Raw genomic sequence first — 144179 nt, forward strand, 5'->3', positions numbered from 1 at the left:
AAGAAAAAAAATATTAGCTACTGAACTTTATTTAAAGTTAAAAAACATGAAGAAAAAAATATTAACTAAGCTACTGAACTTTATTTAAAGTTAAAAAACTCATGAATGGCAGCCTCAATCTTTCCATAGGGCTTGGACTTGTTATTCAGGGATTCCTAATACCTTTTCTTATAGATGTTTGAGGCTTTGATTCAGAAGACTGAGTGAACTGAAATATTAATCCCTGCATAAATAAGATGTTATTCACCTCTGCATAGTAGGTTACAAGGTCCATAAATATTTGCCTTGGATGAATCAGAAAACAAGAATGGAAGCAGATAAATGAGCTGAGAAGCAACTGTAACACTACAGCAAGAAAGGAATGTGAGGCTAAAACCATAATAGCAAAATGGGATGGACTTTTGAAAAAGAAGCATTGGTGCATGCATGTGCATGTGTATTTGTGTGGGTGAGAGAGAGAAAGAGACAGAGACAGAGAAACCAACAAACTGGTTGAGTTGGGAAAATAGGAACTGAAAAAAAAACTCCTTAAGATTATGCCAAGGTTCTTAGCTTGAGCATCTTGATAAACAGAATCAAGAGACCGTAGTAAGAGAAACAACATCAAGCATAGATAATTTTGGAAAAATCAATTTGGCTTTGAGATATTCATGGACCATATGCATGAACAATATAGTGTTTTGATTTGTAGTCAGATAAATCTATGTTCTAGGTTCAAATCCTATTTGTGCAATTTGATTAACTATGTGATCTTAGAAAAGTAAGTTTTGAAATATCATCTATAGATTTTAAAAATAGATAAGCTTATTAATGAAATTGATACAACATATACTTAGTACCAGATCAATACCAGCCATGATAGTAAAGGAAATTTTCAATCCTAGTCCTTCTCTAAGCAATTTACATTAACATACACAATTGGATAATGAATAGAGTGACATTTTATTTCTAAAGGTTCTTTCAGAGAAATACCTTTATTTGCAAAGGATTGAAATAGTTCATGATCAAAGGAAAATTTTACATAACAGAAGTAACTATTTGAAAAAAAATATTTTCTTTACATAACATGAAATATTTATTTACTAAAACAGGAGCTCTCTAAGTGCCCTGCTCTGAGCCAGACATAGGCCTGATTTCACTAGAAGCTTTTTGGGCAGATCTGAATGAACCTGCAGAGTAAAGAAGCAAAAGAACTATCCATTTCTGAGTATCCCCTGCCAATTGTCTTTTAATAGAAGAGAGTTCCAGACTGCCCTTTTTCTGATCGCAAGAAAAACCCTTGCTTTAGCACATACCTGTTTCTCTAGAGATGGGCCATACCATCAAGGGTTAAACCAGAGAGACGCTCTTTCTGGACAGAGTTCCCTGGCTCCAGAATTTGAAATCTGCATGTGCCCCACCCAAAGGTTTATTTTTGTTGTTTTGTTTTGTTGGGGTTTTTTGGGGGGGTTGTATTTTGTTTGAGTGCACTCTTTAACTCCCAGAGATCATAAGGGTAATAAATAAAGACAGCGTTTATTGCTTATAGCAATGTAATGCAGATTACTGACCTCATTCACTAGTGCTTAAATAGTTGGGCACCACCGCCAAAACACAAAGAGGTGAAGGTTGCCCTTATGGGGTTTGTTTTTTAAACAGTTTAAATACAGAAAACTACCCTGATAAATTGCTTAAATTTGAAAAGGAAAGTTAGAGTAGAAATTTCCTGTGGCCTATTACAGTAATTACACAGATAGGGGCGGCAGCGAGGGAAGGAAGTGCAAGGCATGAAGAAAGTATGTGGCTTCTGGAGATTTTATGTTCTTTCTCTATGAGTTGAAAGAGCTCAATTTTGGCAAGAATTTTGAAGTTAGATAAGGAAACGTAGCACTGACTCTATGACTTGGATAAACCACCTCACTAGTTAGTGCTTTCGTTTATTAACGTGAAAAGTAGCAAAAATCTGCTTCACGGACATCTGTGAGGATTATTCAGATCTCCTGAGTACTGTACTTCCTTAGCTAAATGTTGGTTGCAGTTAAAGCTCCTTCCAGGAATGAGTGGTTTCTCTAAAATTTCAGAAACTTTGTTGATGTCCTTGCTGTAAAAGGTTGATGAGCAAGTAAGCAATACCTTTCTACTTGGGGATCACATATTTGAACAAAAACAACAACAAACCCTTTAATTTTAGCCAGGCAAAACATTTAACTGGTGGCGGGACGGGCTTTGAAAGCATCCCCCACCCAGTATTCGCCCCAATGTATTGTGGGAAGTGTAGTCTCGAACTGCAGTTGCGTGAGTACAGAAAATCGAGCAGAAAACTACAACTCCCAAAGGGATAAAGGAGCAGGGATATTTCCCAGTCGGGCTGTAGCGCTGTGGGAGGGAATTGGCAACCTCTCTGCCTACGTGGGAGAGAAAAGAGGGCTGGGGGAAGTGTAGAAAATCTAAACCCTAGCCGCTGCAGCCTGAGGAAGATTTATCAGAAAGAGAAATAGAGGGGGGAAAACCGGTTGGAGGTGAGGTGAGGAGGGCAAATAAGTCGTTGCTATCCGGCGACACAAAGTTCTTCACGATGTGGCTGAAGCCTGAGGAAGTGCTTCTGAAAAATGCGCTGAAGCTGTGGCTAATGGAAAGGTCCAACGACTACTTCGTGCTGCAACGGCGTCGAGGCTACGGGGAGGAAGGCGGAGGTGGGCTCACAGGTAAGTCGTGGCCAGCTCCTGTTTCCTTGAGATTGTGTTTACTGTTACTTAAAAGGTAGCAAGAAAAACAGTTACACATCGCCACCCACCGCCAATCCTAAAACCTGGTTAGAGACTGAGGTTCTGCTCCTGCCACCACCTTTTTGAATTCACTGAGTCCTGGGAAAGCCGCACAGGACTAGCAGTTGCTTTTAGGTGGGACAGAGGATGGGAGGAGGGATTCCTTCTAAGGTGGAAATAGAATCAGATAGGGACCCCGATGTTTCGCTTGGGGCGGGGGAGGCTGATGGCGAGTGGTCCAGCTAGACTGACTGGTCATAGGCGACCAGTTCTCCTCTGTTGTGAACTTAACTTTTTTTTCCTAACAAAATCTGTCCCAATAATCACCACCCTGGGGAGTGTTAAGTGTAGGGATAGCGGCACATTAATGTTAAAGAGGCGCCCCATTCAGGTCCTGATAGGCTTTAAATGAGAAATTGAGACAGGGAATACATGGTATCAGGTAAAATCAAAGAGTAGGGCTCTGAATTGCTGACCTCTCCTAATTTAGCATCTTTACTCTGTGTCCAAGTTTTCAATCCCATGGTTCGCCTCTCAGACTACATATAACAGCGTCCTGATATATTTCTCCTTGTTTGGCGTTGCCTCCTCTTTTAAAGCCAATTAAACAAATGGAAATCCAACTTTTCCTGTATAACCCACTCTGCCCCATACTTAGATTTAAAAATTAAAAGCTGTTTTTGTCCAAGTGTCTAAACTTTCCAAAGAATGTAATTTTCAAATCGCCCTCCATAGGGACAATTCAAAATTTTAAAGGTTAGGGAGACAAAAGTTCTATTTCGTGATAATTTCTGGTGTGGTATTCTGTTCTTGAATTGGTGGACCAGGCTTCCTTTAGCTCTTGTAATGTAAGGGAAAAGGGAAGAGTCCAAAAACCCACATTTCAGTCCTCTTATCTATCTGTTACATACTTTATGTTATTTGTCAAATTCTTTCATTTACTCAACCTTATGTGACTACTCGGTGCTACAGAAATGTTTGGACAGTAACGAAATGAAGATTATGTTTCCTGCTGTTAAAGTGCCCAAAATCTGGCTAGGGAGAGAGGAGTGTTAGAGGAAGAGGAAGACCCACTAGTAAACCAGGCAGATTATAATTGGTACTAAACTATGGAGTCCGGTTAAGATTCATGGAAGAGCTGACATTGATTTTTCCTAGTCAAAACCGGTGACCATCTCAGAGAGTTGAGAGAATACATAAAAGATAATAGGCATGAATCAGTGTATGTTAAGGTGGTGATAAACATATGCTATTACTCTTTTTAAACCACCTCCAAGGTGGGAAAAAAAATCTGAGGTTCTACAGGATTTCTTTTTAATCTTACAAGACCTAGGTATCTCATTCAGCCTCTAACAGGATTTTTTGAAAATATGCCAACAAAATTTCCCCTAAAAGCTTCACATTTTTGTTATTTTCTGATTCTTAAAAACTACAAATGTTATTTTGCTGAGTGATTTACATTTAACAAATGCAAATATTTATTAGGTTAAAATTAGAAAATCAATGTTCACAGTCACCTAAATTATCCATTTCAGTCCACTGAGAATAGAACAGGATATATGAACTGTTTGAAATAGATCTTCTAGCCAGCCCTGTGTTACAGCATCAGAAGTAGTCTTCTAATACGTTTTAGTTCCCTATAATTTTACTTGACCAGAATTTTTACTGACCAGATTTTGGTAAATGCCTACATTTACCAAAGAAGTGCATTTTAGTTCATCCAACTGTGTTCTTGAAAATAGTAGGTAAATCAATGAGAATCAAATCACCATAATCGCCATTAATGGTATTCTTGTTGTAAGCTTCCTTTACTCAATCAGTCAATCATTTTCTGGGCTTACTTTTTTTCATTCGGTGCTTTCTTAAATCATGAACCAGTTATACCAACTTCTTTTCTCCATTCCGCCCACCATTTTGTTAGTTTCCTATCTCTATAATGACAAAATTTGAAGAACTAAATCAAAATTCCTGCCACACATATATGTTGTGACTAGTGAGGGGCCTGTTGATGTAGTGGTCATTTTGTATCTCCATGATTGTACTACCTAATGTATGAACAAGATGCATGAAATTACCAAATGGGAGCTACCATTATCATACTGTGTAAATTAAACCAAATGGATCAGCAAGTAGCAAAGAGATATTTTAAAGTTTGATTGGTTTTGGTCCAGAGCAAGAGAGTGTGCTCATTTTTACAACTGCTTAACTGATGTATTTTTACTTAAAATTGTGACACCGAGAGCTTTGCTGTGTTTTAAATAAGTCCGCATTTGGATTAGTTCTTAAAAGAACTTGACTGTGTGCCAGCATAAACTTTCCTTTGTATATTTTGTTTGCTAAAACACGTGTTGTGTGCAATGCTTTTATAAGGTTATTGTATACGGTTTGTTTAATGAAAAAGATAATGACAATGGGAATGTTAATGTTTGTACTTTTATAATTTCATTTCTTTGCCATGCAATAATTGGCAATAACCACCATCAATGTAATGACATTAGGTATGAACTTGGTGAAGAAGTTAGTTGACTGCATTTCTTTTTCTACAGTCAAATAAAAACAGCAGAGAATTCTGGGATGATTACAAGAGACTGGTTTGAAAGTCAGAATTCTGCAATCACTTTTTTAAATTTTTGAAACACTTGAAGTGAGTGGATTACTGACCATTTACTTAACTTTATCTTACTTAATTGTCCTGGCTCACAGCAGAATGGAAATTTTTGTTGAAATTTTTGTTACATAGAAGGTAGATTGCAGATAAAATGATTTTTCTTCATTTAGAAAAGTAATTTACCCTTTTTTATTTTTATAGTTACCTTACATTAGCCCTTGCTTCTAGTTGACAAAGGTAATGGCTTTTCTATGGGGCCTAAATATAGCACCTGATTGTATATAATTAAAAATAATTTATGCATATTTGACTTATTCAACAAAAATCAACAATTTGCTCTACTTGGCAGATGGCAACCACTACGTGAGCTACATTCTATTAAAGTACTCTAGTGGGTAGGATTTGGAAAGGCCTGTCAATAAGGAAGCTTTCATTTAGTTGTCTGAATTTTACTTTTAGAATTTTCCATGTCTGAATAGTGTTAACAGATTCTTGGATGGGGGATTGATAATCATCCTCATCAGACCTTTTTTGTAGTGTAGAACAAAACTAGGAAATAAAACTTAATAAATTGGGGAATTTTTAGATATTCTGTTTCCTTGTCTCCTCTTTCATCTTGGTGTCATTTGAAATAAGCTATTCATTTTGTAATATTTATATAGACTTTACAAACTGTGTAGATGATTTATCATAAATACTTCTATATTAAGCAATAAGATAGTCCTTTAAAAAGAAAAAAAAAAAAAAACCTCTTTAATAGTGGGCGGGCTAGCACACACCTTTAATCCTAGCACTTTCAAGGTGAGGCTGGAGTATTACCAAGAGTTCAAAGTCAGCCTGGGTAACATAATGAGTTAGTTCAAGGAGAGATCCTGTTTCAAAACAAAAGTGAACTACAAAGCAAGATTTTGTCTCAAAAAATACCAATAAGTAAATAATAGCTCTCAGTTACCATCCCTTGAAAATATAAACCTTTTTTCCCTCTTTCTGTCCACCCCCAGCTCAAGGAGTCCAACTCAGAAAATGTTTGCAACATGTATTTATTAGCAAAATATTCTAAATACTATGCTCACAAAAGAACTATCTGATAAAACATTTGATTCCGAAAGCTGAGGATATAGCTCAGTAGTAGAACATTAGTCTAGTATGTTGAAAGCCCTCCTCAGTTCAACCCCTAGCACCAAAAAAAAAAGGAACAGGAAACTATTTGGTGCACTTTTTTTTGTTTAATTCTGGGTGACCATCATAAAATAATATTATAAATTCTGTGTCCTGATTCTAATTGTTCTCCTCACAACCCCTGACTACAGTAACTATCAACAGACATAATTGTAGGTAGGCGAGCAATCCTTCCACTACCTGGAAAAAAAAAGATAGCCACCTTGATTTTCCTTCATTTCTCAAAGCCTCCTGCAAGGCTGCCACTTCTCATTTAAATGACATCTTTAGGAGCATAAGACTGGTTCCAGTGAACCTATCCCATACTTTTCTACAGCAAATTTGTATTTTAGCACTATAATTGTTAGGTGTGCATTTTAGTAAATTTTCCTAGGGAATACAGAAGCAAGCTATGTGTTTACCTACTTGGTATGATGAGCAGCGAGGTATTTGCAAAAGTGCCAAAATGGGCTTTGTACCCAGCTTTATGCTGAGTAGAATAGTTTTTGCATATGTTTACTCAAGCATCATGGAGGGTCCAGTAGACCCACACCATTCTAGGATTTGTTAAAAAAAAGTTTTCCTTTCATTTTTCTGGTAAAAGTAGCCCAGTTCAATACAATGGCACATGAAAAACCAGATTTGCAAGTTTTGGAAGTCAAACATGTATCATCAGCTTACTAGTACATATATGATGAAGATGATTCATTATGGTAAAGTACATGCATTCATAACAGAAAAGTGGGGTGGATTGATGATGATGATGATGATGAGTTTGATGTTGGTCATGTTCCTGTGACAGTGAAATGAAGTAACAATCATCTGATACAGACATAGGGAGAGAATGCAGACCTCCTTATTTCAGACGATAAAGAAAAAAACAATATGAGTTCAAATGTTCACTAGTTGAAATGTTGCAGAATGTTCATGCAACCAAATGGAATAATCCAATGTTAGAACTAGGTCCGAAAATATAGTGAGGCTTTGGTAAGGGTGAAAAGTATTGGACAGAATGCTAGCACTGCCATTCAGTGTTGGAAATTATAACAGACAAAATGCTGGAAGATGCTGTGAAATACACAAAGGCTGAAATGCAAGTAAAATGCTTTATATGTACCAATAGCCATATTCAAATATATATTTATTATGATACTTCACTAGCTGAAAAGAAAGCATTCATAGGTCTGCTGTATTTAGCAAGGATTCTCATGGCAATCATAGGAATATGAAAGATTCATTGAAAAATGATGAGTCAAAACATGGCATAAAGATTTATACCTTTGTAGATGTAGACTTTTTTATATTTTCGGTTTAGACATTCATTGGGAGTTCAGCCATCAGGTCCTTATACATTTAGTAATAAATCAAATGATGTTGTGAACAGACTTGTTGCTCCTATCTTCCAAATCAGAATGTGGCATTCAACAATTGGTCTACCAGTGTCCAACTGATACTACATTTGCCAGCAGAGCACAAGTTGACCAGCACAGAAACTATATGCAGGAACAAAGCAGACATTACAAATGAAATGTTGAAATTTCAAGACAGAGAATTATGTACTATGACCTTTGGATTTCAGAAAGATATAACGTTGTTCTTGCATATAGCAAAGAAAAACAAACTGATACTGCTGATGTCAGCATTTTACCATGATGGAAATATTGATAGGGAAACCTTAACAAAATGGAAAACTAAAATGGGAACTTTCTACAACAAACCCAGGCATGAAGTAAATTTTGATATATTATCCACCAACTATGATGTCTCTTGAAACACAAAGCATTGACTGATGATTGTGTTTTACTCAATCTTACTGAATGTATGCCATAAATAGTTTGATACTTTACAAAGAAAATAACAAGTGCAAAATGTTATGGAGAAATTTTCTTAGAGGATTGGGATTGGAGCTCGTAAGAGATCATTTGTAGCAGAACAAAGACAAAATGCTTCTGCCCAGGGAAATACACAAAAAATATTGTGGAGAACACTGGTGAGCTGACAGGTGAACAGAGAGGCTCAGCATCATGAAGACCTGCTACAATAGGAAAACAGAAAAGATATCACCTATGCACTACAAGAAAGTACAGGAAACCAAAACATACGTGTGATCATTGTAAGCAACAGTTGTATATGGCATATGTTGTAGTGTGTGAAGACTGCCTTAGGTGTGACAGCTGAAGCAGAGCTTATTTCTATGATAGACTTTCATTTGTACTGCACATAGGTTTTTATTTTTGATGTTATGTTTTAGGTTTTGTAAGTAAGTAAACAGCTGATGTGAAACTGTTCATATCTATTCTAAACATTCATTACATATTTGATATTTTATTTTATTTCATTAATATGTTAGTTCCCTGTTAAGTACATGCTGTATAATTTAGTAAGAAGATCCTGACAAAACAGAGAAGAAAGGTGACAAGACTGCCACATAGGAAAGAAAAACTAAGCACACATATTACCAGTGTAAGTGAAACATGTGCATGGAACATGCAGTTGTGTGTGAAGACTGCCTTGGGTGTGACAGTAGAAGCAAAACTTACTTTTGTGGTAGAATTCTATTAGTATTTCTGTTGTAATTCATATGGGATTTTATTTCTTTTTTATTTTTTTATTTTGAAGATAGTAAAACACTACAAAACAAGACAGAACAAAGCCAGTTGAGACAATGCAGTGAAATTAGTTCAAAACTTCAGAGCAGGATACTGGGATAACAGTAATAGGTACCATAGTATATCTTGTTATCTTCACAATAGTTGTCCATTCAATCAGGAATAGCCAAATCAAACCAAAAACAGAATATTATAAAACCTGTCAAAACAGAATACTGAATAGAGCAAAACAAGTAATCAGAACAAAGCAAAACCGTGAAAACATTATTTGCCTTCAAAGAGAAGATACAATGAAATCCCGCATACTTGCTACATTACATAAGGTCATCCTCCCAAGAGATGTTCAGACCTCTGGCCTCAGGTCAGCATAATCAACCCAACAATATAAGCAGTTAGTTGTTTTGTGTGCCTTAGTTGCTATCAACTTGAGCTGTCCTTGATACTATCCAGTTGCTAACCAGAGAAGGGGGATGGGACATTTGATTCTCAGCCTGTGCATCAATAGGCTCATGGGAGATGCTGACTTGTTCTCTCCCTGGTGCACCCACTGCTCACTCATGCCGCCGCATACCAGGAAGGAGGGCTTCTTGCTTTCTGGCTCAGCGCCCCCAAGTTCCAACATGGCTGGATCTCAGGACACACTGACTTGTCTCCCTGGCGAGCCCTGTGCTCGCTCATGCTGCCTCTTACCAGGAAGGAGGGTTCGTTCCTTTCTTAGACTCTCCCCCCCCCCCCCGCCCAAGTTTGGGGTTTCATTTCTGATGTTTTAGGTTTTCAAAGCAAGTATAATGCTGCAGGTGTGAAAATATCAATGTCTGTTCTAATGCACAATACATAATAAGAATTTTATACTTTATTTTATTGATATGTTGTGTTCCTGTTAACTGCACACTACATAATATAGTAAGAACCTCTTGACAAACAGCAGGACCACTGAGAGGTCAAATATGCTCTACTAAAAGACCAGGAAACAAAAATACATGTGCTGCAAGTGTAGTGATATGTGTGTATGAAACACGCTATTGTCATGTGTTTAAACTGTTTTACGTATGATAATTGAAGTAAAGGGTTTTTTTTCAATAGAGTACTATTGGCATTTTCATTGTAGTTCATGTAAAAATTTTTATTTGTGTTGTTATTTTTAGACTTTGTACACCACAGAACAGTCGATGTTTAAAATTTTGATGCTTTTTTATAAACAATAAACACTAAAATTTCAATACTTTTGTGATTTTTTTCCTATTAAATACTCATTGTTTAATATAATGCAACTCACAAAACTAAAATTACTAGTTCACCAGTAGATATATTCTAAAGAATAAACATGGGTCCGAAAGATCCATGTCTCTATACCTTGATGATAAAATTAGTCTTATGCTGGGTTAGAGGCATTTTTTTTTACTTGATTTTGCAAGGACGAAAATTTCCAGAGTGGAAAAGGAACACAATGTGATTTGCTTCCTTACATGTTGCCTCATGGAATTTTTTTTAATAATCCAAATGTATGACAACATACAGAGATGTATAAATGTAACACCAAATTTAGTGATTCCACTAAACAATAACTCTGCTTCTTTTATGTTCCTTGATTCTTTAATATTTTATGGTTTCTTTTTAGGTGTAATTGATTTTTTATTTTAAAGTGGAAAACAAAAATAACAAAACAGTTTCAAAACATGTTAGTAGGAAAGTTGCAATAATTAATACATTGTGCATTGTTATCTTCATAGTATTCAGAGTACAAGATATAGGCATGATATGTTGTCCAAACAATATTAGCACAAACCTTTGTTTTCAGTGAACTAGGAGAAACTAGCTGTATAACTATTGTGACCATCTTATGTATTTTTTTCTTTAGCCTTTTCTTTCTTTTCCCTATCACAATTTCTTTTCCTTTGAATAGCTTCTTATTTCACAGTATGTATTGTACTTTTTGGATCTTGTTTACTTTTTCAGATTGTCACACTATTGAGGCAATACAGTGTTTAGACATATGGGTCCTATTTCAGTTATAAGTATGGTCTCAAGCTACATCCATTTACCTATAAAAGTCTCCAGGTTATCTTTCTTTATGGCTGAGTAATATTCCATTATATTTTTTAAAAACATCTTTTTTTAAATCCATTTTCAGTTGATGGGCACCTGGGTTGTTTTCCAAAATTAAACTATTCCAAGATTGTACTGCTATAAACATGGGCACACATTTATCACTGTGGTATGATGTTTTTAATTCTGGAAAGATACCCAGAAGGGGAATAGCTGGGTTGAATGGGACTTCTAATTCTAGTTTTTAAAGAAATTTCTATATTGATTTGCACAGTGATTACACTAGTCTACACTCTTACCAGAAATGGAGAAGGGTTTCTTTTCCCCCACAGCCCCACCAGCATGTTATTGGTTGATTTTTTTTTTTTTGATGATAACCATTGTTTCTTGGATGAGGTGAAATCTTAGTGTCGTTATATTTTATGGCCTCTTTTTAGCTGTAATTGTTTCATAAAGGCTATTTTTTCAACTGTTAAATAGTGCTAACACTTGTCTTCCCTATCTTAGATTATTGTTATGTGGGTTTAATGAGTTTTGAAGCCTGTAAACAACTATAAAATATTTACATTCATTTATATATTATAAAAGCATAAGATGTTAAGTGCCATTTTCTGGGCTGGAAGATCAAAGGGCAGAGTGTGTATTTGTGTGTGTACATGCACTATTTTCCCAAGTAATCACTTTTTCCTTGTTCTGTTAGAACTTGATTTTGATTTGGAATGGTAACAGTGGTTATATTCAAGATACAAAAGCAAAACAGTGATGGCTAATCAGGAAGAATTTTAGTGTGATGCTGATTGTGCATTTATAGTTTGTAATCATGATAATATAGAAGAATCAGAATAATTTATCATAACAGCATTTCCTTTTAGTTTATGATTACTCAAAACCTAGATGTTATCACATATTACTTCTGTAGATACAAGCATCGCTTGTCTTGCTGTATGGTATTGAACAACACAGATAGATGGATAGGTAGATAGATAGATACAACTTTGATTTCTCTTGTATTTTTCAAAACATAATGCTTGAAGAAGAAATAACTATTTAACTGGTGTGAAAGCTCACTGCTTATTGAGAGTTGTGAAAGTACTATGATATAAAGTTAAAAATGATAATAAAAGGCATTATAGTATTTACCATGTTGCTGTACAGCCATGACAGTATTTATATTGACTTTGTGTTAGAAAGTTTGCCCAGTTTTCTGCCTTTGCCCTTGCTATATAAGTACAAAAGACAATAGAAATTCTCAAATGTAGTGGGATATTATACATTCATTTGGCAAGTATTTAGTAAGTGCTTTCTGAAAAGCAAGCACTGTTTTACATGCTGGTGATAATGTAATGAAGGAAAAGTCCCTTCTCCCATGGAGCTACCGTTCTAGTTGAGGGAGTAAATAAATATTATAAGATGACTGGTGATGATAAGTAGTATGAAGAAGAGTGCAGGAGGGTAACATGATTGAAAAGACAGGGAGTTGACATTTCAAGTAAATCGCTCTGAGAAAGTGTCTTATGAGCAGAGATGAGAGGGACTAGAGTATATGAGCTAAGTGCATATTGGGAACAAATAGAGATAATTCTAGGTAGACAATATTGTCAGCCTAGTTTTGTTGGTATATATATCTCCATTAAAAAGAAGGTATTACAAAGCACCAATGCAGTTTTCCTAGGCCAGCTGTGGTGTGATGTATGCCTGATAAATGATGCAGATATTTTCTAAAAGGAGTGATTAATAACAACAGATTGTATATTGGTGACAGAATTCTGGTGTGGCAATTTTAGAGCATCTTGTCAAAAACCAGTTTGGATTGTTTTTAAATTAAATGAGCATAACAATATTTGGGCCAGGCATGGTGGCTCACGCCTGTAAACCCAGCACTCTGGAGGCTGAGGCAGGAGGATGTTGCGAGTTCGAGACCAGCCAGGAGTACACAGTGAGCTCAAGGCCAGCCTGAACTGCATAGCGAGACCCTGTCTCAAAAAGACCAAAAAAAAAAAAAAAAAAAAAAAAAAAAAACAATATCTGAGAGATGGCTTGGTAGGGGGAAGTGGGAAAGAAATTCTCAGTGGGAGGAATAATGTGATACTGCAAAAGCAAAAGAAGACAGTTGTTGGGGATACAGTAGATATTACAGTTTCATTTACTTGTTTGGAGTTGAAAATATGAGGCTCAAGATATAATGTCCTTAGCAATTGGAAAAAAATCGTTGTTGGGATAACAATGCCCTCATTTATACCAGAGGAAACCCTGAGATGCAGATTTAAAAGGATATAACAATTAAACCATTTTAACCTCTACTGCTGTTTTGAGTCTTGGGGCCTAGGGTATAATTTTTTAAATTTCTTAGTCCAGTGTAAACAAATGAGGGGTTTTTCGCCTTTGTTTTGATTTGCTTTTTTCAGTTTAAGGAATTGAACCTAGGGCTTTTACACTGAGCTCCCTACTGTACCCTTTTGTTTTTGAGACGGGGTTTCAGTGAGGCACTAAATTGCCCGGACTGGGCTTGAATTTATGATGCTCCTACTTCAAACTCCCAAAGTGCTGGGATACACATGTGTCACATATAGATTAATGTGAAATTTTAAAGAAAGAAACAATTGTATTTCCTGATATTTATTATCTTAATTGACCTCTTATTTTGAGCTAACCAGAACAGTAATCTGGCTTAGTTTTTCTAAATAATGTTGCAAAGTAGTATACTGCATATGAGTTTATTCATTTGCAATCATACTTTTTGCCTTGCACTGGAATTGTGTGTGTGTTTTTTAAATAATTTTCTGAAAGTCTCTCTTTTTGTGCATTAGTGTGTAAGTTTGAAGAGTAAGAGGTGACTGTAAATAACAGACTGGTAACTATTCTGTTTTTCTATATTTTAACCTTTAGGAATGTAGCTAAGTTAGATTGATCATTCATTCTTTTCCCCCTGCAAGACATTTAAGTCTGCAATTTGTGGCATAAATTGTCTTGGTCAAAATTTTCTAAATCTTTTTTTTTTTTTTTTTTGCTGGTGTTTTGTTCTATTTGGGGGTTCTTTGGGATTTTTGATGTTTGTTTTGTTTGGGTGTTTTTTGAGACAGGATCTTGCTATGTAGTTCAGACTGTCCTTGAACTCACTATGTAGTTTAGGCTGACCTTGAATTCACAGCAATCCTCCAGCCTCCTTTTGCCAAATGCTGGGATTACCAGCATGCACCACCATGCACCACTTACCAGCATGCACCACTTTTTAAAGGATTCAAAGGACTCCTTTTTAAAGGATTTAAAGGACTCTGAATCCTTTAAAAAGCAAAGATCTCTATCTATAGGATTTCCAGTTTTCTGAGATTTCTGTTTCTGTCTCTGTCTCTGTCTCTGTCTCTTTCTCTGTATAGGATTTCCAGTTTTCAAAGATCCCTGTCTCTGTAAGTCTCTCTCTCTCTCTCTCTCTCTCTCTCTCTCTCTCTCTCTGAGTTCCAGTTTTCACATAAGTGCTTTTTAAAAAATATAGAAGGAAAATAACACAAAAATTATTTTTATTACTTGTTTTCCAAAGTTCTTAGGGTAAAATTGGAAGCTTCCAAAATGCCAATAGTGACTATTGAATTATTCTAAAATAACTTTTAACAGTCCTGTTTTAAGAACTTAAATCTGGTAGCAAAGGTAATACAACCAGAAAACTGTCAACTTTTATTGAACACAACACTTCTATTTTTAATATATTTCCTACTAAGTATATTGGCAACTTTCTAATTAGTCTATTTATTAGAACTTAATGAATTTGTGAAATTGTAGGAAATTCAATAAAGATGATTTCATAAGCATGACATCTTAGGACAAAATATGTAAAGTTCTAGCAATCATTATTGTAGTCAAAATATATAATCAAAAGTTTTAGTTAGAATGGAAATAAATCTTGTTTGTAATTTAAGAAGTTCATTTATGACTTTTCTGCAGCTAGAGCAGAGTTTCCTTAAATAGTGCTCTCAATCTAGTTTACAAACAAAAGGAGCCACTTGTCAAACTAAAGTACACTTTAATTTGTGTGCTACACTAGCCCATTGATAATGAGCATTGATAATGATATTCTTTTAATATTCAGCCCATGGTCCTCCTTGTTCATCATTATTAATGTAATACTCAAAAGAAATATTTATTAAATTTTCAAGTATATAAAAGTTGGAAGGAAATTAATCCCATAGGTCAGTGTTCTTAAAATTGACTGCATGTTAGATTCAAATACAGAATACTTGAATTATTTGGAAAAGAGATATGTCTGGGATTTACTTTAAAATACTTCAGGAAGGATAAATGCAAGTTTTGATGATTATTGAAATTAGGTAATGGATATTTAGAAAGTCCATATTATCTACATTTTTATAAGTTTAGAAATTTTGTACTGCAAAGTTAAGGAAAAAGTATCTTCCCAGATGCCATACCAGAGCAATTAAATCAGAATCTCTGGGCTTTAATAGTTTCAAAACTTAAGTCTCAAAAATTCCTCCAGAAGGTTTAAATTTGTACTTTGTATTGATAGTCATTATGATCAGAGATAAAAAAAATTAAGATTCAAAAAGATGTGTATCAACTGGTGATACAAAATTTAAATGGCTAACTATAAACTGAATTTAAGTTTTAAAAATTATCTGCACAAGACAGAAAATACTCAGGCTGGTGCTTATGCTTATGAAAAAAATCACAAGCTTAGTATGTAGTGATCTAAAAAGCTAATAATTTTAAACTACATTTAAAAAGCAATGGAGAGGGGCATGATGGCATATGCCTATAGTCCCAGCACTTGAAAAGCAGAAGCAAAAAGATCCTTTTTGAGCTGACAATGAGCATTTTGGTTACTTAGCAAGACATTATCACAAGATAAACAATGTTTTTAAAATGGCTGGCAATGTAGCTTGGTATTCAATCCCCAGTACTGAAAAAAAAAGGAGGAGGAGGAGGAGGAAGAAAAGGAGGAGAACATAAAGAGCCTATGTTTGTTCAGACTGTACAGTACCTGGTATTCAGGTTTCAATGACGTATTTTAAAAGAACGTTTGACAAATAAGTTTATTAAGAGAATAGTAAAACAAATAATATATTCAGATTATCTCATTTAACAAACAATTGAAAGAACAAGGTACATAGTAAGCTACCAGTAAATTGTAAGGAAAAACAAAATACCTGTATTCCTATTGGAAAACCCATTATATTTAGCATAGTTTTTGTTGAATATGTTTTATATTTTGTTGCAAGCAAGTAGCATTTTATTTATCCTAAAATCTCCTTTGTCTTTTTGTTGAGTAAAAAAAATCTCTTTTTTTCCCATCTTAACTATTGAAACATGTTTAATGTAAAAAATAATTATACATATGTGTGTATAAAAACAATCTCTACCAAATTTATGGAGCTCATTACAAAATAAAAATGAAAGACTCTAGTTCAGGCCGGTGTAATGGCGCATGCCTGTAATCCAAGCACTGATGAGGCTGAGGCAAAAAGATCACTGTGAGTTTGAGGCCAGTCTGGGCTACATAAGAGTTTAAGGCTAGCCTGGCTATATAGTGAAACCCTGTCTCAAAAAAGCAAGAGAGGGAGGGAGGGAAGGAGAAAGAGAGACAGACAGACTTTGACTTGGTCAAAAATTAAGAATTTTAAGACCAACAATAAAACATTAAACCAAGTCCCAAGTTGGAGCCCTATTCATAGTTTGGAAACTCTAGAAGCTGGCTCTGGCTATAATATTTGAATATATAAATTCTTTCATATTTTAGAAAAGACTTTCTTAATTAATTAGAAAATCCCACCTATGTATGTTAGAAGTAAACTCAAGTTACTCAGAGACAGACTTAGGATTTCTGACAGGGGTACCAGAGAAGAGTTAAGTGCACTGAAGGTTGGATTACCTGACTTTCATCTAAATTTGCTTGTTCTTTATCCAGCCAAAGAGTATTGATTCACATGCAATAATCATTATCTACAAAAAGCACTTTTTTGAAAGTCGCTGCACCTTGTATTTTTGTAATCTTGCTATGGAATTTAATATAAAGTGTCTCACATCAAGTATGATGGTGAATTTCCTAAAGCTGGGTCCATTCGTATTGCAGAATGCTACCAAAACCCCCATAGACTTACTAGGATGTATAACATTGGTTGATTCTATACTTAGAATTGATTTGTGTGTACTAGTTTTCTTGTTGCAGAGGCAAAATACCTGACAATTTAGAGGAGAGATTTAATTTGGTTTTTGGTTTAGACTACAGTAGTTAATTACAGGGCAGTAAGAAGGAAGAGGACAAGTGGTGGGGAAGAACAGTGACGCACTTCCAACCAAGCATTACCTTCTAACACCACATTCAGCTATGAACTTACCAATGAACAAATCTACTGATAAGTATAGCACCCCCCATGTTCATATTTCCAAAAACATGAGACTTCAGGGGACACTTTGGATCTAAAGAGTAGCACAGAGGATGGTTTGAATTTCTTAATATTCTTAAAATATTTGTTCTGTTATGTAGCTGATAGTATCTGTTCTTTTCCCAATTTAGTATAGCTATAGTATTTCCCATGTATAGGCTGTTCCATGATCTAGAATGTCCAGGCTGTCAGATAATAAACCTCTTGGTATATGGGAAAGAAAAATGACCCAAAATATTCAGACTGTCAGATGATAAACCTTTGGGTATACAAGAAAGAACCCAAAGTTGTTTTTATTATTTCATGTACTTTTTAGAACCTAGACATTAGCACATATTAACTCCTGAATAACTTGCAGGAATATTATGAAGATTATGAAGTATAATGAGCTGCAAGAGTTCCCAAGTGACTAGAAATATATTCTAATCAGAGCTTCTAAGTTATTTGTTGCATAGTTTTATATTAACTTGCTAATTTCTTAGACTTACAAAAACTGGTCACTTTCATTTTTACATAGTATAAGGCATTTATACTCCTCTGAATATTTCTGATGCAGCAAAAAATATGACCTTTCTTGCCAGCAGTTTTCACCATTTTGTCTGCAATCTCAAATCTTACCAAAGAAATGTTACATAATTTAGAAATAGTTCTGTGACCTCCTCTTGCCCCTGCTTCCTCATGCATCCACACTGGCATTATTATCCAAACTCCTTTTAGCTCTTTTGTTTTCTTCCATTCTTATATTAATTTTATAGGATTTTCAAGTAAAGAAATTGAATTTAAGCTAGTGTTATTAAAAATCCAACAATAAGATGGGCATGGTGGTACACACCTGTAATGCCAACTGTCTTGGAATGTGAAGCAGGAGGATTGTAAATTCAAGCCCTGAGCATCTTTGGCAACTTGGTGAGACCCTGTCTAAAATTTAAAAATATAAAAGGACTGACTGAGGATTAATCTCAGCTCAAGGGTACTCATCTCAGTGACCTTGGGTTCAATATTCTGTACTACAGAAACAAAATCCAAAAAATAAATACATTTTCTTGAAAATGTAAAACTTCCTTTTCTTGACAACATTTTTAGAATTTAAATTTTTCAAAGAAAAAGGTTATCAAATGTAGCAGATAAAACTGTTTTTAACAAATACTTTCATTTGAAGTTGTAAATTTATTTTGACAATTTTGTCAATTTATTAAATGTTTATATATGCTCATTTATACACTTGATTCTGTTTTTTTTTTTTTTTTTTTCCTTTTTCGGCTTTTTTCGGTTGTCTTTTGTTATCACTGTTTTATCCTTTGAATATTTTCACTCTCTTGCTTTGAAATTGAGAACATTCTCCTTTTCTCCATTTCCTGAGTAATTTTAATCACATTGCTCTTAGGACACTCTTCAAATATGTTTAGTTCCTCATTCTCTTTCTTTATCCTTTATGAAAACTTTAGTTTCTCACATTCACTATTTCAATGCTGACAGTGGTAGAACTATATTTTTCTTTTATCTTCAAATCCTCCGGTAATTCCGTCATTATTAATTGGAGTATCCTCTGTGTTTCCTCTTTCTATTCCTACATCCATTACCGTGTTTTCAGTTGAGCCAATTTCGCTTGATCTTCTACTCATGTAATTTAGTTTACTCTGTGCTTATAATATTATCCTACCTCACATCTGCCACCCTATCTATCTATATTCTCATTCAAAGATTACTTAAAATCTTAACTTTTTTTCAGTGGGTAGACATGGCAAAGAGCCAAAAGCTTTATTTATAATTGATTTAAGTATTTTTCAAAAATCTGTATGTTATGTTAAAGGGAAGTGCTATTATATAGAATAAAATGAACTCTCAGTGAATTAAAGCTCCCAGAAAAGGAGATTTATGTATCCTAGACATCACGTTGATATAGTTAACTCAGTGAACCATGCTTTTATGGTACCCAGGATATGTCAAAAGTTAAAGTTACAAACTTTGTGGTAGAAAATACAGTTATTGTCCTTAGAGATATATTAATATAGATAAAAATATTATTGTAATGAGAATAAAAATATGATACATAAAGCACTTAAAAACTAATTTTAATAAGCACCCTAGTAATCAAATGCTGGGTTATAGAGTATAGAACTTGTGTGGTATAAGCACTTAGCATAAAGGAAAGAATCCTTACCTGGTGTTGCCAGTGAAGGTTTCATGGGAGAAGTGGGTCTTGAAAAAATACAGAATTTAGATTAGCGGGACATGCTTAGAAGAATTTCGTTGCCATTTCGCTATAAAAAAAGGTAATTGCTTAGGAAAGACCCTGAGGGAAAGTTTGGTTGGTTAAGACAACAGGAAACTTTATTCTTAAAAGTAATAGAAATATAATCAGATAATTAAAGTGGAATTAATTGAGCAAGAACCTTGAATTCTAAATCAAAACATTAAGAATTGTTGAACTGTAAATCCGTTTACCAAAGCATTCTTACCAAGGTTTTATTTTGTTTGACTACCTAAGATTTTCAATGTAGTAATAGAATTAACTAATGTTGAACGTTTTATATGTAATAATTCAGTGTTCACAACACTCGTTTGTCATATTATTTTAACTTCTTTATTTTACAAATGACAGTGTAGAAATGAGAAGTAATTTAACTCGTTCAGATTGAATCAAGTAAGTGACAGAGCCAGTATTCGGGCCCAGATAGTCTTGTACCAGATTTTATATTCTCATCTGTTATACAAATAAACTTTTGTATTTGGAGAATTGAACTCGACTTCTCTGTTGAAAGATAATTTTTCGCAAACATTGCTCACATTATCACATGATAATCTCTTCATGCCTTATATATTTTTTCTTCAAGAAAAATATCTAAAGTTCTCTTTAGGCTATAATATTTTAGATTTTGTTTTTGTAGTGCTTGGGATGGAACCTGGGGCCTTTCACATGGCAGCTGCTCGACCACTGAGCTATATATTCCTAACTGCCAGAGTAGAAATTTTTTTTAAATAAAACTATTAGATTGCTACATAAAATGATATATTGGGGTTTCTTTTGTCCTTGATATTAGTTTTATTATATTTTTATTGGTACATGTTTATAGTACATACTGATTGCATTTGTCATGGGAAGTTAGTACATATATGTAAGACATCTTTTTTTCATCCCCTTTCCTGCCCCTCTCTTCACCTTCCATTTCTTGTCTCCTTCTATTTTATAAAATACCTATTTCCTACAATCTTATATTGTTTTTATATTTTAACTTTCTCATATATGGGAAAACATGTAATCTTGAGGCTTGTCTCATTTATTTCACTTTACATAGTCTCCAAGTGCATCCATTTTTCTATAAATGATGAAAGTTATCTATCTTTATATATGCCACAATTTTTTTAGCCATTTATCTGTTGATGGACATACAAGCTGATTCCAAGATTTAGCTTTATTAGTTTGGGTGCTGTAAACATGAATAAGCACGTGTCACTGCAGTATAATGACTTTTAACTCTTTTGGATGATAACTATAAGGGGAATAGCTGGATCAAATGAAATTTCTGATTTTAATTTTTGAGGAATCTCCACACTGATTCTCATAATGGTCATACTAGTTTACTTTACAACCAACAATGCAGGAGTGTTCCTTTTTCCCTTCTGCCTTGCTAACAGTTGTTATTATTTTATTTTATTTGGTGATAACTATTCCTTCTGGAATAAAGTAGAATCTTATTGTTGTTTTAATTTGCACTTCTTTAATGGCAAGACATGTTGAATATTTTTTCATGCATTTTATGGCCATTTATAATTCTTTCTCTGAGAAGTTGCTATTCATTTCAGTTGCCCCTTTTTTGATTAGATCTTTTATTTTGAGGGGGTCTAATCTGAGTTCTTTGTATATTGTATGTATTAGTTCTCTGTCCAAGGAATAGTTTACAAAATATTTTTCTATTCCATAGGTTGTCTCTCCACTCTGGTTGCTTCCATTTGCTGGGCAGAAATGTTTTAATTTGATGTGATCCTGTTTGTTGATTCTTAATGTTATTTCTTATACAATTGAGGTTCTGTTCAGAAAAAAAACTTGCCTGTGTCTTAAAGAATTTTACCTAGTTATCCTTCAATGACTTGTTTCTGTTTTAACATTTAGATCTTTGATCTGTTAATGATTTTAGTTTTTACCTACTGAGAGCTATTGATCTACATTCAGTCTTATACATATAGATAGCCAGTTTTCCCAGCAGCTTTCAGTTAAGGGACAGTGTTTCCTCTAGTGTATTTTTTGGCTCCTTTGTTAAAATCATTTAGCTGAATGTTCCTGGAGTTGTTTGTGCATCCTCTGCTCTGGCCCATCCATCTATAAGTCTGTTTTGTGTCAGAACTATGCTGTTTTAATCTCTTGTCTTATTATATTAAACAGAAGTAGTGATTGTGGATATCCTTGTCTTGGTTCTGATTTTCAAGGGAAAGCTTTATGATTTTCCCCATATAATATGATGTTGGCAATAGGTTTGTCATAAATGAATTTTATAAGTTTAACATATGGTCCTTCTATACCTATTTTCTTCAAAGTCTTTATAATGAATAGATATTCCATTTTGCCAGTTTTTTCTGCATCTATTGAGATAATCATATGAATTTTGTCCTTGCTTCCATTTATGTGATGCATTATATTTATTGATTTGCATCTGTGGTACTTCCCAGAATCCCAAGAGTGAACCCTACTTGATCATGATATATGATCTTTTTGCATACTTCGTTGTATACTCTTTGGAAGTCTTGTTGAAGATTTTTGTGTCTATGTTCATTAAAGAGATTGACCTATAATTTTCTTTTTTGGTTGGGTCTTTTTCTGCTTTGGAAATAAGTGTATTGCTGGCTTCTAAGAATGACTTTGGGAATACTTCTTTCAGTTTTATTAAAGAGTTTGACAATTATTTATGTTACATATCCTATTAATGATTATATTAGTAAAGATAGATGAATGGGAGAATAAAAACAGAAAAAATTTGAAAAAAATAAGCAGTGTAACATAAAGAGAGAGGGGAGGAGAAAAGATGGTGGATAGATAACAGCAGCTACAGAGGCTCTCTGAGATAGCCAGCTTAAATTCCAGGAATGGGGCAGCGTGGGGAGTCCTAAGCAGAGGGAGATAGATATACCCTGCCGACCCAGCAACAAACTAAGCTGAGAGAAACCAACTGAAAATGCAGTCGTGGTGCTATGGTTGGAACAGCTAAAGTCTCGGTGCTACCACTTGAACTCGTGGATTGAACTCGCTGCCACTGCTGCGCCTGAATTGGCACAGCCGGGATAGCCCACTAGTTTCAACTCACTGGAAAAGTGAACGCTGTGAGAGCAGGAATCAGCAAACCAAATTGAGAGCAGAGCTGGCAGGGAACCCTGCATCAACCTGCGGTGAGTGAAAGGAATAAAGACCCTTCCATAGACAAAGAGGCTCCAACAGAGGACATTCTGGGACTGGTCAGACTGGCCAGAACAGGGCACTGCAGTGACTTCAGGCACATATTCCCTTCTCAAGCGAGACTGGGGGGGAAGTGCTTGACCTGGGTGACGCCACGGACAGAGGACCAATAAGCTAGCCCAAAGCAAGTCCCTGCACCTGGCAGTGCACCCTAACGCAGTGAAGCCTTGAGTAGGTTGACCTGGAATGGAGGGCCCAACATAGGCTGCCCTGGTCTGTACCTCCTAGTACACCTCAGTAGGTGGGACCACCTTGTCAGTGTGCTTTAGACAAATTGAAACTGGCAAAGAAAGAAACTGGGCCTCCCATATATGCCTATATGGAAGGAATAAAAAATATGAGAAGAGGAGGCAACAAGAAAGGGTCATCAGTCCCCATCCTGAGAAAACTGATCCAGGAAAGGTAAATGGAAAAGAGAATGAGGACAGAAAACATGCGATAGACATAAAGCAATATCTTCGGGACCTCATACACGAGTTCAAAATTGAAGTATTTAACCAAGTAAAGCAAGATATAAATAGAATAATTAAGGAAATGGTAAACACCTCCTGTCTTAGTTACTTTATGCTCATCACTGAGACAAAATACCTGAAGCCCAAAGTTGGGAAAGAAAAGGTTTATTTCTTACAGTTTTTGGAGGTTTCAGTCCACACTCAGTTGTCTCCAAGACAGGCAGGCATGGCTGGGCTGCAGTTCATGGCAGCCGCCAGCAGCAAACTCGAACCAGCAAAGAGAAAGACACACCTTCTTCCTGCCATTACATCACATCCTGGCTCCACCCCTATGTGGGTGGAGCACGAACACCATCAATCCAAGCATTATACAATGAACCATCACATATGAACAATGCAAACTCATGAGGCCTGGGGGACACAAACATAAACCATGACACCTCCCAAGAAAAAACAGATGGTAGAATGGAAGAACAAAAAAGGGGAGAATTGTTTGATGGAGAAAATAGAGAAAACATAGAATACGTGAAGCAAGTTCAAAGAGATTGCCAGGAAACTAAAAGCTCTATTGAAAGCTGGCATAACAGCTTGGAAGAAACTAAGGGTAAATTATCTGAACTGGAGGACAGGTTTGTAATGTGGGAACATGAAAGGAAAAACTTCTTAAAAATAACAGGGAAACAAGCAGTTAACAATACAAAAGCTAGAAGATGACAAGTGGATCTATAACTTAAGAATAAAGAATGAATAAAGAAGCAGGGGTACAAACAAAGGAACTGCAAAGGCTATTCACAGAAATAATTAAGGAAAACTTCCCAAATATAGGAAAAAGAAAAGATGCTCAGATGTATGAGGCATACAAAACTCCAGCCACCTACAATCAAAACAGAACTACACCCAGGTATATAATAATCAAGATCCCAGAAATCCAATATAAGAATAGAATATTAAAAGCTGTCAGAGAAAAGAAACAGATCGCTTACAAGGGAATACCCATCAGAATTACAGCAGACTTCTTGGCACAAACCATCAAATCTAGAAGAGCGTGGGGCCAAATAATCCAAGCCTTGAAAGACAATAACCTCCAGCCAAGATTGATATATCCTGCACAATTGTCCCTAGAAATTAATGGAGAAACAAGGTGCTTCCAAGATAAAAAGGAACTGGGGGAATTCACAACCACCAGTCCAACTCTACAGAGAATACTGAAGGACATTCTAAAGACAGAGAAAAGTACAGGATTCCAGAAACAGTGGCAGAGAGGCTACAATGAATGGAGCAAAAAGATAAATGAAGAAGACAAACAGACAACTATTGACAGAAAAATAGCACAACAGAAATGAGGCAAAGAAGGTTAGATATAATTTTAAATATAGATGGCCTAGATACACTAACTTAAGGGAAAAAAGAGAATTGAAGGCAGAGTGGATCAAGAGGGTCCACCAAGAGACTCTTTATGGGAAATATAATTAGCCTGAATAAGGTTATATAGACCAAAATCAAATATGAGAAAATGGAACTCATAGGGAACCAGAGAGTAATCGGGGTAATTGGGCCAGTATTTATGGATAGGTTGAACAGACGGGCTTTAATAAATGAAGAAATATAACTAGAAATCCAGTCCAGAAGTGAGAAAATTTGGAAACACTTAGGTAACTAGCTGGTTGCCCCCCCAGTACAAAACTGTGAGTGTTAGGGGGACCAAAAAATACACAGTTCATTCTGGGGAAGTAAAGGGGAGGAATAGTCTTCAAAAAAACCAGCAGAAGATACAGCTAATAGTGTATCAGGAATTAAAACCCTCATTACTCACACCATTCTTCTTGGTTGGAATTTGTTCCGTCCTAGTTTGTATACAAGCACTGGATCTAAGAGCACAGACAGCTGTCCCGAAGATATCAGGACATAGCACAGTGGTCATCTTTAATTTCCTATTAACTCAATCCAGATCCCTGTATGACTTATACTGTTGTATCATGACTGATCTTAGTTAAATCTGACTTGTTTGATTGCTGCTTATTATTGACAGATTTTATTCAAAACTGTTAGGTTGCTCGTATCAAGTTGAGGAGTATAGACAACTATACTGAAAATGACAATGATTCACCATGCTATCTATTCCGATTTGATTACTACCTATTTTTGTAGCTCTACACTATCTACAAAGTTGTATTTCTATGCTGTTATGTATGGATATGTTCAATTATACTTTAACTGATGATATAGCCAATTCTGTTGATGATAATAAGAAACAGCACAGTGACCATGGTAGAACTCCTTATACAGCAGTTTTATATGTCTTTTTAGTTTTATGTTTCTATAGGAATATGTTTAGTTCTATCCTGCTTTGTTCTGTTTCTCCTTCTAATGAAGAAAGGATAGAAATACATGTTAAGACTCATGGTTGCGTAAAACCTATAAACAGTTTATGAGAACTGATCTTATGACACATGATGAAATGAACAAATGGTTTGAAAGAAAGAAAAGGGCACTGCAGTACCCAATGCTGATTCCGGAGTGTAGGGAGCCGCACGACAGCCCCATTGCTGCCTGCCTGCCTCTCTCTCTCCTATGGGTACAATGCGTCTGCCTACATTAACCATAATCCTCTCCTGCTTACATCACATACCCGGACGTGACGATAACTCTGTTGTATTCACCCCTGTAACCTCTTCCTGTCCCATCTCCCGCCCTTGGCCTATAAAAGATGTAATCGCTTCCGGAGTAAAACGGGGCTTGATTGGACTCTCTCAACTTAACCTCAGTCTCTCTCTGTCTTCCCCATGTTTTTATTTTAATCCCTATTCCTCCTCCAGGTACACCCCATGGATTGATCTGCAGGCCGGATCACCAGAGTGTTATGATGTGAAATCCAGCAACATTATTAATCTTTGTTGAGAAGGATTTTAATCTAATAAGTTTTGTTAGGTCTCAGCATAAATGAAGATATGGATAAATACATACATGTCTAAGTGTATAGGATTGATAGCCGTATTACTTAGTTTTTGTTGGATAGTTGAACAGAAGAACTGTTTGCAGTCTCCCTGGTTGAATTCCCATTTAGATGTTCCACTTTTGTATCTTGAACACCTATTTGTGGGGGGACAATATGTGTATATCATCTAGTTATTTATTACTGTTTAATTCTTTTCTTTGAAAGTATGTACTATTTCTACCCATTTTCTATTTTGTTTTGTCTTTCTTTAAATAAGAAAGGTATGAAGGAGAGAAGTGTAAAATAAAGGATCCTACTAAGGAATAAAGTGATGTTGATAGATACAGGTAGCAGAAAAAAACAAACAAGAAAACAAAAAGAAAGCAAGAATGAAAACATAAAAGTCTTCAAGTAAAAAAGTTATAGGAAAATAAAAGGAAAAAAATAAGTCCTCAAGCCCCCAAGTATTCATTGAGAAGAAAGAAAAATAAATGAGTCTGACAAAATAATTTTCTGTATATTTCTGAATGAGCAAGTTTTTTTAGGATCTGCAGTTTTAAAATCCAGCAATTCACATTTTTCTACACCTAGCTCTATAGTATATAGCCTGTGGATTTGTGAGATATCCCTCTATTTGATTTGTGAAGTTCTATTTCTTTTTTTACTTTTCACCAAGTTACTATTTTCCAAATGTCTGTAGTCTGAGTCTCAGAGAGGCTGCATTTTGCTACTGATTGCTACTGACATTTTGTTTCTTCTTATAATTGATTTTTGTTATGCTTTATAGCTAGATATCTCCAGAAGACTCATGTGCTCATAGGTAGAGATTTCAATATGTGATTGGTTTATGGAAGTTTATAGCTGGCTTGCTGTTAGAAGGTAAGGTCTGGTCAGAAGAGGTAGATCACTGGGGTTATGGCCTAGAAAAATTTATCTCTCTCTCTGGCTCCTTCAGCCCTCTCTGCTTCCTTGCTGAATGATGTGAGCAGCCATCCTCTACCATGCCCTACTACCATGCTACTCTGCCTTGGAGCCAGGGGACAATGAACTGAAACATAAGCCAAAGTAAACTTCTCCTCCCTTTACGTTTCCAGTGTTGGGTATTTTGTTCCAGCAATAGGGAAGTAATTAAGGCTATTTCTACTTACCTCTTATAAAATCCTTATTGCAACAGTCTTTTTATTATAATAGGTCTTCTGGTTGGAACACTTGACTCAGTTTTGGACTCTACTGCTAAAGTGGCTCCATTTCGTATCCTACACCAGACACCAGATTCTCAAGTTTACTTGTCAATTGCATGTGGTGAGTATGATTTTTTAAATATACTATTCAAATTGAATAAGGATGTTTAGAAACTGAACATTCAAATTTATACTTCCTAATTGTTTTGAGATCTAGAAATGAGTTAAATGTGCAAGTCTACTTTGAGAGAATTAACAAGACCACTGTTTATTTAAGAATTACTGATTATTGGGAATTTAAAAATCCATTATACATTTTGGTTTTTATTTACAGTTTCAGTTCCTCATATGAAAGAGACAATGTGATACTTACACATATGTGTCCGATTTATTTCACTAAAGAATGTGGTCTCAAGGTCCATCCATTTAGCTATAAAATGTATAATAGAAATCTAGGAGCTGGGGATTTAGCTCAGCGACATAAGCGCCTGCCTTGCAAGCAGGCAGTCATGAGTTCGATCCCCGGTACCGATAAAAAGGAAAAAGACCAAAAAAAAAAAAAATGTATAATAGAAATCGTGAAATATGAAGAAATTGTTCAAAAGGAAAAGGGAACTAGAGTAGGGGGAGTAAGGAATGGAAAAGAAAAGAATGAGAAAAGAAGGGTAAAACAGAAACAAAGATTTATAAATGAGAGGGAGAGGAATTGAAGGGAGAAGGCAGTGGGGGAAAAAGAAAAATCAAGATAAAGCATGTACAGGAACAAATCCCCTGTGATGAATGTGATCATTACATATGTCTAAATTGTACCAATAAACTTAATTTTAAAAAATCAGTTGACTGGAAAAAGAACCAAGAAATCAGCCGGCTTTACCGTGAGCCAGCGGAGGCCATGGACTGGGAAAAAAACCAGGAAATCAACCTGCCTTTCTGGTGAGCCAACAGAGGCCGTGGGCTGGGAGAAGAACCAGAAAGTCAGCCTGCCTTTCCTGTGAGCCAGTCAGTGTACAGGCTGGGAGACAAGAAGAGAGCTTCCCACTCCACGACTCTGTAAGCAACCAGCTGAATGGAAGAACACAGGCTGGGATGATAGCAGCTGAGGTGTAAAAACAAATTAATGCTTGTATTGATTGACTGACTTTGCAGGCCTGGCACTGATAGTCTGATCATCTGTTCAGAGGATAACAATATGTATTATAGCAACTATGGGGGATTTTCTTCTGTCTTGTTTTTGAAATTCTATATTGTTCTCACTGTTTTGTTTTGTTCTGTTTTATTGTTTTGTTTTCTTCCCTTCACAATAAAAAAAAAATCAATTGATGTTAGTAACCTGAAGCACATGCTCCATAAGTGTGGATTCTGAGCAGATTTTTGTCAGTGCTACTGCTGCCTGACTTTGTTCAACTTCTGCTTCACACAACTGCTGAGAAGTTGAGACTGTCCTCATGAAATATATTGTTTCATTTCTAATAACTTGGATGAGGGAAATCTGAATTTAAATGTGAGTTCAAAATTTAAAGGATTTCCCCAAAGGACAATAATCCAGAAAAAGATATTTTTAAAAATTTATATGCCTATTTTCTCACAAAAGGGATCATATCCTTAAAATATAAAGGAATATCCTACCGGTAACAGTACATATTCATTTATACCAGAGTGATTCAGATATTTCCACATTTTTATTATGAGTAAGAAGGAATCTATGATAATTCTTCCTACTCAGGTCACAATAATTTTTTTTAATCCAGAGTGACACTTACTTTTTTAATACCTTTGTAATATTTCTGGCCTTTTAAATGTTGAATGACTGCCTTTTTCTCTTTCTTCTCCCCTTCTCAAGTTGATAACTTTTATTTAAAAATATTAGTCCACATTTGCAGTACATATTAATTACATTCATTGTGGTAAGTTGGTACATGCATATATATTTTTAAAAAAGAACAAAAACAAATTTCTAGACATTTCCTATATGTGAACCTGCAACATACAATTCATGTTTTAGGATATGTGCCTTGTTCTTTATATTTCCCTCTAAATTTCCTTTAGTGTTGCTGGTGACTATTTTTCCCTTGATTGGCTTAAATTGAATGCCATTTAAACCAGATGAAGATGACATGAGAATTTTGTATTCTTGATGCTAAATCTGGTTGATCTAAATTATTTAGAAAATAGTATCCTTTCTAGGGTAATGTTGTAGCTTAGTAAAAGAACACTTGCTTAACACATGCAAAGCACTACTAAGTTCAATAACCTGTATCACTTGAGTTAGTAAATGAAGGTCTTTTCTAGGTAAAAAAGCATTACTATATAACTTATTGTCCATAATTAAGCTGATACATAAACATAGTAGTTACCTGCAGATGAGCTTCCCTGTAAGTCTCTGACTTAGAAACATTTAAGTTTCAAACTTTCAGAGATATAAATGGACTTCACATTACAAACATTCACAGTTCTGAAGAAATTGAAGAAGTAGCTCATGTGACTGCTGGATAGTGTCCCAGTTGTACAGTTTACAAACACTTTTTTACAACTATTTTTTGTTTACAAACTCTGCATCAGGTAATGAACAAGACTACAGCCATTTTTCAAAGTGCAAGTGGTAATGAAGGTGAAAGAACCTGAAGAGCGATAAGGAAGTTAACAAGAAAGTGAAGAGAAAGAATGATAAGAATTTTTTTAAAAATAACCATTGAATTAAAGAAGAAAATTCTAGAAAAGCATGAACATGTTATTCATATGACTTATCTGGTCTTAGAGTATAAGGTGGTAAAGTCAACAATCCCAACTGTTTTGAAGAATAAACATGTCATCAAGGGAGATGATGTGAGCCATCTGAAGACACTGCCTACAGGTAACCCGCTCATTGAGAAGGCAACAGTTGGCCCAGACCCTGCACGCACTCCAACAGCCATCAGAAGACACTGCCTGCAGGTAACAAGCTCAGTGGGTGACAGCAGCTGGCCCTGCCCCTGCATGTACTCCAGCAGCCATCAGAAGACACTGCCCACCAGTAACCAACTCGGTGAGGAAGCAAGGACAGACCCTGCCCCTGCATGCACTCCATCAGCCCTCTGAATGCTTCTGCAGCAGGTAGCCAGCATGAGTGGGAAAACCAGCAGCCAGCCCAGCGCCAGCATACCCATTAGCCAGCACTGGATACACATAGCCAGCACTGGCCACAAGAACCCAGGAGAACCAAACAGTCATGCTCCAGAAAAATTGTAGCCAATGCAGGAAGTGCCTGGGATCTGACTGCCTGATTGTTTAGAAGAACCCAAGAAAATGTTAAGAAGAAAAAGGAAAAGGCAGCCCCTGGATTCCAACCCAAGCAGAGTAAGTCCAGGAGATAAAAACATGGAAGAGATTGGGAGTCGCATACCTAAAGTTTCTGAAGTGATGACAACTGAAGTAAAAAGACAACTTAATGAGGCTATAAAAGAAATTAGATCAGAAATACTATCCCAGGTAAAAGAAGAAATGAAAAACATAATAAAAGAATTACTAAGCATTTCTAAAGAAGACACAGATAAAAAATAGAGGCATGTAGGAAAACGAAGGAAACTGTGAATGAACATTGTAAGGGAGATTTGAATGCATAATACAGATTCAAAGACATATCCAGGATATTAAAAACTCCACTGAATCTTGGCAAAACCTCTTGAAAGAAACTGAAGACAGACTTTCAGACCTTGGATACAGGTGTGCAGCTTTCAATCATGAAAGAAGAAATCTCTTCAAGATAACAAGAAACCAGAAAACAAAATTCAACAACTGTAAGACGATGATGTAAAGCAAAATAACTTAAGAATAATAAATGTCAGTTAAAAATCAGGGGTCAAAACAAATGACATTAAAATCCTATTTACAGAAGTAATAATAGAAAACTTCCCAAGCATGAGAAAAGGATGAGATATACAGATAAGTGAGGCATATAAAAATCCAGCTAGCCAAACCAAAATAAATCTATACCCAGACATATAATAATCAAGAGCCCAGAAACTCAACACGAGAACAGAATATTAAAAGCTGTTAGAGAGAAAAAAAAAAAACAAAACAGGAAAACCCATCTGAATTACGACAGACTTGTCAACACAAACCATCATGTCAAGAAGAACTTAGAGTGAAGTATTTCAAATCTAAAAGAAATCAACTTCCAACCCAGACTGTTGTACCCTGCAAAACTATCTTTCAAATTTAATGGAGAAACAAGATACTTCCATGACAAAGAACAACTGAAGGAATTCATGACCACCAACCATCGCCACAAAGAATACTGAAGGACATTTTAGAGAGAGATAAAAAAAGACCACGGTTCCAGGAACAGTGGCAGAGGAGGATCACCGAGTGGGAGCGGGGAAAATTAGGCAGCCAGCAGCAGGAAAATAGCATGGCAGAGACAAGCCAGTGCATGTTGACCATAATCATTAATGTAGATGGCCTCAATTCACCATTAAAAAGAAACAGGGAGAGTGGATCAGGAGACAAGATCCATCAATATGGTTTATTCAAGAAACACATTTAACTCAAAAGGGAATCACAGACTAAAAATCAAAGGAGAGAAAACAGTGTTGCATGTGACAGGGAATCAGAAAAAATGTAGGGGTAGCTTGCCCTGCAGAATGAATAAAAAAGATACGGAATTTCTTTACAGTGGAAAGCTATGCAGTTATAAAGAAAGATAATCTCAAGGGTCTTGTAGATAAATGAGTTGAGGTCATGCTCATGGGTGAAATGATTCAGAGTCATGTTGATGAGTATCATGTTGTCTCTAGTATAAAAAAAAAACTAAAGGAATTAGTGGATCCAAAATGCACAATAGAGGGGCTGGGGATTTAGCTCAGCAGCATAAGCCCCTGCCTTGCAAGCAGGCAGTCGTGAGTTCGATCACAGGTACTGATAAAAAAGGAAAAAGACAACAAAACAAAACAAAATGCACAATAGAATTTGTGACAGTGAAAGGAGAGGAGATATGTAGAGGGAGAAGGCAGTGGCCATTGTTAAATTATATCCTGTTTTGAAACCCTGTGTTTTCATTGTCCTTTTTAGCCTGGCTTTATTCTGTTCTGTTTTGTTTGATTTTACCATATTTGATGGCATGGACAGCTATCTCAAAAATAACAAAATGTGGGGGCTGGGGATTTAGCTCAGCGGCATAAGTGCCTGCCTTACAAGCAGGCAGTCATGAGTTCAATCCCCGGTACCTATAAAAAGGAAAAAGACAAAAAAAAAAAAAAAAAAAAAAAAGAAAGAAAGAAAGAAAGAAAAATAACAAAATGTATTGTAGCCATTATTGATTTCCAGTTATCTTTTTTGAAGCCCTGTATTGCTTTACTTATTTTCTTGTGATTGTTTTCATTCCATTTTGTTTTGTTTGATTTTATTATGCCTGATGGTATAAGCAGCTACTTTGAAGATAACACGATACATTATGGTAGTCACTGTTGTATTTCTGTTGTCTTGTTTTGAAGTCCTGTATTACTTTCATTGTTTTGTTTTGATTGGTTTTAATCTCTTCTCTTTTGTTTGATTTTATTATGCCTGATGGTATGGGCAGTTATTTTGAAGATAACAAGAGGCATTATGGTAGCCATTATTGATTTCCTATTATCTTGTTTTGAAGCCTTGTTTCATGTTCATTATTTTGTTTTGATTAAGTATTCTATTTTGTTTTGTTTGATTGTATTATGTTTGATGGTATAAGTAACTGCTTTGAAGATAACAAGATGCATTATGGTAGCCAATGTTCTATTCCTGCTGTCTTGTTTTTTAGTCTTGTATTGCTTTCATTGTTTCATTTTGATTGGTTTTATTCTTTTCTGTTTTGATTTTATTGTGCCTGATGGTATAGGAAGTTATTCTGAAGATAACAAGAGGCATCGTTGTAGCTATTGTTGGTTTCCTTTTATCTTGTTTTGAAGTCTTGTATCACATTCATTGTTTTGTTTTGATTGTCTCTGTTCTGTTTTATTTCTTCTGGTTTTATTCTCTTCAGAATCAAAAAAAATTAAAAATTTAAAAATGAAAATTAAAAAAAAAAAAACAAAGGAGCTGATGTGGCAAAAGGAGTAAAAATGTTAACCAAGCAGTAGCCATAATTACTGGAAGAAGTGAAAAAAAAACTTGTTAGTGTGGTCAAATGAGAAACAGCTGGCAGGAGATAGCATTAGTGAAGCTGTGATCTTTGAAAAAGCTAGGAAATTATCAGTGATTTACTGCAAGAAAATCCTTCTATAAGTGCAACAAATAATTGATTTAAAGGCAATAGAGGGTGGTTTGATAAATTCCACCAGAAAAGTGGCAGCTACAATGGTGAGACATGGGGAGGCTTCCAGTTCTGAGAAGGCGAGTACAGAAGCCGATAAGAAAGAATTCATGGAATTTATGAAGGCAGAAGGACATAAGGCTCAAAAGTGTTCAACTGTGATGAAACAGGACACTTCTGGAACAAGATACTGAACAGAACCTATATCATACAGGAAGAAAATGTGCTGCTGGGGTACAAGCCCATGGACAGACTGACCCTTTTTCTGGGTTCAAAACCAAATGCCAATCTAAAGATTAAGCCAGTACTGGTGTACTATTCCCAGACCCCTTGAGCATTCAAGGAATAGAACGTGAACAAGGCCAGACTACCTGTCATGTAGAGGGAAAATGTGAAACCTTGGATTACAAGGCAGTTGTTCATGGAATGGCTACACAAGGTGTTGATACCCACTGTTAAGAAATATCGGTTGGATAAGCAACCATTGTTCTTCTGATGAGCAGTACCCCAGCACTTTGGTGGATAATGTGGACACTGAGTATGACTTTATAAAGGTCGAGTTCCTTTCCCACAATAAGAAGCATCTTCTGTAGCCCATAGACCAGCAAATGATATAGAACTGCATAAAGCTGTACACAAAGAGATTCTTCACCCAGTGTTTTAACTTCACTGAACATATGTCCTTGACATTTAAATATGGAACAAAAATTGCAATGTCCTCTACTACACTGATCCTCATTAAGAAAGCCTGGGAAGATGTCACATACCAGACCTTAAACTCAGCCTGTTGAGAACTATTGCTGGAATGTGTCCCTGAACATGACTTTGAAGGGCCTGATGCACACATAGTGGAGAAAATTGTGTCCATGGACAAAAGTAATCCCAGTACTTAGGAGGCAGAAGCAGGGGGAATGCTGTGAATTTGAGGTCAGCCTGCACTACATAGTGAGACCCTTTCTCAAAAAAGATTTAAAAAAAAATTATGGGTCTGGACACAGTGTTTCAGATGTAAAGGAGCTTGTTGAAGACTCGAAGAAGGAGCTGGTCAAGCCATGTGGGACCCAGGAAGAGAAAAGTCAGCATCTCCCAAGAATTGGTCATGCTGGAACTAGGAAGAGACCACCAAGAAGCCAAATAGCCTTTCTGGAAAGCTATGCAAGCCATGTAGGGCCCAGGAATAGAGGTCAGTGCCTCCTGAGAATTGGTCATGCTGGGACTAGGAGGAACCCACCAAGAAGCCAAATAGCCAACCTTTCTGAAAAGCCACACAAGCCTTGTGGGGCCCAGGAAGAGAGAAGTCAGATTGCACCTCACATGAGCCTACTGGTGCGCAGGCTAAGAGCCAAGAACTCATCCCACATAAGCAACCAGCTGGTTTAGAGGACAGGCTGAGTTGATAGCAACTGAGATACAAAAAGCAGCTGAATGCTTGCATTGTTTGTTTGACTTTGCAGGTCTGGGGCTGGCAGTGTGAGCATCTGTTGGGAAGGTGACAGTGTGCAGTGTAGCAAATACGGGGGATTTCCTACTGTCATGTTTTTTAGGTCCAATATTGTTCTCACTGTTTTGTTTCAATTAGTTGCTTGGCTTTATGCAGTGTTCTGTTTTGATTGGTTTTATTCAGTTTTGTTTTGATTTTGTTACATCTGATGGAATGGACAATTATTGTGAGAGAACAAGATATACTATGCTGGTCATTGTTTTCCTGTTATCCTGCTTAGAAGTTCTATACCAATTTCATTGCTTTGTTTTGACTGGCTTTATTCTGTTTTGTTTTGTTGGATTTTATTATCATTAATATTAAAAAAAATTTTTAAAAAGAAGGAACTGACAATGGAAGACCATGCTGAACTCCAGAGTGAGCAGCAGCAGGTGCTTTTTGAGGAGCATTCCATGGAGGAAGACAGGTTAGCAATGATGCAGTAAAAACCATTGTAGAAAAATGGAATGAGTGTCAGGGTTTCTTTGAGAAGCAACACCCGAAATATAGATATAGTGAACTGAGTATTAAATCTGATGAGCAATAACAGGGCTTCTCATTTCTGGAGGTTTATGAAGCACAGGAAAAAACAAATAACATTAGACAGATTTTATTTGTCAAAATACACCCTATACCTAAGAAACAAGAGGGAAAACCCCAGAAGGAGAGCTCCCTAGTCTTTGTAGAGGGGAACTCTCCCTCCAAAAACTACCTCCCCACCCACCTTCCTGTCCTCCTTGCCAAAAGTCACCTTAAGCAAGGCTAGTTTTTTTCTTTAGACTATGCTGTACTTTGTTTCATATGTTTGTGATTAATAAATGCACATGGTAAAAAAATATGATTCAGAATGTATTGACCTCATTTACATTGAACTTTATGGAGAAATTTGCAAGTTTTACTAGGTCTTTTAACAAATGGGGTGACTAAACAAAGATTTGTTTCATAGGTCTGCTGGGAAAAGTTTAAATCCACGTTCATGCAGCATGCATAGACTTGTCACATATGTGCTGTTTTTAGCCACACAGATTGTAGGCACAATGCTAATTGTATTTCAAGAGCAAGAGTTGAAATATTTGTGTGTATTTTTGTACTCTGTATATTGTTTTATAATTTATTTGTTATTTATTTATTTATTTGTTGGTACCGGGGATCAAAGTCATGACCTCATACTTGCCAGGCAGGCACTGTGCCACTGTGATATATCTTTGGCCCATATATTCTTTTAATAAAAGGTAATTCTTTAAAAAAAAAGGCAATTCTTATTCTCTAGATACCATTTACTGTTATTTTGTTTATAGAATTTTAGGTCTTTTCTCATGAGCAATAATTACTTTTCTTTTTCATTAAATGTTTTTTACTTTCTATTTACAATGATACTGTTCATGTTTGTGAGTTTAAGTAGAGAATAAATTTTAATTTATTTGTTTCTTTGTTTCTTTATGACCATTAATTCTGAAAGTGAGTCAATATTTTATTTCTTTTTAAAGTAATTTGGTAAATGGCAAGACCAGTTTTGTTGTGAAGTTTTCCTTAAGTCTTTTATTTTATTATTATCAGGAGCCAACAGAGAAGAAATAACCAAGCATTGGGATTGGTTGGAACAAAATATCATGAAGACCTTATCTGTGTTTGACTCAAATGAAGATATTACTAATTTTGTACAAGGAAAGATAAGAGTAAGTGACATGGGTATAATTTTTAAATGGAATACTAAAGTCTTTGACCATATTATATAAGGATCAGAGCTCACATGAAAGATCTTTTGTTTACTGGCAAGTTTTAAGACTATAGCAGCATACATAGAAACACTAGATTAGTGCCTAACAAAATTTTAAGGCCAATGCTTTGTCTTTCGTGCCCTTGTACATGTTCTTAGAAATATTTTCACTTCAATATTTCTTGATTTGGAGTTTGAAAAAGCTGTTTGTTCATTTAAAATAATAGATTTAACATCTTTATTTGGGGTAGCCCCTTATGAGGCATTAGAAAAAAACTGAAGAATGAAATAATAAAACTAAAGAATAAAATAATAATAAAACGTAATAAAAACTGAAGGAATACTACTTACTTCTCTTCTAGGAGAAGTATGTAGGTGTACATATAATATATGTACTATAGATATATACAATTGTATTCAAACAAGTGTAAAATTAAATATATTAAATATATATTTGTTGGAAGGTATACAATTGTATTCAAACAATGATTTAAAATTAAATACATTTTTATTGGTAGGTGATAATGAATTTTCAGAAAATATTTTGTCTTCCCTAGGGATTAATTGCCGAAGAGGGGAAACATTCTTTTGCAAAAGAAGATGATCCTGAGAAATTTCGAGAAGCCCTTTTGAAATTTGAAAAATCATTTGGTTTACCAGAGCAGGAAAAATTAGTGACTTATTATTCATGCAGTTATTGGAAAGGACGGGTTCCTTGTCAGGGTTGGCTCTATCTTAGTACCAACTTTCTGAGCTTCTATTCTTTTTTGTTGGGATCGGAAAGTAAGTGGTTTCTATTGATTACCATGTTTTGAATTTGCTGACTTGACAGATCAACTGTGTGCTGGAGTTAGATTGTATATTAAGTACTTGGATTTGTGTTAACGGTAATTAAACCATACATCAAGAAATTCATTTCAAAAAAAAGTAGTTTTATCTAGAGTAAATCCATTAGTTTTATCTAGAGTAAATCCTTTTAGGACTGTTTGCTTAACTAGGAAATTATTAGACATGTATGGAAAACTTTGCATAGTGTGATAAGTAAATGACTATTAATGACAGTCTGACTTATAACTACTTTCTTTCCGTGTTATAAACTACCTACTTGATTTAGTTCATATTTTAATCCTTGTTGTAAATATGAGTCTATAAATCTAGTAGTCCAGTGACCCACATTTCCCTTTGCAGCCATAAAGAGGAACCAAACAGTACTGTATATAGCATATATATATCTTTTACTCAGTAGTTATATAATTAGGTAATTACTATATAAAGAAATAGATTTAAACATTAAATCAAAATCTTATTTTAATTCTTTAAAATCATACCTGTTCCTAGAATCACTGATTATTGTGTATTTGTGGTGATGCTTCCCAATTTTAACTAATCTCAAACTCTGAAGTATTTTTGCTCTTCATAGCATTTCTCAAATTGTTATTTCAAAAGACTTGATTCACACATAAATCAATATAAGAATATTTAATCATGTCTACTTACAACTTTTGTTTGCAGTAAAACTCATTATCTCCTGGGATGCTGTGTCAAAACTTGAAAAGACTTCAAATGTCATACTGACAGAGAGTATTCATGTGTGTTCCCAAGGGGAAGATTACTACTTTTCAATGTTTTTGCACATTAACCAAACATACCTTCTTATGGAACAATTGGCAAACTATGCCATAAGGAGAATTTTTGATAAGGAAACATTTGATAATGACCCAATCCTTGATGATCCTCTACAAATTACTAAAAGGTATTCAAAGCTTAATATTCTTGTGATAAGAACAGTAGTGTTAATAAGCATTCAGTATTAAGGAACAGTGTTTCTGTGGAGTTAATCATCAACATCATCTGTTAATCATGACAACATCTGTGTTTCTTTAGTTCACTCATACATATTTCATATTGCTTAATCCTGTCCATGAAAATTTAACCATGAGAAACAATAGAAATTGCATCTGAAAACTATTTTTTTGTGATTTAAGTAGGTTTTATCCTGGCATGCTTTTTGGAAATATAGAGATATTTTTATGTGTGTGGTAAATTTAACTCTCAATTTCTCTATAAATAGTCTAGATAATTTCAGTTATGCAATTGTTAGACATGTTTACTTTTTAAAATAGTTTACATATAGCATAATTTTTATGAGACATCAAGGTAATAGAGCTAGTGGTACATGGGCTTTAAAATTTAAAAAAAACAGCAATATAGTCATACTGTCTCAGCGCCTGTTTTCTAATCTGCCATTTCTGCCTTAGAGGGCACTTATGTGGAGTGAGTGAAACATATAAAAGCAGTACTAAAAGTATAAACTGCTAAGTAAATACAAATCATTGTTAGTACCTACATTAGAAGTATCTGATTGTATTAATTATTTCTCTATTCAGTTTGCTAAAACTTACTAGAGCTTTTTCAGCCTACACAACACTGAGTCAACTAAACAGAGCTTGCCAAAGAGGAAGAAGATAGTGGAGAATCCAGAACCACTAATGAAAGTAGTTTTGGCAAGGAAGATGAGGGTATAGACTGTATGAGAAAACTTAAGAAGAATCTAAACAAGAGTTCTATAGATAGACCAGGACAAATGACTTAGAGCATTATATAACTACTTCATAGCCCTAACAAGGTACTTTTATTTGTCCTGCCTATTTCTAAACCATTCCTAAAATCCATACGAATAAGGATTTCTGGAAATTATATTTAGAGGGTGGATATTTCCATACTTTATTACCAAATTTAAGTCTCAACATGCATGATTTAGAGAAATCTGTAGGACTAAGTCTTATTCATAATATATTATAGTTGCACATTTGCTTTTATGGCGTATTTGATTGGTTGCCATAAACAATCATTTTAGCCACTTTATTTTCCTTAATATATCTTATAAAAGGTCACCTATCAGTGAATTATTCAATGCCAACTCTACATTTACATTAGATGTAGAAAATTCATTTTATCCATGCGTATTATTATTATTATTATTTGGTACTGGGACTCAGACTCAGGACCTTGCACTTGCCAGGCAGGCACTGTGCCACTGAGCTATATCCCTGGCCTTCCCATTTGTATTATTAACAGAGCCTATTGAATGTCTTCTGCTTATTGTGTTCACAAGTATGTGTTACTTATATAATTTAAATCATACAGCCAGACGTGATGGTGCACATTTGTAATTCCAGCACTCAGGAGACTGAGGCAGGAGGATCCAGTCTGGGCTACAATGTGAGCTCATGGCCAGCATAAACTGCATAGTGAGACCCTGTCTCAAACATCCAAAAAAATTAAAATAAGTAATACAGAAGCATGATAGACATAGTTTAGTATTCATCCAGGCTTTTTAATATATTAGTAAAAATTATTTACAAAAATCATGAATGCAACTGAATATAACATACTTTTTGTCACAAAATATATCCTGAACATCATCTCATTCATATAAATGAACTACGATCATCCTTTAAAAATGATAATGAAGTAACTCACCAAACTACAACTTAAGTCAGGTAAAAATTAACATGGTTATCTAGTCATATTTATAAGAATTATTTTGAAAAATGTGATGAAGTACCACGTACTCAAACAGTAGGTTCAAGAGGATGAATTTATTTTTAACTTTGTTAGATTTAAATTACAACTTGCACAATTCATTTACTATGGCATTGCAGCTTGGCACAAGTGTTTAGTGCTCCTAGAAAAACTGTACTCTTTAAAATGATTGCTTTTTATTTATATATTTATGTTTCAGCTTGCAAGTCTTTTCTATTTACCAGCTTTTATCCTATGGCCAACCCAGTGCAAACATAATGTTGTATTATTTCTCTAATTTGGATATCTTTTTTAAATAATCATATTAGTATACTGTAGATATACTTAATGATCACATTTATAGTAGGAAATTCGTACCTGCACATAATATGGATTCTTTATTTCCCAATCCTCTCCCCTCTCTTCAAGCCCTTTTATCCTGCTTATTTACAAAAGCTTTGTTTCTGTTTTTTCCTTCTGTTTGTCTTTTCTTTTTCCATCCTTCCTCCCAACTCTCTTTTATCCCTTTCCATTTGACCATTTTCTCCAAATTTCCCAATGTCTAATATAATTTAAGTCCTTATTTACCCATTTTTTCTCACACCACAGAAACAGTATGATATTTACATTTGAGTCTGATTTATGTAACACTATGGTCTCAATGTACATTCATTTACCTGGATATTTCTCAACTTTATCTTTCTTTATGGCAGAGTAGTACTCCATTATGTAAAGAAATCTGTATCTTCTTCATTCATCTGTTGATATGCATTTGGGCTGTTTCCAGGACAGAACTAAAACAAATTGTGCTGCTGTAAACATATTTGGGATGTTTTAAAATATTAAGTTTTCTTTCATTTAATTTTAATTTTCTTAAGTCAAATACACCTTTGTGTACCTGCCACCACTGAGGAAGTCTCAGTGGAGCCATGCAGACTGAGAGAAAAAGCTGCCCCATCACCATGCACTCATGGCCCTCAGAAAAGCTTCAATGTAGCTGCATGTGTCTGGTGAAGCTGTCCCCATGCCCACTGTATCCCTGGAAACCTGGGTACAGAGAAACCCAAGGGTGTGACCCATTGCTATACACCATGGAAGGGCAGCAAACATGGGAAACACCTGAGACTCCACAACTGGCTTGTTCGAAGGAACCCAGGAAAATGGAAGACAGGAGCAAAAGGCAATCTCAGGTCTCCAGCCCACACAAAACAACTCTGGGAGATATAAATGTGGAATAAAAAGGAAGTCACACACCTGAAATCTATGAGAACATAGCAACTGAAGTAAAGAAAGAACTTCATGAGGCTGCGAAAGAAATCACATCAGAAATAATATCTCAGGTAAAAGAAGAAACCACAAAAATAATAAAGAATTGCTGAGCATATCTAAAGAAGACATATATTTTAAAAAGTGTAAGAAAATAACGGAAACCCTTAATGAACAATATAGGAAGGAATTACAATGCGTGAAACAGATTCAAAGAGATATCCAGCAAATGAAAAGATCCACCAAAAGCTGGCAAGACTGCTTGAAAGAGGTTTAACTTCAACTCTCAGACCCTGAAGACAGCATTGCAGCTAGTGATTGTGAAAGGAAAGATCTCTTTAAAATGCCAAAGAACTAGGAAATAACAATTCAAGACAATAACAATTGCAAGACAATGCAAAGAAAAATAATTTAAGCATAATGGATATCAACAAAAAAAGCAGAGGCTAATACAAATGACATTAAAAGACTAGTTACCGAAATAATAGCAGAAAACTTCCCAAACATGGGGAAAAAACTGGTATACAGATAAGTGAGGCATACAGAACTCCACATAGCCATAACCAAAATAACTCTACACCCAGACATAGTAATCAGGATCCCAGAAATTCAGCACAGGAACAGAATAGTAAAGACTATCAGAGAAAAGAAACAGATCACCTATAAAGGAAAGCCCATCAGAATCACAGCAGACTTCTCAACACAAACCATCAAATCAAGAAGAGTTTGGAATAAAGTGTTTCAAGTCCTGAAAGAAAACAACTTCCAACCCAGATTGATCTATCCTGAAAAACTGTCTTTCAAAATAGATGGAAAAATAAGACACTTCCATTATAGAGAACAACTGAAGGAATTCATAACCAAAAAATAAACCCTACAAAGAGCAACAAAGGATATTCTACAAAAGATAAAGATAACCATGGTTCCAGGAACAGCTGCAGAGGGGGATCAACAAACAGGGCAAGCAACTGAATGAAGGAGAAAAGTGGGGGAGAGGGGCAACAGCAGGAGAATAGCTTGTCACAGACAAGCCAATTCATGCCAGTTGTAACCATTAATGTAGATGGCTTCAATTCACCAATAAAATGAAACAGGGTCTGGGGCTTTAGCTCTGTGGCATAAGCACCTACCTGGCAAGCATGAGATCCTGAGTTCAATCCTCGTTACTGAAAAAGAAAGAGAGAGAGGTGTTCAAGAAATATGCTATATACAAGAAATATATTTAACTCAAAAAGAAATTCAAAGAGCAAAGTGAAAGGAGAGAAAACAATTGTCCCATGTGACAGGAAACCAGAAAAAAGCAGAGGTAACTTTCCCATCAACCACAGAATGGATAATAAAGATGCGTTATTTTCATACAATAGAAAGCTACTCAGCTATAAAAGATAATCTTGAGGCTCCTGTAGTTGAATGGATGCAACTTGAGATCATTCTCATGGGTGAAATGGCTTGGACTCATGGGTGAACACTGAGGTATCTCTCTAGTATAAAAACCTGATAGATATTGTGAAATTGATAGGGGAGGAAATGTCTAAAAAGGGAAAGTGGTGACCATTGTTAATTTCCTATTATCTTGTTTTGAGTTCCTGCATTGTTTTCATAGTTTTGTTAGGTTTGGTTTTATTCTGTCTTGTGTCATTTGATTTTGCTATGTCTAGTGGTATGGCCAGCTGTTTTGAAGATAATGGGATGTATTATGGTAGCCATTGTTGATTTCCTATTCTCTGGTTTTTGAAGTCCTGTAATGCTGTTTATTTTTGTTTTAATTGGTTTTATTGTTTGATTTTATTATATCTGATGGTATAGGGATCTATTTTGAGTAAAACAAGGGACATTATGGTTGTGATCATTGATTTCCTATTATCTTGCTTTGAAGTCCTGTATCACTTTCATTGTTCTGTTCTGATTAGCTTTATTCTGTTTTCTTTCGTTTGGTTTTTATTCTCTTTAAAATAAAGAAGAAAAAAATTTATTGGCTGCTCCTTCTCTAAATGTATATTTAGAGAAAGCATAAATTTTCATTTATTTTGTTTGACCTGGATAACTCACTTCATTTTTTGATTATTGAATGTGTAACTTCAGTAGTCTTCCAGAATATCACCCCTTAACAGGTGGTTTGAGGACTTATGTCATCTCTGACATTGGTGTATTTTAACCTAGCAATATAATTAAATTGGAAAAAATGAAAACCAAAATCAATTTGTTAGAAATAATTGTATTTTTCCATTTCAGAATTCATTTAAGAACATAGCGTTTAGAAGTTAATCTGTCTGCTTTGTAGGTTTTTTAAGTTAATCAATATAAGCATGTGTACACTTTAGAATTAATCATTTGAACACCGCTCTCCCCCCTTTTTTTTCTTTTCTACAGAGGTTTGGAAAATAGAGCCCACAGTGAGCAATTTAATGCCTTTTTTCGGCTACCAAAAGAAGAAACATTGAAAGAAGTACATGAATGTTTCTTATGGGTACCATTCAGCCACTTCAATACCCATGGAAAAATGTGCATCTCAGAAAACTATATCTGCTTTGCTAGCCAGGATGGCAATCTGTGTAGTGTAATCATTCCATTACGAGAGGTGATGTAAATTTGGTTACATACCAGTTTTAATTCGTAAATTTTCTCTAGTTATCTAAATTAATAAAAATTCAATATGCAGTAGCCTTTTAAGTTCAGCATTAATCTTCAGAATATAAGTTCAAGCTTTTTGAGATATTCTTACCTCCTTTTAGTACAGCCTTACATCTCTTACTGAAAGTAAAAATAGAAAAAAATTAAAAGCCAAATAAGGGTATTCAGAGTGACACAAAATAGGCTTGATCCTTTAAGAAATGAATACCAAAATTTAGGCTTTCACATTATATGTCCTTTGTCAGAAGGAACAAAATTCATAGCTTTTGTGTTAGAAATAAATTGTCAGCAATTAGCACTGATTTTATCTTTGTATTATCAGCTTTAAAGGTTGCACATTAAATCATTTCCTTGAGAAATGAAATAGCTTACACTGACATTACTTGTATTATTAGTGCAACTAATAGCTAAATTCTATTTTTTAATAAGTTGTGCCATGGACCAAAACTTTTGCCACAAAAGTATAAGCTAAGCATATTTTACCTGAAGGTGTCAGACATAAGAGAAAATGTAATTCACTTATGTATCTTTTCAATCTCCAGGTCTTAGCTGTAGATAAGACAAATGATTCCAGCAAATCTGTCATCATTGGCATCAAAGGAAAAACAGCTTTCCGCTTTAGTGAAGTTAGAGAATCTGAGCAATTGGTGTCAAGACTCAGGCTCAAGTGTGGCACAGCTTCAACTCAGTGTGATACTAGCACAGAGGTAATTACATATCAGTCAAATCATTTGGAAAAATACATTTGTGTTTTGAAGGTCTAGTCTCTCAAAAGGATTTCATAGTACCTTTCATGTTAATACCAATATTTTTCTTAAAAGAGTGAATCTAAATAAATTCTGTAAGTCACCATATAAAGTAGAAGAGTTAAAGACATTATCTTCTCATACTTTTAACAATATTATTATTTGGGCCTTATATATTTGCTGACTTTTGCATAAACATGTCCTGTATTTTCATATAACTTGGCTTTTAACAACTCAAATTATATTTGAGAATTCAACAAGGCTTTTCAAAATGACTTTCTTCTTATTACTGCAGAGATAACAATTTTAAAGTAATCTGAGTATCTTTTACTTCATATTTAGTGGGTCACTCCAGTGATCCAAAGCAAAATGTGGCATATTCTTTCACTAGCAAAATATTAGGGAGCACCCATATTCTTTTTTTTTTAATTTTATTTAAGGAGAAAAAGAAAAAAAAACAGAAAAAGAGTACAAGTTATACAGAACTTCAGAAAAAATAAACAGTAGGAAATCACTAGTTAATTACATATTGTCATCTTAGAAATAGTTGTTGAAGTTACAAAATTAAAGTATATAGAGGGGACTTTCAAACAGACTGCAAACAGTTTTGATCAATGATCCAACAAAACTCAGTAATATAGTTTTCTACCTTATACACTTAAATATATATGCAGTTATATCTTTTAGAGAACTTTCTTTTCCTTTCTTTTGTACAATGACAATTACATATTTTGGGTTTTATTACTCCCACAGTCCTTATTATTTGTTTTTTTGAAGAAAGTAAAACCAAATGTGACATACCAGGACAGAGTGTATCAAATCAAGAGGATGGACATAAAACCATATTCTTGATAAAGACTGGTTAATTCTTTGGAGACTTTGGTGCTTAATGTGTCTTTCATCGAAATGTAACAAATGTAATTCAAAGGAATTTTTTTCAGTGTCCAGGAACTCCATGTTTTAATAAGTTGATAAAACTTACCAAATTAAAACTACTTACATTTTAATTAAAATTTCAAAGAAAAATCAATACCAGATTTTCTGGAGATATATATGTATATATCAAGAGAGTGAGAGAGAGAGAGAGACAGAAAGAGAGAAAGAGAAAGAATCTGCCAAAAATTGTATACATCAGGAAAAGAAAAAACTTGTATAAATATTTTAATACTATATTTATTGAGACATCATGAGATTAATGTGAGTTACCTTTGTCCTCTGCAATTACAAAAGTTGGTCAAAGGGGTAGACATTTATTAGTACCGCAAGCTGCTGAAGTCTGTACACATTTTTCTGGTTGTACATGTACATACACACACACACTTATGGCTCCAGTCTTTTTTATTAGTTTATGTTTGTGAAACAGAAAAATGAGTTCATCTTGGGGAATTGGTGCATATATATACACTGCATCTTGATCATTTCTATTTTCCATTCTCCTCCTTTTTCTTCCAGAAATCCCCTTCCCATACCAGTAGCAACCACCGTCCATTTCTGTGACTCACTTAGTTGTAGATCTCTCAATATCTGGTTCTGGCTCCCTATCCAGGACAATATAGTCTTGTTCCTTTCTTTCCCAAGGGCCTGATGATCCTAACTCAGTCACTGCCTTCCAAAGGATTTTTGGGCTTTCAGTTTGTCTGGCACCCTCATCTGTATATACAGTATCTCACTCACTGGGCTCCCCCACCCTAGGAAGTAGGGACTAAGAACGGATGTGCACTACATGCTGGTTACTAGGTTGGGCAACAATGCATTGGCTCTGCCACCTCAGCAGATCTTGGCTTCTTGCCTCATGGAGTTAGATCTTTTTCCATCATAGTGTTTGCTTTGCTTAGGGTATAAACTGTGCCATGATCTAGGGGCAACCCTGCTTGTTTTTCTAAATACTAAATATTGTATTTCATCTTGTAGGCTTCTTCAAGTACCTTCCCATCTGAGTCTTGGTTCACAATTTATTTTCAGGTAGCTGAATTGTTTTTCCCAGTGCTTCTCTTCTGAGTGCCCATCAAATACCCTTGTCTCTTGTAAGGCACAATGGCAATCCTCTGACTATATCATTTATTTGGACTGAAATATAGGGCCTTTTATGACTTTTCAGCATACAGACTGAAAATAATGTGCTAATTCAATTGTTTTATTCATGAAACCAACTTTCCCTTTAATAAACCACTGAAGATTTTTTACTTAGCAGTGAAGAACAATACTGGAGTATTTTAATATGATCTACAGATGTATCTCACTTTCTTGATAGTACATTTTATTTTTTTATTTTATGGAAAAAGGTGAAGCAAATTTCAAAATAAAACAATAGGAAAATGGCAATAGTTAATATATTACATCTTGTTATCATTAAAGATTTCTCTGGGTAAAAGATATGGGCATAAAAATTTCTCCAGTAGATATTAGCACAAACCTTCATTTTTAATAAACTAAGAGACATTAATAGTATAACTGACTTGCATTTTTCCCTTTTTACTACTGTTTTTCTCCTTAGAGTAATCCTAGGTCTTTTTTCCTTTTGAAAAATGCTTCACTTTTTTTTTTTTTTATTTAAGAGGAAAAAGAGAAAAACACAAAACAAACCAAAGCGGTGTAAGGGTACATGTAATACAGAACTACAAAAAAACAAAACAAAAAAAAAAAAAAAAACATAACAGTAAGAAATCACCTGTTAGTAGATTACATATTATCATCTTGAAAATAGTTCCTCAAATCACAGTATCAAAGAATACAAGGTGGACATTCAAAAAGGGAGACTGCAAACAGCTGTGTTCAATGATCCAAAAACATTGATATAGTCAGCTATTTAACACCCCTAAACACACTTGCTGTTATATCCGTTAGAGCTCTTTTTCTTCTTTTTTTTTTCCTTCTCTTTTTTACAACAAAATTTACACATTTTGGATTTTATTACTCCTTAGTGCTTATTACTTTTTTTGGGGGGGGGAGAATACAGTCAAATATGGCAAAACAAAGCTGTCAGTCAATACCAAGGATAGACATAGCACATGGTGTAGAACAGAGTACAAGTTTATCAACAATGGTCATCAACGTTGTCCCTTGTTTCCTTAAAAAGAATTGTCTATCTCATTAGATATTATAAAGTTGGACAAAACAGTAGAGAACAAGACCAATAAAACTTAGGCATTGTAAACATTACAGGACTTCCAAAGAAGACAATAGTCAAACCAGAATGGGTATCTTAGTGAATCTTATTGTCTTCAAAGTAGTTGCCTATGTCTTCAAACTTGATACTATCATATAGAATGGAACAGAGTCTAATCAGTCAAAACAAGATCGTGGGAGTACTACAGGACTTCAAAACAAGTTAATAGGAAATCAAAAAGAGTTACTATTTATATATCCTAATTTTTTGAATTTTTTCTTTAATTAAGACAAACATAAGAAATGACTAAATAATTTTTTTTAAAACAATAAGGGGGAGATTGAGATAAAACAGGACATAACAATATAACAATAGAGGTCACAGCATGACTGTTTCAACAACCTAGTACTTCACCACCATATAACCCGACTTAATAGTAGTTACCATAGTGTCTTTTTCCTTGAAATATTTGGATAAAACTTCATATACTCTAGCTTCAAATATTTTCATATCAAGAAGCCCAGAATAAAGCCTTTCTAATTAGAAATGCTTCACTTTTTACAATATTTGTTGTACATTTTAGGCCTTATTTACTCTTTCAGTTTCTCCCACAGGGAGACAGTATGGTGTGAATCTGATTTATTTCACTGTATGTCTCAAGTTGCATCCATTTACCAAAAAAAAAAAAAAAAAAAAAAAAATCTTGAGTTCATCCTACTTTATGGCTGAGTAGCACTCTATTGTATAAAAATACCACATCGTTTTTTGCATTCCTCAGTTGATGAGGATTTGTGCTGTTTCCAAGATTTAGTTATTACAGATTGTGCTGCTATAAACATGGGTGCGCATATATCGCCGTTCTATGATTTTTTTTTTTTAATTTCTTCTGGGAAGGTACCCAGAAGGAGAATGGCTGGGTGGAATAAGACCTCTAATCCTAAATTTTTGAGCAATCTCCACAATTATTTCCACAGTAAATGTAGCAACGTACACTCCCACCAACAATGGAGGATCCCTTTCTCCTCCAAGGCTTTCCAGCATTTGTTATTGGTTGATTTCTTGATGGTAGCCATTCTTTCTGGAGTGAGATGAAATCTCAGTGTTGTTTTGATTTACATTTCTCAGATGACCAATGATGTTGAACATTTTTTCATGTATTTATTTTCCATTTGTATTTCTTTTTTTTTATTTTTTTTTTATTTTTTTTAATTTTTTTTTCCATTTGTATTTCTTCATCTGACAAGTGTGTATTCATCTGAGATACCCGTTTTTGGATTAGATCTTTGAATTTAGGAAGTTTGCTTTTTCCAGTTCTTTATATATTCATGTTCTTAGTCTTCACTAAAATTTTTTTCCCTACTCTGTGAGTTGTCTTCTGACTCTGTTGGTGATTTCTTTTGCTATGCAAAAGATTTTAATAGAATGAGATCCCAGTTGTTGATTCTTTGAAGTATTACTCATACAGTATAGCTTTTGTTCGTGAACTCTCAATTTATACCTATGTCTTCAAGATTTTTACCTACTATCTCTTAAAGTACGTTTTCTGTTTCTGTTTTAATATTTAGATCTATAGTCGATTTTGACTTTAGTCCATAGTGATAGACATGTGTGTAGTTTTAGTCTTCAGAATGTAGAGAACCAGTTTTTTTTTTTTTTTTTTTTTTTTAGCATCATTTATTAAAGAAGCTGTCTTTCTTCCAGTGGGCATGTTTGGCTGAGTATGTCTGTAGTTGGGTCTGCTACTTCTAATATGTTTCACTCATTTTCAGATCTGTTTTTTCACCAGTACCATGCTGATTTTACCACAGTAGCTTTGTAGTATAACTTCACTTCAGGGATTATGATGCCTCCTGCCTTGCCTTTGTTGCCCAGGAATGTCTTTACTATTCTAGGTCTCTTCTGGTGCCAGATAAATTTTAGGAAATTTTTCTATAGTTTTGTGAGGTATGCTGCTTTTTCTAGAAGCTTGAGTTGCAACATTAGCTTCTCCTCTGATCTTTATTATTTCCTCCCTTCTATGGGGTTTGGGCTTTTTCTAGAAGCTTGAGTTGCAACATTAGTTTTTTTGTGCTTGTTCCATTTTCCTGATGTAATAGTTCACTGGTATAAATTTCCCTCTTAGGATTGCTTTCATTGTTGTCTCACAGATTCCAGTATGTTGTATCTGCACTTTGTGTAACTGTAGGTATCATTTCATTTTTTTCTTTGATTTTATCTGTGAACTGTTGGTTGTTGAGCAGATTATTTAATTTCCATGTGTTTATGGAGTCTTTGTGTTTTGTTTTGCCATTAATTTCCAATTTAATTGCCTACTGTCAAATAATATACCTGGGATAATTTTAGTTCTGTTGCATTTACTTGAGCATGTTCTGTGTTTTGCATCTGTTTAAACAGAATCTCTTTTACAGATTATTCCATGTGCACCTGAGAAGAATATGTATTCTGGTTTTATTAGGTAGAACACTCTGTATACATCTACTAAGCCAATTTGTTCACAGGTTTAGTTCAGTTCTAATATTTCTTTCTTGATTTTTTATTTGGTTGTGACAGTTGGGATTATGATCCCCTGTTACACTTGTGGTATTGCTTATTTGATTTTTCATGTCTATTAATATTTGTCTCATTTATAGTTGGGTGCTCCAGGGTGTGTTGCATACTTTTTTATGATTGATATCTCCTCCTCTTGAAGTTTTCCCCTAATGAGCAGGTAGTGTCTTTGAGTATCTCTTTTGATCATTCTTGGTTTGAAGTTCACACTGTCTGCAAAAGAATAGCTACCACTGGTTTTTACTGAGTTCCTGTTGCATGGAGTATTGTTTTCCATCCTTTAACTTTCAGGTTGTGAATTTCTTTTTGAGTGTAATGTGTTTCTTGTGTGCAGTATGCTGTTGAATCTAGTTTCTTGATCCATTCTGCCTGTTCATTTCTTTTAATTGGTGAATTGAGGCCATTAACATTGATAGTTGTAACTCATATATATTGGTTTATCTTTGACATGTAATTTTCCTGCTGTTGGTTCCCTAGTTTTCTCTTCTGTTTAATTGCTTGTCCTGCTTAGTAGTTTCCTTCTCTTGTTGTTCTTGGAATTATGGTAATTTTTGTCTCTGCCTAGAACATCTTTCAATGCCATTTGTAGTGTTGGTTTGTTGGTCATGAATTTCTTCAATTGTTCTTTGTCACAGAAGTGTCCTATTTCCCCATTAGTTTTTTTCCCCCATTAGTTTTGAAAGATAGTTTAAAAGGGTGCATCAATCTAGATTGGAGGTTGTTTTCTTTCAGATTTGAAATTCTTCTCTCCAACCTCTTCTTGTTTTGTAGGTTTATATTGGGAAGTCTGCCATGATTCTGATGGTCTTTCCTTTATAGGTGATCTGTTTCTTTTCTATAACAACTTTTAATATTCCATTCCTGTGCTGAATTTCTGGGATCTTGATTATTGTATGTCCGAATGTAGATTTATTTTGCTTATGGCTAATTGGAGTTCTGTATGCCTCAATTATCTGTATGTGTGATATTCTTTTCCCATGCTTGGGAAATTTTCTGCTATTTCTTCTGCAAATTTTTTAAATGTCATTTGTGTTGATAACTATTCTTTTATTGACATCAGTTATTCTTATATTATTTTTCTTTGCTTGGTCTTGCAGCTCTTGAATTGTTATTTCCTGATCATTTATTATTTTCAGATCTTTCCTTTTGTGAACCCTATGTAGTATCCTGTCTTCAAGGCCTGAAATTTTTACTTCAGTTTCATTCATTCAAGCAGTTTTGACAGCTTGCAATGGAATTTTTGATTTCCTTTATATGTTTGAATCCATTTCATTCATTCTGTTCACTGATCATTCACTGATTCATTAGTCATACAGTGATCAATAGTATCATTACTGTCCCATTCCTATCATTGTCTATTTATTTTATTTATCTCTAGTCTATATTATATGAACAATTCCTTTACCTGAGAGTATTTTTCTGGTCTAATTTCCTCATGGATTTGTTTTTTTTTTTTTTTTTTACTTCAGTTGCTAATGTACTTTAGAAATACCATTTTCCTCTATCTCAGTGTCCACAGGACTTGTTCTGTGTGGGCTGGAGATCTGAGGTTGCATTTTGTTTTTACATCCTGTCATTTTCTTTTTCAAATGTTTGTATTTTGTTTTCTGTGTTGATCCTTGTAAATTTTTGTAGTAGTTTTGTAACTTTATCACTAGTATCAAGGTCTCTCTCAGCAAGATTTCTTTTTCAGGAAGAAATGTTCATTTTTAGGAGGTTCTTGATTTGTGTCTGTCCCAAGATCCTACCTTTCCAATTAATGAAGAATGAGATATTGTTATGTGTTTGGCTCATTATCCTGTCCTTAGGTACTGGGATGTGGTGATGTTATTGCCCTAGAACTTCCCAGTATTGTTACAGAAGTGAGAACAGCTGATTAACACAAGATCTGACATCCTAGCTAAAGTTGAATAATTAGCAATAAATATATTATCAAGCACAGTTTAGAAATTGATGAACTGTGGTAACTATTAATTTTATATCTTTAAGCATAGCATCAAAATCCACAATTATGCTACAGAACTGATTATAAATTGGCAGCTTGTGTGCAAAATGTTTCCCCTTGGTAGAGTGATTTTACTCTGTGGTGGGGAATTCTATGAGTGAACAAAACAAAGATAACTGAAAGAAAATAGAAGATAGGCTGGAAGACAAAAGAAGACAATGCAAGCATTGGGAAACTATAGAAGGGGGCAGAAGCAAATGAATTAAGGAGTAAGTAAGGGATTATCTGAACTTGGTCTCTGAGTCTGGGGGAATGGGATTAGTTTTCTGTGGCTGCAGTTCTCTCCAGCCATTTCAAAAACAGAAAACAAGATTTAAAAAGTGAAAAAAGAGAGAGAGAGAGAGAGAAAAAGGGAGATCCCACTGCTTCTATTCTGTGTCTGTGTTCGCAAGCACAATGCTGGTTCACCTAACTTGCCATCTGTTGGCTTGTAGTGTTACTGCTGCTTCTAACTATTCCATGCTACTAGTCCCTCCTGTCCATCCTGTACACCCTAACTGAGGGCCCTACTGTATGGTTGACATTTCTGCTGGTTTCTGGGCCTTCTCACACTATTCACCTGGATCCCAGCAGCCACAAGGGGAGGCATTGGTCCCTGGGTCTTGCCACAGTGCTTTTCACATGGATCCTGGCAGCCACTGGTCTCTTGGCCTTCGCATAGTACTCTTTTGATAGTACATTTGAAAAATTAGTGAAGAGAAAACTTTTTTAAAATAAGATTTCCATTTGATTTCTAAATAACAGAAATTGTAGCTACATTGTTTTATAGTGACACCTAGCTTAGTATAACAGAAAATGCATTCTATAATTCTGCTGAACCTAGTGAATTTTATACAGACAGTAAGACTTTTAAATCTAAATCTCAGGGCCCAAATCCATAAATACAGGATAGACTTTAGAAAATTTTCCTGTGAGTCCATCAAAAGTTGATACCAAATTCAAATGCTCCCAGAAGTAACTGTGGTTATGTATAAGTACCAGTTCTATATAAATTTTATGTAGATGTTGATTAAAATGTTCCACCATTTAATAAGTTATGTTAAAGCCTGGGTGCATTAACTGGTTTTGTAAAATTATACCAAATTACTTAGAAAACAAATTAATCTTTTCCTTCTTTTTTCTTTTTGTTTTTTCTGTTCTACGGACTGAACATAGGGATTTGTGCCTGATTGGGGCACATTCTAGCACTGAGTTACCACTCTGGCCCAATCTCTTACAATCTTTTACAGACACATATAATCAAGGAATGTTAATAGGTAATTTATAAACTATTAAAAGAAGGGAAAATTGGCTCACTTAGTCAACTTTTCGGCAATATAGTCTAAGAAGATAAAGCACTATTGAACATCCCCACTTATTTTAAAAATTTCCTTACAAGTGAAACATTGGAACTATGCAATGTCAAAAAAGGTAGAAATTGAGCTTATAACTGTTTAAATAGGCAAGTCAGTATTATCTGCAGATCATCAAAGCATGAATAAATATATTTATCTCATTAGATCTATTAACCAGCATTATCTTAATTTATATATTTTTGCCAGAAGTAATGATTTCTAGGAGCACTCATTCAAAACACTCATTCTAATTGATAGAATAAAGTGTTTTCTGGTTCTAGAATTACAAATAAAATCCAATGGAAATTTTTAAGTTCCAAAAAGTGATAGGTTGCTTATTCTGCATAATAATGCTGGTGGGAATAGTAGCTCAACCCATGTACTAGTTTTTGCTTGATTAGGAAGAATAAGATAATGTATTTCCTGTTACTATAACATTAATTAGAAATAGATATTATAACTAGGTGTTAGATTTTTTTCTAACAAAGGAAACAATAAACTTAAATTAACACATTTTAAGATATGTATTATGGAGGTGCTGAGGATTTAGCTCAGCGGCATAAGCACCTGCCTTGCAAGCAGACGGTCGTGAGTTCGATCCCCAGTACCAGAAAAAAGAAAAAAAAAGAGAGTGAGAGAGAGAGAAAAAGATATATACTATGAATAGTTTATGTTAAGATAAGTTTCTGATATTTGAAAGAAGTGTTTCTTTGTATTTATTGTCCTAATTTGGGTTTTACAGATAGGACCCCAGATGACCATTTATTATGCTGAGTTTTGAAGCTGTTCTATTTTGGGTTTTTTTTTTTTCTATTTTTAAAAAATTTTATTTAAGAAGAAAAAAAACAGAAAAAGGGTACAAGTTATACAGAATTTCAGAAAAAATAAACAGTAGGATATCACTAGTTAATAGATTACAGATTGTCAATTTAGAAATAGTTGTTCAAGTTACAAAATTAAAGCATATAAAGTGGAAATTCAAACACTGAGATGGCAAACAGTTCTGTTCAATGATCCAACAAAACTCAGTAATATGGTTATCTATCTTATACACTTAAATATATATGCAGCTGTTCTATTTTGAATTTGTTATTCTTTATAGAAAATTTACACATAAAGAAAATTTACACATTAAGATTTGTCTTGCCTTTCCTTCACTGTTAGAGCTATATGCTGCTTCTAAAGTCAGTGTCACACACCAAAACCCAAAGAAGATTAAGAAAATCTGGCATAAGTAACAATTGCTATCACTTTATAGATATAGTTGGATTTTTCTTAGGTAGTCAGTGTTTAATGAGTGTCATGTTTATTCCACTCATAATTATGAACATTCAGATATATTGATGTATGGAATCACATGGATGAGATACAACCTTCCACTCAAAAGAGATAGAGCAAAAACTATTCAAAAAAGTAAGTTTTGTTCCTTGAATTAGCTAATTTACTATATTCTTTAAAGTATCTCATATATTAAAGTTTTCACTCACTCTCTTTGAAAGTAAATATCTTAATATGAGTTTTTGAATGCTTAAGAGCTGTTCATGGATGGGATTACTATACTTGTCTTTATTCATATTAATTTATGTTTAGGATTTCATCATTTAAGAGATTTATCTTCTTGAATATTTTCTGTAGTTTAAATATACTATCATAGATGTCTTGATTCCTCAGTCATATGACTTAAGCTAAAAGAATATAACTTACTTGTGTTCCAGATTATGGTGATGAAGTTTTTGGTCTGTATTTGCAAAACCATGATTCCTCATTTGAAAGGTTAAATTTAATATTAAGTAGTAAACTCCATAATTTGTCAAAATAATCTCATTTTAAAATAGAAATGAACTATTCAAATTTAGGCCCTATATTAATTAAGCATTAATTTTCCTTTATCAGCTTCTGCCATATGCCTATATTCATAGAAACATTGATTTGAATATTTCTTCCTTCCCTAAAACCTATCCTAGTGCACAGCCTTCTTAGGATATTTACTAACTTCTTAGATTTCAAGATAATATACAACTGAACTGTTATACTCTAAGCTGCTACTTTTCTTCCACCTCAATCATAAACATTTTTTTCATCTCGCTCAAGCTATTAAAATTTAAGGATGGTAAATTAATTTGCTGAGGAAAAGTATAGTCTCTTCAAGAAATGGTACTGGAATAGTAGATATCTGTATACCCTTTTCAAAATGAATTTTTGAACCATACATAAAAATTAACTCAAAATAGTTCAAAGACCTACATGTAAGAGCTGAAACTGTAAAACTCTTAAACAGGCATGAGTCTTTACACCCTTCAATTAAGTGGATATGTCTTAGCTGATAAGCAAAAGCACTGAACAAAAAATAGTTAAGTTGGACTACTTTAAAAGTGACAACATCTCCACTAAAATATTATCAAGAAAGTGAAAAACTGTCCCACAGATTAGGAGAATATATTTGCAAATTGTATGTCTGATGAGAGACTTTTACCAAAACATATGAAGAACTCTTATAACTCAGTACTAAAAGGCAAACAACCCTATTTTTAAAAGGTAGTAAAAGGATTTACATATTTCTCCAAGAAGTTAAATAAGTGATCTATAAATCCATGAAGAGATTTGCAATTCATTAGTCATGAGAAAAATGTAAATCTAACCCATAATGGAATATCATTTTATACCCACTAGGGTAGCAGTAATTGAAGAGAGGTGAGTGTTGAATAGGATATTCTTGCTGTTCTTAATGTAAAATGTTACAGCTTTATTGAAATACAGATAGGTAGCTCATTAAAATGTTGAGCATAATATATGATCCAGTAATTCTACTATACTGACCCAAGAGAACTACAAATGAAAGCTCACACAAATATTTCTTATCATTGTTCTTAGAATAATTCATAATTGCCAAAAATGTATAAAAATCCTCAGTGTATCAGATGATTAATGAGTGAGTAAAATGTATATTCATACAATGGAATATTATTTGCTGATAGCAAGAAATGAATTATTGATACATATTATAATATGGATAAATCTAGAAAACACGCTGATTGAAGTCATACACAAAGGAACATATATTATGTGATTCTATTAAAGTGAAAAATCCAGGATAGAAAAATGTATAATGATAGAAAGTTAGAGGTTATATAGAATTTGAGGTGAGGAAGAAGTGATAAATAGTGGCTAAAAATAGGAAGGGAATTTAGATTTGGAGTATTGCTGCTTACGTGGCTGTGAACATATTGAAACCACTGGTTTTATGCTATATGTGCAGTAATATTATATTAGATTTATATCTTAGTTACTTTTCTTGTTGCTGAGACAAAATACTTGACACCTAAAGTTAAGTAGGAAAGGTTTATTTAGCTCACAGCTTGTAGAGGTTTCAGTCTGTATTTGGCTGGCTCCAAGGCAGGATGGCACATGGCAGAGAGGCAACAGTTCATGGTTGTAGAAGACAGCAAAAGCAACAAGAGTGAGTGAGACAGGCCTCTTTCTGTCCTTTATATTATGTCTCATCTAGGAATTATATCTAGTCCTGGTTTAGGGCAGTGCCAATCCAATCACTGAATTGATCCATCAGTCACCAGTGCTCAGTCCCAGCGTTGCACTACAGATCAATCACACACTTTAGATTCAGCCACCTCCAGAAAAACTATGACTGCATGGGGCTTTAAAGGTACATATCTAAATAAAGATGTTAAAAAGAAGAGTATCAGAAAATCTTTTTAAATATAATTAGTTAAAGGGAGAAGTGCCTTTGATAAAAATGAGAAAGTTTTCTGCCATGGTTAAACTTTAGTCAGTATATTGATATTACTTTACCAATATAAATTTAATCAGATAAAACGTTTTTAAGTTTTGTTAGTACTTCTTTGCAATACATGAAATTTACATTCATCTAACAGAGCAGGTACATGTACATCATACCTTGATTCAGTTTTATTCCCCTTCCCATCTCCATCTATCTCTCTCCCTCTGTCTCTAGATCCCCTTTCCCCATTTTCATAATCGTTAATATTATTTTTAGCTTATATTTATGACATATAATGTTTACATTCATTGTAGTATTGCTACATGTACATGACACATCTTAAATCTTTTAACTTCCCCTTCTCCTATCCCTTGTCCTCATTCTCTTGGGCCCCATCCCATTTACAAAACATCTATCTTCTGTTTCCATCAACCCTTCATTTTGCTCTTTATTTGTACGTTGTCTGACTCTGCTGAGATACCACATGATATTTAAGCTTGTACATCTCACTTATTTCACTTAATATTTTCCAAGTGTATCTATTTTCCTACAAATGTCTCAGACTTATCCTTTTATATAGCCAAATTCCATTTTATTGATACAACATACTTTTTATCTACTTGTCTGCTGATGGACATATGGGATGTATCCAGGATTTATCTATTGTGAATTATGCTGATATATACATTGGTATGTAAGTAATGCCTTTAACTCTTTGGGGAAAATATGTAGAAGGGAAATAGCTGGGTCGAATGGAATTTCTAATTTTAGTTCTTTGAGAAATTTCTATATTAATTTCTATGTTTGTACTAGTTTACATTTCTACCAACATTTGTAGGATTCCTTCTTTACCACACCCACTCCAGTATTTCTCATTATATAATATCTTGATCATAGCCATTCTTCCTGGAGTGAGATAGAATCTCAATGATGTTTTTGCATTTCTCTAATAGCCAGGATTGTTGAATGGTTTTTCATATGCTTATTGGCCACTTATAGTTGTTCTGAGAAGTGTTGGTTCATTTTGGTTGCCCATTATTTTGATTGGGTCTTTTCTTTGGGGAGTCTAATTTTTTTAGTTCTTTATTCGTGATGTTAGTCCTCTGTGGGGTAGCTGGTAGAATTTTTTTCTGTTCTATAAATTGACTCTTCATCTAGGCAGTTGTCTTTTTTGCTGTGTAGAATCTTTCTTATTTGATACGGTCTCGTTTTTTGATTCTCATTCATCATTTCTTTTGACACTGGGGTTCTGTTCAGAAAGTTCTTACATATACCTACAAATTCAAGAGTTGGACCTATTTTATCTTCCAGAAGATTGTTTCTGTTTTAACATTTAGATCTTTGATCCATTTTTATTTTAATGTAATGCATAGTGAGATATATGGATTTAGACTGAATCTTCTATACGTGGATTTTGAGTTTTGCCAGCACTAATTAATAAAGAGATGATCTTTCCTCCAGGGTATGTTCTTGGCTCCTTTGTCAAAGTTCTAAGAGCTCTATGTACTGTGGATTGTTACTGCTTTTTCTGTTCTGTTCCACTGATCCACATGCCTAGTTTTGTGCCCATATTCACTGGAGCTTTATAGTGTAATTTCAAGTTTGGGAATGTGATGACATGTGCTTTTTTTTAGCCAGAATTTTTTTTTATTATTCTCAGTTTCTTTTAATTCCATATAAATTTTAAGATTGTTATTTCTAGCTCTGTGAAACATGACATTTGTATTTTGGTCAAGATTGCATTAAATCTTTGTATCAGTTTTGGGAGTATCATCATTTTAATTATATTGTTCTACCTAACCAGAAACCATGGATATTTTTTCAATTTTCTTGGGTCCTCTTTAATTTCTTTTTTTTAGTCTGATGTAATTTTCTTTTTTTTATTTAAAGAGAAAAAAGAACAAAACAGAAAAAAGGATAGAAATAATACAGAATTTCCAAAACAAATTAATGCTAAGAAATCACTAGTTGATAAATTACATTTTGTCATCTTAGTAATATTTATTCATGCTACAAAATTAAATCATAGAAATTAGACAGTCAAGCAATGAGAATGCAAACTGTTCTGTTCAGTGATCCAACAAAAACGTAGTAATTTTGGCATCTATCTTACACACTTAAACATACATGCAGTTATATCTTTAGAGCACTTTCCTTCTCTTTCTTTTTTACAATAACTATTACACATTTTGGATCTTACTACTCCTTCATTGTGGTATTTATAAATATGATTCTTATTTATTTCACTTATGAAGATAGTCTCCAGTTGCCTCAATTTACCTATAAAGGCCTCATGATCATCTTTTTTATAGCTGAGTAATATTCCATTGCATTTTCCATGTTAGAGCTCTTTCAATTCCCTAGTTCAGTTAAAACCTAAGTATTTAATTTTTGGGGTACTGTTGTAAATAGTATTATTTTTCCAATTTCTTTTTAACTGAGTTCATTATTAGTACATAAGAATGCTGTTGATTTTCGTGTGTTCACTTTTGTATCCTGCTACACTGCTGAATTGTGTTACCAATTCTAAGAGTCTTTTGATGGAATTTCTAGGCCTTATAAGTAAAAGATCATGTCATGGTATTTTGACTTCCTCCTTTCCTAAATGTATCCCATTCATTTTTTTTTCTTCCCTGATTGCTCAGGCTAATGTTTTGAGGACCGCCTTAAATGAGAGTGCTGACAATGGCAGTCCTTGTCTTGTTCCTGATTTTAAAGGGAAGGCGTTTAGCTTTTCTCCATTTAATTTGATGTTGACGGGTTAGTCAAAAATAGCTTTTGTCATGTTGAAATTCACTTCCATACCTATTTTCTTCATTATTTTTTTATCATGAATGGATATTGGATTTTGTCCAAGACTTCCTCTGCATCTATTGAAGTGATCATGTGATTTTTGTCCATGTGTCTATTTATGTGATAAATTATATTTATTGGTTTGTGTGTGTTGAACCAGCCTTGTACCCATGAGATGAAGCATGCTTGGTCATGCTGTATGATCTTTTTGATGATTTGTCACATTCTGTTTGTCAGTATCTTGATAAGGGTTTTTACATCTATGTTCATTAAAGAAATTGGCCTATGGTTCTCTTTCTTGGGTATATCCTTGTCTTGTTGGTTGATCAAAATAATGTTAACTTTTGAGAATAATTTTGGAAATACTCCTTCCCTCTCAATTTCATTAAATATTTTGAGAAGTACTAGTGTTAGATCCTTTCTGTAGTTCTTGTACAATTCAGCTGTGAACCCTCAGGTCATAGACTTTTCTTAGCTGACAGTTTTTTTTAAATTATTGCTTTGATCTAATTACTTTATTTATTTATTTATTGGTATCAGGAATTGAACTTAGGACCTTACACTTACCATGAATGTGTCAGACCATTGACCTGAATCCCTGGTGCCCCATTGTCTTTCATTATTCAACATTGCTCAAGATTTTAAGTCTTCTTGTTTCATTTGTGACGGTTCATATGTATCTAAGAATGTCTCCAGTACTTCGGAGTTCTCCACCTGTTTAGCATATATTTTTGTAAAGTAGTTGCTAAAGATTTTCTAGATTTTGGTAGTGTCCTTTGTGATTGCACTGTTTTTATTTCTATTGCATTAATTTATGTCTTTACTTTTTTGGTAAAGTTGGCTAAAGATTTGTAGATTTTTCCAAAAAACCAACTCTTTTATTTGTTGATTCTTTGTTTTGTTTTTTTAGTCTTCATTTCATTAATTTCCACTTTGATCTTTATAATTTCCTTCCTTATACAAACTCCGGGTTTGTATCATTCTTGTTTTTCTAAGACCTTGAAATGAATATTTTTTCTCCTCCTCTTTTTCTTCTTTTTTTTGGAGGGTGTTTTTTTATTTTTTATTTTTTTGAGACAGGGTCTTGTAATGCAATTCATGATGGTTTTGAACACATGGGTAGCCAGGACTGATCTCAAACTCATGGTAATCCTCCTGACTCACCCTGGAATTATATTGCTGGAATTATAGGTGCACACCACTATGCCTAACCCATGATGAATCCTTAGGTTATTATTTTGGGCTCATCCTGTTTTTCGGATGTGGGAATTTACCACTGCAAACTTTTCTTACAGGACTGCTTTCATTATGTCCCATAAGTTCTTGATATGTTATACTGGCATTATCATTTAATTCTAGGAACTGTCTTCCTTAATTTCTTCTTTAATTTCCTGTGTGACCTATTCAACAATGCATTATTTAATTTCCATATGTTTGGATAGTTTCTATGATTCTTATGCTATTGATTTCCACATTTATTGCACAGTGATCTGATTATATGTATAATAAGATTTTGATTATTATGTATACATTATGCACTCTTTATTCACTAGTATGTGGTCTATTTTTTTGATAAAGTATCATATGCAGCCAGAAAGAATATATATTCTGTTATAGTTAGGTAGAACATTTTATATGTCTTTTGGTTCCATTTATTCAAAGATTTGATTTCATCTCTGATTTTTTTGTTGTTAATGTTTTGTTTAGTTGATCTAATGATACTGCGACATTGAGATCACCAACTATAATTTTGTTGATGTTTATTTGATCTTTTATACCCATTAGAGTTGGTTTTATGGGAGCATCATGGTTTGGTGCATCTATATCTGTAATTGTTATCTCTTTCTGTTGAGTATTTCATTAACCAGTATGTAGTGTCATTCTTTGCCTGTTTTGCTCAGCTTTGGCTTTAAATCTGCTTCATCTGAAAATAAGATATCTATCTACTGCTTGTGTGGAATTCCCTTTTCATGAAATACTGTTTTCCATCATTTGATGTTAGTCTGAATTTATTTTTGTATTAAATGTAGATTTTTTTTTGAGACAGAGACTCACTTTGTAACCCATTCTGACCCTGAACTCACTTATGTAGCTCAGGCTAGCCTCAAATTTACAGTGATCCTCCTGCCTTAGCCTTCCAAGTTTTGGGATTAAAGACATGCATCACTATGCCTGACAAATGTGTTTATTGTATAAAGAATATTGTTGGATTTTGTTTCTTGATGCATTCTGCTAATTTGTGTCTTTTGATTGGTGAGTTGAATCTATTTACAGTAGTAGTTGTAATTGGCAATGATTTATTTCTTGTCATTGCATTAATATCCTGTTGCTATTTTGTTTTCCTTCCCTTCTACTTAATTGGTACCTTACCTGATGTATTCATTTTATTATTCCATTTGACATTGTTAGCTTCGTTATATTCTTCTACGGTATCCTTGACAAGTTTTTGGAGTTTTGGTTTGATCATCATGAATTTCTTTACATTTTCTTTATCATGGAAGTATCTTATTCCATCATCAATTTTGAAAGATACTCTTGCAGTATAACAGTCTCAATTGGAAGTTATCTTTAAGATCTTGAAAGACTTTGTTCCATGCCCTCTTTGCCTTTAATGTTTGTGTTGTGAACTCTTGAAATTCTAATAGACTTTCTTTATGGGTGATTCATTGCTTTTCTCTAGCAACCTTGAAGATTCTGTTCTTGTGTTATCTGGCATGGAGTGATTTTGTTCTAATCATGGCTGTTCATAGTTCCATATGCTTTGCTTATCTGTATGTTCAATTTCTTTTCCGTATCTGGAATGTTTTCTGCTATTACTGTGTAAACAAGTTTTGTATGTCCTTTGTGTTGTTTTCTGATATTTCACTGAATCCATTAGTCTTATATTAGTCCTCTTTGAGTCATCTAAAAGTGGTTGGATGCATTTTGCCTGTTCCCTTGTTGTTGTTAATGTATCTCTCATTAATTGATCATTTATCATTGCCTAGCCCTCTAGGCAAAGACATTCCGTCTTTCCACTGATCACTTCTATTACTTGTAATTGTATTTATGCTTTTAATCTCCTGGATTTTTGTTTGGAACTTTCTTATAGATACCTATCCTTTTCTATCCTGGAAACTCATGTTTTGCATTATTTTCATTAGATTTACTTGCTGTTTTGTGTGTGTGTGTGTGTGTGTGCGTGTGCGTGTGTGTGTGTGTGTGTGTATGTCTTCAGATTCACTGATCATTTGTTTCATTACAGTCACTATGAGATTAGTTATATCTCAAATATTACCAAGCATATTGTAGAACTGTTTTATCTCCACTTGGTATCCTTTCAAACCTATGTTCTGTGTAGTGTATGATTTCCTCGCCCTCAATGCCCTTTGCACCAATTTGGGGGAAATTTGGAGATTTGGGAGATTTTAGAGGTATTTTGTTTCCTCACCTTTTCATGTTTCTTTGTTTTTTTTTCTTTTTTGTTTGTATGTTTCTGCCAGAGTTTTCAAATTCTTTGAACTAGAGATCCATTCTTTGGGAGCAAGCCACATTACTTTTTATGACCCCCACCCAGGCAATCCAGATATTGCCATTGAGAAAATGAATTACCAGCCACTACTATGTTCCTTGTCTGTGGTAGTAAATTCAGCAGCAACAGTAGAATCAAAAGTCAACTGGATATTAATAGATCATTAGAACCACTCATGAACAGTCTTTTACCAAATAATGAGGACTCTGATTTTAGTAGAGGCAATTACTCCTCCCTCCTCGTAATTCAGAGCACTGATTTCTGCCAGATGTTGGTAGCAGTAATGAAGTTCAAACATATCACTATAGTGTATGCCTTCATCTTTAATACCATGGCCTCTTCTGATTACGCTCTCTGAGCCTGTCCTTCCACAAAAGACACAGGCCCTGTAATCTTCCTGCTCTGAGCCTGGGCCTCCCAGCACATCTCAGAAGATTGCTATTTAGCTCTTGTCTTCTCCAAAGCTATCTCTTACCTAGTCTTTGTTAAAGGGTTCTGAAGCAAGACTCTCCTCCTCTTGGGCAGTGGTGTCTTCTGTCAAGTCAGTCTGTTAGTTGTGAACTCTGTTGCCCTGTGCTATGGAGAACTTAGGTACTAGAAATGATGAGTGTGCTTCCCAGCTCCTCCTGGCACCAGCATGGGGTCCAGTGGATAGAACCAGCAGGTCGGGGCAGGATGCATGCTTCCTAGATCCTTCTGGCTCTGTCATAGAGCTCCAAAGGATGTGGCAGCTGGGCACAAGCAAGTAGTTCCCAGGTCCTCTGAATCCACAAAGGGCTCTGACATGGGGATTATATCAACCATTTGTTAAATAGGCTATCTTTCCTCCATGTTTTGGCCCCTTTATCAAAGATCAAATAGCTGAAACGTCTCGGGACATTTCTGTATCCTTTACTCTGTTCCACTGAACCCCATGACTGTTTTTATGTCAATGTCATACTGTTTTTATTGCTGTTGCTTTGTAGTATATCTTGAAGTCAGATATTGTGATGCCTTCTTCTTTGCTCTTGTTGCATGGTTGCTTTTCCTATTCTGAGTCTCTTACGTTTCCATATGAATTTTTGGAGTGTTTTCTCTAGTTCTGTGAAGAGTACTGTTTATTTTTACTGGGTTATATTAAATATATGTAACAGTTTTTGGTGTGTAACCATTTTGACTATGTTGGTTCTGCCTCTCCAGGAACAGATAACATCTTTTCATTTTATGATATCCTCTTCAATCTCCTTTTTAGAGTTCTATATTTTTCATTGTATAGATATTTCACTTCCTTCCTTGGTTTGGTTAATTCCTAGGTATATAATTTTTCTTTTTTTTGCTCCAGAAATTGAGCTCAGGACCTTGTGCTTGTAATGCTCTTTTCTTGATGCTATTGGAAATTATATTGTTTTCCTAATTTGTTTCTCCTTTAGTTCATTATTGGAATATAGAAGTGCTATTAATTTTTGTGTTGATTTTGTATCCTGCTATATTTTTGAAATTGTATATTAATTCTAAGTGTTTTTTGGTGGGATTCTTTGGGTCTTCTAAGTAGAGTATCATGTCATCTCCAAATAATAATTTAATGTCTTTTTTTGTTTGTTTGTTTGTTTATTGGGTACCGGAGATCGAACTCACGACCTTACTCTTGCCAGGGAGGCGCTTATGCCCCTGAGCTAAATGCCAGCCCCTTTTCCTTTGGTATATGTGTACTTTTTGTTTTTCCTCCTGAGTTCCCTGGCTCATGTTTTGCTCACTATCAGTATTTTGAACTGAAGTGGTGTTACTGGTGTCCTTGTCTTGTTTGTTATAGATGGCTTTTATCAGATACTAGTGTTATCTCTTCTTGTTGGATATTCCCTCAACTAGTACTAAGTGATCTTCTTTTTCTCATCTGACCAGTTTTAGCTAGTTTACTCTGTCTGAGATTAGAATTGCTATCCCTGTTTGTTTATGGGGTCCTGGTACAGGTCCTTTGACTTCTACTGTATGAATATCTTTTTGGATTAGATGACTTTTTGAAAACAACAAATTTGGATTCTGGTTTTAATATAGTCTGCCAATCTGTGTGTTTTAACAGGAGTTGAAACCATTAACATTGTTATTACTGAAAACTGTTTCTTAATTCCTTTTTTGTGCCCTTTCTCTGTTGATAACGTGTTTTTTTTGTTTTGTTTTGTTTTTTGCAGTTTTTTTTCTTTTTTCTATGTATTTTTCTTGCTTGATGTATTCATTCCACCTACATTTTTGGGTTTGTTGGCTTTATTGTACCAGTGTGGAATATTCTTGATTGTTTTCTAGAGTGGTGGGTGGGTACTAATAAATCCCTAGAGTTGTTCTTTTTCATATAAAGTTTTTATTTCTCCATCTATTTTCAAAATTTTCTTGTTTTTCCACATATGTTGATCTGGGCCAGAAGTTGTTTGCTTTAAGGCTTGAAATACTTTACTGCAAGCTCCTGTAGCCTTTAAGAAGTTTGTATTGAGGAGTCTATAATTTTAAACTGTTCACCTTTAAATGTGATTTCTTGCTTTTCCCTGAAAGCTGTTAAAATTGTGTGCTTTTGCTGAGCATGGTGTGCACACCTGTAATCCTAGCACTTGGGAGGCTGAGCCGAAGGATCACTGCCAGTTAGAAGCCAGTGTGAACTACAAAGCCTGATGCTGTCTCTAAAAAAAAAAAAAAGAAAAAGAAAAATACTCGGGCGTGCTTGTGTACACCTGTAATCCCAGCACCCTGGAGACTGAGGCAGGAGGATTTCTGCAAATTCTAGGCCAGCCTAGGTACATAGTGAGTCCAGGCCAGTGAGCTATATAGCAAGAACCTGTCTCAAAACATAAAATCTGTTGTTTTATTGTGAATTCAATGATGTGTGGTGAAGAGTTCCTTTTTTTATCATAGTAGTTAATGTTCTCTAATCTTGCTAACTTGTATATTGAATTTTTTTCTTGTACTTGGAGTTTTCTTTCAAGATTTTTATAAACAAATTCATTGCTCCTTGTGTGCTATCTTCTGATTTCTTTCTAACTCAAGTGTCTGTATCTTTGGTGATTTTGAACCATTTTGTTCACATCTTCCAATTTTTTATTTATTTCTCTCATATCCAAATTGGTCATTTTACATGATAATTCCGTGAACTTTTCAGTCTTGCCCTCTTTTAACTCGCCATGTATTTTTATCTCCTCTTTCATCCATTCATATAGCTCCACTGCCCTTTTGTTTGCTTTGCTCTGCATCAGTGCCTGGTAGTTCTCTCTTGGGAGAATTGTGACACCTAGAGGGCCTTCTGTTGCTTTGTTTTCCCATATTTCCCTCTATATATATATATATATTGTGCCAATATATATATGTAAAAGTTTGTAAAGGTTTTGGTACATCGTCAACTAACTCTAAGGCATGACTGCATCACAGAGGGGCATCACAGAAGAGAAACAGTTCACAACATGGTCAGGTAGAAGGCAACAAAGCAGCAAGCAGCAGAAGACTCCCCTTTTCTGTTTTATTCCCATCCAGGCTATAAGCCTTTTGAGTGGTGCCACCCACACCCAGGGTGGACCTTCGGTTATCCACACCAAGAGCTATGTTAATTCCAATAAATGGGCAATTTAGTACCACACAATTTAATCCCACTATCACATACCCTAGATTGAACCAGCTCTGAAAAGCCCCACTTATAATCTCATGGCATATCCTTATCTGTATCTATGTCTGTGTCTGTGACTATATCTATCTATCTATCTAGTGTTATGCATGGTGTATTTTCAGGCTGAGGTCTAGTAAACTGAAGAGTAGTTGTAGTTAATATAAAGATTATTTTTCACTTAGATTCTTCTTTCTGGCAATATGTTCACAGCTGTGTTTGTCCAGAGATATTGTTCAAATTCTCATTCTTCTATTTAAATAGAATGGTTTAGACCCAGTCATTGTGTTGTGAGAAGACAATTACTGTTGGTTATAACAACATAAACAGATCTAATCAAACATCACTTATATGGGTTAAGCTTTACATTTATAAGTTTTTCCCATTCTCCTTCCCTCCGCTCAAACCTTTTTCCCCTCCTCATATACAAAATTTATTTTCCTTATTTTTCCTTCCATTCTTTTTTTTTTTTATCAGTACCAGGGATCAAACTCAAAATTGCCTGCTTGCAAGGCAGGCGCTTATGCCGCTGAGCTAAATCCCCGGCCCCTCCTTCCATTCTTTTTTATCCCTATTTCCTTCCATCTCTTCTCCCATCCTATCTCTTGTTCCCCATCCCATTTGAACATTTTCTTCCTATTTCCCATTATCCTCTGTTTTGCTCTTTATTTACTGTCTTAGTTACTTTTACTCATTCTGAGATGAAATACCTGATGACCAAAAGTTATGAAAGGAAAGGTTTATTTCTTACAGTTTTTGCAGGTTTCAGTCCATACTTAGTTGGCTCCAAGGTAGGGCGGCAAGGCAGGGCCACAGTTCATGGCGGCTACAAAAAGCAAGGCAGAAACAGTAAGAGAGCAAGAATGCCTTCTTCCTGCAATTGCATTACATCTCGGCTCCACCCCTATGTGGGTGTGGCACTGACGCCATCAATCTAAGCACTAGACAATGAACCAATCACAAATGCACAATGCAAACTTATGAAGCCTGGGGGCCACCCACATAAACCATGACATTTACCCTTTGGATTTCTCACACAGAAACAGTGTAATATTTAAACATGTGTATCTGATGTATTTCACTTAAAATTATGATCTTAAGTTGCATCCATTTGCCTAGAAATGTCTCAGGTTTCTCCTTTATGGTAGAGTAGTGCACCTTTGTATATAGAAACCACATTTTCTTTACCCAATCATCTGTTAATGGGCATATGGGTGTTATGAAGATTTAACTGTTATAAATTGTACTGCTATAAACATGGGTGTGCTTATATCATTGTGATACGATGCTTTTAACTCTTTGGGGAAGATATCTAGAAGGTTGAATAACTGGTTCAAGTGGAATCTGTAATTGTAGTTATTTTGTGGAATCTTCAGACTAATTTCAATAGTGGTTATATCAATCTATACTCCTACCAACAGTAAAGAAGAGTTCCTTTTTCCTCACGGCATTGCCCACATTTGTTACTTGTCGATTTCTTGAGAAGAGCCATTTTTTCTGGAGTGAGATATAACCTCAGTGTTGTTTTAATTTGCATTTCTTGAATAACCAGTGATGTTGAACACTTTTTCATATACTTTATTTTTTAGTTGTACTTCTTCATCTGAAATGTGTGTATTCATTTCAGATACCCATATTTGGATTGAGTGTTTAAATTTGGGAGATATGATTTTCTTGAGTTCTTTATATATTCCTTTGTCTGAATATTGTCCTTTGTCTGAGGAATAGCTGTCACAAAAAAAAAAAAAAAAACCTTTCCCATTATGTGGGTTTTCTCTTCAGTCTGTTGGTAGTTTCAGTTGTTGATTTTTATAATATTTCCTGTATGATTGCAATTTCATTCATAAAGTCTTTCCCTGCACCTATACCTTCAAGAGTTTTACCTATTCTGTCTTCCAGCAGATTGTTTCTGTTTTAATGTTTAGATCGTTGATCCATTTTGATTTTAGTTTAGTGCATGCTGAGAGATAATGATTCTAGCATTAATCTTCAGCCTGTAGATAGCCCATTCTCCTAGCACTATTTATTAAAGAGGCTTTCTCTTCCAGTGAAAGTATTTGGCCACTTTATCAAAGATAAGGTAGGCTGAGTGTGCTTGGAATTGTTTCTGTATCTTCTGTTCTGTTCCATTGATCATGAGGTCTGTTTTTTGCCAATACATACCATATTGTTTTTATCATGATAACTTTATAGTATAACTTCAAATTGGGGATTGTGTTGGGCCCTGCCTTACCTTTATTGCCCAGAATTCCTTTTACTATTCTAGATCCCTTCTGCTTCCCTGTAAATTTTAGCATTGTTTGCTCTAGTTTTATGAGGTTTGCTGTTGGTATTTTGATCAGGGTTGCATTAATTCTGTATAACAATTTTGGAAGTATGGCCATTTTCACTATATTGATTCTGTCAATCCAAAAACAGGATATCTTTCCATTTTCTGATATTCTCTTTGATCTCCTTTGTTATAAACTGTAGTACTTACCGTAAATGTCTTTCATTTCCTGTTTTCTCCTGCCTAATTCCTCTGACTAATATTTCCATTACTGTATTGAACTGGAGTGGTGATAGTGGGCATTTTTGTCTTGCTCATGATTTTAGAAAGAAAGCTTTCAGTTTTTGTACATTTTGTATCACACTGGCTATTGGTTTGTCATAGATGGCTTTTATCAGATTTAGATAAAAATTATATTCCAGTTTGCTTTAGGGTTTTTATCATGGATGAATTTTGGACTTTGTCAAATTCATTTTGTACATCATTACATTTATTGATTTATATATACATTTTAGTGCAGCTGCATTTTGACTATGATCTACAATGTGAATATATATTTGTGGGCTCAAACATTTCAGATTTTGGAGCTTGTTAATGGGAATAATCAACACTTACTTTTATTTAGATGCTCATCATGAATGTTTTAAAAGTCTCTCCAATTCTCCTTCCCTGCAGTCCATCTTATATTAACTTTAGAGTGGTATTTCTCATACATAAATATAATGATTTTTACTTTCCTACTTAAGTCTTCCAGTGATCTCTCACCAAATAACGTAAGCAAATTAATCTCCTTCATGATATAATCCTGGTTTCTTTATCCTGCCTTCTCTCTCTCTCTCTACTCCTCTACATATATTATACTATATGCATTGGTCATTCTGAGCTATTTTTAGGTCCCCAAATATTGTTATTGTGTGCATACCTATTTGTATATGTTCTTCCCTCTATCAGAATGCTCTTTCTAGGGGCTGGGGTTTAGCTCAGTGGCGTAAGCACTTGCCTGGCAAGCGTGAGGTCATGAATTTGATCCCTTGTATCAAAAAAAAGTATTCTTTCTCTAGTGCCTACTGAGAAATGCTTGTTTACCCTAAAAGATCCATGATAAGCAACATCCTGACAACATCCACTGATTTCTGTCTAGTAAAAGTTGATTATTTCCTCTGTGATACAGCTGTAATTTTTTTTTGTTTTGTTTTGTTTTGTTTTCCTGTGCTGGGGTAACAGCTTTCATTTTAATCCACTGGAGAATGTAACACTGGAGATATTAGCATGCATATCACTATAATTTGTATGTATCTCTATTATAGCACTTATGACAGTGCACTATAGTTATTCATATAATGTCTCTCCTAAACTCTTAGGTCTTATCCATCTTTATACATCTAGGGCATGTATCTAATTGTGCAACCATCATAAGTCAGTTTTAGAACATTTTACTCCCCTGAGAAGCTGCCTCAGCTAGCAGTGTAGCTCAGCAGTACAGCACCTGCCTTGCAAGTGCAAGGTCCTGAGTTCAATTCTAGGTACAAAAACCAAAAATAAGGTGACTCATAAAATTTAATGTTAGTTTCTATGTCCTTTCCTTCCCTAGTCCTAAAAATTAGCAATCTACCTTTTATCTCTTTGGATTGATGTATATGCATATTTTGTGTGAATGGAATTGCAGTCATCTTTTGTGACTTGTTTTCATTGTCAGAATACTTCTGAGGTTCAGAATAGCATCATAGTTGTGAGGTCATAGAATGCATCACTGTTCTTTCCTTTATGTTGCTGAGTAATAGTCTTTTGTATGAGTAGTCTGTATTTTGTTTATACATTTAGCAGTTGATGAACATTTTGAATAACTGCTGGATATATATGTGCAAAACTTTATGTGGAAATTTTTTCATTTTTCTTTGGTATGTTTAACATTCTAAGAAACTAGGCTACTTATCCACAAGTGATGTACAGCGTTCCCATTTTTATTGTATACCTTTTTCTTTTAGCTATTTTAATGTAAGGGTGATTTTATATTTCTTTATAATTTTAATTTGTGCTTCTTTGGTAACTAGTTCTTTTGCACATAAATGATATGGTTTTAACTTCTATTTTTGACGTATAATTTTGCCTGATATTAAATAATTGGTTGATTGTTTTCTTTCAACATTTTGAATATGTAAGCTTACAGCCTTGTACCCTCCAAGGTTTCTGATGAAAAGTTCATTGCTGATCTTATTGGTGATTTTTATTTTTGGTATCGAGGATCAAACTTACAACCTTGCTTTTTCTAGGCAGATGCTTGTACTGCTGAGCTATACCTTGATGATCTTTTTTACTAAATTGCCTTTCTTGATGGGCGGGCCTACACTAACCCCGGAGCCCAGCCGCACCTAGCCATCTCCTGCAGAGGAGGAGCTGGGCGGATCCGGAGTCCCTGCAGAAGCCCGTTCCTTTGTCTGAAGGACTGAATACTTCTACAAGCAGGGAGGCATCGCAGCTTCCTGAGGCACCTCAGCCTGTGAGGAGGAGCTGGGCGGATCCGGAGTCCCTGCAGAAGCCCTTTCCTTTGTCTGAAGGACTGAATACTTCTGCAAGCAGGGAGGCATCGCAGCTTCCTGAGGCACCTTAGCCTGTGGTGAGTGCCCAGCACAGTCTGCCCAAATCTCAGACTGTTCCGGACCCCCCAGGCTTCTGGGTGCAGTGAAGTGGAGCAGTGGGTTAGAGGCCACTACAGCTGCCTCCCCATCTCCCCCCCCCCCCCCGGCTACACTTGGAAGTCTGCTGAGCTCCTGACGGATGGGCGGGCCTACGCTAACCCCCGAGCCCAGCCGCGCCTAGCCAACTGCCTGCAGAGGAGGAGCTGGGCGGATCTGGAGTGCCTGCAGAAGTCCCTTCCTTTGCCTAGAGGACTGTGGATATCTCTGCAAGCAGGGAGGGATCACAGGCTCCTGAGGCACTGTGGCCTGTGGAGAGCACCCTAAGCCGGCTGCAATTGAAGAGCTGTGGATCTTCCAAGGGGCAGGTGGGCGCACAGTGTCCCTGAGGCCCAGCTTGTCTGGAACTGCGGAGTTCTGAGCAGGCAGAGGAGGGACACTGGTTCTGCAGGCCCAATGGCTTGGGGTAGTCCAGTGTCAGAGGCTCAGTAGCTCCAAGCATAGAAGGGGATTTTCAACAGATCCTGAGGAAGCTTTCAAATAACACTTGAAACACAGAAATATACAAAATGACAAAACGAAAGACCAAATTACAACCTCAAACCTCCAGCCCATCTCAGGAAACCCTAGGAGCAATGTATATAGAAGAAAATATATCCCATCCACCTCATATATCGGACATAATAGCTACTGAAGTTGACAAACAACTCCAGGAAGCTTTAAAGAAATTCAAACTCGAAATAATCTCCCAGATAAAAGAAGAAATGATAAAAGAAATGAAAGAGATTCTAAATATATCTAAAGAAAACACAGATAAAAAATTGGAGGAACTAAACAAAAAGATAGAATCCCTAGACGAGCAATATAAGAAACAAACAGAATACATAATGCAGATGCACAGAGATATACAGGAAATAAAAAACTCCACTGAAAGTTGTAAAAACCGCCTTAATGAAAGTGAAGATAGAATTTCAGACCTTGAAGACATGATTGCAGCTAGTGAACAGGAAAGGAAAGATCTTTTGAAAATAACAAGGAATCAGGAAACAACAATTCAACAACTGCAAGACGATGCAAAGAAGAATAACATAAGAATGATAGGGATTAATGAAAGAGAGGGAGACAACATAAAGGATGTCAAGCGGATATTTAGAGAAGTAATAGCTGAAAATTTCCCAAGCATGAGATCAGAAACTGACATCAAGATCAGTGAAGCATATAGAACTCCAAACACTCATAACCAAAATCAAACTACACCCAGACATATAATAATCACCATCCCAGAAATCCAACACAAGAATAGATTACTAAAAGCTGTCAGAGAGAAAAGACAGATCACTTATAAAGGAAAACCTATCAGAATCACAGCAGACTTCTCAGCACAAACGATAAAGTCAAGAAGAGCATGGAGTGAAATATTCCAGATCCTAAAGCAAAGTGATTTCCAACCAAGACTGATATATCCTGCAAAACTATCATTCAAAATAGATGGTGCAATACGATACTTCCATGACAAAGAACAGCTGAAGAACTTCATGAACACCAAACCGACCCTGCAAAAAATATTGAAAGACAGTTTAGATACACAAAGGAAAAAACCACTAAGCAAAGCAAATAATTAAACAGAACAGAAAAATAAAGATGCAACAGCAGAGAGATAACATTCCTACAATTAACCAGCATTTAACAGTAATAACCATTAATGTAAATGGTCTCAATGCACCAATCAAAAGAAACAGACTAGCAGAATGGATCAAGAAACAAAATCCAACCATATGCTGTTTACAGGAAACCCATCTAACCCAGAAGGATACTCACAGACTGAAAGTCAAAGGATGGAAAACAATTCTTCATGCAGCAGGAATCCAGAAAAAGGCAGGAGTAGCCATTCTGTTTGCAGACAACGTGAACTTTAAACCAACAATGACCATAAAGGACAAAGAAGGTCACTACATACTTGTAAGGGGAAAACTCCAAGAGGAAGAGATAACTATCTTAAATATATACGCACCAAACTCCAGAGCACCAAGTTATATAAAACAATTATTAACAGAAATGAAAACTCAAATTATCAGTAACACAATTGTAACAGGAGACCTTAATACGCCATTGACACCAAGGGACAGATCAACCAGACAGAAAATGAGCAAAGAAATAACAGAACTGAATCATACCTGTGAACAAATGGGTTTGATAGACATATACAGGATGTTCCACCCAACAACATCAGAATACACATTCTTCTCAGCAGTACATGGATCATTTTCTAAAATAGACCATATATTAGCTCACAGAACATATTTAAACAAGTGCAAAAGAGCTGAAATCATCCCTTGCATGTTATCGGATCATAGCGCTCTGAAATTAGAAATTAATGATAAAAGATACTGCAAAAATCCCACAAACACATGGAAACTGAATAACACACTCTTGAGTAATCAGTGGGTCACAGAGGAAATTAAAGAAGAAATCAAACAATACCTAAAAGAAAATGAAAATACAGATACAACTTACCGGAACCTGTGGGATGCAATGAAAGCCGTCCTGAGAGGAAAATTTATTGCACTGAGTTCCCACATCAGGAAAACAGAACGAATACAAATAAATAACTTGATGCTACACCTCAAACAGCTAAAAAAAGAAGAGCAAGTCAAGCCCAAAGCCAAAAGAAGAGAGGAAATTATAAAAATCAGAGCAGAAATCAATGCAATAGAGACTAAGAAAACAATCCAAAGAATCAATAAATCAAAGAGTTGGTTCTTTGAAAGAATAAATAAAATCGATAAGCCCCTAGCCAACCTTATTAAAAAAAGGGAAGAAAAAGCTCAAATTCATGCAATAAGAAATGAAAAAGGAGAAATCACTACAGACCCAATAGAAATACAGATCATCAACACCTACTTCGAAAACCTCTACTCTCAAAAGTTTGATAACACAGAAGAAATAGACAGATTCTTAGAAGCATATGAAGTGCCAAAGCTAGATCAAGAGGATGTAAAACTGTTGAATAACCCAATCTCTGTTACTGAAATTGAAAATGTAATTAAGTCCTTACCCACCAAGAAGAGCCCAGGCCCAGATGGATTCACTGCAGAATTCTACAAGAAATACAAAGAAGACCTAATGCCGACACTCCTCAAATTGTTCAATGAAATTGAAAGGGAAGCAATCCTTCCTAAGACGTTCCTGGAAGCAAATATTACTCTAGTACCAAAACCTGAGAAAGACCCAACTAAAAAAGAGAACTATAGACCGATCTCCCTAATGAACACAGATGCAAAAATCCTCAATAAAATATTGGCAAATAGGATCCAGCAAATCATCAAGAAGATTATACACCATGACCAAGTGGGATTCATCCCAGGAATGCAAGGATGGTTCAACATACGCAAATCAATAAATGTAATCCACCATATCAATAAAGCCAAAAATAAGAATCACATGATCATTTCTATAGATGCAGAAAAAGCCTTCCATAAGGTCCAACATTTATTCATGATAAAAACTCTACAGAAAATTGGAATAGATGGTCTTTACCTCAATATAATAAAGGCCATTTATGACAAACCAACAGCCAGCATCATTCTAAATGGCCAAAAATTGAAAGCCTTTACTTTAAAATCAGGCACAAGACAAGGATGTCCTTTATCACCACTCCTATTTAATATAGTACTGGAAGTACTAGCCAGAGCAATTAGGCAAGAAAGAGAAATAAAAGGGGTAAAGATAGGAAAAGAAGAAGTTAAGTTATCATTGTTTGCAGATGACATGATACTCTACATAGAAGACCCCCTAAACTCCATTGAAATACTCTTAGATACAATAAATAAATTCAGTAATGTGGCTGGATACAAAATCAATACTCAGAAATCAATAGCATTCCTATACACGAACAACAAAATTACAGAGAGGGAAATAAGAGAAACTGGATTATTCACATTAGCAAGCAAAAAAATGAAATATTTAGGAATTACTCTTACGAAAGAAGTGAAAGACTTATACAGTGAAAACTATAATACACTGAAAAAGGAAATTGAAGATGATCTCAGAAAATGGAAAGACATCCCTTGCTCATGGATAGGAAGAACAAACATTGTGAAGATGGCCATTCTCCCAAAACTCTTATACAGATTCAATGCAATCCCAATAGAAATACCATCAACATACCTTATAGATCTAGAGAAATCACTCCTAAATTTCATCTGGAACCAGAAGAGACCTAGAATCGCAAAGGCAATTCTAAGCAGCAAAGGCAAAGCAGGAGGCATCACAATCCCTGACTTGAAATTATACTACAAAGCAACAGTAGTAAAATCAACATGGTATTGGAATCAAAACAGAGGCGAAGATCAATGGAATAGATTAGAAGATACAACCACAACTACAAACACACTCAACCACCTTATCTTTGATAAAGGAGCCAAGCAGGTTCACTGGAAGAACGACAGTCTCTTTAATAAATGGTGCTGGAAAAACTGGCTCTCCATTTGCCGAAAACTAAAGCTAGACCCATGTCTATCACCATGTACTAAATTAAAATCTAAATGGGTCAAAGATCTGAATATTAAAACAGAAACACTAAATCTATTGGAAGACAAAGTGGGTAGAAACCTTGGAGACATAGGAGTAGGTAGAGAATTCATGAACAGGACTCAAACCGCACGGGAAACACTTCCCAGAATCAATAACTGGGACCACATCTTATTAAAAAGTTTCTGCATGTCAAAAGAAATCTCCAGCATAGTGAAAAGAAAACCCACAAACTGGGAAAAGATTTTAGTGAACTCTCTCTCAGACAAGGGACTCTTGTCTAAAACATATAAAGAATTAAAAAAACTCAGACCTCCAAAATTCAAAGATCCAATCCAAAAATGGGCATCTGAGATGAATACGCAATTCTCAGATGAAGAAATGCAAATGGCAAATAAATATATGAAAACATGCTCATCATCATTGGTCATCAGAGAAATGCAAATTAAAACCACACTGAGATTCCATCTCACTCCTGAAAGAATGGCCAGGATCAAGAAAACCAACAACAACAAATGCTGGAGAGGATGTGGGGAAAAAGGAACTCTCCTGCACTGTTGGTGGGAGTGTAGACTGGTACAGCCTTTGTGGAGGTCTGTCTGGAGGTTTCTCAAAAAGTTGGGATTGGAAATCCCATTTATTCCAGCTATTCCACTTCTAGGCATATTCCCAGAAGAACTGAAAGCATCATACCACAGTGATTTATGTGCACCTATGTTTATAGCAGCACAATTTGTAATCGCCAGATCTTGGAAACAACCCAAGTGTCCATCAACTGAGGAATGGATAAAAAAGTTGTGGTATTTCTATACAATGGAATATTATTCAGCTATAAAGAAGGATCACATTGAGATATTTATCAATAAATGGGCGCAGCTTGAGACCATACTCATAAGTGAAATAAATCAATCTCGCATGTATGAATACCGAATAGTTTCCCTAATGTAAGTAATGATTCAAATATATGAAAATATGTGGCAATCATGATTCCCCATTATGTGGCCTTGAAGCCTTATAAAATTTTCACTTATTAATTAGGCTTTATTCCGGGCTTCTTGATATGGAAATATTTGAAGCTATAGTATATGAAGTTTTATCCAAATATCTCAAGGAAAAAGACAGACACTATGGTAACTATTATTCTTTAAAAAAAATTATTTAGTTATTTCTTATGTTTATTTTAATTAAGGGAAAAATTTAAAAAATTAGGATATATAATAGTAACTCTTTTCGATTTCCTATTAACTTGTTTTGAAGTCCTGTAATGCTCCCACGATCTTGTTTTGACTGATTAGACTCTGTTCCATTCTGTGGGATAGTATCAGGTCCGAGGGTATAGGCAACTACTTTGAAGGCAGTAAGATTCACTAAGATGCCCATTCTGGTTTGACTATTGTCTCCTTTGGAAGTCCTGTAATGTTTACAATGTCTAAGTTGTATTGGTCTTGTTCTCTACTGTTTTGTCCAACTTTATAATATCTAATGAGATAGACAAATCTTTTTAAGGAAACAAGAGACAACGTTGATAACTATTGTTAATAACCGTATACTCTGTTCTACATCATGTGCTAAGTCTATCCTTGGTTTTCACTGACAGCTTTGTTCTGCCATATTTGACTTTATTCTCCCCCCCCCCAAAAGTAATAAGAACTAAGGAGTAATAAAATCTAAAATGTGTAAATTTTGTTGTAAAAAGAGAGGAAGGGGAAAAAAGAGCTCTAACGGATATAACAGCAAGTGTGTATAGGGATGTTGAATAGCTGACTATATTAATGTTTTTGGATCATTGAACACAGCTGTTTGTAGTCTCTCTGTTTGAATGTCTACTTTGTATTCTTTGATACTGTGATTTGAGCAACTATTTCTAAGATGATAATATGTAATCTATTAACAGGTGATTTCTTACTGTTATGCTTTTTTTTGTAGTTCTGTATTATATGTAACCTTACACTGAAAAAAAAATTGCCTTTCTTTTATTGATTTCAAAATGCTTTGTCTTTGAGTAATGTCAGTTTATGATGTGTCTACATGTTGTTCTCTTTCAATTTATTCTATCTAGAATTTACTAATTTTCTTGGATGAGATTTCTTGATTAATATTTCATGAATTTGGGAAGCTTTCTGCCATCATTTTTTGACATATTCTTCCTTTTCTATCTTCTTTCCTTTTAGGGCTTCCATTGTGCATATGTTGTTATGTTTAATGGTTTCCCACAGAGTACTGAGGTTCTATTTATTTTTCTTCATGATTTTTACAATAAAGTATACCTGTGGATAGTCTCTATAATCTTCAAGAATGCTGACTCTTCCTTTTGCCAGCTTGAACAATTGAATTTTTCATTTTGGTTATACTTTTCAACTCCAGAATTTGTACTTGATATTTGAGATTTTCTATTTGTTAGGATGGTTATGATATTTGTTTTAATTAATATATTGTGTTTCTTACTTTTGGTGTGGCATTGGGGACTGAATTCAGGACCTTTATGCTGAGCCCCCCAATCACTTGTCTTTCTTTCTTTCTTTCCTTCCTTCTCTCTCTCTTTTCTTTCCTTCCTTCCTTATTTCCTTAAATATTTGAGACAGAGTCTCATTACGTCACTATGTTGCCTAAACTGATCTCACACTTGCTAGCCTGGGATTACAGGCATGTACCACTATACCCAGATGAGACTTTATTTCTTAGAGCAAATTTGGGTTTATAAAATACTTGAACAGAAAATACAGAGTTCTTATATATATTCTTCTCTATCCTTTACCCTGTCTACAGATTCTCCTATTATTAACATTTTGCATTTAACAATTGATGAACCGATCTCAGTACATTACTGTTGACTAAAGCCCATAATTTATATTAGTATTCATTCTGTTACTATATACTTTTATGGGGCTTCCAAATTTATACTGTCATGTATCTCCCATTAAAATATAATATAGAATATACTGCCCTAAATATCTTCTGCACTCTACATGGTAGACCTTCCCCTGCAAACCACTTGAAGCAACTGCTCTATCTCTATAATTGTATTTTTTCTGAACTATTATTTTAGTCATGTTTAGCCTTTGCAGACTTCTGTCACTTAGCAATATGGATTTAAGGTTCCTCCATATCTTTCCTCTGTGTGGTTTGATAGTTCATTTTTTTCTTGTCTCGTGTATGTGTCTGATTATGTGTGTGTGTGTGTGTGTGTGTGTGTGTGTGTGTGTGTGTGAGAGAGAGAGAGAGAGAGAGATAGAGAGAGAGAGAGAGGATTTGAACCCAGAGCATATACTATACTAGAGCATATACTAGAGCAAGCGCTCTTCCAGAGCAGCATCCTCAGCCTTTTTTATTTTGAGATACGTTCTCACTGAATTGCCTAGGATGGCCTGCTACAGCCACCCTTGTAGGTAGGATTATGAGTGTGCATCACTTCATCCAGCTTCTCATTTTTTTTTAATTTTTGGCTTTTTGATGCAGGGTCTCACTATACAGTTTAGACTGGCCTTGAACTCACTTTGAAGCCCAGGCTGGTCTCGAACTCACAGTGATACTCCTGCCTCAGCATTTTCTTACAGAAACTTTCAAGCATGCTTTTGGAACAGTTATATTCTGACTTTCTTTTCAGGTTGCTATTACTTCTGACTCTACAGGTCCTTCTGATAATTTTGAGGTACAGTCTTTGACATGTCAAAAAGAATGCAGTAAAACTGTGAACACAGAAGCCTTAATGACAGTGTTTCACCCTCAGAATCTGGAGACTCTTAATTCTAAAATGGTAAGAAAGTAAAATATTTATATCTATAGACTGGAACAGTTGATTAAAAAAGAATCTTAGTGCAGATTAGCAGATACCAGAACTGAAAACTCTTCCTTTGAGATTTAAAAAACTTTCAAAACTTACTGTACTTTCATGTGCCTTGTTTGTTTCCATAACACACAAGAATAGTTATCAAGAATGAGCATAAAAGAGGAATGTTTGATTTGGGGTTTAATTTGTATAGGTTTCTAATAGCTTATACAGAAATGGAGCTTATTTGGGAAGAATTAAGATGAGAAGCTTTGCTTACTAAGCATAATACTTTTACCATTTTTCTGAGTTTGAGTTAAGATAGTAAATTAATGCTGTTAGACAGCAATAATTGCAAAATTATACAATAATTTTAAAAGATTTTTGGGGAAAACAGAGGTAAATATTGATTTTTTGTTAAAACTGAGTTTTATTTTCTATGTTCTTGGTTTCCATAGATGTTATTTCATGGTGAAAAGGGTGGGCAAACTATTTTAAAGATGTTAATTTCTCACTGTGTTTAGTTGATTTCATTTTTCTGTTACAGTTGAAAGAAAAAATGAAGGAACAGTCATGGAACATACTATTTTCAGAATGTGGGCGTGGTGTTAGCATGTTTCGGACCAAAAAGACTCGAGATCTGGTTGTAAGAGGGATTCCAGAGACCTTAAGAGGAGAGCTCTGGATGCTTTTTTCAGGTACAAATAATCTTCATTTGGTGACCTATCTCTTTAACAATAGAATTTAGGACTAAGATGTGCTGTTCTTCAGATTTAGCACCCACCACTTAGATTTACAAGCTATCACTCGTGCTTACATCTTTTTGCATATATACAATTTTTTAACATCTTGTTTAGAGAACCTCAATGTCTTTTTTTGTATATTACACCTTGTTTATACAGTACTGTAATTTTTTCTGATTGTACTGTATAGTACAGTTCTATACTTTTATGTTCTGTTTTACATTACAGTGCTACACATAAGAGATGCATAAATAAAAGCAAAGTCAATAAGTGGAAATTTCCTTTGACCATTTATTTGTTCTCAATATTCTAATGTACATATTATATACAATTCTACATTTAGTGACCAATTCATTTAATAACCTAAGAATATAACTTGGTTAGTAAACTAGAAATGTCAACATTACATTTGTTCACTTTATGCACTTAACAGACATTAATTATATCTCTTATAAGACTTTTATACTAAGCTAAAGTTAAAGAATTACAAAACTGACTGAGAAAAAGTCTTATCGTGAGTTAGACTAGTCATCAAGCAAAGTATGTAGTTATGTATACTTACTTATATATTCATACATCTGGTGCCTGGGTAGATTACTTTATTAGGCAAGTAATGTCTAATTGGGAAAAATCTCTTTAGTGTCAAAAAAAAGTTAAAGGGAAACATTCAAAATGTTGTTCTGTTACATAATATTATTAGCTTAAGATTATATAGATGCTACTGTAGAGTTGTTTATTTTCCTTAATTTCTTTGCTTTTTGTGCTTAGATATCACTTGAACATAAAGCTGAATTTCAAAGTAGTGAAATCCAATTGTTCAGATCTATGAAAATATACTAGAATGTACAAATCATTGTTTGTTTTTTATTGGTACCAGGGATCAAACTCACGACTGCCTGCTTGCAAGGCAGGTGCTTATGTCACTGAGCTAAATCCCCAGCCCTAAATCATAGTTTTCTTATGTTTCTCTTTTTCTATGTGACTGCAATCATCTCCATAGGTGCTGTGAATGACATGGCTACTAACCCTGGCTATTATGCCAAAGTGGTTGAAAAGTCCATAGGGACCTGCAACTTGGCTACTGAAGAAATCGAACGTGATTTGCGTCGCTCCCTCCCTGAGCACCCAGCATTTCAGAGTGATACTGGCATATCTGCTCTGAGGCGGGTACTTACTGCTTATGCATATAGGAATCCCAAAATTGGATACTGCCAGGTATGATTTCACTGTGAGCTTTTGAAATTATAAGGACAGGAGTTGAAATTATAAAAATATGAGTTTGGGTTAGATTGATAATACTTATTATTAATGTAAGCAGGATGGTAACCCTAACCCTAACCTTTCCAGGACCCTGGGTTTGGAGAAATCCAGGTGCCTGGCCCATTCCCCTACACCATGGTAGGTCGGCCAATGTGAGAAGCACCTGTGACCCCACAGCTGGCTTGTTGGGAGGAACCCAGGAAAATGGGAAGACAAAGAAGCAAAACACAATCTCAGATCTCCAGCCCACACAAAACAACTCTGGAAGATATAGACGTGGAAGAAAATGAAGTCACCCACCTAAAATCTCTGAAAGGATAGCAACTGAAGTAAACAAATAACTTCATGAGGCTGTAAAAGTAATCAGATCAGAACTAATATCTACAATAAAAGCAGAAGCCACAAAAATAATAAAAAAATTTCTAAGCATATCTAAAGAAAACAAAGATTAAAAAAAGAAGAAGAAGAAGGGAAAATACCGGAAACCTTGAAGAACAATATTGGAAGGAATTACAATGCATGAAATAGATTCAAAGAGATATCCAGCAAATTAAAAGATCCAGCAAAATCCACCACTTGAAAGAGATTTAATTTCGACTCTCGGACCCTGAAGACAGGATTACAGCTAGTGACTGTGAAAGGAAAGAGCTCTTAAAAATAACAAAGAACGAGGAGCTAACAATTCGACAGCTGCAAGACAATGCAAAGAAAAATAATTTAAGCATGATGGGCATCAACAAAAAAGCAGAGGCCAACACAAATGACATAAAAAGACTACTTACAGAAATAATAGCAGAAAACTTCCCAAACATGGGGAAAAAACCTGGTATACACGTAAGTGAGGCATGTAGAACTCCACATAGCCATAACCAAAACAACTCTACACCCAGACATAGTAATCAGGATCCCAGAAATTCAGCACAAGAACAGAATATTAAACACTATAAGAGAAAAGAAACAGATCACCTATAAAGGAAAGCCCATCCGAATCACAGCAGACTTCTCAACACAAACCATGAAGTAGGGAAGAATTTGGAATAAAGTGTTTCAAGTCCTGAAAGAAAACAGCTTGCAACGCAGACTGATGTACTCTGCAAAACTATCTTTCAGGGCTGGGGATTTAGCTCAGTGGCGTAAGTACCTGACTTGAAAGCGCGAAATCGTGAGCGTAATCCCTGGTACCAAAAAAAAAAAAAAAAAAAAAAAATCTTTTTTTCAAAATTGATAGAAAAATAAGACACTTCCATTACAGAGAACAACTGAAGGAATTCATGACCACTAAGCCAATCCTACAAAGAGCACCAAAGGATATTCTACAAATGAGAAAATGACTATGATTCCCGGAACAGTCGCGGAGAGGGATCACCAAACCGGGCAGGCAACTGAATGAAGGAGAAAAGTGGGGGAGGGAAGCAACAGCAGGAGAATAGCTTGTCACAGACAAACCAATTCATGCCAGTTGTAACCATTAATGTAGATGGCTTCAATTCACCAATAAAACGAAACAGGGTCTGGGGGTTTAGCTCTGTGGCATAAGCACCTACCTGGCAAGCATGAGATCCTGAGTTCAATCCTCGTTACCGAAAAAGAAAGAGAGAGAGGTGTTCAAGAAATATGCTATATACAAGAAATATATTTAACTCAAAAAGAAATTCAAAGAGCAAAGTGAAAGGAGAGAAAACAATTGTCCCATGTGACAGGAAACCAGAAAAAAGCAGAGGTAACTTTCCCATCAACCACAGAATGGATAAGAAAGATGCGTTATTTTCATAAAATAGAAAGCTACTCAGCTATAAAAGATAATCTTGAGGCTCTTGTAGTTGAATGGATGCAACTTGAGATCATTCTCATGGGTGAAATGGTTTGGACTCATGGGTGAACACTGAGGTATCTCTCTAGTATAAAAACCTGACGGAGTTAGTGTGATCTAAAATGTACAGTAGATATTGTGAAATTGATAGGGGAGGAAATTTCTAAAAAGGGAAGGTGGTGACCATTGTTAATTTCCTATTATCTTGTTAGGAGTTACTGTGTTGTTTTCATAGTTCTGTTAGGTTTGGTTTTATTCTGTCCTGTGTCATTTGATTTTACTGTGTCTGTGGTATGGGCAGCTGTTTTGAAGATAGGGGATATATTATGGTAGCCATTGTTGATCTCCTATTCACTGGTTTTTGAGGTCCTGTAATGCTTTCATTCTCTTGTTTTGAAAGGTTTCATTCTGTTTTGTTTTTGTTTTAAAGAGAATAAAACCAAAATAAAACAGAATAAAGCCAATCAAAATAAAACAGTATAAATGATACAGTATTTCAAAACAAAATAACAGGAAATCAACAATTGCTACCATAACACATCTTGTCGTCTTCTAAATAGCTGCATGTACGATCAGACATATCGAACAAAGCACAACAGAATAGAACCAATAAATACAAAGCAATGAATGCAGTATAGGACTTCAAAACAAGATAGTAGTAAATCCAAAATTGCTACCATAATATACCTTGCTATCTTTGAAATAGTTGCCCATGCCATCAGATATAGTAAAATCAAACCAGACAAAATGGAATAAACCCAAACCAAACAAAGCAATGAAAATGGTACAGGACTTTAAAACAAGACAATAAGGAATTAACAATGGCTACCACCTTCAGAAATAGATCCCTGACAGATGGTATACTGCATATTGTTATCCTCTAAATAGATGATCAGAATACCAGTTTATGCTGTTGTATTTTGTTTGATTTCCTTATGTCTGATGGTATGGACAGCTATTTTGAAGAAAATGACACATTATGGTAGCCATTATTGATTTCTATTACCTTGTTTTCAAGTCCTGTATTACTTTCTTTGTTCTGTTCTTATTAGCTTTATTCTGTTTGGTTTGGTTTGGTTTTATTCCCTTTAAAATAAAAAAAGAAAAAGAAAATAAAATCTTACTAGCATTTTTAATAAAAAGATTATTTTCATTTGTAAAATTTATAGATGGTTATGTGGAAGTCATAGTAACATTTACAGGTTATGAAAATTTGTGATTTTTTTGGACATACAGATATAAAATAACATTCTAAGAGAAAGAATCAGTACAATACAACAGATAGAAGTATATGCAGAGTGTGTATAGACCCCTGATCTGTACAGTAAAGTGCAATGTGAATGAAGCAAAATAGTTGGAGAAAATAATAAGGTAGATTGAGGTAGGTTGGGAGTTTAGATTTTATTTTGTTGGTAGTGGAGAAGTCACTAGTGAAAAAAAAATCCTCTAGGAGTACACTTTGTTGATCAAGTAGGCTAGAATGCTAACACAATACAAAGAGTAACTGAAACACAAAAGAAGAAAGTGATTATTTTGGTGAGTAGTGAGTCCTCTTTGTGATTATTAAGAGATTTAGGCTATAGGCTAACAGTAGATTTTGTCATCTTCGAAACAAGGCTTCCAAGTACTTTTCACTGTCATTAGTGGACACAGGAAGGGGCAGAGAGAATGAATTTTAAAAAATTGTTGGAGATTTTATAGGCTAGACCTGAAGGGGCACATATCATTTCACTCATTCTATTGGCAGGTCTTCATCATTGGCACACCTCTTCACAAAACGTAGTATGAACCAAGCAGAGTTGTACCAAGCCTCTGTGTAAGGAAAGGTGATTGGACTATGGTATATATGGTAATACTTTGCCATATATTCATTTCTAATAGGTTGGGCACCATTAATGACCATATATTAATACTACTTATCAATTGAGAGTTACCAATAGAGTTTTTTTTCCCATGGTTCTGGCAATCAAACAAATTTTCATGCATTCTACCACTAAGCCAAATCCCCATCCCTAGAGAATTTTCTGGAAGACAATTTAAGTTGATGAACCACCTAAATGACTTTAGGCACGCTTAAAAGTATAAAAGACACATATTTCCAAAAAATTTTACACTCAGCTGGGTTTTTAGTTTAGTGGTAGACCATGTGCCTAGCATATATGAGACCATTAGTGAATCCCCAGAACCAGGAAAAAGCTTACATCACAGAGCCTGATACAGCAATTTAGAGATAATTTCAAAGTAGCCATCACATGATTTTGACTTCTAAAGCATGAGAAAAAATTTATAGTTATGGAGAGTAGGAAGTAATTTATGTTGGGTTAAGATAACAAATTAGCAATATGATTTTGGTAAGAATAAGCCTGCTATGGAGATCAGACTGGCTAAGCTCACAATGAAATCAAGAATTAAATAAGTTGGTGTGTGACAATATCATGGAGAATTTAAATTTGAAAAAAGATTTTGAGTTAATATAACAAATAGATTTTATTGCTTTTGAGTAAAATCATATGTGAGCCATAACAGATATCTGGCTTATCTATTTATCTGTGTTACCATACACCACACACACAAACTTTACCTTTTAGTGTTTTTTTGTATATTAACAAAACTGTGCAACCATCACTACAATTTGATTGCAGAACATTTTCATTATTCCAAAGATATTCATTAACATACTCATTAACAGTTATTCTCCATTTCTTCCTATCCCCAAGCCATCCCATCATGAATCTACTTTTTTTTTCTCTTTGAATATGCCTACCAGGGGTATTTTATCTAAATAAAATGATAGACTATGTGGCCTTTGGGTCTACCTTCTTTTACTTACCATACTATTTTCAAGATTCATCCATATTGTTGCATATATCAGTACTTCATTCTTTGTAATGACTGAATAGTATTCCATTGTGTGAATATACTGCTTTGTGTTTATCTGTTGTAGAGTCGACAGACATTTGAGTTGTTTCCATATTTTGACTGTAAAGGATAATGCAGCTATTAATATTAATGTACAAGTGTTTGTGTGGATACTTTCAATTCTTTTGAATATATATCTTGAAGTAAAATTTCTGGGTTATATAGTAACTATATATATGTAAATATATATGTATGTATATATGGATATATATATAGTCTTTTTGAAAGCATATATATTTGTTTCACTATAGATTTCAGGTTGGTCTTGAACTCAATTTGTAGCCCAGGCTGGCCTCAAACTCACAATGATCCTCCTGCCTCAAGCCTCCCGAGGTCTGGGATTACAGATATGTGACACCACACCTGGCTAGTAACTATATCTAAATTGTTGGGGCACTAACAAACATTTTTCAAAGAGAACTCACAATTTACATTTCCCACAAGCAATGCATAAGGGTTCCAATTTCTCCACATCCTCAACATTTTTTATTGTATTTCTTTTTGATTGCAGCTATCTCAGTGAGTGTGAAAATGGTGCCTTGGCGTTCTTGTTGGCAATCAATTGGCTATAGATGTTAGGGTTTATTTCTGGAATCTCAACTTTCTTCCATTCATTAATATTTCTGCCCACTACCACACTGGCTTGATTATTGCATCTGTGTAATGTAATAAGTTCTGAAATCAGAAAATGGGAGTCCTTTACGTTTGTACCTTTCCAAGATTGATTTGGCTTTTTATAGGTTCTTGTATTTACATATGCATTTTTTGAATTGGTGCATATTAGTTATATAGAACAATGAGCCTGGCTTTGGTACATTTGTACATGTGTATAACATACTTTGATCAGTACCCCCTCTTATCCTTCCTTCCTTGTCCTTCAATCCTTTTTTCTGTAATAGTCTCTACTAATTTTATGTCATCCTTTTTTTAATTAAAAATTTTTCTAGATTCCAAAGATGAGAGAAATATGCAATATTTGACTTTTTGTGTCTGATTTATTTTACTTACCATGATGCTCAAAATATGAATTTTAGGATCACTTTGTTAGTTTCCTCCAAGAGGAAAGATAGGTGGGATTTTGATAGTTGTTGCACTGTAAATTAATTTAGAGTATTGCATGTTAACAGTACTAAGTCTTTAAACTATAAACATAAAATGGTCTTTCCGTTTATTGGGCTCTTTTGTTCTTTTAAGATTGTATGGTAGTTTTCAGTGAATAAGTCTCACACTTCCTTGATAATCTTATGTCTAACTATTTCAGCCCTTTTTATATTACAGCAAACTGGGTTTTTTTGCTTTCATATTTGGATTGTTGTCTATATAGAAATACAAATAATCTTTGTATATGTTGGTCCTGTGTACTATAACCTTACTGAGCTTATTTGTTAATTCTAGTAGATGTTTTGTGGGTTCTTTAGGAATTGCTACATACAAAATGATGAAATTGCTGTAATCCTAGCATTGAGGAGGCTTAGGCAGGAAGATTGTTACAAGTTCAAGCCCAGTGTGAGCTACATGTTGAGATGCTGTCTCAAAAAATATATTATCTTAACTCAAGGAATTAGAATTATGATATTTCTTCCATCCCAGTCTGGATTGCTTTCCCCATTTTTTCTTGCCTAATCAATCTGGCTGTAACCTTCAGTATCATGTTACATAGAAGTGTAGAGGCTTTGTTTGTTTTAAGATGGGGGTCCCAATGTGTTCCCTGCGCTAGTTTTAGATGTCTCTTTGTGAGAAGGGTTTTCATTACTAGTTCAAATTTTTACTTATTATAGTGCTATTCAAGTTTTTCTTTCTTTTTGAGCTGGTCTCAGTAATTTGTGTTCTTAGAAACTTGTTCATTTTCCTAATTCATTAGTGTACAATTGTTGGTCATATTCCCTTATAGTTCTTTCCATTGCTGTAAAGGTTGGTACTGCATTCTCTCTTTCTTGGTTGTAATCATTTGAGTCTCACATCCTTCTTGTGTTTTTTAAAAATCTTTTTGGTTAGGCTATCTAAAGATCTCTCAGTGCTTTTTATCTTATTTTGTCTTTTCAATCGACTTTTTTTCTTTTTGTTTTAATATTCTCCATTGCTTCCTGCTTGAACAGAGCCTAAAGATTAGTCAGAACTAAAAATTGAGGCCTTTTCTATTCTTTCTCAAGTACCCCTACAGCTATAAATAATGTACTCATTTATATGCATGTAATGGATTTCTAGATTCTCAGGAATATGTCAGAATCTTTCAAAGCCCCCAGATTTCCTTTTAACCCTTTGCTAGCTTATTATTTGCCAGCTGTTATCCCCTGCATCAGCAGCGTTAATAGCTATTTGATTGTTTTAAGAAACATCCTTGGTGAAAAGACTTTGTGCTAGATAAGCTCCGTGTCAGCTCAAATACAAACTTGTGATTGGAGTCTTCCAGGGAGCTAACATACAGATTATGACAGTTCTCTAGGAATGGGGCTTTGAAGGAACTCCAACCCCATCTTTTTCCCTCCTGTGGTAGCTAGGTGCTAAGTGCTGGTTTTCACCATGATTGTTGAGTGTTGGTATTTTGCTTTGGTTTGAGTGTTGTTGTTTGTTGTTTGGTTGGTTTGGTTTGGTGCTAGGGATGGAACCCAGGTCTTCACACATGGTAGTATTCTACCACTGAGCTACACTTCCAGTCCTAGTTGTTTTAAGTTACCAGAAAGCCAGAGAGAGGAAATAAGAATAGAACAGTTTGACATGCCACAGAGATTAGCCATTTTCTTGAGACAGGATGTTGCTATGTATTTCAGGCTGAACTTAGACAAACTGTGTAGCCCAGGGTGGCTTTGAACATAAAGCAGTCCTCCTGCCTCAGCCTACCAAGTGCTGGGTGATAGGTGTGTGCCATCATACCTGGTTTGCCATTTTTTTAAATACATGCTACTGCATTGCTTTAAGTTCTTGGTTAATTTCTAGAACTTTAAAAAATTATTCTGATGAGTTTTGCCTGTGTTCTCATTGCTTTTATAAAGGACAACATTTTTAGAGGTTTTGACAATGCCATTTTCACTCTACCCTCTCCATTATGTCTTCTCCCACAGGAAATTATTATTATAAAAACATATTTGGATCATTGAACAGAACTGTTTGCAGTATCATTGTTGGAATGTCCACTTTACAAGCTTTAATTTTGTGACTTGAACAATTATTTCTAAGATGACAATATGTAATCCATTAACTAGTGATTTCCTACTGTTCATTTTTTTTCTGTAAATCTATAACTTGTACCCTTTCTCTGCTTTTTTTTTCTTTTCTCCTTAAATAAAATTTTAAAAAAATAAATAAAAACATTTGAGATCAAACTGTAATGAACAGTGCCAAGGAATTGACATATTTAATATACAAATCTGTTAGAAAGGTATTTAAAATTGAAAATGAGCAATAGAAATGAAAAAATTAGTCACACAAAAGAAAATGCAGGTCATAGAACTGAAAAAGAAAGTTCAACCTCAAAAATATTGAAATTAGAATGAGATGCCTTCTTCAGTATCAAATTAACAAAGATGATTAAAATTGTTACAGTTATCCATATTGACAAAAGTGCAGTAGACAGTCAAACATTATTCACTAGAAATATAAATTGGTACACTGTTTCTGGAATGTAATTTGCATTACGTGTTTAATAAGTAATACCCTCTGACCAAATAATTTAATTTCTAGGTATTCTAGTAAGTCTGGAATGAACATAGTGTGTATCCTTGATTTAGATTATTTTGCAGCATTAAAATATTGTTTTAGTAGAATGTTCAGTGTCATAGAAAATGTATAATATGCTTAAAATTAGCATAATTAAGAAGAAAGTCCTTTTATGGGAGAAAGAAGATGTTTATATTTGGACATACTGGAAGATGATTGATATCTACACGATATTCTCCTATAGATAGTTGGAAAAAAAGAGGAGGATTTTTTCTCCATTTTAATGTTTTTAAAAATTAAGTGGTAATTTTTTTAATTTGTCATATTTTTAGCCACTGAAATTACCCTAAATTTGGTTTTACTTATCGTGTTCCATATCCATATTACTGCTTCATTTTCCTTAAATTAATGGTATTGCATAAGGCAAGTGATAAGTAAATGTTAGCCTGACTTCACCTACTTTTGCTTTGGATTAGCTCAGAATTCTTATGTTTGCAATATTATTAGTCTTATTCCTGTTGCCATTTAAAACTGTTATGTATGAAGAAAAAATACAATTATTACCTGAATAATATTTACTTTGCCATATCTCTTCTGTGAATTTTAGGCAATGAACATTTTGACTTCAGTGTTGCTTCTATATGCAAAAGAAGAAGAAGCTTTTTGGCTTCTGGTTGCTGTGTGTGAACGAATGTTGCCTGATTATTTTAATCGTCGAATCATTGGTAAAATAATGCACATACACATTTCACATGCATTAGTCTGTTTTCTGATAAAATGACTGAATGCCACATACTGGGTAATTTATAAAGAATAGAGGTTTGTTTAGCTCACGGTTTAAAGTTGAGAGACCAAGAGCATGGAGTGAGTATCTACTCCGCATCTAGTGAGGACTCTCTTACTGTATCATAATATGGTGGAAGGCACAGCATGGTTAGACGAGCAGACATGCCAGAGACAGCTTACTCTTTTGACAAAGCTACTTTTTGATAACCTATTAATCCACAAGTGGATTGATCCATTCATTCAGACAGAACTCTAGTGACTCAGTCACCTGCAACAGTTCCATCTCCAAATACCATTAATAGATGGAATTTGGGGGTTAAGTTTCTAATATGTGGTATTGGGAGACTCATTTACACCAAGCAGATACATACTTGTCTAAACAATTTCAGCAACTTTTGTTCAGTCAATTAGCAATCAAATAGAATAGATGAATTCGTTTGAAAAATATAAAATTTAAGCAGTATCCAAATGTCTCATTCACTGCTACATTTAAGAAGAGTTTTCTGTATTTACTGTATAACTGGAATGATAGTTTTAGTTTGTTGTTATTTGAAATAAAGTACCTGGTTTGTTTCTTAATTAAATGGAAATTCTTAAGTTTTTAATCACAGTGTTTCTATAATAATAGTGACCTGAAACAACAGAGCTACTGAAGAATTTTAATATTTCTTGATCAGAGGGAGATTGTAATTTATATAAATTGTTTAGATATTTACAAGATTCAAAAGAATCAAGGTCTTACTTTGTTAATTACATGCTGTTTTCTTCAGTCATCAAATATTTATGAATCTGTGACCCCATTTAAAAACTATGGATCATCTCTGCTTTAAAGCTTCATAAGCTTTCAGTATTCTAGATAAGCCACTGATTGTATTATCTTTTGTTGTAGATGATTTGTGTATTTATCTCGAGTTCTACTAGATACTAAACACTTCAAATGAGAGACCATTAATTGTAGTCCCTAGTGCAGCTCTCTGACTATACTAAGGACTCAATAAATAACTTTTCAGATGAATTTGAATTGCATTTCCCCAGTTTTTTTAATGCATGATCTACTAGTAGGTACAGAGTTACAGTAAAGGCATTTGAAGGACTTACCATTTAAGGGAAAAAGACCAGCAAACTAATAAAAGTGAGGAAGTATCAGAAACAAATCTTCTGGAAAGAAGTATCTTTTTTAACTTCTTTTGATATTCTCTAGGTGCCTTGGTGGATCAGGCAGTCTTTGAAGAACTTATCAGGGATCACCTTCCTCAGCTGACCGAACACATGACAGATATGACATTCTTTTCTTCAGTTTCTCTCTCATGGTTCCTCACACTTTTTATTAGTGTGCTGCCTATTGAAAGTGCAGTGAATGTGGTAGACTGTTTCTTCTATGATGGAATAAAGGCTATTTTACAACTCGGATTGGCGATACTTGACTATAATTTAGACAAACTCCTGGCATGTAAAGATGATGCTGAAGCTGTGACAGCTTTAAACAGGTATTGTAAGAACTGTATCACTTAAATTTGGAGGGGATCTGAGAGATTATATGGTTGTATTCCCTTTTTTTTTTGGTACCAGGGATTAAACTTACAACCTCATGCTTGGCACGCAGGTGCTTGTGCCGTTGAGCCAAGCCCCCAGACCCCCTTGTTTTGTCTTTGAGGAAACGTAGCCCTGGCGATGTCAAATAATTTACCCAAAGTCACATAATTTGCCCTAGTTGAATGAAAAGTCCAGGACTGAAATTCAGTCCTTTGTCTTCAAACAGGTTATAACAAATGTAAATCACTTTAAAGTGAGTAATTAGATTACTTACACATTTATGCTATTATTGTTTGTGTATACTGGGACATTCATAGTCCCAATTATTATGTGAAAGTAACTTGAGAGTGAAAGGGCTAGTTAATAATTTTAAATAACCATGGGGAAAATTATCTTAGTTTCCGTGTGGTTTCAATAAGGCAGTTTGAACTTTATTTTCCCAGTGAATTTTGTGTGTTATTTTGTATTGGAGCATAAGCATAGCTGTTTGTGTGTATATATGTGCACACATTTATATATGTTAAATGAATGAATATTTGAATTGACAGCTGTTTTAATTACTGCATCTAATCCCATTCTGTACAGAATAATATGCAAATGCCTTACTCTGGTTTTCACAGCTTTGCAATAAGGCTTCTGTGTACTTTTCTTCAGTATTTCCACTTATGTACCCCTATATACCCTCTTTTACATTCTTAACTAGGCTATGTTGTCTTTGATGAGTACACAGTGAGCCTGTTTGCTTCCTTCATGCTCTTCCCAATCCCAAAATGATTTTGTCCCTATTCCCCCCTCGACGTACTCCTAAACCACAACCATCTTCAAATTCTACTTCTTCATAAACCCTTCCCTTGTCCTCTCAGTTGAAATTAACCTGTTAACTAACTAGGGAGATATTAGGTGCTATTTTCCCTGCTTTAACAATTTTGGTTCCACTAATTCTTGTATTACTGTCACTTTTGGATAGGTTCTTTGACAATGTCACTAATAAGGATAGCCCATTGCCTTCAAGTGTTCAGCAGGGTTCAAATGAGAGTGATGTAAAAAGCAGTCATGTTAGAGTGGATATTACAGATTTGATTAAAGAGTCCAATGAGGTAAGTTCTTTTTATACCATAAATGTAATTACATAGCACATTTAAAAAGATTGGGGGGCGGGGGTATGGCTCAGCGGCATGGCAAGTGTGAGGTCCTGAGTTTGAGTCCCGTTCCAAACTATAAAATAAAAAGATTAGTACTGTAGTTATATCTTTAGTGTTTTATTAACAGTAGTATAATAATGCAAACAAAGATACAATTTAAAATCTATCCTCACTTTAAAAATGAATTCTAAGAACTTGTGCTAGGTTATATAACACCCTATGCCTCAATTTCCTTTGCATTAAATGAAACTAAATTTGCTTACTTTTGTACATGAATACTTCTACACATGTATTGCTATATAAAATGGTGAAAATTATTCTATTCTTAGACATGAATGTTACCAGTGTTCTTCTTCTTGGTTTAGACACATAGTAAATGGAATTCTCTCCAGGAAATATGTATGAAAACTGAAATGTAGGAGGTGAAAATTTACAGTATCTCTGAACAAGTCAGGAAAGTAGCTAGGAATAGAACCAAGCCCCCAGATAACTGAGTCTGATGACATTTGATTTAATTCTAAATGGAAAAGTGGATATTTATTGTGAATAAATACTCACTGAAAACATGTCTTGCAGAAATATGGAAATATTTGCTATGAAGATATACATAGCATGCGCTGTCGAAATAGGTTGTATGTGATACAGACCCTAGAGGAAACAACGAAGCAAAATGTGGTAAGTGTCCATTCAGTGAGACAAAACCAGTTGGAATAAGGTTTTCCCCTTTGATTTCCTTTAATAGTTATTTTTACATGTAAATGAAATGAAAAGGACTAAATATTTGAGATAGATTCTCGCCAAGGTTTAGTTTATTATAGATTTGCTTGAGAAAAAAACAAGTCATTTTCTTCTGGACCAGTTATATGTCTTTCTGCAACATGTTTGCTATTATTTGACCTTAAGCATCACTGTAGTGTAGTGCTAAATGTTATGTAGGCATCTAAGCTTAACATGTTTACAGTATGCTATCAGTAGGAATGGTTGATTTGTATAGTAGCCACTGGTACTAATATTATTTTCTTTGAATACATAAAGTGAATAGTATATAAAAGGGTATAAAACAGTACTCACTGTTTTAATATTTGTCACTCCACAAAAAACTGCTAATATTGGTTTCTTCTGGTCAGTGGAATGAATAGATTACTGGTCAAAGGACGGTGAATTTTACCTTGATGCTTATATTAAGCTTATGTTGTTTTGAAAACCTACTTGCTTAAAGATAAGTTCTTCAGAGATACAAATCCTGAATATTAACATTTCTGAAGGTTCCAGGTTTAGGTGTCAATTAAGTAATTCATTGATGTCATTATGACATAATTGGCATAGAGCCCCCTTGTGGTTTTTTTAATAGATTAGTATTTTTAAATATTTACTGAAGTTATATGTGGTTGTTATAAATAATTTAAGCACAGCAGAAATATAAAAAGTCAAGCCTCTCCACTCCAAAGGGTAACAATCTTAAAATGATTTGATATGTTTCACCTCGTATCTTTTTGTTCTGTATTGGCACACATAGATGTGTATGTTGGTGGGGAGGGGATATAGTTTTATTTTTATTTTGGGTTTTTTTTTTTTGTCTTTTTTGAGACAGGATCTCAGTTCAGGCTGTTATTACTCACTTTGTAGCCCAGGCTGGTCTTAAACTTGCAAGAATCTTCCAGCCTCAGCCTCCCGAGTGCTGGGATTTCAAGCAGGTGTCACCTTGCCCAGCCAAGGGTTATAGTTTTTTAAATGAGTGTATAACAGTCACCATGTTCTACAACTTTTTTCACTGAAAAATTATCCTGGTCATTGAAAATCAGTATATAGAAATCTAACTCTCTGTTTAATAAGCTAAATATCATGCCATAGTACAGTTATTCTATAATTTATTTTATGTTTCCCTGTTGTGCATTTAATATGCCTCCTTCGATGTATTTGCTATTACAGATAATATTTTATGTAAACATCTTTGTGTACATGCAAGATGTCATCAAAAGTGTTTCATTTTTTAAAAATTTATTATTGCAAAAGACACATTGCCATCAACACATTTATCCCATTACTCTTGCTGCTTTCTGATGCAGTTCTGGAAGTACTTTTTTATGTCTTTGCTTATGCTCTCGTAGTTTCCTGAGTGTCCTGTATCAGTCCAACACATTTACCTGATATGGTCATTTTGACTTTGATAGGGGCCAGGAGTCACAGAGTATGGTGCCAGATCCAGTGAATAAGCTGGATGAAGATACTCCATAATGTTTTTACTAGCCTGCTCTCCCGTAGATGACACTTGACAGCAGTATTCACTGTAGTCTTGGTCACACCTCATAAAGACACAAAAGAGGACTTCTCCAAATGCTTCAGAAAGTGGCAAGATCAATGGGATAAGTGTATTTTAAGCAAGAAAGAATGTTTTGAAGGTGTTTAACAATAATATATATTTTATGTCATAATTATTAAAATTTAAACATTCGCCATATATTTAGATCACCCCTCATATAAATTCTTTGTGAGAATATTTCTGTAAGATAGATCCCTGCAAATGGAAGCTATGTAAAAGAGTATGCCTATCTAAAACCTTGAGAGGTCCTACCTAATTATGTTCCAAGATTTACACTAAATTATAATTTTAGCAACAATGTGTAAGAATGCTTTTTTTCTGTGCTTTTAACACCAGACATTAAACATCTTTAATTTGTGCCAATTTGATAGTTTAAAATATCAAATGTTATTTTATGTTACATTCTGCTAGTTACAAATTACTAGACTTTTTCAGTTTTTTTAATTGCCTATTTTTTAGCCTTCACTTATTTTTGAGACTTTTTCTCTTGATTTGTAAGAGCTCTTTGAATATAATTATGTTCCCCATGGGGAGTTAGTACATGTACATAACACATCTTCACTTATTTTTAATCTTCTTCCCCCTTCCTTCCCTCTTTCATCCATCATTTAGTCCCCTTCCCTTAAGCAAAAGATCTATCTCCATACTTCCTATTATCTAACTTTTATTTTGCTCTTTATTTATAATTTCAGTTTCTCATGAGAGGAACCATGTGATTTTTAAGCTTGTGTGTCTAGTTAAGTTCATTTAACATTATGGTCTCAAGCTACATTACTTTTCCTACCAATGACTCAAAAGTTTATCCTTCTTTATGGCAGAATAGTATTCTATGATGTATTTCTTTATCCATTAATCTGTTAGTGAACTTATAGGCCACTTCAATGAATAAGTGTATTGTGCTGCTGTAAACATGGGTATGCATGTATCACTGCAGTGTATTATCTTTAATTCTTTTGGGAAGATACCTAGATGTGGAATAGCTGCTGTCCTTAAGTTACTTTTCTCATTGCTGTGACAAACTATCCACCACCCAAAGTTAAAGGAGAAAAGACTTATTATAGCTCCCAGTTTGTAGAGGTTTCAGTCCATAATCAGCTGGCTCTACGGCAGAGTGGCATGGCTGTCATGACCTGCTTTAGTGTCGTTATCCTGTTCTGTAAGCGTTGTTACCCTGACCTGTGTTTCAATTCTCGTTTCTTATAAATTATCTCTTTCCAGAAAAGCAATTTAGTCCCAGAACCCACTGACCCAGGATTGTAACATTTGCTGACCACTGATTGTAAAACACTCGGATCCAGGACCAACTGGCACTGGTTGTAAAACATTTTTGCAGAAATTAACTCCCCTTTTATATAAGCTCTCTCCCCTTTTCCTCGGCTTTGCTGTCTTTACCTTTTAACCCCCACCCCTAACCTAATCCTGGTTACACAGTTCTGCAGATTCCAATGCAGGCTGGGTTGCAGGGTACCAGCTAAAATAAAATGCTTCTTTTTAAAGACATCTTGCCCCATTTTTGAACATCTTCAGGCCTCATTTTTGGGGTACAACAATAGCAGACGGGCATCTCAGGAGAAACAGTCTATGACAAAGCAGGGTGGGCAGAAGACAGCAAGCAGCACGCTACAAGAGCAGCCCTGTTTCTATCCCTTATATTGTATGCAGGTTACAGGCTCTTAGGGCAGTAGCATTCACACCCAGGGTGGGCCTCCCCATTACCTACACTCAGAACTGTGCCAAACCATCAGTAGATTAATTTAGTAATCATACATACTTAATCCCAGCATCACACACTCTAGATCCAGCCACTTCTGAAAAGCCATGCCTATGAGTGTATGAGAGCACATCTAGACACAAGTCATGACAACTAGATCAAATGGAATTTCTGTTTTTAGGTTTTTGGAAAATCTCCATGCTGATTTCCAAGTGTTTATACTATTTTACATTCCCAGAAACAATGCAGAATGATGTCTGCCTCACTCCCATCCCCACAGCCTCTCCAGCTTTTGTTATTTGATTTCTTAATGATTGTCATTCCGTCTAGAGTGAGATGGTATCTCAGTGTTGTTTTAATTTGTGTTCCCTTAATGGCCAGAGATGTTGAATACTTTTCATCTAGTTATTGACTTATTTGTATTTCTTCCGGATATTGTTTCTTCATTTCAGTTGCCCATTTTCTGATTGAATCTTTTGTTTGGGAAAAATTGATTTGTATTTTAGTTCTTCATGTAGTCTAGCTGCTACCTTTGAGTGGGAGTGAGGTCTTTTTGTTTCCATCTGTTCATACTTTCTTGCTTTTCTGAATTAATTTTCACCATATTTTCTTAGGGAATCATTTTGTGTAGGTTTTCAGATAAATTGGTAAAACTTGGCTTACAGAATTTATACCTTCTGTATGCTGCATGCCTTTAATGACCTCTACATCCATTTTATCCATATCAGTGTTTGTGATTTATTGTATTTGCCTGAGATTTGTCCATCTTTTCAGTTTATCTTATTTAACTGAGTATTCTGTATGTTTTAATGTCCTATTTTCGTACTTGCTTTTATCTTTACCCTTGATTTTAGATTTCTTAAATGGTATAATACTTTTACCATCAGTGCTTATTCTTCATGAAGTAGGATAAAATTACATATTTTCTAAGCTTATTATTTTGGAGGATGGAGGCACATACATACCTGATGCCTTTGAAATGTTTGATGACAGCTCCCTTTATGACTTAACAAATTGCTTATGTGGTAAGCAAGGCATATATAGAATGAGACTTAGAACTCTGTTGCTTGTAATTGTAAACATTGCTGTTCTTTGGCAATGATTACTAGGTATGAACAGATGATTGTCAAAGTAATTATCAGACTAAACTTGAACCATATTCTATGTATAGCTTTTTAGAAATATAAAGTAGCTGTTTTATGTTTATTATTTTTCATGAAATCAAAAGAAAAATATTTCCTTCTAGCAGAGGGAGACTTTTGAGTGGTTTCATTTCTGTGCTGGAATGTTAATTCTAAATTGTTTTAAATCTTTTTTCAGCTGCGTGTTGTATCCCAAGATGTGAAATTGAACCTTCATGAATTAGATGAACTTTATGTGATCTTTAAGGTACACTTATCCTTTTTAAATGAAAAATAATGTGCTTTTAGCAGAATTTTATCACAAGTACACTTATTTATTTTTTGCCAGATATGTTTAAAAGAAAATCTTCTTTGATCACTTTTTCTGATTTAATAACTTTTCCTTTTTATTTGTTTTTAATAGAAAGAGCTGTTTTTATCTTGTTATTGGTGTTTGAGTTGTCCAGTGTTAAAGCATCATGACCCCAGCCTGCCATATTTGGAACAGTATCAGATTGACTGCCAGCAGTTCAGAGTGTTGTATCACTTGTTGAGTCCCTGGGCTCATTCCGCAAACAAAGACTCACTAGCTTTATGGACATTCAGATTGTTGGATGAAAATTCTGATTGCCTTGTAAACTTCAAAGAATTTTCTTCTGCAATTGGTAGGCCAATATCGTATAACTTTTGAAGCAAAAGAAGTATCCCTAAAAGTATTTAGTACTAATATCAGTTTAGTCAGATTACATTGTCTCCAGCTTTAGCAATTACAAGGGGGTTTTTTTCCTGTTCGTTACTAAATCTAAGCATATTGATTTAATTTTGCCCCAACCCTCTCAGAAAATTAAACTGTTACATGTGGGTGTTCTACTGGTTAACATGAAGGAAGAAAATGTCCTGGCTTTCCTACGTTTAAGTACATGGATGCTACAGACGGACTTTCCTCTTAAGTAAAAATCCAACCACATAGCCTAGAAAAGTACTTAGTAAACATGTTGTACCATTAGGTACTCAATGAACCAGCTATGGTGGCTCATGCCTGTAATCTCAGCACTCAAGAGACTGTGAGTTTGATAGTTCAAGACCATCCTTAACTACCTGGAAAGATCCTGTCTCAGAAAAAAAAAAAAAAACATTCAATAGGCAATATGTTGTACCTGTAAATGTTCCTTTGCTTTCCAGACTCCCCAGTAATGCTTTCTTATCACGGACTGGCCCTTAAAGAACAGTTCTTCCCTCGAATGAGATGTAAGACCTCATTCAAAAGCAAAAAGAAATCTGAAGCGTAGGGGAAAGGAACTAGGTAGTCACTGGAGCATTTTATTACTTACATAGATCACTGTGCTTGTACACTTAAAGGGAGAGAATCTGGCTGGTGGGTAGTTTAACTGTTAGCTTAAGTAACAGGTTTCTGAATTGTAATTCCTGGTTAGTATCTGTATATTAATCTGTGTTGCTGAAATTGATTGAATTTGGATACATGATTATTTTCAACTGAATTTTATTGAACAGACATAATGTACAATGGAAGTTTTACTGAGAAGCTTAAACTGCTTTTTAAGATGCATATTCCTCCAGGTAAGTGTTTAACACTCTTTAATGATATATACAGGAGTTGATTTCATTTTAACAAGTATAATTATAGATCTACTTCAATTTTATCAAATAAGCTAATTATCAGTATAAGATCATTGTTTCAGTATGGTTGGGCACTCCATATGATAGTTATTTGCTTATATGTAGTGATCTGGTGAAATCAATAGAAGAGATTCTGTGTAATCGAGGGGTCTACAAGCTGTTAGTGGTCAGTCGTTTTATTGATAGTTTGTGTACAGGAAAGACATATTTGAATTTGATATAATGTTGAATTCTTGTGGTCACTATAGCGATCAAACTACAGATTAACTTTAGCTAAACAGCCAAACTTGTAAAATACTTCATCATTCAGAAAAATGAGGGGCTGGGGATTTAGCTCAGCAGCATAAGCGCCTGCCTTGCAAGCAGGCAGTCGTGAGTTCGATCCCTGGTACCAATAAAAAGCAAAAAGACAAAAAAAAAAAAAAAAGAAAAGAAAAGAAAAATGAGCCTAGGAAGGGCTGGTGATGTAGATCCAGGGTAGAGCACCTTGTCTAGTAATGAGCAAGGCCCTGGATTCTGTACCTAGCACTATAAAGCAAAGGAAAGAAAATGAAAGCAGGAAAAAATGGGAATATTAAATATTTAGGAAAGGAAACAAACTAAAAGCTACCATTAGTTGAGCATTTGTTCATCAAGACATATACTTTACTTGCATTCTTTTAAGCCTTACTGTATCCTTGAAGGGTGATATTATCCTTTCAGTTTTAACAAAGAAACTAGGGGATCAGAAAGACTTGCTGAAAATCACATAGCTCATAGTTTTGCCTACCTGGGTTTCAAACTGAAGTTTTATCTTACTCTGAGTTTCATTTTTCTTTCTATGCTACCATACTGCCTCAGAGTTCTCATACTATTTAAGTTTATGTACATTTTATTCCGTTGACCAAAAAAGAGCTGCCATTCCCAGACATCCCTACTTTGAGAAAATAGTCTTAGGCTTTAAAATGAAAGAATATTATAAAATGTAGCTTAATTGAAGTTATTCATAAAAACAAACAGTACCTCGTAACTGTCTAAAACTATACCTGAGATCCCTTTTAAAATCTTTTTAGGTTAGCCAGAAAACATAGCTTACCAGACCAACAGACATCTTTATCCCTTCACACACTCAAATCACAGACAATATATTAAAAATAAAATGCCTAATACTTTAATTATAAAAGGTGTTTACATTATCAGATTAGGTTGCCATTATAATGTTCACTGAGTACACTGTAGAGGGATCAAAAATAGGAAAAACATTATATACTTGTTAGTTCACGGGTCAGAAGTAAAACAAAGCATTCACTTCATGTTCTCCAAGTTTTTTAAATGGCTGTGGTTGTATGTTCAGATTTCCAAATGCTAGATTTTCTTATTACAACTTGTACTGGCTCTCAGAAGACTACTAAAAAAGCAAATGGGAGAAATACTAGAAATGAAGGTGACTCAGTACTTCTTGTTATTTGCTATACAGTATAGCAATATCCGTTTTATATTTCTTCACTTACTTTCATGTGTTTGTTTGTTTTGAACTGAGAATCAAACTCAGAATCTCATGCTTGCCCTTCATTTATATTTTTGTTCCAAAACCTTTTTTTTTAATTCTTACTCCCAAACTTACCTCACCATTATGGACCCCATGTCTTTCCTTGATTGTTAGTAAGTGTGATTTGGATTATATATTTTCAGCTTATACTGAAGTGAAATCTGAGGACTCTTCAAAAGGAGATGAACTTTCCACAGAAGAATTACTTTATTTCAGTCAGCTCCATGGTAAATAGTTGTTGACTTCTTTTGAGACAGGATTTTGCTAAATTTTTCAAGCTGGTCTCAAATTTAGTCTTTCGTGATCGTTCTATATCATCAACTTCCCAAAGATCTGGAACTATAGATGCACACCACTGTGTCTAGCTAGTTTAACTGCCTTGATTGTCAGTTACCTACAGATATCTTCCTGGTTTAGGTGTGCTTTACCCAGCTACCACTCGTAAATTTGGGGATCTTACAGCTTTTGCTTCTTTTATACTACCATAACACTTAGCATAATTCATAAATATTTGACTAATTACCAAATTATTACTGATTAAAGACTTGGATTTATGAAATTTTTTATTTATTGGACAATTACAAAGTAATCATATTTTGTTTCTAAATATGTTAAAGAAACTTCTAAACTGTATCAGACCATTTTTTATGCCTTGCTAAAGTACAGTGAAGACAATAGAATATTTGGTGATTAAATATCATAGCTCTTATTCAAACAGGTACTTACTATAAGACACCAAAGGTGTAACATACAGGAATGACCCTGTCTTCTAGACATTGTTTGGAAGTAATACGAGCTTATCTGTGTGTCCTTTGTTTTATTTTCATAAATATACAGTTTCTTAACAGAGTGAGTTTCAATTAATGTATGTTTGTGGTTTTGATATACTAAAGTACTTTTTGGCTTTTTTGTTGTTGTTGTTGTTTATCTTTAGCTTTTTTCTTTTCTGTTTTTTTGAGATAGTTTAGGCTGGCCTTGAACTTACTACATAGTTCAGGCTGGGTTCAAACTCATGGCAATCCTCCTGCCTCAACCTCCCAAGTTCTGGAACTACAGGCATGTATTACCATGCCTGACAATTAGAAGTGTTTGAACATTGAATTAAAGAGACCTTGCAAACATCTAGTCAAATCCCTTCACTTTATAGATGATGGCACTGAGGCCCACAGAGAAGGGGTATATACAAGGTTTCACACTGAGTTATTGGCACACAATTATAACTTATTCTTCTGACTTCTTGTGTGTATATATTTTTTAAATATTTCCTGCTGGTTAAAGAAATACATGTTAATTTTAAGAAAGTCAAAAAAGAAGGAAATACCACTGAGAGATAAATACTTAACATTTAGTTTGCTTTCTTCTAGAATTTTTTAAAAATATGACACAGTGTTTATTTTACTGTGAAATACTTCAGTGTTTACTTCAGTGTTTATTTTACTGTGAAAATTCTTTAATATATTGCCTTACAATGACAGGGAGTCAGGTTGGATAAAATTGGCTTAGTGAATCAAAATAACGTATACTTTTATGTCATATGAAACATTATTTTTACTTTTAAAAATATTTGTTAAATATTTTATAATACGCAATTGACCTCTTTCCTCCTAGTTTCCAAGGCTACAAATGAGAAAGAATCAAAATCAGGAACAAACAGCCCTGAAAAAGGTACTATGATCTAGGAATATAATTTCTTTGTTAAATTATTGCTTATATAAATAGGGATAATTACAAAGGGGGGAAAGTGGATTGATTCCTTTTAAAGACTATATATTGATCCTGAGAAAATTTTCAATTTCTTTGCTTTATTTTATCAACTTATTTTTCTTCTTGTGATACTTCTCAGAAGTTATAGAAAATATAATAGTAAGTAACCTATATTAATTTACTACAATTATTTTAGAAGTATTTATTTTTTAATCACAAAAATAGTAGATAATACTAACAAATTGAGACAGTAGATAGTTCTCATATTCCCACCAACCCACTCAGAATTAAAGACTGAAAGCATTTTTTACTATATCCAGACCTGTTTCTGTATATGCACAAACATACCTAGACAACTCTCTTTAAAACAATACTTCATAAATACTGCTCTATAATTTGCTAAGTTTTGATTTTGTAATGTAGCATGGAAAATTTTTCACATCCATATATTTGAATCTAACTTGTGATTTTTAATAAGTACAAAATATTTCATTATTTGTTTTGATCATAACATTCAATAACTAGCACAATACTGATGGACATTTAGATGGTTTCCAGGTATTTTATTTCAACCTATATTTCAATAAATATTTTTTGCTTAAAAATTTTAGGATTATTTTAGAAGCATTTCTTTGGGATAGGGATAGGATGAATTCATAGAAGCATAAAATACTGGGTTAGGCGCAGCTGAGCATGGTGGTACACACCTGTAATCTCAGCACTTGGGAAACTGAGACAGGAGGATCATTATGAGGTCAAGACCAGCCTGGGCTACAAAATGAGTTCAAGGTAGCCTGAACTGCATAGGGAAACTTTGTCTCAAATAGACCAAAAAAAACTGGACTGGGTAGTATTAACTTTTAATGTTTTGACAAAGACTGTCAAATCATTCTCCAAAAGTTCATCATTCTTTATATTTTTGAATAACAGTTAAAAATAATTTATTGCTTAAGATCTATTTAAACATAACAACTTTACCAGTATTTTCCCCTAGGTTTTGAAGACTCTTAAATAATTATTTAAAAGTTACCGTAACATCTTCTTGACCAAACTCTTTAAAGAAAAGATTAGTGTTTTCAGTTTTTGAGAAACAACCATCATAGACCACTTTGTTATCTGTATAAGAATATAATATAGGATCTGCTTTAAATTTAGTAGTATATATGAAGATGACTACATGAAATTTGCATTGCCAGGTGAAAGTGTACTGTTTTAATCTATATACATCTTTTTTCCCTCTCCATGTTTCCCATGGTCCCTAACTTCTCAAAGTTAGGTTTTAGTCTAAATAGAAATAAAGTATTCCTGAGAGCCAGTGAGTGAGATAAAAGGTAAATTCAGATCACTTCCTAGTTCAAAAGAGATGAAGTTTCATATCTCAGTGAAATATCTTTCAGTCATAATTATTATACTTGCGATTTGGGGAAATATAGAGGCCTATTCACTATGAAACTGTTTTGCTCCCTCATTTAGGCAAAGGAAAAATCGATATTCAAGCATACCTAACTCAGTGGCAAGATGAGCTCCTCAAAAAAGAAGAAAATATTAAAAATTTGCCAAGAATGAATCAGGTATAGTATTTTCAAAGAAAAAAGTCTAAGTTTTTGCATTTTTATGTGCATATGAGTATAACCAACTCTAAAATACAATTTTAAAAATATTAAAAACCTGTGTGTTCTCTTTGTAAGTTTCAAGGAAGGATGGAAGAGAAAAAAAAATTTTAATGAGCTTTTTTTAAACTTTAAACACTTACGTGCATCTATAAAAATGTGTATAGAACATTTTCAGAATTGTTGGAAATGTTCTTTTATCTAGGAAGCATTTTCAATGCCTACTAGATATCAAGGACATTGCTAGTTACTGAGCATAAGATATTGCTAAAATAAATCACACATTGGTTCCTGATGGTCTTTAGAACCTGTACTTGCAATACTAATATCTCCTGATACAGTCTTAAAAGTCATTTTTTCTTATACGCTGTTCCACCAGAATGTTCTTATATTTTTAAAATTAAAAACTGATTGATGTAGGCACCGAGAATACCCAGAGCTTTATCAAAATGAGAAGTTTCAAATAACTTAGTATTTCCCAATGGACTACGTAACTTAGCAGTTAAGTTCATTTTAAAGTGAGTAAATATGAGATATTTGTTCTGAAATTGTTATAAATGAACAGTACTATAAACTAAGGAAGAAGGAAAATAAGCGTTTGTTATCATGTATGCTTGAAGGATATCCTTTATATTTGCTCTCTGTTTAGATAAACTTTTCTTATTGGATGATTGACTAATGTGACTCGTGTTGAAATTCCTTTTTTAAATTGAAAACTAGTTACTAGGACTATCTTTGGATTATTTAGGGGTAACTGAGAGACCAACTAGTTTCCCTCCACTTTTGGCCCCACTCAGTCTTTCAAGAGAAGCATGCCCACATGGGTTTCTTAGAGCTCTCTTATACTACTAGATAAGTCACACAAGTCTTTATTCCCTAAATTTATCATCTTAACTAAGCAACCTACCTTAGCCTTTTGAAGAAATCAAATGGGACTTCATCTTAATCCTTTTGTTAAAATGAATTAAAAGTAAGACACGCTGTGCACATGTACCAACTCCCCACAAAGAATTTAATCATTGTAAACTAAAAATGTACCAATTAAAAAAAAGTGCCACCTAACACTGAAATAATATGCCCAACTATCCAGGAACTAGTGTGTATATATAATGTACTATAGGCAATAATCAAGAGGGCTTAAATGAAATGCTTTTCCATGATCCATAGAACAAAGATTTATTTTGAGATTGTCAGTTCTTGGATGAAGGTTATACCCTATAAATTCTATAAAGGAGCATGCCCACTTTCAAGTTCTATCCATATTTGTCAAATGTAATATTAAAATGTTATATTTCTAATTTGTGTCTTCTAGTCACAATTTATTCAGTTTTCAAAGACCCTCTATAATTTATTTCATGAGGACCCTGAAGAAGAAGCATTATATCAAGCCATTGCCGTTGTAACCAACCTTCTGCTCAGGATGGAAGAAGTTGGAAGGAAACTACATAGCCCTCAATCATCAGCCAAAGCAGTCTCTGGTACAGTATGTGCTTCTGAAGAACCCAGTGAAAGGAAAACAAAGAGCAACTTGGAGAAAGATCCTTCTTCCTCTCTCAGGGAGGAACCTCAGTGGTCATTTGCATTTGAACAGATTCTTGCATCTCTGTTGAACGAGCCAGCCTTGGTGAGGTTTTTTGAGAAACCTGTAGATTTAAAAACCAAGCTGGAAAATGCAAAAACTTCTCAGTTAAGATCTAGAACCAAGATTTAATTTGACTCAGTTAAGATCTAGGACCAATGTTGTAAATTTCTTAACAGGAATTGATATCAAAGACAAGTTTACTGAAATTTCTGTAGCATCAGCTTGATTCCTGGGAGTAGGGCTCAGGGATTTATCTTCTTAACAATGTGCCTAAAGAAAGAAGGAATAAGATATTTAGAAGCACAATTATTCATTTATGATGATCTCAAATTTTGATAGTCCTAATTACAGTCAATCCTTGGATTGTGAGTATCTTGGTCTTCAAGTAAGTGTTCTGCAAGCCAAGTGGACAGTGCTAAGACATTTTAACTTGATAAATGAGAAATGTCTTGCAGTATAAGTAATACATCATGCTGAATATCACCTGATTCCAACTGGTTCTATCTCTCATTGCTTTGATATACAAGTGCTTTGGATTACAAGTGGAATGAATTATTCTCCCAAACCAAGGTTTTACTGCACTCTGTTTTTCAGAAAATATGCAGTAGCTAGGGAGGAAAGGGAAGATATTCTGTAGAACCACCAGAGGGCACCACTATACCATTTTTAGTAAGCAAATTACTAGCTTTGCTATTTTCACTAATAATTTTGAAAAGGTGGTGTTAGTTTATTAGTGATGCTGATATGTCATAGCGGTAAACCTTATTTTGCAAATTGCCTCAGTCTTACTAGAATACCCTAGAAATCTAATCTATTAGATCTATACCCTTATCTAGATTACCATTCAGGCCTCTCATTTTCTATTAACTGAAATATTATTAACATTTTAAATTTAATTTCAGTCAATCTAGTAATAGATGAATGATCAATAATTTCTGCATTCTCTACTTGAAGAGTTTAGAAGCTGCCAATTCATGCTGCTATCTCTTTTACTGTTCAGAATAAATCAAAGTCTCTTAAACCCAATAGACTGATAGAAAGGGAAAAAATACTAGACTTTAATTTAAACTGAATAAAGCCAGCCTTTTGGAAGGAGGTAAGAAACAGTTCAGCTCATTTTGAACATCTTGAGGGTTTAGAGGATCAAAAGATCTTTCTAAGCATTTTAAAAAATAAGTCATATAACAAAGGTAGCTGTGAACACCCAATTGTGTTCTCTATACAACCAGTCTAAGGTTCTGGAAAGTCCATTCACTGTGTAATTGGTTTCAGGAAGGGATTTGATAAAATAAATTCCTTCAAGGGTTAATAAAGCTAATGTGTAATTGTATAAAGAAAGAAAGAAAAGTTCAGTTACTACAAATTCTTTGGAGCACTACTGTTTGTTCTGTTTGTCACAGTATATTGCTCTTTGTCTCAGTAGTTTTAGATTTTGGATTTTCTCAGTCATATTTTACTTTATATTACATAGTAAACATAAATAGTTGCATTTAAACTGAATTATTATATTAGTCTGGCAGGCATATAAAGTATACTTTCACATGATGCTTGCTGATGTAATGTGTAGAATTACCAGCATCAATCTAAAAAGATTTTGACTATCTGGTTTAGATATGTAATTTTATGTACTTTATGCTGCTTATATTCCAGTTGCACTATGACAGTCTATTTGGAGACATAATGGACTTTGTTGTCACTTTTTAAAAAATGAAACAAGCAAACTACACTTGTCTACTCCTCTGTTTCTGACAAGAGCAATTTAACAATTAAATTAGAAAATGTAGTAATATCATCCATTGAAATTTCTTTCTTCACAGAAAACTTTGGTCTTAAGTCCTTTGGCTTTTCTAGATGTGAAACAGTGAAAGGGCAGACCTCCTTTTGAGTGATCCAAGGGACCATCTTTTCTGAGCAGGAGTTGGTACAGTGAGCCTTAGGCAAGAATCTTCTGTGAACAAAACCTAACACAGAGATGCTTGTCACCATAAAATATGTTACCTTCAGAGAAGTTAAAGAATTTTCAAGTTAAGCTTTTGAAAATGCATAAATAGGTTTTGGTGAAACCCTTTACTAGTAAGTCTTTAAGATAATTTGATCACTTTTTCTTTTCAAGGAAATTACCACCTAAAAGAGATAATTGGTAAGTAGCCATACCTTTAGTTCGAAGTGATTTGTTGAAATACATAGAGATTTTAAAGACTTAGTTAATAGTTTGTATTAAAGCTATCACACATTTGCTATTATGTAGCAATTATTAAACTATGCTACAATAATAGCTCTAGAAAGACAAAGTCAAATGCACAAAGACATTATTGTATACACTGTGGAATATTTTGTCAGTTGGATTTACAAAGAATACTTTTTAAGAGCATGTATCATTAATATATGACATTATTTTAAAGTCAAAATGGTGATTGAGTATTGTATTTTAACCTACATTGATAAAATTGGATAAAGAGATTTTTCAATTGCAAAAAAATTATAAAAGCAAATTTAAAAAAAGATTTATTTTCTGAGTCTGCAGGAGAAACAAGCTGAATATATAGTTTTATAGCTGCTACCTTGTTAAGCAAAGGAATTGTTCTGTATTTTAAAAATCATATGTAGTTGTGTTATACTGAACCAGTGCAATATGCCTTATATGTTAAATGTAATAAAGTGGTTTTACTTCTCTTTCTAAGAATAAATATCACAAATCTCTTAAAACATGAAAGTGATTTGCTTAAAGAGATTAATATTTTATTTGTTGTGATATGTTTTTATTTATACTTAGATATCATTTGAGGGCTTTCCTTCTGTTTCAGATAGGGTTCAGTTGCAGAGAACAAAATTTATACTTAATTAGGGAGGAAAGGATTTATACTGGGTACTGAATACATAATTATCAGAACTGTTTGAATTGAGCTTTTAAGCACACATCCCAAAGGCACACCTCTACCAGGTCACAGTTGCTAACTCTTCTGAGATGAGAAAACTGCTACTTCTTTCAGTGAGAAGGAAAAGCCATCACTACTACTGCTACCTCTGAAACCATGCTCACCTACTGTGATTTCCACCAGCAAAATAGAGTCCCTATCCCCTGCCTCTCAGTACTCACAAGATTGTAATTACATAACAGTAGGAAAACCAGATAACTTCACAACTGTGTTTACTAGAAGTGACAGAAACATAGGTTCCACTTTGCTTCTGCCTCTCTAATCTCATAAGTATGCATCTCATTGGCCTAGAGCCCTGCGGGCCACAGTGGGTATGCCGAGTCCTCTTCATCAGCATACAAACCAAGTCACTGCAGCGAAATGAGCATGCACACAACAGCAAATATATTAATTGTGTAAAAGCCCACCAAATACAAACTTTTACTTTTCAATAAAAAGTTACTTGTATCATTGAAAGCTCTGTTGCTGGTTTTTCTTTTAAGACAAAAGATGTTAATGCATGAGTTCTTGTTTCTAAACTAAAAACTTCAGTATTTAGGTTATATTGCAATTTTGGCACTTTGTGATAATTAAGTGTGGGTTTGGGGTTGCACTTTGGGTACTCAGTCTCTAAAATATTTACCATCACATGCCTAGAGTTCAGAATCATAGTCACAAAGAAATTTGGGAAATACTGTTTGTTTTTTTTTTTTAGCTCCCGTGGTGTAAGAAAGCATAGGAAGGAGGTATAATAGACACTGACCTCTGTATGTGGGCTTTTTATTGCTAATTCTATAAAGAATTAGCTTTGTTTTGTTTTGGTTTTTTTCTCTTTTTCCTTTTAAATAAAATTTTAAAAAAAGAATTAGCACAATACATATTACCTTACCATTTCAGTGTGTCGAGACCTATGGGTTCAGCTTAGCTAGGTCCATTGGTTAGAATTTCACAAGGCTACAACCAAATGTCTACCAGGCTGGTTCTCATGTAGAGACTCAACTGGGGAAAAGTTCTATTCCAGTTTCATGCAAGAAAAATTCATTTCCTTGTGATTATGGGTGTAGAAATGTAAGCTTCTTTCTAGTAGTTGATGAGATACTGTTGTCACCTGAAAGCATCCCTTGGTTCTTACCAGCAGCCCTCAGCTTCTGTAGACTTTCCACAGTTCTTTGCCTTAAGGCCTTCTCCAAAATGACCACTTCCTCAAGCCAACAAGGAGAATCTAGAGTATCCTGGCACTAAGAGTGTCTTATGTAAAGTAACAAAATCATAGTAATGGCATCTCGTTTCCTTGCCAAATTCTGTTTTTAAAAAAAGCAAGTAATGGGTCCTGTCCACACTAAAAAGATAATTACAGAAAGTTGTGAACATCAGGAAAAAGAGAGGCTGGGAGGTGGTATTCTCTAGAATGTTAGAGTCCATCCACCACAAATACCAGTCTGTGTCATTATGCATGTCATTCAGCACTTTCTCCATGCAATGCACCCTTCTTTTCTAAATAACAGGTAATAGCAACGTTGACTTGCTCCCACTTGTTGTAACACAAATCTGTCTCATACAAACAAAGGTACACTAATATCTTCTAAGAGAATATCCAAGTTTCTTTTCAGTAATGTGAATCTATACACAGCTGATGTTCACTCCTCCCAATTTAATCCCAATCCCATCTTGATGTTTTATAATGTTTGCATTAAGTTTTAAAGTTAATTATCATCATCTAACCTTATATAAAATAGTACAGGATACATGGGGAAGTAAGTTGATTCTTATATATAAATATATTATCTAAAAGAAATGGAGAAAAACTTAAAGGCTATTGTAATCCCCGTTTTCTACTGCGACGGTAAGCAGAAACACTGCCAAAATGTTGATGAGCACTAATCAGGATCATTCTCAGAATATCAGGCCCTGATCTCTCGTGGTCTTGGTCTTATATGGCATAAGCAAGCAGGAAATACAGAGGCAGAATGACTAGTCAGTTGGGGATTGGTTCTTATCATATGCATCATAGTGACCAGCTATGCATCACAGTGACCAACTGTTTCTAAGAGACAGAAGCAGCCACAGTTGGAACAAAAGCTGTTACCTGAATAACTAAGAAGACTATACTAGCTTGGGGTGGAGGATGCATTTTCTGGTACATCAGAGCAGGTCATGATACTGTAAGTATGGAACTTTTTCCTAAGCATACTATAGTTTTAGTTTAAGCACAAGTATACTTATCACCATCACAATTAGAATAATTCATTGCTCTAGAACTCAATCCCTTTGTATACTCTCTCCCTGACCCTAACCAACCAGTGATGAGTGGAGTTTTTTGTCCATCTTTAAACAAAAAGAAAAAGAACATGCTCACTTTCCTACCAACAGCCACGTGATAAAGAAATAGTTAATCCGAGACTTCCGGGAGAACATGGCGGACAGATAACAGCAACTACCGGAGGCTCTCTGAAAGGCTCGGCTCAGAAGTCAGGAATGATGCGGACTAAGGAGACATGAGCCGGTAGAGATATGCTCTGCTGACTCAGTAACGAACTGGGCTGAGAGAAACCAACTTGGAATGCAGTCCTGGCGCTAAAATAGGAACAGAAAAGACTCGGTGTGGAGGCTGGACCCCGTGCCATTGGAAACAGTGATTTGGGTTTCCCGCCACTCGGCGGCTGGCTGCCTCCACAGCGGCTCAGCAAGGAGAGACGCACAGAAGCTCTGGGAACGGGAGTCTGCGAATGGAGTCGAAAACAGGACGGACAAAGAGGCGTACACTGACTTGTGGCGAGGTGAGTGAGAGAAACTGACACTCTACCACAGTTTGACTCCAGCGGAGGACTTTCTGGGCTCGGGCAGTCCTGTAAGAGCAGGGCGCGGTGGCGACTCCAGCCACACATTCCCCTCTCGGACGGGATTGGTGAAAAGTGCCTGGCCTGCGTGACGCTGCGGGCGGACTTGGTAGGCTGGCCTAACCCAGATCCCAGAGCCTGACGGTGGCCCGGAGGGGCGACTGACTCCCGCGTAGGCTGCCTAGTCCGTAACTCCCTGGTGCGCAGCAGTGGGCGGGAACACCTAGCCAGCACAATTTGATCAGGCTGTGGCTGACAGGCAGGGAAGCTGGGTCTCCTATGTAAACTTGCATATATATAAGGAACAGAGAATATGGGGAAGGGAAGCAACAAGAAAGGCTCCTCGGCCCCCAATTCTGAGAAACAGGCAATAGCGGACACCGCACCAATAGACATTAAGCGCCATATAGAGAGCCTCATAGACCAATTCAGGAATGAAGTTATCAACGACCTGAAGCTAGAAGTATGCAGAATAGTTAGAGAAATGCTAAGCACCACCCAGGAAAAAACAGATGGTGGAATGGAAGAACAGAAAAAGAGGGGAGAATTGTTTGGTGAAGAAAACAGAGAAAGCATAGAGTACGTGAAGCAGGTTCAAAGGGACTATCAAGAAATTAAGAAGTCTATCCAAGACCGGCATAACAGCTTGAAAGAAACTAAGGACAGACTATCTGAACTGGAGGGCAGACTCGTAATATGGAAGAATGAAATGAAAAACTTCTTAAAAATAACAAAGAAACAAATAGCAATAATACAAAGACAAGAAGATAATAGGAGGAGCCATAACTTAAGGATTAAGAACATAAAAGAAGAAGTAGGGACACAAACAAGTGAACTACAAAAGCTACTCACAGAAATAATCCAGGAGAAATTTCCTAATTTAGCAAAAGGTAAAGATACTCAGATGTATGAGGCATACAGGACCCCAGCTACCTACAACCCTAACAGAGAAACACCCAGGCATATAATAATAAAAATTCCAGAAATTCAATACAAGAACAGAATATTAAAAGCTGTAAGAGACAAGAAACAGACCACTTACAAGGGAACACCCATCAGAATTACAGCAGATTTCTCTGCACAAACCATCAAATCACGAAAAGCATGGGGGGAAATAATTCAAGCTTTGAAAGATAATAATCTCCAGCCAAGATTGAGATATCCTGCACAACTGTCCCTGGAAATTGATGGAAAAACAAGGTGCTTCCAGGATAAAGAGGAACTGGGGGAATTTGCAACCACCAATTCAACCCTACAGAAAGTATTGCAGGATATTCTAAAAAAAGAAAAATACAAAGAACCCAGAAATAGTGGCGGGGAGGCCACAACGAATGGAGCAGAGAACAAAATGAAGAAGACAAACTGACAGCTACTGACAGAAAAAGAGCTCAACAGAAATGAGACAGAGAAGATTGGATGATAGGAACAGCTATTTTGGAGAAAATGACATCTTAATAGGTAATACTGATTTAGTATCATCTTGTTTTGAAGTCTCATCTAGCTTTTGTTCTTCTGTCTCCAATGGTCTAAACAGGTTGTATCTTATTGGATTTTATTATGTACGATAGTATAAGCAAAAACCTTTTAAAGACAAGGAGATTATACAGAGACCATTGTTCATTTTCTGTTAGTCGATTCTAAATACTCTGTAATGCTGTCATTCTCTTAGATGGTTTTACATTGTTTTGATATACTTAATGCTACAGTATACGAAGTTGTACTCAAGGATTTCAAGGAAAGAGACAATACGGTAACTACTTTTGGGTTGGAATTATCTGGTGGTGAAACACTATTCTGTTTAAATGGTTATGTTTTGATCTGCGCTGTTTCGCTGTTATGCCCTCTTTTTTCTCAATCTCCACTCCATTATTTACTTTTTTATTTTTATCCGTTTAATTAAAGGGAAAAAATAGCAGGATATAATATAGTAACCCACTTTGACTTTCTATTATCTCGATTTGAAGCCCTGTATTACTCTCACCATCTTGTTTTTGACTGATGTTCCCCTATTCTGTTTTGATGGATAGTATCAGGTTTGAAAGTTTAGGCATCAGCTGTGAAGATAATGAGATTCATTATAACGCCCATTCTCGTTGACTTTTATCTACTTTTGAAGACCTACAATGTCTCCAATGTTTTGGTTTTGTCGGTTTTGTTCTTTACTGTTTTGTTCAATTGTATTATAACTAATGATATAGGCAGTTCTATTAGAGATAGTGGGAGGCATTATGGTAACCATTGTTGATCACCTTGTATTACGTTTTTATATTATCTATTATGTCCACCCTTTTGACTTGACCGATTCTGTTCTGTTATGTCTCATTTGGTTTTACTCTCTTCCAAAAAAGCAATAAGAACCGTGGGAGCAATGAAACCCAAAACGTGTAATAGTCATTGTACAAAAGAGAGGAAAAGAAAGTGCTCTAAACTATATAACTGCATGTATATTTAAGTGTATAAGATAGAAAATGATATCATAGAGTTTTATTGGATCATTGAACAGAACTGTTTGCAGTATCATTGTTGGAATGTCCCACTCTACAAGCTTTAATTTTGTGACTTGAACAATTATTTCTAAGATGGCAATATGTAATCCATTAACTAATGATTTCCTACTGTTCATTTTTTTCTTCTGCAAATCTGTATAACTTGTACCCTTTCACTGTTTTTTTTTTTCTTTTCTCCTTAAATAAAAAATTTAAAAAAAAAGAAATAGTTAATCCAATATTTCTATCTGGAATTTTTCAAACCAGAAAGAAAAGAGAGTACCGTACATTTTGATGAGAATGATAGCACCTTCACATCAACGCTTTGCTTCTGAGGTAGGAGTTGGCATGCTTTTGAATGTTCAGGGTTTATTCCGCCCTTTTTCAGAAGGAGCTTTTTAGTTCTGTAAGCAGAACTGTTCAGTAAAGTCTTTTTGCCTTCGTTAGCTAGAATCTGTTTCTTGGGCTTAAAGTAGACTGATTCATGTGATGCTGGAGGCTCCATAGCACTGGTTCCCTCAAAGCAAAGTACAGTATTCTAGTAGCTGCATTCTTAGGCATAAAGTCACCAAAATAAGCCTATGGCTCATGCTCTAGTTGTCATTTCTGTCACCAGAACTACATCTTTCCCCATCCCATTGAAAAATAAAATTTTCTAGTTCCTAATTCTTGTCTTCCTTTGCAGGCAGTGTCTTTTCTTTGTGGCTCTTTTTAAGATCTTGATCTTTCCATTGTTCAAAATCCTCTTGGGGATTAATGATTAAATTTTGATAATTGACTGTCATTCTCCAAGGCCTACCTAACTTTTGCACAAGCAAAATAGTCAAGTTAAATGAGAATGTGATAGAAGTTTCCCCTAGCTTCCATGTATACACATATTCTTTAAATCTTTGGTATACATTCATTTCTGTGATTTCTTCAGGGACACAGACTCAGTGAATTCTACTTGATCTTTCCTACTAGAAATAGTCCTACTATACTAGTCGGGGGCAAATGTGGTACATCTGTAAGTTGCTGATTGTAGTCATTTCAATTATACATTTGTGAACTAAGAAATGACCAAGATAGTGTATTCGTAGACTCATGGACCCACTGAGAGGAATTCAACATAAAACTGAGCCAGCCATAAATCTACATTATGGTTAGTCAAAGTAGGTTGCAGTCCACTGCACACAGAAATATTTTGGCTATACAAATCAAATAAGAATTAGTATATTGCTCATTTATTTTGATCTCAGGGAACATTTAACCACTACCAAAATTTTTTGTAGGTCAAAACACAGATTACTTTTCTGGCCACTCTCCTATCATATTATCCATGCTCATCTCGCCTCTGGTCACTATATTTTGCCACTTAGTCTTTGCCATTCTGAGTTCCCAGTCTCATTGAAAACTTTAAATTCCTATAATGTCAGCATATGACCTGTAGAAGGCAGAAACTAGCATGTTTTAATGTCATTAATGTAATTTTCAATCCCTTGGAGAAAAGAGTGTCCTGTCTTCTTGGCTGTGTTAGGATGCAGATAAGCAGGCTGTGTGTCACAAGCATACCCCAATGTTCCTGTCTCCTTAAGTCTTTGGGGTACTTCCTCTACATCATACCAAGGAATAGCTGCCACCTCAACTGCATTTAATAGAGCTATTTTTGAGCCTTGGCTTCAGCATTTAACTGAGCAAACAGAACCACTTCCAATTAGGCAAGCCAGTAATTGAATCCACAATCTCTGGTAAGTGTGCAGATTTTGATATATTTGTTCTAATCTGTAATTGTCTTCCTCGGTTCTATAGCATCATCAATAGATTCTCACACATGTTCTCCAGATTTCTGACATAAATTATCAAAATCTTGCAATTCTTATCACTTTACAATTTAGACCTTATATTTGTATCCTTGGAGAATACTTTCACTTCTCTCATCTGACTAGTTATTTTGCCTACAGGTAGTAAGAGTGGAGTTGGAATGGTATATGAGATTTAACATTCCCTTGAAAATAACTTCAGTGAATTCAAACAAGGTGTAACCAGCCTTTGTAAATGGGCTGCTTCTGCTGGCAAGGAAGGACATTAGTGAAGTATTTTACTGTCACCTGAGTCTACCCAGATGCCCCCACCCCCACAATTGGTTCATTCACTTATGTATGTATGTGATACTGAGAATTGAACTCAGTGATCATGGAGCTACATCACCAGCCCTTTTATACTCTGTGACAGGGTCTCACCAAGTACCCCTGGCTGGCCTCAAATTTGGAACCCTCCTGCCTTCCCCCCACAAGTATCTGGGATTGCAGTTCTGCAGCACCATACCTAGCCTTCTATTCTTGGTGTCTGATCTCATAACTATCCCTACTTTCATGAAAATGATCCAATAAGGCTGTAAATTTAATACATATATAGTTTAATCTGTAGGATCAGACTGACTAATTTTCAGCAATGTCAACTGAATATCAATAAGAAAATATGGGCACAGTGTTATGTGTCTGAAGTCTCACATACTTGGAAGGCTGAAGCAAGATGATCACTTGAACCCAGTTCAGGGCCAGCCTGGGCTACATACACTTCATCTCGTAAAAAAATTAATGGTAACTCATAATCTCCTGTTTCTTTGGCTGGTAGTTTAAATCTTGTGACTGTCATTTTCTTTCTTTAAGCTGCATAGGTAGAAAAAGCCCACTTCACAGTTCTTGGATGCATTACTAATGTCAAAATAATCTATACTTGCAACTACCTGATCCATATAGCCTTACCTTTGGTAGTCACTTCACCACAAATACCCATCAATGATAATTTGGCTGGTTTGTTATTGTGTGCTAGGGATTACCATCATCCCATCTTCTAATACTAACAGAATTACCACTGCTTTCAGACTAAACCAGGTTATCAGATGAGTCCATTTTTTTGAAGTACTGTTGCCTGCAATTACATCCTTTGTTGGCCAGGCTTCAGGTTCTTAGAAGCCACTCTAGTTTAAGGAGGAAGCAATTTACTGCGGAACAGGAGTGATTCTGACCCTGTGTTTTGTTTTTCTGAAACCTTGTCTGTTTCTCAGTGCTTACAGGCATTATGAGGTTTCTAATCAAACGTGTACTACTTCGCCATCTTCTAAAAGAAATAAAAGAACCTAAGCATTTGGTGATTTTTAAAATGTTTTTCCTCAAGATTTGCCAAGCTATAGAAGGGAAGTTATCAAGTACATGGGCATCTGTCATGTCATTATTCCCCAAACATTTTTCTTGTCCTGAAGCTGATCCCCTCAAGTTCATATCCTTCCCAGTGTCCTCACTCTCCACATACAGGGGCTCCTACATGCAGCCCTTGAAAAAACAGTGTACTCCCCGTTCCAAATGACTTCTCTTAAGTAACGGTATGTGCATTTGTACATTTTTCCAGACTACTTTGACATTCCAGTGAACAAAGTCTTTGTGTTTCAAATTTTATCTCTATTTCACTTAATTTTTTTAATGTTGCATTTTATGAAAAGTAACTTGTTTTGTCGTGTTTTCAAAAGGAGTAAGAAAAGAAAAAAAGAAAGGACCAATCTATATAACAAATATCTTGTTCTTCTCCATCTCAAGTAATTAGCTCTTTTCATGCCCTGTTATTCTGGTAACTACAGAGTTAATGCTTATTTTCCTAGTTACTGATTAATGGTACCCTAGGTATCTCAATTTAACTAGTGAGACTTGCTCATTTCCTTGCTTACCAATCTTGGAGAAATTTCTTCACATGATTGCATTTAAAAACTGAAGTTAACTATTGCTCTCTTTTTCTATTTAATTCTCAGAGGCCCAGAGTAATTGTTTCTCTTCTAACCCAAGACCTGAATGAACACATTGATTCATTTAGAATAAAATGATTAAATTCTGAGTACCATTTTTTGTCTGACTACTAATTTGTAAAGTAACAAAAGAAAACTTGAAAACTATAACAGGACTAAAATTGGCACCTAGAAATTTTCTATTCCTCCTTTCAATCTTCTCCACACTTTCCCTCTAGCAGTTTTCAGTAGGAAAAAAGTCCTTATAGTTAATTTATTTTATTTTAATTGAAAGCAGTTATATGCATCTATGGGGTACAGTGTAGTATTTTCATATACCAGTATATATACAATGTGGAGTGCTTGAATCATGCTAATAACACATCACCTCAGTTTTGTTTTGAGAACAATTATAATTTAGTCTTTTAACAATTTTGAAATATACAAAATTGTTGTTAACGATGGTCATTATGCTGTACAGTAGATCAGAAAACATTCCTCCTGTCTAACTAAAACTTTCTACCCTTTGAGTAATGTCTCTTTCCATATTTCCTCCCCACTCCACCACCCTCGGCCCCTGGCAGCCTAAGTGCTTTTTGGTATGGATTTTCTCTTCTGTAACCTTACGAATCTTTAGGAAAAACACAAAGGATTCTACCTCAAATTATTTGAGTTTGACTTTTTGGAGTCTACATATAAATAAGATCTTTCAGTACTTTTTTTTTAAATCTGTGCCTGATAATTTCACTTAGCATAGGGTCTCCAGGTTCATCTATGTTGTCATTAATTACAGAATTTCCTCTTTAAGGCTGAATAGTATTCCATAATATATGTATCACATTTTCTTTATCTGTTCATCAATTAATGGGCACTTAGTTTGCTTACATATCTTAGCAGTGGAATAATTTGTACATCCTTGTGAATAATACTGCATCGAAAATGAAAGTATGTGCGTCTGACATTCTCATTTCACTTCTTTTGGGAATTTAGCCAGCAGTGAGATCACTGGATTGCACAACAATTTTAATTTCAGTTATTTGGGTAACCACCATAGTGAGATTACAGACTTTTACAGAAGCTCTAATTTAGATTTTTTACACAACTGCTTTGCTGTTTTCCATAACTGTACCAATTTACATTCCCACCAACTGAACAAGTTCTCCTTTTCTCCACTTGCCAACCGTTGTTATTTGTAATCTTTTTTTCATAACAGCCAACTTCACATTATCTCATTGTGGTTTTAATTTGTATTTGACAGTTGATTACTGTTAAGCATTTTTTTCATTGTGTTGACTGTTTATGTGCTTTTTTAAAAGAAATGTCTCATTGCATCCTTTACCTGTTGCTGAGTCTAAAATGTTTTATATCCCTGGTTACATTTATATGTTGAAACCTAATTTCCAATGCAGTACTAGTGAGAGATGGATTAGGAGTTCACTGTGTCATTTGGACCGTGGAGGATACTGGGGATTCAACCCAGGGCCTTCATACTGAGCTATATACTCAGTCCTTATTTAAATTTTGTGTGTTCGTGTATTTATTTATTTATTTAGTTTCAGGTATCAAACTCACAGTTTTGCACTTTCCAGTCAGGTGCTGTGCCGCTGAGCTATTTCCCGAGCCCTCCTTTTTCTAGTTTTTTATTTTGAGACAAGGTTTTGCTAAATCACTAAGTTGCCTAGGCTGCACTCAAACTTCCCATATAGTAACTTTATACTAAAAAACAAGGAGACTTGTTTATCCTTTCTGCTAGTGTATTTGAAGACTCAGCATGAAGTTACCATGTATGAAGCAGACTGTGAGCCCTCACCATATTCTGAATCTGCTCGCATCTTGGTCTTGTACTTCTGAGCCTCCAGAACAATAAGCAATAGATTTCTGTTGTTTATAAATCACTCATACTAAGATATTACTCAGTTGTACCAGCCCAAATGGACACAAACATTCATTTTTTGAAACAGATTATTTGTTGTCTTGCTAGTAAGTTTTGGGGTTCCTTATACTATATATTCTGGATATTTGCACCTTATCAGGTGAATAATTTACAAATATTTTTCTTAATCCATGAATTATTTCTTCATTCTGTTAGTTCCCTTTGCTGTGCAGAAACTTTCAGAGTACTGCAATCCCATGTATACATTTTTGCTTCAATTTCCTGTGCTTTGGAGTTTGTATCCAAGAAATGATTTATCAGACTGACTTCATGGAGTTTTCCCCCTCTGTTTTCATTTAGTAGTCTTACAGTTTCTAGCTTTATATTAAAAATCTTTTATCCATTTTGGGTTGATTTTTTTGTTGTGTGAAATAAGATTCAATTTCTGGATTTTTTATTTGTTCATTTGTTTGTTTTGTTGTTGTTGTTTGGGTTTGAGGGGGTTGGCATTGGTTTTTTATTTGTTTGTTGGAGGAGGGGGGTTGATGGTCCTGGAAATTGAACCCAAGCACTGAGCTACATTCCAAGAAAATTTTTTGAAAGGTCTTGCTAGCCCACTAAGTTGCCCAAACTGGGCCTGAACTTGCATTTCTCCTGCCTCAGCTTCCCAGAGTGCTGAAATTTTAGATGTTGCCACCATGCTTCATTCACTTTATTCCTTTTCATGTGGATATTAAATTTCCCAATCCCATTTATTGCAAAGACTGACCTTTGTTGAAACCAGTGGGTTTATTTATGGACATAACCTTATTTTAAAAGTTCTTTAAGGAAATAACTGCCATAATTTCCCTTGGTGTATAACAGTATAAGGAATGGTCTTTCTGCCCATAAGCTGTGTGCTTTCAGTAGCTGCTTTTCACTGTTAAATTCTGGTTCTGACTTAAGTAGACAAAAATTCATGCCCCAAACTGGCATGTTGGCACACATGGGTAATCCCAGCACTCAGGAGGCTGAGGCAGGGAGATCATTGAGAGTTCGAGGCCAGCTTGGGCTACACAGTGAGTTAAAGGCCAGCCTGAACTGCATAGCAAGACCATGTCTCAAAAACAAAAAAAAAATTAACAGTGATAATTACTTTTATTTTTCTTCAAATCTATTAAAACTTTTAAATAAGAAAACCCACAAACTGGGGAAAAAAAATCTTGGTGAACTGTCCCTCAGACAAAGGACTTCTGTCTAAAACATACAAAGATTAAAAATATCATACCCCTGAAATTCAAAGACCCAATGGAAAAATGGGCATCCAAGATGAATACACAGTGCTCCGATGAAGAAATACAAATGACAAATAAATACATGAAAAAACGTTCATCATCATTAGTCATTAGAGAAACGCAAATTAAAACAACACTGAGATTCCATCTCACTCTAGAAAGAATGGCCAGGATCAAGAAAACTACCAACAACAAATGCTGAAGAGGCTGGGGGAAAAGGAACTCTTCTGCACTATTAGTGGAAGTGTAAACTAGTACAACCACTGTGGAGATCTGTTTGGAGATTCCTCGAAAAGCTGTATTGGAAGTCCCATTTGACCCAGCTATTCCACTTCTAGGCATATTACCAGAAGAAATGAAAACATCATATCACAGTGATATATGTGCACCCATGTTCATATCAGCACAATTTGTAATAGCCAGGTCTTGGAAACAACCTAAGTGTGCATCAACAGAGGAATAGATATAAAAAGTTGTGGTATGTTTATACAATGGAGTACTGCTGAGATATAAAGAATGATCACATTGAGATATTTATAAATAAATGGATGCTACTTGAGACCATACTCATAAGTGAAATAAATCAAACTCACATGTATAAAATAGTAGTCTCCCTAGTTGTAAAAAATGGTAAAAGTACATAAGATTTTATGACAATCATGATTCCCCATTACATTGCTTTGAAGCCTTATGTTTTCATTCATTATTTGGAATAGTTTTACTCTGTTTTGTTATGTGTGATCTTATGAACAGCTATTTTGTGATGTTTGATACTATTGTATGTGAAGGTATGCTACTGTTAATATCCAGTTGTCTTGTTGGAAGTGCTGTGTTGCTTACATTGTTCTGTTCTGATTTGCTTTTTTCTGTCCTCTTTTGTCTTAATCTCTTTAAAATAAAAAAAAATAAATTTTTAAATAATAAAATCAAGACAGAAATTCTTGAAAGAACAAAGCTAAAGTGAGGGAGAATAATTCAGGAGCTGCTAAGGAGTTGGGACAAGGGAGGATGTGGCTATAAAGAAACAGTACAAGGAAGTTTTAGTAGGTGAAACTCTTCTATGTCCTGATTGTGGTAGTGGTTGCAGGAATCTATATTTGTGTTAAAACGCAGAACTGCACACAAAATGAAAATGTTGATTTTACAGGATGATAATTTAGAAAAAAAGTGTAAAGAATTTTTTACTACATAGCATGTGTTTGGAAAGAAACATAAGATGCATATTACAATGATTTTCTCTGAGGGCAACTGAATAGCTGGAGAATGGTTAAAGAAATATCTTTGTTACTTGTTTGTCGTGTGTACATTTTAGGATTATTAAGTCAATTATTTTACTCTAAATACCATAAGTTAGATGAATTCTCATCAAATAAACACATCTATGCAACCACCACTCAGAGTACAATATACAGCCCTATCCTGTGTCTTACTAATTTCTATCTCTTTCCCTTATCCCCAGAGATAACCACCATCCTAAATTCCAAAATCACAAATTAATTCTGCCTTTTTAAAGCTATGACATGGTATATATTCTTTTGTGTCTACTTCTTTAACTCAACATTATGCTATAGGATGTGTTCATACAGTGTTTCAGCTGCCCATTTCCTTTTATTGTGATGTGATACTTCATTGCATGGATATAAGTGTTTTTCTCATTCTGTTGGTGGAAATTTGGATTATTTCCAATTGGGGAATATTGTGGCTATGGACTTTTTTTTTAGATAGGATCTCACTATGTAGTTCAGGTTGGCCTCAAACTCGCTTTGCAGTTTTGGCTGGCCTTTACTAAGTGTTACTCTTACCTAAACCTTTTGGGTGGTGGGATAGGAGGAATATACCATCAAATCTTGTGTTTTTATGCATTTCTTTATGCATTTCTTTTGGGTATTATTTCTCTATCTAGAAGTGGAATTACTAGGTCATATGATAACTCCATGTTTAATATTTTGAGGCACTGCCAAATTGTTCTCCAAATTGGCTGCATTATTTTGCATTCCAAGCAGCAATGTGTGAAGTTTCCATTTTCTCTGCATCCTTGCTGTTGTAGCCAGTGTTTTTGCGAGAACAAGACAATATGGGACACATAATTTACAGAATTATTTCATAATAGTCACCCAAAGAGTCAAATACAAGAAAGGCAGGAAATCTATCCACATACTAAGACCCAAAGAATCCAGCTAATGGCCTGGATCCCATAGCAATGTCCTGCATGAGTCCAGTTGAAGACCTAAAACTCACAATGACTCATAAGTCTGTTGCATGGATCTGCCCTGGGGAGGCCCAAAGGTCAGTGGTGGAAGCTAAAAAGTCTGTGCCAGCAGAGCGAAGGATCTGTGCCAGTAGGTTGAGAGTTCTGTACTTGAGACAGGAAGCAATACTTAAAATAAGGACCGAGGCTCCCCTGAAAACTGTCATGGCCATCCTCAGTGACAGCGAGGGCTTGAGCTCCTCTGACTATGAGAACTGCCAAGTTCATATCGTGAAGCCAACATGACAAACTTCTCTTGGAAACTGAGGAGCATACCATCTTCCTCTAGAGCCAGGAAATGATGCTCAATGTAAGGACCAGTACTCACCCAACGTGAACCACAGCCATTCTCTGCAACAACAAGGTCCCAAGCTCCTCTGACAATGAGAGCAGCCAAGTTCATACCAGGAAAGTATCTCAACAAGCTCCTTCAGGAAAACCAATGGCAACAGTAGAACCAACAGCACCAAACAACATAAAACCACTCAGGAGAACCTACAATGCTAAACTTTTCCTTCCTAGTTCTCCTTTTATGTTGGCAACAATTCTCAGGTGTGTCCTCTACTCAGAACCATGCTGATTCAATTCAGCTGGTGTTAAGTTGACTGCCAGTTTTTAATCCATCACACTTGAGAACACTTATTTTAGTCTTCCTTTTTAAGATACGATTATAGTGGATATGTAGTGCTATTTTATTGTGGTTTTGAATTATTTTTCACTGGTGCTTAATTATGTTAACATCTTTTTGTATTCTTGTTAATTTTGTGGGATGAATAATGTCCCTTTCAAATTTATGCACCAAAGTCTCAACGCAAAATACCTCACAATGTGACCATATTTGAAGATGAGATCATTAAAGAGGAGATTGAGTTAAAGTGAGGCCATTAGAGTTTTAATGCAATATGAAGGATGTCTTTATAAGAGGAGAAAGTGATACAAGGGGTACATGTCCACAGAAGGGTTACCATATGAAGAGGCAAGAGAAAGGCAGCTATCTACAAGTCAAGGAGGAGATTGCCCTCAGAATGAAACCAACGTTGCTGATCCCTTGAACCTGACCTTCCAGCTTCCAGAACCATAAGAAAATATATGACTGTTAGATTTAAGACACCCAGTGTGTGTTATTTATTTATTTATTGGAACTGGAGATTGAACTCACGACTTCGTGCTTGCCAGGCAGGGGCTGTGCACTGAGCTATATCCCGGGCCCTAGTGTATGGTATTTTGTTGAAACATTCCTAGCAATTGAATTCAGCTAATGATACTGAACATCTTTTCATGTGTTTATTTGCCATTTGTATATCTTCTTGGCTAAAATGTCTATTCATGTCTTTTGTTCTCATTAAATTTCATGGTTTTTTAAACTTGAGTTTTGAAAAATTGATATTCTAGATGTGGCATCTGTGTCAGCTAGGTAGTTTATACGTATTTTCTCCCTGTCTGTAGCTCATCTTTTCACCTAATTCAAAGGGTCTTTCACAGAGCACAAGTTTTTAATTTTGATGAGGTCCAAATTATTGATTCTTCCTTTATAGTACGATTTTGGCACCAAATCTTACAATTCTTTATCCACTTGCAAATCCCACAAATTTTCTGCTGTGGATTTTCCTGAAAGTTTTACAATTTTGTTTACTTATTATACATTTTGAGTTAGCTTTTTTATTTTTACATAGTTAACATACCTATTTCCTTTTTAAAATCGCGGGTAAAACTCATGTATTTATTGTATATATGTTTTGAATACATATATAATTTATTCTCTTTGTGTTTTTTCAAGAATATATTGTTATGCTAGGCAAGGTGGCACATGCCTGTAATCCTAGTACTCAGGAGGCTGAGGCACGAGGATCATTGGGAGTTCAAGACCAGCCTGGGATACAAAATGAGTTTAAGGCCAGCCAGAACTGCATAGGTAGACCCTGTCTCAAAAAGACAAGAAAAGATCAACAAGAAGCCAGCCCTCCCTGTGAGTTGATGCCACGTGCAGTCTCCCACTAGGGGGAGAACCAGAGGCTAGCTTTTTCCTGTGAGTCAGTGTCTTTCGCAGACTGTGAGGGAAGAGCTCGAGAAGTTAAGAAGCAAGCCTTCCTGAGAGTTGTCACCATGTGCAAGCTGCTGGGGAGAGAAGGAGATTGCCAGCCTTTTCTTGTGAGTCAATGCCAGTAACAAACCATAGGGGAAGAGAACAAGAAGTCAAGAAGCAAGCCCTCCCTGAAAGTCAGCACCGTGTGTTGGCTTGCTGGGGGGAAAACCAGATGGCAGTCCCTTCCACCACACAGGCTGGTAGACAAGAAGAGCCAACCCGCATACTCACCATAAGCAACCATCTGATCTGGAGAAACACAGACTGCAATAATAGCTTTTAAGATAGAATACAACTTAGTGCTTGTAGTGTTTAGTTTTTCACTAACTTTGCAGGCCTAAAGCCAATGGTCCCATCATCTATTCAGAGGATAACAATACAAAATGTGGCATCTGTGGTGATCCCCTTCTGAAGATGGTAGCCATTGTTAATTCCCTACTATCTGGTATTGAAGTCCTGTATCATTTTTATGGTTTTGTTTGGTTGAGTTTTATTCTGTTTTGTCTTGTTAGATTTTATTATATCCAATAGGATGGGCAGTAGTCTCAAAGATAACATGATATATTATGGTAACCATTTTGGATTTATTATCTTATTTGGAAGTTTTTATTTCATTCATTGTTTGTTTTTATTGGTTCTGTTCTGTTGACTTTTACTATGTCTGAAGGTTTGGGCAGCTATTTTGAAGACAAGAGGCATTATGGTAACCACTGTTGATTTCCTATTATCTTGTTTTGAAGTCCTGTGTCACTTATACTGTTCTGTTTTGATTGGCTTTATTCTGTTTTATTTTGCTTGGTTTTATTCTCTTTAAAATAACAACTAAGAAACCCAGTCTGGGAAGTAGTGCTATGAGTACACCCCTGCCAAACTGGAACAGCCAGACCCCAGGCCCTTCTGGTTTGTAGGCTGGCAAACAAGAAGTAGCATATTACCCCCCAACCCCCCCACACCATAAGTGACCCATCTTATCAGGAGAAACACAGGCTGTTATGATAGCCATGGAGGGGAAATGCAATAGGATGCCTGTGGTGCTTTGGTGTTTCACTGACCTTGCAGGTCTAGGGACAGTGGTCTGGCCATGGGTTCAGAGATCGTGGTACACATTGTGACATGTAGGGCGGGATCTTCTTTTGAGGGCTGTAGCCATTGTTGATTTTGTTTTGGAAGTCCTATACCATTTCCATTGTTTTATTGGGTTGGGTTTTACTTTCTTTTGTTTCATTTGATTATGTCAGATCTGATTACAGGAGCAACCAGTTCAAAGACAACAAGATGCATTATGGTAGCAATTTTGGATTTACTGTAGGCTTGTGAAGTCCTTTATTGTATTCATTGTTTTGTTTTTATTGTTTCTATTCTATTCTGTTATGTTTGATTTTTACTATATCCAAAGTTATCTGCAGGTATTTTGAAGACATCAAAAAGCATTATGGTAAACTATTGTTGATTTTGTAATGTTTTTAGGCCTGTACACTGTACACTGTACACTGGTTAGTTTTGCTTGGTTTTATTCTGTTTTATCCTCTTTAATAAGTCAAGACATGAAATAAAAATTTAAAAAATTTTTAAAAGACAAAATATTACTAACATAGTTACCATGTTGTACGATAGATCCCTTGAACTTATTTTTCATATCTAGCTAAAATTTTGTGTCATATGATCACATTTCTTCTATTTATCCCTCCTGCCATCATCTATCCTGGGCCAATTGCCACCACTCTAATTCTGTGAGACTGCTGTTGTAGGAATTGAAATCAGTGTGTCAAGAGACATTTGCTTTCCCATATTCTTTGTAATATTAGTTACAACCTAGAGATGGATATGACCTAAGTGTCCATCAACAGATGAATGAATAGGGAAAATCTGGTGCGTATATATAATGAAATACTTGCTATTTAGTCTTTTAAAAAGAAAAAAATCTTGTCATCCACAACAACATGGATGAAATTGAAGGGTATTAAGTAAACAGTGCTCATCTTACTTTGGGCATTAATCCAGACTTCGATAAATACTGTATGATCTCATATGTGGAATTGAAAAGAGCTAATATCATTTTGAGTTAATTTTTGTATAAAGTATGATGTTTAATTCAAAGTGGATCGTATTTCCCCTTCTGCCTATCCAGTCATTCTAGCACCATTTTTTGAAAAGTCTCATTTTCTCCATCGAATTGTTTTTGTTTTTTTGCTGAAAATTGATTTGACACATGTATGTGAGCGTGTTCATTTTGATTTTTCAAAGATATTTTTTGTTGGATTCAACATTCTAAGTTACTTTTGTTGTTGTGGTTGTTTTCCAAACTTTTGAAAAGATTCTTCCATTGTTTTTAGTTTTTATTGGTATTGTCAAGCTGTTAGTTTTGGTTTTGCTTCTTTGAGGTCAATATGTCTGTTTTTCTCTATGTTGTCTCTTAATTTAAAAGCATAAAAACAATATAAGTCCTTTACAGGAGTGTTTAGGAAAAAAGAGAAAATAAAGTAAAAATATGTGTAATGCTACCACCTCAACATAACCACTTGTAGATACTGTATTTGTAAGCATTCTAAATGTTTTGAATTATTTAAACCTCTGCCCATAGCACTCTTCTTAGTCCTACTGTCTTTTTCTGATTTCACTCGTGTCACCAACTGTATGCAGTCTTCTTTGCATTTATAGAAATAGATGTAATGTAGTATTGCAAAATCTACATTTATGATTCTTGCCTTCTATTCAGATAGGATGAGCAAAATTCTCCTTTCTACTAACTCCTCGAGGGCCCACATGTGGTTTTGTGTATATCTAAGAGGGAGAGTATGTGTAAAAAGTATGTAATGCATTATATATATGGACTAGTATTTCCACACACAATTTTCTTTTTTTAAATTTTTTTTATTATTTTGAAGGTAGCAAAATACAGCAGAACAAGATGGAACAAAGCCAATTTAGACAGCATAGTGAAATTGGTACAGAACTTCACAGCAGATTACCGGGATAACAGTAATAGTAATAGTATATCTCGTTATCTTCACAATAGTTTTTCCTTCAATCAGGTATAGCAAAATAAAATGGAATACAAAACATTATAGAACTTATCAAAACAGAATATTGAAAAGATCAATACCATTAGTCAGAATAAAACAAAACAGTTGTAAAAATATTTGCCTTCAAAGAGATGGTAGAAGGAAAGCCCCTTATTTGCTATATTGTATATGGTCAACTTTCCAAGAGATGCTCATATCTTTGGCTCCCATTTGCTAATGTGTGTGTGGGGGGGAATGTTTGATTCTTAGCCCATGTGCCAGTTGGCTCACTGGTGCTGGGAGGCAAGCTGGTTGCTTGGTTTCCCAGTGCCTTAAGTTCCAATATGGTGTGGATCTCAGGAGTCGCTGGTGGTTCTTCCCCTGGGGTGGCTGTAGCCTGCCACATCATAGCCGCTTAGCAGGGAGGCAAGCTGGTTGTTCAGATTCCCAGCATCCTAAGTTCCAACATGGAGTGGATCTCAGGAGACACTGGTGGTTCTCCCCCTGGGCCAGCCGCAGCCTGCCACACCACAGCCACTTACTAGCCACACACAACTTTCTTAAAAAGAACCTGTCTTACATTTGATAATTTTATTTTCATTCACAAGACTATGCCTTCATTGTACTTTTTATGTTTCAAAAAACACTTTGATCAATTGAAATTTTTTCTGTCATTTTTAGTGTTGTTCTTGTGCCTGTGGTAATTCTTTTATGGGATATTTATTTTTCTACCATTTTGGAGAAACAGTTGAAATTTTTCCTGTCCTTTTTTTTTTTTAAAAAAGGCTTTAATAGTATGAATTGTTAAAGTGGTTTCTAGAAAAACATCCATTTCCTAACATGCTGAGTGTTTTCAAAGTGATATATTATGTTCATTTTACTCAAATGCACAGGCAGCTTAGTTTGGAGTAATAACGTAACTGTTTTAAGACATTGCCATTGGAGACCACCAAATGTCACTACTCCCAGAAACTCAAAGAAAGCTACTAGTCCCACATTCACAATTTCACATATACAACATCTTGGACAGCTTCCTCAAATCAATTAGGAAATGGCATACCCAGGAAATATGAGCAGATGAGGAACTGAAATATTTCAGTTGCCTGTAAGAGTGAAGGTATAAGGCTTAACTTTTCTAATGTTTTACTTGGACATCTTTTATGCAGGACCTACTAGGATTTCTTTCCAAAATTTCTGGGGCTTTTGTCTATTTTGAAAGGCTATTATGGGGGCTGGGGATTTAGCTCAGTGGCATAAGCACCTGCCTTGCAAGCAGGCGGTCGTGAGTTCGATCCCCAGTACCAGTAAAAAGATTTAAAAAAAAAAAAAAGAAAGGCTATTATGCTAAAGTTACTTTTATAGTCCTGATTAAAACACAAATTTATATAATCTTTTACAGTTTGCAGAGTGGTTTCGTCATGTACAGCCACTAGCCATCCAACCTTATTCTCAATAAACTTATGAGCTCAATAGGTTAAAGATAGTCTCCATTTTAAAGATGAGGACAGTAAATTCCTTGTCTAAGATATTGAAAATATTAAGTGACAACCCCAGGACATATAACCAAGGAAAGACTCCTTATGCCCTATATTTTCATTTCCCACCACACTGAACCTCATCTCTGCAAATATAAAATATCTATCAGTGAAATTTGCTAGGTCTACAAAGAATGACTTTATTTTAAGCCTTGCTTACATCTGGGAATTATCAATAGTTTTACAAGAAACATTTTGTGGATTAAACAAGTTCCCATGGCTGTGTTTTAACAAGGAATTTTCTCTCTCTGCTCAAGACAAAGTGGCTACTTCAAGGGTAGCAATTTCATTACATGGGCATTCATGGAAGTACTAAACAAAACTAGAAACAGTATAGAATTTGAAAAAAACATTCTCATATGTAGAAATGAAAAAGCTGATATGGAAGTACTGTAAAATATTGGATTGTGAGTAACTTGTTCTGCTAGTGTTCCACAAGATGAGCAACAGTTTTAATAAATTTTAACTTCATAAATGAACCATGTCCTGCAATATGAGTAGTACATGAAAGTCATCCTACATAATAACCTTCCTCTCTCATCTCACACCAGCCACAAAGGGTTTCAAAAGTAAGTGCTGATTAATTTTTTAAATTTTTCTTTATATTTTATATTTTCTTTATTAGCTTGCAATATATTATGGTCATTTCTTATGAATATTTTTGGGTTGTAAAATGAATCATCTGAGTTTCCATTATTTCTTATGGGAAAATTCACTTTCCCATAAGAAATTCAAGCTTGACTGCCAGTGCCAAATGCTGTTACTTCTCATTCATATATACTGGCAATAATAAGAGCACTTTCCCAAGATACAAGTACTATGGATTACAGAATGTTTCCACAATGAATTATGCTTACAAACTGATGTTTCACTGTATTGAAAACAGTGGTTGTTAGGGACTGAGAAGAGTATGGGGGAATGAAGAGAGGCTAATTAAGGGGTACTGGGGTGCACTTGGTTAGGAGGAATAACTTCTAATATTCTAAAACAGTTTCGTAGTGGTTGGGCAACAGTTAATTATTTCAAAATAGCTAATAGGATTTTGAATGTTTCCAACACAAAGAAAATGTATATGTCTTTGGTGCCAGTTATCCTGACCCATTCATTTCTTGTATACATGTATTGATGTGCCACAGTACACCCTATAAATATGTATAATTACTGTGTCAATTTTAAAAACACGCCTTTAAAAAGAATTTGAATTTAAATTGAATGTCTTCCCCAGGTTCTCAAAAGTCAGTGAAAGGTAAAGAAATTGAACATGTGTCCTCTTTCTGCCAAGCATAGACATAAACTGGGACAGAACTCTACCCTGGACAAACCTTAGTTGCCATGAGTTTAAGGAGGAGCTTTCATACCTGAATTGTACCACTCACCCTTGTCTTCAAAGGAAGCCAAATGCACAAAGGAAAAATCATAGAATAGTAAGAAAATTTTTAATAAAATTTTATTTGAGAATTCAACATAGGTCTGGTAACCTCATTCTCCCTCTTTCTATCCCTTTTCCAGGGACCTCTGGTTTAAAAAGTGAATTGGAAGATATAGTTTAGGACTATACCCCACCCCCAATTCTGAGAGGCTAAAGTCTTCAGAACAAATTTATACTGACCTAATAATCTAGCAGCAAGTGCTATAGACTATATAGTCACAGATGTTCATAATTTTTCACTGTGATAATTTTGCTCACTGGTTGATATGTGGCCCAGTGATTGATCTCACACCAGTTAGATTAGCAACTCCTATGCAGAAAAAACAAAGAGACACACCAGCATAATTCATCTAAAATTACACTTCACAGTATTTGCTCTCCACCATGAACCACTATGAAGCACAAAGAGAAGGTTAAAAATATTCTGCTTCCCTAATACTAGAGCAATAATGCACTTGCTGTTCCCATATTCCTATCAGAATTGTTGATTTTAGTTTGGCTCCTTCTCTTGAGTTGCCATGGTGATGAGAGAGTGAACAACAAGTGACTGCCAGAAAGGAAATTCAGTGCCACCCAGAGATTCAGCACTCCAAGAGAAAGTAATAAGATTCCTCTTTGAGCAGAACCAAGATTTCCAGGACTTCGGTGTCATATTGGGGCTAGGGAGGGAGTCTTTTGACTCAATGATTTATCACAGCAGTGCTCCTATTACTACCAGTGTATAAGAATGAGAAGTAACAGCCTTTGGCACTGGAAGTCAAGCCTGCGTTCTTTGCCCCCAGAGTCAGATCAAGTGACACAGAGAGCTTTGAGTTGTTATCATACCTATCCTCAGTGCCTGTCACCTGGACTCATGTTGATGATACACATCAACACTTCCCAGTCTTTGGAATGACTAGAGATGGGGTTACCATTTTGAGACCCTGACAGTTATGTCCAGCATTTGTTAAATTGAACTGGCTGTGAGTACAGTTACTTTCTCAATAGTTCACACAGCTTAACTTGGCTGAAGAGATAAAGTTCACCATCTCAAATCTCTCAGTCTAACCTTTGATCGTATGCTTGTCATGTTTGAGAGACGTGGCTGTTTTGGGTCACAAGTCTTAGCAATACACAGCCAGGTTCTTTTAGGTAAAAGATCATAAATTGATAGTGTACTGGGTATAGAACCTAACCTTGGCCTCAGTAAAAGCAAGAAATGGGTTAGTCAAAGTAAGCTGGTAGTCAAACGTAAGCTGTGTCCTAGGTTATAGATGCTTCATATTTAGCAAGAGTTCAAGGTCTTGGGTGATTGCAAGGGGTGGTGGAAAGCACTAGGTTCAACATCAGGATTGTAGATTTGAGTCTTAATCCCTGTACTGACTTGCTGGGCAACCTCAAGCAAATAATTTTTCTTCTCATAATACCAAATTTCCTCGTTGAATATTAAGAGAATAAAATGAAACTGTTCATGCCAACTCTCTTAAAATGCAAAAACGTCAAGTGCCTATGTAGAGAAACCTTGTTAACATTCACAGGAGGTTTAAGGACAAATATATGCCACCTAATATTCTTAAAGGTATGTGTGGAGAAAAGCAATATCTCAGTCTGTCACTGGATAGAGTCTGAGAAAGTTCTCCAAAGATGAGATAGAGACGTCAACTCACTCCACCCACAGGATAAATGAAAAATAATGTCCAAGACCCATCAGAGAGAGGCAAAAAAATTACTAGGCAGAATTTTAAAAGTGCACACTCAGGCTGGGCATGATGGCCCACATCTCTAATCCCAGCACTCATGAGGCTGAAGAAGATTGCTGTGAGTTCATGGGCTATATAGCAAGGCCCTATGTTAAAAAGAAAAACTGCATATTCAGAGAAAAGAGAATGTGAGGCCTCAAGGGAGATGTGCATTATGGTCTGGGTTTGGGGTTTTTATGTGGCTTTAAGGATATCTTCAAGGTAGATGATTTAGGACATGTGCACCTACATCTGTCAGGCAACCTATTTGGTAGCTTCATTAGAATGTAAACCATTTGTGTATATTTGAAGTTTAGAAATATGTCCATTTAATGTAGCTAGTTTATTAAGAATAGAGGTCTGTAGGAGCTACAGCAATTTACATGTGAAAAGTATAGGCCTCAATTTACAGGCTTATTGTATCTTTAGGGCTTTTAAATTTTTTTAGAGTTTTTTGAAAGGGAAAAGACATTGTAACCTTGAGTAACATTTGGATCCTGAAGCTGAAGTTTTTCTTTTTTAAAATTTTTTTTTATTATGTTGAAGGTGGTGAAATACAACATAACAAGACAGAACAAAGCCAATTGAGACAGTGCGGTGAAATTGGTACAGAACGTCACAACAGATTACCAGGATAACAGTAATAGGTACCATAGTATATCTCGTTATCTTCACAATAGTTGTTCTTTCAATCGGGTATAGCAAAATCAAATCAAATACAGAACATGATCGAACTTATCAAAACAGAATATTGAATAGAGCAATATAATTAATCAGAAAAAAGCAAAACAATAATAACATTATTGCCTTCAAAGAGATAGTAGAAGGAAATCCCCTTATTTGCTATATTGCATATGGTTAACTTCTCAAGAGCTGCTCAGACCTCTGGCTCCCATTTGCTAATGGGGGTGGGGGGGTGGGATGTTTGATTCTCAGCCCACCCGATAGGCTCATGGCTGCTTACCGGGGAGGCAAATGTGTTGCTTTGTTTCCCAGTGCCCTAAGTTCCAACATGGCATGGATCTCGGGAGATGCTGGCTGGTTGTCCTCCCTGGGGTGGCCACTGCTTGCCCAAGCCACTACTGCTTACCAGGGAGGCAGGCTGGTTGCTTAGAAAAAGAAGGCTGAAGTTTTTCATAAAAGTATAATTTTAAAATTGCAAGATTCCTTGTCTCCTTTTTACCTATCTTTATTTTGTATCCAACCTAAAGCCTATATCTGGTCACAAGCCTAAACAGGTTGCTGGGCATGGTGACACATGCCTGTAGTGTTAGCACTCAGGAGGCTGAGCCAGGTGCCATGAGTTTGAGGCCAGCCTGAGCTACATAGTGAGTTCAAAGCCTGCCTGAACTGCGTAGCAAGACACTATTTCAAACAAAAAAGTGTTAAGAGTGCCTCCCTTGAGGCAAGACAGTGTGTTTGGGGCCAAGTGGGACCTAATAGAACTAAATGAGAAAATCATGGGTGCTAAGATGTGACTACTATATGACAGCATGTGGCACAAACAGCAATCATATATATATATATATATATATATATATATATATATATGGCACTTATATCCATATACAAAAAATGTTCCAAATATTCTGCTAAGCCTTTTACAGGTATTATCTGATTTAACATTAGTCTTATAGAATTATTATTATTTCTATTTTATAATGAGTAAACCAAGGCTTAGCGACTAATCTTTTCATGAACACTTAAACATTGGAGAACCAATATTTTGAGTTCAGATTTAGTTTGATTCCAGAACCTGTTCTGGTAAACACCACCAGGACGCTGTGCAGTCATCTGGACAGATGGATCTCCTGATCCCATGCCTAGTGCTGTAAATTTAGATCTCAGCCACTAGAGGGTGTTGTTGGTGGAGTGTAATTGCCGGAGACTTTGAATTGGATGTTCTCTCCTTGAGAACAAAAATTACTGAAGATCCCAGGACCAAATTCTAGCTGGTTCTTGGGTTTTCCCTTAATCTCTTTCAATTCACACTTGATCTGAAGCCTCAGACATCAAAATGGCAGGAATAGAAGAGCCTTTGCATAACAGTTTACACGCTACTCCTGTAGGATGTAGGAGGCCAGCAGAAGCTGCCTGCCTGCCTTCAGGGCTTGTCTAGAAATAAGGAGAAGCCTAGTAGGTAAGAGGAGCCTAGTAGGTAAGAGCCAGGACGGTGTAGTTACACTGTCCTGCTTTTCCTCCAACTACTTCTCTGTGTGATTGACAGGTGTCTTTGCCTCTCAGAGACCCAGCTTCTTGTCTGTAAACAAGAGGATAACCTTAACTAACCTGCTAGAGTAGGTGGCATTTGTTCTAGATAAAGCACATGGGGCACTGAGCACTGTACCTCAGGAAGAGCGCACTAAGGAAGATACCAGCAATTAGAAGCTCCTCACACCAGGCCCTCATTACAGTCAGAACTTAGCCCAAGCAGTCAAGGTCCAGTCCACTCCTAGGCAGCAGGCAGTACTGAAAGGCAGGGGAACAAGTGCTTTATTACCTCCTTACCCTGGGGAGCCTTGTGCTTAAAGCCCAGGTTCTGTGAGAAGCTGCCTCTGCCCATAAGGATACCCCAAACATCTTTTCCCTCGGTGACACCTTTTAGTAGCTTTCAGCTTTTCCCAGCCCCTGGCCCAAAGTTTCTTCATTATCCTCTGACTCACTTCCCTCCAGGCAAAATTTAAACATTTTTCTTCTCTTCTCTTGCACAGATTAAATCCTCACCAAACCCTGCTGATTCAGTTTCCTGAAGGCTCTACATTCAGTGAGTCCTGAATCAGGGCTCCGTCCCTTACTATTGGTATAAATACATGCAAATACTGTCCGCTTTCAAATCTTGGCTCAGTCATTTATTAACTGTGTGAACTTGAGATTTCCTTAACCTCTCTGAACCTATCAAACAAATGTAATGACAATACTTACATATGGGCTGTTGAAGGATTAAATGGGTTGATACATTTCAACAGTTTGGCATTCAGAAAGTTTCACAGGTTACCAATTATCTGGTTTAGGACAAATATAATAGGCAAAAAATGCTTCTGCAAGGCATGGTGGTGCACACCTGTAATCCAGCACTTGGGAGGGTGAGGCAGAAAGATTGCCATGAGTTTGAGGTCAGCCTGTGCTACAGGGTGAATTCAATTCTGAACTATATAGTGAAGTGCTGTTTCAGAAAAAAAAAAAAAAAAAGAACAACAACAGCAACAACAAAAACCAAAAAGCACTCCAAGTCTCAATTTTCCTAACTCAACCATCTCTGAAGTCTGCAGGGACTGGAAGTCTATACCCAGCAACCAGAAGACATCCAGAACCCTTGGTGAGGCTCTTGGGGACTGGAAAGCTGTGCCCAGAGGCCAATACACACCCCAAACACCATCTCTGAGGCCCATGGGGCCTAGGAGTCTATGTCCAGCTATCCACAGTCAATCAGAAATCATGGTGAGGCTCTTGAGGACTGAGAAACTGTGTCCAGGGGTTCATCCACAATCAAACACTATCTCTGAGGGCTATGGGGACAATGAGTCATGCCCAGCAAGATGCAGTCAACCAGGAACCCTCAGGACTGGGAGCCTGTGCTCAGTAACTTGCAGTCATTTGGGAACCCATGGTGAGGCCTGCTAGGATTGGGAGTCTGCACTCAACAAACAACTATCCATACCTGAGAACCATCTCTGAAGCCCTCAGGGACTGGGAACCTGCACCCAGCAACCTGTAGTCATCTGGAAACCCTCAGTGAAGCCTGCAGGGACCAACTGCCTGTGCCCAATTATCTAGAACCAACAGTGACCCTCATTGAGACCTGCTGCCTAGTACCCCACGAGAAAGGGGAAAAAATAGGATTTGGTATCTGGATGACTTGGAGGAACACAGGAAAATGCCAAAAATGAAAGAACAAAATGCAATCTCAAACTTCCAGATCAAATCCAGGATACATAGACATGGATGAATTTGAAAATTACACACCTGATATCTCTGAAATGATAGTAAAGGAAGTAAGGAAACAATTCCAGAAAGCTGTAAAGGAAATAAGATATGAAATAATAGCTCACATAAAAAACAAAAATGATAAACATAATGAACGAATTGGTGAATATATCAAAGAGAACATAAATAAAAAAATAGAGAAACATAGGAAACATGTTCCTATGGACATGACTGAACACTGAATGAATAGTACAAGAAACAATTAGAATACGTGAAACAGCTTCAAATTCCATTGAAAGCTGGCAAAACCACATGAAAGAAAATGAAGATTAGACCCTCAGACCTCAAAGACATGATTGTGACTAGTGATCATGAAAAGAAACTGCTATTAAAATTAACAAGGAATCAAGAAATAATTCAACAGCTAAGATGTTCCAAAGAGAAACAATGTAAGTCTTCTAGGTGTCAATGAAAAAGGAGACAATGCAAACGATGTAAAATGACTATTTACAGACATAATAGCAAAAAGCTTCCCAAACATGGGAAAAGGACCTGGCTGATAGATAAGTGAAGCATATACAACTACAACTAGCCATAACCAAAATAAATCTAAACCTCAACATATAATAACCAAGATCCCAGAAATTCAGCACAAGAACAGAATATTAAAAGTTTCTAAAGAAAAGAAATATTACATAAAGGAAAGCTATCAGAATCACAGCAGACTTCTCAACCCAAAACACAAATCAAGAAGAGCACAGAGTGAAATATTTGAAGTACTGAAAGAAAACAACTTCCAAACCAGACTGATGTACCCTGCAAACTATCTTTAAAAATGGAGAAATAAAATACTTCCACAACAAAAAACAACTGAAAAACTTTGTGATAACCCAATGTACCCAATAAAGAGTACTAAAAGATATTCTAGAAAGATATAGAAATGGTTGCAGTTCCAAGAACAATAGAAGGAATAAGCAACCAACAAGCAGGACAAAAAGCTAAACAGAGGGGTAAAAGTAGGGAACCAACATTAGAAAGATTATGTGACAAGGATAAGTCAATATATATCAGTAATAACCATTGATAGAGGAGGTCATAATTCACCAATGAAAAGAAACAGACTGGCAGAGTGGATTAAGAAACAAAACTCAACAATATGCTGCATACAAGAAACACATTTAACTTAAAAGAAAGTTCATAGACTGAAAGTCAAAGGATGGAAAACAATAATCCAAGTGACAGGATCCCAGAAAAAAGCAGGGGAAGCAATTCTGTATGCAGTCAGTGTGAACTTCAAACCAAAAATGATCAAAAGAGACAAAGAAGGGCACTATATACTTATTAGGGGTAACCCTCAATATGAAGAGATAACACTCATAAATATATACGCACCAAATATGGAGCACCTATCTACAGATAAGACAAATACTGATAGACATGAAAAATCAAACAAGCAATGATACAATAACAGGGGACCTTAACACTCCTTTGTCACAAAGAGACAGAACAACTAGACAAAATAATCATCAAACAAATAGAACTGAATCAAACTTGTAGTCAAATGGACTTAGTAGATATGTACAGACTATTCCACCCAACAACATCGGAATATACATTTTTCTGAGCTATGCATGGGACATTCTCTAAAATAGACCATATTCTAGCCCATAGAATATGCTTAAGTAAATTCAAAAGAATCCATATTATCCCATGTATATTATCTGACCATAGTGCCATGAATTGGAAATTAATGAAAAAAAGTCACAAAAACTCCATAAACACATGGAAAGTAAAAATTACCCTCCTGAATAATCAGTGGGTCACAGAGGAAATTAAAGAATAAATTAAACAATGTCTATAAGCAAACAAAAATGCAAATACAACTTACCAGAACCTATGGGACACAATGAAAGGAGTCCTCAAAGGGAAATTTATTGCAGTGTATTCTCACATCAAGAAAACAGAATGAACACAAATAAACAACTTGATTCTACACCTCAAATATCTATAAAAAGGGGCTGGGGATTTAGCTCAGTGGCATAAGTACCTGCCTTGCAAGCAGGTGGTCGTGAGTTTGATCCTCGGTACCGATAAAAAAAGAAAAAAAATATCTGTAAAAAGAAGAAAAAGTCGGGGGCTGGGGATTTAGCTCAGTGGCATAAGCGCCTGCCTTGAAAGCAGGCAGTCGTGAGTTCGATCCCTGGTACCGATAAAAACGAAAAAGCCAAAAAAAAAAAGAAAAAGAAAAAGTCTAGCCCAAAACCAAAAGAAGGGGGTAATTATAAAGATCAGAACATAAATTAATGCAATTGAGACTAAGAAAACAATACAATGAATTAATGAATCAAAGAGTTGGTTCTTTGAAAGAATAAATAAAATTGATAAGCCCCTAGCCAACTTTATCATAAAGAGAAAAAAACCTCAAATTCAAGCAATAAGGGATAAAAATGGTGAAATCACTACAAACCCTGGGGAAATACAGATCATCAATACTTACTTCAAAAACTTTTACTCCCATAGGTTCAATAACATAAAAGAAATGGACAGATTCCTAGAAACATATGATTCACCAAAGATAGGTCAAGAAAATATAAAACTGCTGAATAGCCCAGTTTTAAGTTAATGAAATCAAAAATGCTATTAGAAACTTACCAACAAAGAAAATACAGGATCCTCTGGATTCACTACTGTATTCTACAAGAAATTTATGGAAGACTCAATGCAAATGCTCCTCAAACATTCAATGAAATTAAAAGGGAAGCAATAGTCCCTAATTCATTCCTGGAAGTAAATATTACCCTAATACCAAAACCAGAGAAAGACCCAACCAAAAATGAGAATGACAAGTCAATCTCCCTAATGAACATAGATGAAAAAGTCCTCAATAAAATACTGATAAACAGAATGCAGCAAAACATCAAGAAGATTATACACCACAACCAAGTGGGATTAATTCCAGGAATTCAGGGATGTTTCAACAGCTGTAAATCAATAAGTGTAATACACCATATCAATGGAACTAAAGACAAGAATCTTATTGTCATCTCAATAAATGCAGAAAAAGCTTTTGATAAAGTCCAACACTCATTCATGATTTAAAAAACCCTATAGAACATAGAACTTGACAGTCTTCACCTCAATCGGTTAAAAGCCAGAAGCCAACAGCCATAAACCAGCAGTCAACATCTTACTAAATGGACAAAAACTTAAAGCTTTCACTCTAAAATCAGGAACAAACAAGGATGTTCACTATCTCTGTTCCTATTCAATATAGTTCTGGAAATGTTAGTCAGAGCAATTAGACAAGACAGAGAAATAAAAAGAATAAGGATAGGAAAGGAAGAAGTTAAATAATCAGTTTTGGCAGATGACATGATACTCTACATAGAAGACCACAAAACTCCATCAAAGGCAATTAAAGTTGATAAGTAAATTCAACATTGTGGCTGGATACAGATTTAATACAATCCTGATTAAAATACTATTAGCATACCTCTCACATAAAGAGAAATCATTCCTAAAATTCATGTGGAACCAGAAGAGACCTAGAATAGCAAAGGAAATTCTGGGCAACCAAGGCAAGACAAAAGGCATAACAATCTCTGACTTGAAATTATCCTACAAAGCTACTATGATAAAATCAGCATGGTAAGGATGTGATCCCCACCTGGAAAGCAGCACCATGCACAGGCTGTTCTCAGAGTAGGAACAGCCACACAAAAACCTCTCTCAGTGAGTCAGCAGCATTTTTGGACTGCGTGGAGGAAGAAATCCAAGCCTTGCCAGCAAGTGATCCTGGCAGGGAAGCTGTATCATTTTCATTGTTTCATTGGGTTGGATTTTATTCTCTTTTGTTTTGTTTGATTGTGTTAAATCTGATGGCAGGAGCAGCTATTTCAAAGATAACAAGACACATTGTGGTAGCCATTTTGGATTTACTGTTGGCTTGTTTTGAAATCCTTTATTATGTTCACAGTTTTGGCTTTATTGTTTCTATTCTGTTCTGTTGTGTTCAATTTTTACTATGTCCAAAATATCTGCAGCTATTTTAAAGACAAAAAAAGGCATTATGGTAGCTGTTGTTGGTTTTATAAGGTTTTGAAGTTCTATGTCACTTATACTGGTTTATTTTTGATTGGTTTTATTCTGTCTGATTTTCCTTGGTTTTGTCCTCTTTAAAATAAAAAAAAAGTAAAATAAAAAATCAACAAGGTAGTGAAAAAAACAACAACAAAAAAAAAACAGACCTAAAATCAATGAATTAGAAGATACACAACTACAAACACACACAGCCACCTTATCTTCAACAAAGGGGCCAAATAAGTTCACTGGAAGAAAGCCTCTTTAATAAGTGTACTGGAAAAACTGGCTTTCCATATATCAAAAACTAAAAGTAGACCCATCTCCATCCCCATGCACTAAATTAAAGTCAAAATGGATCAAAGATCTAAATATTAAAACAGAAACACTAAATCTGCTGCAAGACTTAAGTAGATGGAAATCTTGAAGACATAGGGGTAAGTAGAGAGTTCATGAAGAAAAATCATATTACAAGGAAAATATTTCCAGAATAAACAACTGGGATCTCATCTTATTAAAAAGTTTTTGCATGTCAAGAGAAATCTCTAACAAAGTGAAAAGAAAACTCAGTCATTGGGAAAAAAATCTTAGCCACATCTCCGTCAGACAAAGGACTTCTATCTAAAACATATAAAGAATTTTTTAAAAAATCAAGCTCCAAAATTCAAATATCCAATCTAAAAATGGGCATTTGGGATGAATACATGATTCTCAGATGAAGAAATACAGATAGCAAATAAATATACAAGAAAATGTTCAGCATCATTGTTCATTAGAGAAATGCAAATTAAAATAATACTGAGATTCCATCTCTCTCCAGAAAGAAAGGCCAAGATCAAGAAATCCACCAATAGTAAATGCTAGAGGGGTTGTATAGGAAAAGGAACACTTCTCCACTGTTGATGGGAATGTATGC

The 144179-nt window shown here is 35.2% G+C and overlaps 1 protein-coding gene across 3 annotated transcripts; it reads left to right on the top strand.

Annotated features, from left to right (window-relative positions):
* Window positions 1-2371: 2371 nt before the first annotated feature.
* Tbc1d8b (TBC1 domain family member 8B) lies at window positions 2372-111497 on the top strand. Of its 3 annotated transcripts, XM_063246239.1 has the most exons (21): window positions 2373-2684; window positions 27582-27692; window positions 36871-36989; window positions 37588-37813; window positions 38543-38783; window positions 44192-44399; window positions 44995-45159; window positions 80883-81032; window positions 81592-81742; window positions 82788-83002; window positions 92038-92155; window positions 93418-93703; window positions 94717-94846; window positions 95468-95566; window positions 100243-100311; window positions 100468-100708; window positions 101556-101621; window positions 103353-103436; window positions 104818-104874; window positions 106387-106484; window positions 107836-111497. In XM_063246239.1, exons 1-21 carry the CDS (start codon window positions 2555-2557, stop codon window positions 108232-108234), a joined length of 3363 nt encoding a protein of 1120 aa, XP_063102309.1. In that variant the 5' UTR covers window positions 2373-2554; the 3' UTR covers window positions 108235-111497. The 3 variants fall into 3 exon arrangements, with proteins under 3 accessions (XP_063102311.1, XP_063102309.1, XP_063102310.1); XM_063246240.1 differs by lacking the exon at window positions 104818-104874; XM_063246241.1 differs by lacking the exons at window positions 37588-37813; window positions 38543-38783; window positions 44192-44399; window positions 44995-45159 and having other exon boundaries at window positions 2372-2684.
* Window positions 111498-144179: the final 32682 nt, after the last annotated feature.

This window comes from Cavia porcellus, unplaced genomic scaffold, assembly GCF_034190915.1.
Source record: "Cavia porcellus strain 051 isolate PalLab524CR breed Dunkin Hartley unplaced genomic scaffold, mCavPor4.1 scaffold_3, whole genome shotgun sequence".
Lineage (NCBI taxonomy): Eukaryota > Metazoa > Chordata > Mammalia > Rodentia > Caviidae > Cavia > Cavia porcellus.

What these genes read in the sequence shown, in the direction of transcription:
- Tbc1d8b (XM_063246239.1), top strand. Translation starts at nt 2,555, where the DNA reads ATGTGGCTGAAGCCTGAGGAAGTGCTTCTGAAAAATGCGCTGAAGCTG. An exon ending in GCTCTGGATGCTTTTTTCAG is followed by an intron (nt 81,743 to 82,787) that starts GTACAAATAATC and finishes TCATCTCCATAG; the next exon opens with GTGCTGTGAATGACATGGCT. An exon ending in TTTTAATCGTCGAATCATTG is followed by an intron (nt 92,156 to 93,417) that starts GTAAAATAATGC and finishes GATATTCTCTAG; the next exon opens with GTGCCTTGGTGGATCAGGCA.